This window comes from Telmatherina bonti (assembly GCF_933228915.1).
Source record: "Telmatherina bonti genome assembly, chromosome: 19".
NCBI classification, from domain to species: Eukaryota; Metazoa; Chordata; class Actinopteri; order Atheriniformes; family Telmatherinidae; genus Telmatherina; species Telmatherina bonti.
Window position 1 is genome coordinate 13,326,439 of NC_136617.1, and position 144,179 is coordinate 13,470,617.

Sequence of the window (144,179 nt, forward strand, 5' to 3'; positions counted from 1 at the left end):
TTCAGTCAAAGAGAAAATAAAATAAGAAGCCAAATTCAAGGAAGTGAGAAAGATGGAAAGAAGAGATTCAGAGAGAAAAAAGAAAGTTGATAAGAAAGATGGATGAAGGAAGAAGAGAAGCTAAAGGGAAAGATAGGAGAAGCTAAGCATGGATGAAAAGAAAAAGCAGAAATGATATTTAAAAAAATGACAAGTAACAAGAAAGGGGTTGAAAGGTAAGCGGGGATGGAGGGAGTGAGAAAGTAGGACAAAAATGGAAGGAGAGAAGAAAAGAAGTAAAGAGGAGGTGGGAAATAAGCTGAATAAAGAATGCAGGAAGAATAAATAAAGAATGCAGAGAATCACTGAAGGATTACACAGAAACATTTGATGCTTTTCTGCAGTGAGAAAGTTTCTGCTTCAAGTTTCTGCAGCCGAATCCAAGTTAAGCAGAGTTCGAGAACTTTAAATCCTCAGGTTGACAAAAGGAGGGGAAATAATAGTTTGAACTCCATCAATTTATCAACAAACAACAAAGAGTCGTCTCTGGGTCAGACTGCAGCTCCCGTCATCCGTTCTCACAGCTGAGGTTCTGAACTCTGAAAAATCCATAAAAAGCCTTGTGCGTGTGTAAATATGTGTGTGTGTGTGTGTGTGTGTGTTGTTGTTGCAGGAAGCAGTGAGATAAGCTAACATTCAAGAATCCCGTCACTCGTTTTTCTTCAGACTTGATAAACTTTGTCTCGCGTCCTCCAGTTTCCCAGCATTCCTCAGTGATGAACGCTGCACTTTCACACAGACGTTAAACCCCGTGAGCTTCGGCCACTCACTCCACTCCGCAACACAAACACAATGTTCACCCACAGTACCAGTGTTTCATCGTGTGATGTCCATTTATTCACATTTTCCTCTTTTAGCTGTTCATAATGGCTTTTCTTTGGTTTGCTGTGATTTTCTTTTTTTTTTTTCCTGTTTGTTCATTCCAACTCTGTTTCCTGTCTGTATTAACATTAGGAACATTAATATGCTGATATCTCTTCAGTAAGCATCCAGAGGACATTTTAAAGCATAATTAATCTTGGATATCTCTCCTGACAGAATCATTAAGCTATCTGACTAAAAGCAGCATAAATCTTGCATACTTTTATATAAAGGTCAGTTAATATCAGCATGAAGGCTTCAGTTGTTTTGCTGTTCTTGGTTTCTGAGTCTTGATACTATTTGCATAAGTTTGTTCATAATAGTCTGCAATGGACTGGCAAGCTGTTCAGGGTGTACCCTGCCTTCCGCCCAAAGACTGCTGGGAAAGGCTTCAGCTTCCCGCAACCATTCATTGGATTAAGTGGTTAGGATAATGAATAAATGAATCAATGTTAGTAGTAAAATTCTCCTTTGAAATTGTGGAAAACAAAAAAGTTTTTTAATCTTGGAACGCATGTTGCATTTATTAGCTTAATTTCCATTACATTTTTTTTTTCTTGCTAAATAAAAGCAATATTTGTAAGTTTCTTGATTGCGATGTACGGGTGTTTCCACTGAACAGTATTTAGTGCGCTGCCATCTCGTAAAAATCTCGTTACTCTCGAGAGATTTTACTAAAATTGCGGATTATGCAAAGTAGGCACGTTGTGTTATTTTGGAGTTTTCTACTTGCTGCGGAGGATTTGCTACGGCTTTTTGAAGCATTTCTCCCTCATTTTCTTTTCTAAAACTCTGAAATTTGCCGTTCGTTTTACACCGCGCCATCTTCACAGGAAATTAACTGTTCATGACTCCCACGTCATGCCCGGGGACACGTAAATGCAAAAAAAAAGTGTTTCAATTACACTTTTGCAATATGTTTCTATATCAAAACATCTGAAAAACCACCTCATGAGAGCGGAAATAAATTTTAGCAATATTTGAGGTTTTTTTTTTTTCGAAAATGTGAATGTTTCCATTAGCTTTCTTTGTTGCAATTTTTCATTTTTGCACAATCCTAGGTGTAATGAAAATGCACCCACTGTCAGAATCTTTTGACTGGCGAGAGTGTCTTCATTTTATTTCCACTTACTTTGCAGTTTAAGTGTTTTATTTGCCAGTGGTGGAAAAGCCGCTTTTCCAGCTATTTAATTCATTTTGCCAGCCAGCTGGAGGAAAAAAGTCCTTATTTGTCCTCTTAAGATCATTGGGGGGCAAACAAGCTTATTTAAGCTTGTGAAACAGCCACAAATAAAACTCCCTCTCTGAAGAGACCTACACTGATCAGCTGCCAAAATCCAAGACAAGGAAGAAGAACGACATATCTCTTGCTTTTGGATTTACAGTGAATATGGCAGGAGATGAGGAGAGACCTGTATGTGTGTGTGAAAACATTGGCATGAACTCCAAAACATTTAAACAACATCTGGAGACATTGCAGTGGTGTGAAAAAGTATTTGCCCCCTCTCTCATTCCTTACTATTGTGCAAATTTGTCACACTTAAATGTGTCAGATCATCACACACATTTTAATATTAGACAAGCATAACATTGGTCTTGGATTTAAAGTGAATATGGCAGGAGATGGGGAGAAACCTGTATGTGTTTAAGTGTGTGTGTGTGTGTAAACATTGGCATGAACGCCAAAACATTTAAATGACATCTGGAGACATTGCAGTGGTGTGAAAAAGTATTTGCCCCCTCTCATTCCTTACCACTGTGCAAATTTGTCACACTTAAATGTATCAGATCATCACACACATTTTAATATTAGACAAGCATAACCTGTGTGAATACATAATGCAGTTTTTATAATGGTGATTTTATTTATTAAAGAAAAAAAGCTCTTTGAGCCTTCCTGACTCTATATGAGGAAGTATTTGCTTCTTGAATCTAATATCTGGTTGTTCCAGCTGCAGCAGCAATAACTGCAACCAAGCATCTGTGATGACTGGCAGTGAGTCTTCACATCACTGTGGAGGAATTTCAGTCCACTCTTCTCCACAGAATTGTTGTAAGTCAGCCACATTTGAGGGTTTTCCACCATGACATACCCGTTTAAGGTACCACCATGGTATCTTAGTTGGATTTCAGTGTGGCCTTTCACTCAGTACTTTAGCTGTTTTTTTTTTTGTTTTTTTTTTTGTTTGTTTTGTTTTTTTTTTTCCTCAAGCCATTCAGAGGTGGACGTGCTGATGTGTTTTGGGTCATTGACCTGCTGCATAACCCAAATATGCTTGAGCTTGAGGTGACAAACTGATGGCCGATCATTGCCTTTTGAGATTATATGGTAGACAGCAGAATTAATAGTTCCATAAAGTCATTTAGGTATTGAAGCAGAAAAGCAGCCCCATAACATCACACTACCACCAACATGTTTATTTGTTGATATGATGTTCTTTCCATCCAAAAAGTTCCAGTTTTGTCTCGTCAATTTGAAGAGTATTTTCCCAAAGGTCTTGGAGATCATCAAGATGTATCTTGGAAAATGTGAGATGAGCCTTAGTGTTCTTTTTGGTTAGTAGTGGTTTTTGGCCTTGGAACTTTGCCACAGAGGGTATTTTTGCCAAGTCTCTTGTTGAATCATGAACACTCACCTTAACTGAGGCCTGAAGTTCTTTAGATGGTTTTCTGGGTTGTATTCAAGCGGCAACCTCTGGCGGTTAAAAGTGAAGCCTATGCGAAAGTGCATAAAACTGCAGTTCCTCCTTCATCCGCTAGGGGCAGGCTCCAAAACAGAGCAAATCCCCATAGACTCCCATGTTAAAAAGGCTAACTTCACGGCAGAAATAAACATGTTTACAGCCTGGTTCAAAAATCCATTTTCAGTTTATAGGTCCGGTTTACCTTCATGACAACTGTGGGGGGGGGAGTGAATTTTTTTCTAACATGCCAGTTTTAAAGTAATTTAATCTCGAAGTTCGGCAAATTTAGGGGTGTGTCCTTTTGATTTACAGGTACCAATCTCTGGCTTCAAGTAAGAAGAACGTGGAACAACCGCGGTTTTTAGCCGGTTAACAATGTGACGTAGCTTTAAGCCGCTTACCTCCATTAGCTGGTTGACTCCCGTTATCTCGGGGTTAGCTTGGTTAGCTTTTAGCTACAGAAAGCTCGGAGTTCGCTCGATGTCAATCATCCGCCATGACGCTCACAGCTCCCCTCTCAGCTCCACCTCTTTGCCCGTATTTGTATTTTCCGGGCAAGACGATGCGCATGATGCTGCCAACATGCCGACGGTAGGAACCGCCCACTGAGCTTCAATTCAGCTCTTCAGAAACCTATGGGTGACGTCACAGAGGCTCCGTCTATCTCTTTATATACAGTCTATGGTTCTATTGGGACCTGCTGGATGAGTCGTTGAGCTTTTGGAGTAATTTTTAAAGGCTGACCTCTCAGATTTGCCACTGTTCCCAGTTTTCCCCATTGGTGGATCATGGCTCTGACTGTGCTATGCTGTAGTCCTAAAGCCTCAGAAATGGCTTTGTAAGCTATTCCAGACTAACAGATTCCAATCACTTTGTGTCCCACTTGTTCTTTAATTTTTTTGTATCGCTGCATGATGTGTTTCTTCTCTAGCCTTCACAGCCTGCTTCACTTTCTCAGAAAGCTTCCATTCCAGCGATGTCTTATTTGAGCAGGTCTGGCAGTAATCAGGCTTGGGTGTGGTTGGTTAAATTGAACTCAGCTTTTAAAAAGATATGTTTAATTACAGCTAACTTGTGACTTTACAAGGTCACATAAGATCATGAAGGTTTGGAGAGCTTTCATCCTTTAATGGATAAAATCACTGATTAAAAACTGTGTTGAGGGTAACAAATCACAGAGGGGGCTAAAACTTTCAAACTTTCACGTAAAAACATCCACTAAACAACTTGCCTCATACAAGGTTGCATACAGAACTGCTCAGTGTAAGAAACCACACACACTGCTGAAGAGCCCACTTCCAGCTGTGTTAGATATCGTCTCCACTATGATAAATGTGCTGCAAAGCTGCAGACTGCAATAAAAACGGTCTGCTTATTGCTGATGTTCCCTTTGTGACATGTATTACTTACATCTCCAGCTGGAAGGTAGAGACCAGCATCTTCCTCACCTGGCAGACAAGATCAGCTCCTTCACTGGAAAGCAGGAGGTGTGGGACGAAGGCAGTCAGATGGGATATACTGACTTCTTTTAAAAATCTGACTGAAAATGTTGAAACCAAGGATTTGGATGCCTCTGCAGTGATTTCGTGTCTGAAGGAGCACTTCTCTTCCCTGAGGGGATTCTTTCAGAAATACTTCCCAGACAGCAGTGGTCAGTATGACTGGGTGAGAGATCCCTTCGATGCAGAAGCACATGCTGATTTCAGCTCTGCTGAAGAGGAACAATACATCGAGATGATGTCCAACTCGTCTCTGAGACTCAATTTGGCATCACAGACACTAAGTGAATTATTGAAGAAAGGGAGAATCTCCTCACTGGAAAAAAGGGTTGTTGGTATTTTGCTTCTCTTTGCCATTTCCTACCACTGGCTTTGAATTTTATTTATTAAGTACAATGACAAGCAACCCTGAGCCCATTCATGGCAGGTCATTTTATTTTCCATACCCACAAATTCTACAGGTACAATATGATGATCCTGGCTCTGTGGGGTACTGTGTTGTTGTCCTGGAAAATGGACCAGATTCTGGAGATGTGGTATTGCAATCTAATTCTGATATATCTACCTACACCTGGCAGCACATGAATTGTAAGACAGGAGAATAATGCAGGGACATTTTTGGCATCGCTATTTGTATGTTCAGCTGTGTTGCTCATTCCATACAGGACCGATCCATACAACGTATACATTCTTGGATAGTAGGGCTGCACGATTATTACCAAAATAATAATCACGATTATTTTAAGCAATATTGTAATTACGGTTCTTAATCATGATCATATATATATATATATATATATATATATATATATATATATATATATATATATATCGCGCTACCTTGATCAGCTGTTTAATCGAAACAATCCGTTTTACCTGCAACAGGGAAAATGCGGACCTCAAATGTCCAACAAATCCAATGATACTTAACTGGCTGCTGGTAAAGATGTGCGCGCTTGGTCTTTAGTCAACTCAATGAAGCTTTACCCACGCGTTCGCCCCCTGGTGACTGGCAGACCACTGTTCAAGAACCTGAGTGATCAGAGACGCATGCAGCAGAACTCGCGTTTTGAATGTAAATATCGTTGACGATCAGGTTTGTTTAATTCTGGCCACCAAAATCGTGATCACTATCAAAATCCAATTATGTGCAGCCCTATTGGATAGACTAATCAGGTTTTCCAACAATGTATAATACAACACCAAATGGCATTGTTAAAGGGAGGAAATAATCAACCAAACACAAATTTCCTCAGTTTTTTGTGTTGGAACAGAACCTACTCTCCTTTTACACAACTCTCATTTCACATTACATATGTGATACGCTCATTTCTTTACGCCATCTTGCTTTATGAGTTGACAAACCAAAAAGAGAAACAAAAAGTCTAAATTATAAGAAAAAATTTACTTTTTAGTTTTCTTACATCCTCATGGTTTCTATGGTGGAACATTAAAAAATCCAAGCACTGTATTTTTTTATATGAAATTCAGGTTTTTCAGCCTTTGAAAATAACTTTGTTTTTAAATTTCTACTGCTTCTATTCCTGTTTGTAATTTCCCACTAAATTTCTGCTTTATTTCTGTTCAGTTTTCACTGAACTTGACTTTAGAGAAAACATTGACCCAAAAAGTTCATACTGCTCATTATATTAGGACCCTTCTTTAAAAACTTCATCTTCCTTTCAAAAATGTCTAAGTTAATTCACATCCCCTTCGCTCAAAGCCTTCCCTAGGTTTCTATTGAGCTCCATCTATGTGTACCACATTCCAGCTGACTGATAACTACTCTGCAAGCACCTTCTGAGGTGGAGATAAAGACAAATTCCTCCTGAGGTAAAATCCCACATGGCTTTTGCTATTGAATTTTCTCCTAAATGAAGTATCTGTCAATCGTTACCCAAACACCGAGAACACGTGAAGAAAAAGTAGGGATTCTGGCGCTTAGCTAAAGCCCTGCTTGCTTGCCGTTGAGCCTTCCAGGGACAGATATTAGGAATTAGACAGGAAAGGCTGGAAACCTGCCTAGAAACCTCTCAGGGAGGATAGGACCAATGCGGAAGCATTAGCTTTCTGACAGAGTTTGTATGAACCCAGAGAAGAAATAAATCACTCGACTTTTAATGAGACTTTATGGCCAGAGGAGAAAACACGTCGAAGGGAGGGACTGATGGACGGGGTCGTTGTTTTCCAGGAAGATGGCTGGAAAACAAAAAGGGTGAAGAAGGAGAGAGGGGGTGATAAAGGGGAGGGGTTGAAGAAGCCTGAGGGTCCACTTAAGCTAATTAATGGATCATCGTGCACATCTAGTGAGCGTGCATGTTGTGTTTTAAGGGGGCTTAAGTCTTCATCCATTAGACAAATGAGAGGGCAGGAGGGAGGCTTCAAATGGAAGACTAATGGGCAGCAGCACACACACGCACACACACGCACACACACACGCACACACACACACACACACACACACACACACACACACACACACAAATGGCTACAAAGAGTAATCAGTCTTTTGGACTAATCAGGATTTTTTAATGAACATGCAATCTCTCACTCTGAGGCTACAGAACACACTGATTGAATTAGAGCAGAACTCGAACTACGGCCAGAGGGAGACGGAGTAGTGATGTGGAGAAAGGAAAAGGGCGGATTTTGAGGAGAGATGTGGGGGGGAAGCTACACAAAGAGCTGAGCAGGTAGGGATCTTGGTGACTCAGTTTCCAAGTGAAAGTGAGCCGAGTCACCTCTTTCTGTTCAGCTATGCATCTGTTTTAATCCTGCACCACCTGATATACTTTCACGAGTGCAGGTACACCATGCTGTGCTTAAATCATGAACCATGCCTCAGCTGTTTAAATATTGCCAGGAAAAAAAGAGAAGTAAGTTCAGGTAGTTATGAAATGTACAAACACAAATGAAAAGGCAGTATATAAGGCTAAAACAGAGCATTGCTTCAATAATGAGGTAGGACCTCCTTTGGACTAGTTGGCGATGATTTAACCATAAATCAGAGTCAACATGAGAGCCACCTGTACAGGTAGAAGGATAAGATGTGTGCAATACAAAGGATCTTTGCACCAATCCTAACATGCAGCATACCAAAACCACAGGGTTTCCCCAGCTAAGACTCTTTCAAGCATTGACACATAAACACAATTAAAACCCCAAAATATTAACAAAATCAACAAAATATAAGAACAGCATTGTTCCCTTTAGAGCTTCTGCTAATTTGTTCACTTCATTCAAACCAGACAACAAAATGTCAGATGAAAACAGTCTGCCAGTAAAGATGTCCGTCTCATCACAGTGGAAAAAAAAAATAAATAAATAAAAAAAAAAAAATCAGCAAGTTAGAAGCCAAAAGTAGCATAAAAAAGAAAAAAAAAGAAAACACAACCATAAATAATACAGTTGCTGTTTTGAGGTCAATTTTTTTATTTAACTTCAAACAAACAAATTAAAAGAAGACACAACTTATATTTTCTCTTGTGACTTAGAAATGAATTGTGAAGGTAAAGGTAGCTTCCACGAAGATTAAAGGGATTCCTAGTGAAGTTTTCATTCTGACATAGTGTCTAGGGCAGGGGTGTCCAAAGTCGGTCCTCGAGGGCCGCTGTCCTGCAGGTTTCCCATGTATTCCTGTTCCAACACATCTAGCTTCCACTAAATGGATCAAACAGCCAATGACGTGCACAACTGATTAAGCTCTACTACTAATTAATTTGAATCAGGAGTGTCTGAGCAGGGATACATAGAAAACCTGCAGGATTCTGGCCCTCGAGGACCGGAGCTGGACACCTCTGGTCTAGGGCATGGGTGGGCAACTCCAGTGCTCGAGGACCACAGTCCTGCGAGAGTTAGGAGGGTCTCCATGCTGAAACACACCTGACTCAAATAAATGGGTTATTAACAGACTAATGCGGAGTTTACCATCAAGCTTTACACCAGCCCACTGATTTGTTTGATGTTTGTCAACTGTGTTACAGCAGGGAAACTCTGAACACCTGCTGTACCACAGCCCTTGATGACCAGAGATTCCCACTCTTGATCTATGGGTTCACTTCCCTCTGGATCCTCAGGGTCTTTTTGATGTGAATTTGGGGCCATCCCTCAATTCTCCTGACTCTGACAACTGTTACAGATGTCAATGATTCTTAGATATTTATCTGCACCTCTGTTGAATTAAATTGAGCTGCCATCTTCTGGGTTTCCATGTCTCGGCTTTCTGTTGAGACCAAAATTATACAACCAGTACTTGTAGTCATGAACAAATACTTAATGTATGTGATTTCGGATGGCAGGCAGAAAGATAGGCCCTATGAAACAGAAAAGAGCCACCGTGCCATGCAGACCATTTTTGATGACACCTCAGCCAACAGTTGATGGATCAACTCAAAATCCAGATTTATCTCTCAGGTCCAGTGTCAGGATTTTGCCGAATGTTTCCTTTTTTAAAAGAAATAACTATCAGATACTCCTCATAAGATGTACAGTCTTATTTTTAGACCTGCCACTTTTTTTGTCTTCACCTTGTCCAGCTTTTTATACTTTTTTTTAAGGGCATGCTGAGATATGACAAGTTTCTGGAAAATAGCAAGATACAACTAAAGAAATGGAAGTAAGACGCTAGTGGGAAATGGCCTAGACAATGTTTGTTCATCCGTTTGGTTTACATCACTGTTCAGTGGTTTAACAAGCAGAAAAACAAATTCTTCTGAAATAATCTGATAAAAAGATTAGCCTTAAAAAAAATGCCCAAACACTTTTGAAGAACTTCAAGTTTAAATCAATATAATAAAAAAAAAAAAAAACATTCTGCATCAGTCTAAACACCATTTAGACCATTAAGAAAACAATACGTTAACTTTGATTTGAATGAATCTCAAACTGTAACAAATTGGTTGTAAATTATAAATCATGTGCATCATCACCATGACAGCACTGGACAGATATTAAGATATTTCAGAGGATTGGATTTACAGCCCTACATGTTGTAATTGTGATTCTCAACACGTGCTTTTTATGGTACAGTATGTTCAGTAAAGCTATTTCTGGTGCTTTGGCTCTTAATCACTTCTTGTATCATGCCAAGTTGAAGAGCACGTCTGGCTGCTGATCCCTGCTCTGCAGGCGGTCTGTAAGCCTCTCTATGATATGTTTTTGGAAATGATAATCAGATTCATTCTGGTAAATTAGAGCTCCTCATGGCTCCATAAAGTCCCTCGCAATGCGGACTGACAACTGCCTTTCTAATTTCACAAGGGACCCAGAAACGGAGTCAAAACATGATTTTTTTTTTTTTTTTTTGTTATTTTTACTTTCAGACTGAGGCCCGAGTGTGAGATTAAACTGCAGCAGATTGAGCTCACAGCAGATCTTCGGGTTAATTTCCATGTGATTTAAATATACGGCCCCTCTTTGAGGAATCTGAGCCTGACTGATATCTGAATCTGATCTGAAATAGCTCCCCTAAGTCTCAGAGCACACTGCTGCTGGAGGGAAGGAGAATTTCAACTACTGCCAATCCTCTGCTTTAAAAATGTGGAAGGTCAAAAATAACAGCTTCCTGGCAGAGATGAGTTTTAAATCTCAAAACCCAATTTGATAGTGTCTGAAATATATTGTAAGTGTGTTTTCTCTAAAGATAAATGAGCCTTAAATGTAATCCTGCTTGACATCGCTTGGCTGGGTGTTAGCATTGCTGCAAATCAAAGCATGGTTGTTCATTCATAAACCTTTTTGAGTTAAATAAATGTTTAACTTTTATGATATAGGGGACAACAAATGGCAGCTTCTGTCCTACCTGATCAGATAAATGGGTATGGCTGACTTTGTAGCAAAAATTAGCACCTTTAAATCCAGCTTTATGGCCACCACTGTATCCAGAGCTAATGGGGATTTTGGCTTATGAATATGGGAATAACTCTTTTTATTTTGGCATAATTTATCCAGCTAATTTAGCTTCTCATTGGACGAAGTTTCAACCAGGCAGTGAAAACAGTTTCAAGTGGGAAAAGAAGACAAGCAAATTCAGCCGCTACCACTCAGCACCAGCAATCTGGTAACTGAACAAATAGAAGATTTATTAGCTTGTGAGCCTCTAGCACGACGCCAGCATAGAAATGGAAAGGGTTAGCCCACGAAGTATCTAGTTCTGTTAATCATTAGCACAAAGATTCTAGTCATTAGCCTCTTCAATCTAATGGTAGCAAGAAAAGTAGATGATCCAAGAAATATCTACAAGAGCAGCATTAGTTACTGATTTGACTATTCATCTTCTCATTCGCCACTGCATGCTACTTGGCTACCACACCAGCCTATCATTGGTCGGATCAGTCGGATCAGTAGCATGAACTAGCTTCATGCTACTAGCATGTAGGCTCTGTTGAGTGTTCAAAAATCTAAATTAAGGTCCATTTTACAGTCCCATTCTCATTAAGCCAAAGACTGGCACAGCTAACCTTCTAATTTTAGGATGTCCACTCAGGCTCCTGAGACTTATTAGCATGCTTATAGTTAAACAAAGCTAGCAGAACCAGCATCACAGCAACCAAACAAATTTGTGCCTGGAATCTTAACTGCACCTCATATGTACTTGCTTGACAAAATGAGAGCACCCAAACATACCAGACCCTCCACACTTTAGAGACATGGAAATTCACCTTCCAATAATGATCTTTTTCCCCCCTTTGTCCTTTTTTTTCCTCTCCCCCACTCCCACATGTAGCACATCTAACATGCAGAGGGGGGAGTTTGGCTCCAGCTTTCTGGGTCAGACAGGAAACACTGGCTCTCTAAAAATTTGGGACAGTCCAAGGAAAAAAAGGCAAATTAATAATACCTACTGAAAGTGGGTCACCTCTAAGATTAAATGACCAATAAAGATTTTCTGAATCCTCAATCCGCTTTCCTTCATTTCTACTTTGTCAGAAAGTGAAGTAGCAAAGAGTGATGTGAGAGTTTTATTTTTCAGCTGCTCAGAAAACCAGGTCAAAGACTTAGACAACTTCCAGGGTGAAAAAAAGGCCAACCTGGGTAAAAACCAAAGCCAGAAAAGATATGAGCACAGACATGTAATAAAGTATTTTTAATCACACAATCAATGCTTCTCCCAGTTTATAAGAAATTAATCCATTTTATTTACTCATTTACTGATTTATCCGTTTAGTAAACATAATGTATATGGTATTTGGTCTCATAAAAAGCTTCAATCATGAAAGAAAAATTGTATTATTTATTATCAATTTTATATTGGTTATTATTTCTATCAACAATCTGAGAAATTACATAAATGAGAAAATTAGAGAAGCAAAATCTGAGAGTTTTTCCTATGGTAAACATGGATTTTTCTTTCTCCAGTGAAATGAACAAATATGGTACCAATAACCGTAGAATTGCAATATGGTAATATTGTAATATTTGTAATATTCTTGTATATGAGCTAAATCAGAGAGTTAAACTTGTTGGATCTTTCAGCCTCAACAGGGTTTGATTTGGCTGCTCACCTACTGGGGGCAGATAAACTCGAGGGTAGAGAAAATTCACAGACGCACACAATGATTCAAACTGGTGATTTAAAAGAAATGAGATGCACTGATTAATCTTTTCTCTTAAAAACTGTGTTATAATGGTAACTTATTGGCCAGCTCATCATAATGCCAAAGTGTCTTTGGGCAAAATACTGAACCCCACCTTGCCCCCGATATGTCCATTGGTGTATGAATGTGTGAGAAAGGAGAAAGCACTTAGTATATACCCATAGAAGTGCTGTATGTATGAATCTAGTGTTAAAGCACTTTGAGTGGTCAACATGACTGGAAAAGTGCTATACAAGTACAATGCATTTACCATTTACCACAATCCTTTGTGCCGGGCCTGCCTGCCAATCACAGGCCAAGAATAAATCCACAGAAACAAAACCCAACATGGCAACATACTGAAGTAAAAAGTCTGGAGAAGTTTCCAGAGTCTGCTAAAATCAGAATGAAAGAAATGTGTCTATTGTCTGCACTCCTGATTCACTTTTACAAGTTTTTAACACCGGACGTCAAAACGGATGTGTCCACTGTGCAATATGAATAGTATTATTAAAAATATTCTATCATGACTCTGTTTTAGTTAAACCACTATTTAAAGTTGTGCTTACAGGTAAGACCTTTAAACAAAACAAAAATATTACTATCTTCTCCTCAAAACTATTCTGAGAAAAATGTGATAAAAACTTTTGGTTAGTTAGCGCGAAAGTCCAGAAAAATTACGGAAGAACAAGATGAGAATTGAAAATTGAAATAGATGAAAATTGAAAAAAGTGTCTTAATTTTAATAATCTTGTTTAATATTTACTGATTACTAAGAAACTGTCACAGCCATCTTATGTTTATTTTTTCTGTGCGTTTGTTTTACCTAAATGATTACGGGGTCTGCCTATAAATTACTTAAATAACAAATGGAAAAACTCTTGTTTTGTTTCATTTCAATTAAAACAATTGAAACACTCACCTGACAATAATTGTCAGGTAAGTGAGGCTACTGGGAAACTAAACATATTAGATGTAGCTTACTGTCAAGTGCTGTCAAAACACCCAGACCTATTCCTAAACCTTACACCTCTGCATTATATCTGAAATAATGTTTGAACAAATAGCTATACTTTTTTTGCTAGTAAGGTATCACACATGATGGACACAGCACATAAAACTCATTGTGGCACTAAAAAGGGAATTTTTTTTTTTTTTTTTTTTTTTTTTTTAAAGAAACTTTTAGTCTTTTCCTCAACCAATAGATTGTGGCTTGCTACTGAGCACTTACTCTGAGGATTAAAATTCTCCAATATGAAGGTCTGACCTGTGAGCTGGATGTTTATTCAGAATCCAGGTCATCATTTTACGCTGTTGTCAGTTTCACAGAAAGCACTCTGAGCTTGTACTGAGCTGCATCCCCAGACTCTCCACAGTCATGGGGTTCATGGAACCAGTTTTACTCACACAGCTTGTTATGTTTTATTTTAACAGTAATTTTATAGTTTTTTCTGCAGGAACTACCATAGAAATACAGGCCACTGTCCGCCTTTGAAACTATGCTCATAGAATACTAAAGTCTTTATGAAGGCAATGGAAAAATACCTTTACATGCAAAGCAGACATCCTATACTGGTGGGTGTTTGCAGAAGGGAAGCATTTTATCACTTATGCATGTGCAAACACAGGCACACACACACACAGACACAGTCACATATCAGAAGTGTGGGAAGGGTTCAGGAGGCATTTTCAAGGAGAGAGGATAAAGACAGGAGGGAAACGGGGAGGAGGAGGTTGAATCTTATCGTGTTTAATCCAAAGACAGACATATAACCCCACCCTTACCCCACCAACTGCTCAAGGACACACACAAACACACACCAACAGACACACAAGGGGGGATTAACCCTTTCAGCCATTTAAAGTCTCAGAAAAGAGGCCATGTCTGCTGAGTATTTGTTCTATTGCTGTGTGATCTGACATGGGAGTTTGCATTTTTCCCTACATCTGCCATGTGATCTAACTGGCTTACAAGAATTGAAATGATATGAGTGGTTGCCACCTTTACATCGGACAAAAATGTTCAGATTTTCTGATTAGAATACAATGTTGATAAATCTGAACAGTAATTACTTGCAAAAAGAATAAAAGTTTTGTTAAGATAACAGTGATTAAATCATATAAAAGTACAACTAGACATCTGAAAGGTTTAAAACTTCCCATTAAGTGCAATATAAATAAGTAAACATGTGAAAAACAGGACAGCATATTAAACAGTGTTTTAGTCTGTTTTTTATTAGTGATTAGACTCCAAAGAATGTTTTTATTGATTAAAAAAAAGAGCAGTTTTCTGCCATTCCCTTGAGATGGGTTGTCACTCTGCATGCATATGAATTAATCATTAAAACAGACTGGAGAGAGGGGCAGATTAGACCTAAAGCTTGAATTATTATTTTCATAAACTATTACTGTAATGATGTTTCCAATTAAACACCAGTGCATAAAAACCTCATGCAGAAGGTTACAACTCGCAAACTTTGCTTGAGAAATCCAATATTTATAATTCATAATTATTTTTGTATTTGACATTTGAAATTTCTGATGTGCTCAAAATCTTTTGTTTTAATAATGTCATTTTTAAAAAAAAAAAAAAAAAAGAAAAAAAAAAGGAATTAGTTTTTGCACAACAATGAAACAAATGCCAACAACTGGAGAGCAGTTGCCAAAAAAAAAAAAAGTGTAGCTGACCGCATACTCCAAGTCTGAATAAGAGGCTGCTTTACTGCCCACACTGCTTGGTTGTTGAGTGACAAAGTGAGCAGGGGAATATTGATCCTTCTTATGCGAATCGGCACTTGAATTTGTAATGACTGTTCTACTCTGACATCTATGATTAAAGGGTTCGTTTCCACAAAACTGGGCTCTTGATCTGTCCCTGTGGTTTGTGCACCTACATTCAATCACAATCTTCCAGATTCAAAAGATCATCTAGATGCTGCTTCCATGCTGGTGCATCTGAGCACTATGGTGAAAAACCTCTCATTGTGTATGTGGGGTGTTTCACTGCAAAGTGGGGCATCTCAGGCCTTCGACAGGACAGAGATCAGATAATCCCTCCTAGCCTTAATCCATAGCCAAAGAGAAGAGCAGAAGGGAGGACCCTCTTATCTGTCAAATGTTTGGGGTGAAACAAATCTCCTCCGTGGGTTTGAAATAACAGTTACTCATACAGGAACACACAACTCTATTTAGATGCTTACCATTAGATTCTTTTTTTTTTTTTCATTGTTCAATTGTTGACACAAAAACTGGGGGAAAAAGAAAAAAAAAAAAAAAAAGGAATAATAGTTACGAAACTGATGCATTCCAGTACAGCCAAAGATCCAATTAGTTCAATGGAGTGGGAACAAACAGTAGAGGGGCCGATAATTCTGACAAGATAACATGTAAGAGGTTCATTTTCCAAATACTGATGCTATGCTATAAGCAACAGCAGGGAATTAACTCATATTAGACTTTACAAGTCATGGCACAAGTCACTCTCAAGTTTTTCCTTTAAAAAGGCCAAAAAAGGCGCATGAGGAGGTAAACTGGAGTTGGATGGAGGTGTAATGCTCCACATTTGTTACCATTAATGCTGTAATGATACAGTGCTAACATATGGCAGGTGACCTTCAGTGGTAGTCAGTTGATAACGCATCTTGCAAAATTATTGTTGTTACTTCCAGGTTGGGTTTAAGTAATAGGTTGGGTTAGAAAATAAAGAGACACATCCATACCTAGGTAGACGTAATGTCTTACAGTATAACTTGTCATTTCCAGGTGGGATTAAACAGGGGTAGAATTGAGCAGTAGAAATCAAAACTATTTGCTTTATTTGCTTTTATAAAGTCAAGTTAACAACAAGATTGTCATTTTGAGCTTTATCTGTCCTGCACAGCTTTGAAAATGCCAAAATTCTATCCAATATCACAACCAATCAAATTCATTGGCGACAATTGATCAGAGAGTGATGCATAGCACTGCTGCCATTTGTTGCATCCCATGTATTGGGTTTCACTTTGGTGTCGATGAATTTTGCTCGTCGCTGTCATTTACACGCTGTGTACATTCATGTGCAACCATCACCCTTATAGACAATATTTTGCTAGCTCTCTTGGTTCCATGTAAACATCACATATCAAGCAAACAAGGTTTAAAAAAAAAATATAGCTTTTGCATTTTGCGATGTTTTTAAGCAAAAGACATAGTTTCTCATGTAATATCAGAAGGTGTGGACATGGCAAGCATGGCTGAAATCGTGTGCAATCTGTAAATTATGGTGTGTTCAGACCAAACGCGTTTTGAGCGTCAAGAGCGGCAGGTTTACATGTTAAGTCTATGTGGAGGCGCGTCAAGGAGGCGGCGAGATTCCTTGTGTCCTGTTTTGAGCGTCAAAAGCCAGAGATGGAAAATCCCCCTTTCCCCCTCTCTTTTCCGTCACGTTTGTTGCTCGCTTCAGACAAGCAGCAAATGTGGCAGGAGCGTCAGGAGGGTTTTGGACGTCGGACGCAAAGGTGGCAGTTTAGTGACCAGCGTTGAGCGTTTGGTCTGAACACACCGTTAATCACCATTACCAAATCCAACACAATACAAATCCATATTACTTAAACCTGAACACAAGAGTTGTCAATCAGGTATTCAGCTTTATTTACTGATTTGTGGAACCTGCACTGGAAAAGAAAATATGGTATGAATATTGTGATACAAAAACAAAACGAAAGGATGAGGTTTATGATTGGTTGGTTGGTTAATTCTACCTCATGTCACCGCCTCTTTTTTTTTTTTTTTTTTTTTTTTTTTACCTCCAAGGTGATAAGTCAGGAATTCAGGCCAAAGTTGGAAGCATTTAATACAACTGTTAACCAGCAAGGAAGGATTGGATTTTAGGTGGTTCTGTCAAATCATTATGCATTTAATGTCCTTCAAATACAGGAGGTTCACTATCCCTATTTTCGATTACTTTTAAATTAATTTTCACAAGCTGAAAACAATATAATTACATGACCTCTTTCTTTTTTAATTAAGTTGTTTCCAAAAGCACCCTGGATATGAAACAGTTATTTCTCTCAAACTCACATAGCAATTCAAAAAGGTTCGTAGGAGTAGGTGTGAAACTGATATCATTAGTAATTTTGGGGTTGTTGCTAATTTTTGGCATTTTAGAGAAAGGTGCTGCTTGGCGTCCATTTCTTCATCATTACCAAAGCTGGATAAGCAGAGCAGGAGGAGGAGGAAGAAGAAACTGAGGCAGCATTTGGTGTTTTGGTTGCAGCTGACTGTTTTTATTTGGCAGTACAGGACGTGAGATTTGAAGCTGTTATTTAACCCAAAATTTGGATAGATATATTTTTATCCACCAGTGTTTAAGCCAGGAGGGTCAGCCATAGAAATCTGATAAGCATCACTTCTCCTCCCAGAACAGTTCACAAGTTAAATAGAAACATTTTGTAAACTAAAAGTGACAATCAGTCCATTTATTTTTCAGAAAATCCATAGTCCAAAGTCCATACTTTAATACGTATATATGAACGTTGAGTTGCAGCAAAGATGTAACAAAAATGTTTTACGTTTCAACAATATTCTCAAGAGGAACTGCATTTGCAAGTGATGCACAAGCATGACAGTTTTAAGCTTAAAGCTCATTGTTTAGTTAGCTGGTTCCAGTTAGTTAAAATGATAACAAGTATGAAACATAACTGATAAACAAGATCAGCAAAATGAGCCAAAAGGAGTGTAAGCTAGAGACCAATCTTGTATGATTCTTTCCCTGTTTAAACAACAAACGAAAATATTCCAAAGTTTTACGCCCATAATAGAAATATTTAATGCCTGTTTTTACCCAGATTTATTTTCAAAATTCTTTCAAAGCTTCTGGATAATTGGAAGTAATGTTTGTTCTTAGCATGTACTTTATTTGCATTCATTTATAATTATCTAATTAACTAAATTCGATGGATAACTGAATGTTTTTATATTCATCATCATTAAGATGATGACACAGCCTTTTTCAAAAAAGTGTTTTTGTTTTGTTTTTGCTTTTTAAAGTCCCAGAGGAGAGGTCTCTCACAGCCCTTGTGGATAATAAACAGATACTGTTAATATATATTATTACTATATCAGAAAAGCATTGTTACCATAGCATAGCATTGATACCATATTTCAATACTACTTTTGTAATAAAAAAAAGATTGAATGTGTTATTTTAATTAGTTGTTTTTCTCCAAGCCTGATAAACTTGTTTAAGTATATAATATCAAACAAGTATTTGTGACAAAACTTCTTTTGTTGAACCAACAGTGCACTGCTTTTATTTTTGACATAGTTTATCAGACTTTTCTAGGTTTGATAAAAACTAGTTAGACACTGTTCTTAACTATCCAAAGTTCAAGTTCCACTGTGTCAGGACACTGCTTGAGTTCATTCCCAATATAAAAGAAAGTTGTATCATCATCATACAACATATATTTTAGCATATTTTTAGCAAACATAAATCCTAATCAACACAAATGCCCTGATTGAACTTAGTTACAATCTAGAAAATGATTATAATTATCAACACAGTAGGCTCATATCTGTTCAAGTAGATTTAATAACTTATTTTTTGCAGTGTAAAATTTTGCTGGCTACCTTCAGAGATTACTGGAAACTGAGCAAATCAATGTAAATAAAGTCATTTGTTAAAATTGTGACTTGCATTGGTAAAAATATGGACTTATTTTACAACACATCTTCCAATTACTTAAGAGAGTCAATTTTAAAGTTTATTCTCTTAAACTTACAAATGTGTTGAACACATAAATATAGAAACAGTGTTTAGCAATTAAATACAGTAAATGCCAAGTATGACAATATGGAACCTACCTTCATTCATTATGATCCTTACACCAATATAATGGAAGACAAATTTCAAACTTATAACCATCCTGAAAGCAGAAAAGAAATTATACTAAAATTTCAAACTCTTATTGGTTTTGGCTCAAATTAAAATGAAAAAAAAATTTAAAAAAAAAGGGGGGGGGGGGACATGCTCTTGGTATTTGAAAATTTAAAAAAAAATACATTGTGTGGCATAAATTTGTTTCTAACTTCAGCTTTTGTGCTGTCACTCATGTAGGAAGCATAAACTGAAACAACAAACAAATGAAAAAGACAGATCTTGAGCTGGAAGCAGATATTAAAGCTTCTCTCTGTGGGAGTCTGACAAACTGAAGTAAAAATGGAAGGCAGGTCGTTGTTATGACTGCTCCTGTCAAAGTCAATGTTCAGTTTGGGAAAGCACACAAAGATGTATTGTCTCTCTTTTAGTAAACACACACACAAATGGTCCATAGCTTCCTCAAAGGAAAAGTTTTGAAAGCCAAATAGAAAGATCAACTTGTAAATCATTTTAAATTAAATTTTATTCGAGGTTTACAGGCATAAAAAAAAACAAAAAACAAAAAAAAAACATTTTCAATATTAACTTTTGTCCAGGCCTGTTTTAGGTGTTTATTTTTTATGGTTGAAAAGCAAAGTCTGACTTTCATTGGTTAAATTTTATAGAATTTTTATTCATTATTACTTTTGAGAGATTCAAGTTATTTCTGTGACTGTTTTTCTTTCATACCAACAATTTTGTGTTTAAATATAATCATTCATATGTCAACTATTTAAATGCTGCAAGATTAGAAATTGTATTCTGAGGCATTTTCCATCAAACTTTAGAAAACAACTAAACTAAGATAAATATGCTGAAAAAAGAAAAGAAAAGATTTAAAATATTTGAACTTTGCACTGTCAGATAAAGTTTATTGAGATGGTGTAAAATATACATAACAATGAATGAATGAATGAATGAATGAATGAAAAAAAATTATTTGAACATTTAAATGCAAAACAAATAAAAAGAAAAGTAAATCCTATAACTGATAATTTATCAAGCATAAAGTGAAGAACTAAGGTTTTGTTTTTTTTAATTTGGAAATTTATAATCATTTAATAGATTTTTATTGTTACTTTTAACTTGAGCTTCTTCGCACTTGAAGTTTTGTGTCAAATTGAACATTGCTCCACTGTGGAGTGTCCCAAAAGGCAGCAACAGAAAATGTAATTATAATAATAAGTAATAAGTAATAATAAGTAATAAGTCCATATAATAATAATAATAATAATAATAATAATAATAAGTCCAAAAGAGGAAGCAGCAGACTGAGAACAATTTATATTTGAGCATGAGAAATTATTCAAAATATACATTCCTTTCAGATTTTTGTGGTCTTTGCCTAGTTTTTGGGTAGTTTTTCTACAGGATTTTACAGTTACCAACAGTTAAAATGTGAACATACAAACATGTCTTTGTAGCCATGTTAATAAAGACTTGGCTGGTACATTATCTTAAGTTCTGTCGTTTATCTCAACAAACAATGAATCTTTAAAGAGACCTTTTTTAAAGAGGTCTCCTTAATTTTTTCAAATTTGACCTAAAAACTCAAAACAAACCACTTCACTTGGCAAAGTGACTTTTTTCTTTTACCTTCCAAAAGATACGATCCCTACATCTGGTGGTTAGGAATCCCACGTTGCATCGTGAAACATGTTTTATCAGTTCAGTGGATAAAGAACAATTTGATGTTTGCTGTTATAAAAAAAATTAAACACAAAACAATTTTGATTCAATACGATTCCGGAAACAGTAAATAAATAATAAATGGTATTCCCTGTTAACTCTTTGGCTGCAAGGCATTGCTGTAACAGAGAGCGCTGTGCGTTTCAGAGCATTTCGGCTCATGTGTTGGGACTGATTCGGTCGGGTGCATGCGTTGGGGCGTCTTTAGGGTGCACACTAGGAGCTGGGTGCGCGCCAGGGTGTTTTGGAGGCGTTTAGAAGCGTGTCCGACAACATCGGCTTTCCATTTACAGAAACCACAAAAGACATTAAGATGTCTTTAGCAGCCAATGAGTTGATTTAAAAAAAAAACTGACAAAACCACATTTTGAACGTTGAGCTTTTACATTTTAACATAATATGAAAGGAAAACTGCAAGTATTGAATTATTTCGAAAAGACCATTTGCATTACAAATATTTTTCAGTTTCAAAGTACAACTCCTCCCCAACCTAAACTTGAAAAAAAAACAAAAAAAAACAACATAGCATGAGGTGTAACATCATTTATATTAAACGTCATCTATGTTTACAGGGAACTGGAGAAACCAGAAGTTCCCAATAATGCAGCATGATAAATGACTTCATTAATGCAGTGATTAGCCATTTCCCCATATCAACAGAAGTGTCCCCACCTATCACTGTTCATAATGAGATATGAACATCTAAATGGATTTGAGAACTTCATTCATTAAGTCAAAGTTATGCAGGAACACACACCTAGACTCCTCCAAACTCAACAGTGAAAGCAAATTCCTCAAATCGAATATGGTGCCTTTAAAAAAAAAAAAAAAAAAAAGAAAAGAAAAGAAAGAAAAACAAAATTCCTGTGTCCCCAAACCGGATTTTGCACAAATGTCTTTCCCATTTTACATAAGTCTGGGCTTCAACCTCTTTTTTTTAACCTCCAAAAAAAATGTTTAATCTGTCTCCTTTAACAGCCCTTGGTGTTAATTAATCACCTAAATCCCCTGAAAGGCACCGTTTTCCCCTCACACATCTACTGCACACAAATTAACTCCGGTCTGTATTTGAGTCTATTATTTTTGGCCTGTATAAGCTCTTATCTCTTATCCTGAATATTATCAGATCTGTGTGTGTGTGTGTGTGTGTGTGTGTGTGTGTGTGTGTGTGTGTGTGTGTGTGTGTGTTTTCAAGTTCAAGCAGGTCTTTAACCTTCACTTTTCCCGTGGGATCGCTGCATTGCCCCGAGGCAAAGTGGGAAGACTCCCAACTATATAAGCACACACAGAGGTCCTGAGGCATGCATTCTGTACACATCCTCCACTGTTTACTCATTAATTTCAGTGCAGATTGTCCCGACATATCTGTACACACACACACACACACACACACACACACACACACACACACACACACACACACACAAAGCAAGATTTATCTAGAAGTAATGTTTATACATTTCTCAAAACAGCAACATGCATCCCGTTTTTATAATTAGAAAAAAAAAAAAAAAAACTATTTCCTGGGCTAAACTCAGTAACTCAAGAATTTAAAGAAATTCTACATTTTGTTTTAATATAGTCACAGATCAGCAACTCTACCTCAAAGTAAAAAACAAAAAAAAAAGTGGAATATAAATGATTTATATTCAACCTTATCCTGCAAAATTCTGCTCCTGCCTGAAAGCTCTTGGAATCAGGCGATAAACATGACATTTTCTGTGCATCCCCTGAAACTCAGTTTTCACAATTAAACTAATTAAAACCTCAACAATGGAAAAAAGTCAGTGGCTTACATCTGTCAGACTATAGCAAGGAAAATGCCTTATTTGGTTTTGTACATATTGGTCAAATTCCTAATTAAGCCATGACATTTTTTGTCCCTCTGTCGCCTTGTTAATTTATGACATTTAAGTGTGCCAATTTGTTCCTGATGTACGAGTGTTATTTACGGTCTCAGAATAGGTATAAACTGCATGTACTGAGAGAACACTCAAGTAAATTGTCACTATGAAGCAAACATACTGGTATATGTTACCTTTGAGATTTAGGTTTAACCCAAATGTAAGTTTAGATCAGGTACAAGTTTAAAGAATACAGCAATCATTTAAGACGTATTTAAAATGTAATTTGCCTTATTTAGAGAAATCATACTAGAAACTTCTGGTTTAATCGTCACAGCATAATGAGAGGTTAAAAAAGGCAAGAAAATGACTCTTTACCTTAGAAATTCCAGACTGTCCAAACACAAGTAGCCTCTCAGCACATCAGTGAGTAAGAAATGTCCAAATCCAGGTAGAGAAGCAGGCGATGTAGTCCAGACTCCAGAGGCAGTTACAATCCTGATTATATTATGGCTTCATAAATCTGCTGAGAGAAAAGTGAGGACAAGAAGGGATAGAGTCAGCAATGAAAATCTGTGCTTTTATCTTTATCCAGATGCATTGTGAAGTGGGTGCAGGTTTTCCTGAGAACTGGGACAGTTAGAGATCAGGATACGGCGCAGTGGAAGATCAAGTTGATACAGTACTCTGAACTTGCACAAAGGACATAGTACATAGTATACTTCTTTAATACCAACTGGGTATATTATCCACAGCTGTGAAGTTTAAAACTACATCAAGCTGCATCATATTTGTGCTTATTTTCAGTGGTGCCTGTTTTCTACCATTCAAGAAAAACTAACATTTGATGTTCCCCAAAACTGTTTAAAAAAAAAAAAAAAAAGAAAAGAAAAAGAAAAGTTTTCAAGCATGTTTTTGGTAACATCTTAATTGCACAGATCAGCATTTTTCTCACTTATTTTTAACTTCTATTAAAACTGATGAAGCCTTGTTTTTTTTGCAGCCATCTACAGTTTGTCACCAAGTTTACAGACATTAGTTAATTAATAGCTATGCTTCATAGGTTTAGAGTGTGTGTGCTGCTAAGAATGAATGAATGCATCGTTGTCAAACACTTAATAACATGGAGAGGATCTGAATAAGTCTGCATTTACATTTTTGAGCACATTATAAGCATTTGTGCACAAACTCTAAGCTACCCACATACATTAGCATGTTTGCACAGGTTCTAACCAAGCACAAAATGCTAGCATGCACATGCAAGTTACTATGAGGAATTAAAAAGTTGTCAGCTTACACAACTAGTGTGAAAATGCAATTAACATATTCAGATGGGATTTGAGTATATTCCATGTGTGTGCAAACTATTAACATGATTAGATTAGATAAACTTGCACTGTCAGTTAAACCTGTGAAGTTAAAGTGAAAGTATAAAAGGGCACCAAGCAGCAAACGTCCACCTGGTAAGTTGTTTTGTCATGGTGTAGAAGCACAAGTAATGGGAAATTTTGCAAAGGCTCTGTGATTTTCTGCACAGATTCATCTGGTAGTTTTACAACTAAATACTCTAAAGCGGGGGTGCCCAAAGTGGGGCCCGCGGGCCAAAATCGGCCCGCCAGCACTTTGCTTTTGGCCCGCTATGACAATACTCACAGTGTTATGAACCTCAGTAAGACCAGACTCAGAAGGACCTTGACTGACTCACACCTCAATGACATCCTCACATGTCAGTGAGCCAGGTGCAACCCAACATGGAGAGACCGGTAATGTCCAAAGATCAACTGCTTGTGTCCCACTAAGTATCAGCAACTTGCCTTGTTCGATATGCTCTGTTTCTTGTGGTTGACATGTTGCACTTTGTTGCAGTTTAGTGGCTGTAATTATTGCTTCTTGCCCCTCCAACTATGGCTGTCTATTTCAATTGCCATATTAATTTTTTTTATGAAACATTTTATTTGCCCAGATAGGAAAAAACACACTGTATTTGCTATTGAACAATAATTGAAATAACTTTATACACTTACTTCACAGTTTAATCCTTAAACCTGCAATGTTTGGCTGTTGGCTCACTGGATCATTTTCAGTTTGGCCCTCGGAGGAAAAAAGTTTGGGCACCCCTTTTCTAAAGTAAAGTCAGGATTTGTCACTGTCTTCACGCTGCAGTGGCAGTAAACCAGCCCAGATATAAAATTTCCCCGTAGTTCTGACACCAGTCAGATCTTACATTTGCTGTTTTGTTGTTCAGGTGAGCAATTTAAAAAAAATAAAATTAAAAAAAAAAAAAAAAAAAGGATGAGAGCAAACACCTCAAGTCTCAAGAGCAAGTTTTGAATGTTAAATGTGTAATTTTCTAGAGAAGACATCATATGACTTGAGATATGTAAATGTATGAGATCCGCTCTGCTGAGAGACCAATCAGCTGCTTGCTGCCGTCTCTCAGTGGCATCGCTACCTCAGAGGAGCCACCGCTATCGCGAGTGACTTCACAAACACCAGCCATAACCCGTTTCTGCTGCTGCGCTCAGGAAGACTCTTCCAGCCTATCAGGACACACACATCCAGATTCAGAAGCAGTTTCTTCCCCCAGGCCGTCACTAAATACTCAATAAACACTTGAAGCACATTTGCACTTGGACTTAAATACACTCACTTTACTGTTTGCACTTTAGCCTCAGAAGTCAGGCCGTGATTCACCCGGCTCGCTTTAATAACCGTTACTTTGGTGATGTCGTTTTGTTGAGGCTTTTCAATGGTTTTTTAATGGATTTTATCACCATTATGAGAAGCGTCTCATATTCTGCCGTGTTTAATTCTGCAATGACAAAAGTTTCTGATTCAGATGTACAGATTTTAATGGATTTTTTAAAAAAAAGAGAGACAGACTTTTCTGAATGTACTGATTAGCTTAAACTACAAAGATTTGAGACATTCTGAATGAAAACTGAATTCAGACCGTAGCGGCATCCCTTCGATGCAGAAATCACTTTGCTTCACCAGAGTCAATGTCAAATAATCTGACTGCAATATTTTAGGTGTTTGATGTAATTCTATTGCATCCAGCAGGTGCTAAAAGCACTGTTGCAACATGACGAGTAGAAAAATTCATCAAGCTGAGAGAAAAATAAACTAACACTGTGGCTCAGGAATCAGGCATGAAGCTGGAATTTAAATCAAGTTTCATATGAAAGGCAAAGCGTGTGTAGCTTACTACTGTTAAAAATAATAAAATGAGCATGCGGCAGAGAAAGTAAACATGAACATAAAACTAAGCTGCTGCAGCTGACAAGAAATAAATCATCTGACGGTATGAACACAGGAAAGTCTGAGCATGGGCACATGCTGATGCTCGGGTTTTAAAGAGGATAGAGAGCGGGAGGCATCGCAAATGTTTCCAATTTTATGTCTTCAATGTATTTTCAAAAACTCATTGTACATATTTGTATCATGCTTGCATTAAAACTTCCATTTGGTGCAAAAAAAAAAAAAAAAAGCATCCGTCCTGTTGTGGATCTCAGGTCTAATTACACAGAAATTACAGGAATTTCTAACATGTCCAAGCTGCCGTAAGTCTCACTGAAGTCAGAAAATAAGACAAAGAGTCATTTCTGATAATTCAAAAAAGCTTTTATGAAACCAAAGTAAAGTTATTAATATTTTCAGCTAAATATTTTCTGGATCTTTAACAAGGTGATGTGATCCTCCCCACCTCGCTGTGGACCAGCAAACAGGTTGCGTTCAGCAGATTCTTTTCTTTTTCTGTTTTGTTTTTTGAACTTCAGACAGCTGCTGGTGGAAACTAGAAGTTATTCAGTAGATTCTTCTCTCATGATTCTTAGAGGATTTTATTTTTTATTCTGTTCTCTTTCACTCCAAGCTCATTTCTGATTTCTCTTTTTTGCTGTTTGTTATCTTTTTCCTTTCAGCAGCTCCATTACTCTGTATTTATTCTAGACTCCTTATTCAAACCACAGCTGACACAACAAGCAGAGTATCCACACGCCCATTTCCCAGCAGCCCCTGCTGTGCAGTTTTGACTCGCCAGCTCACAGCTAGAACGGGGGTCCCTTCATTAATGGGGTATTCTCAACAGTCTTTAAGTCAATTTGTCCCCATTAAAATCATGTACGGGCATTACACACACACACACACACACACACACACACACTCAAACTAGAGCTACCTGAATCTTTGAGAAACATGAAAAGAAACCTTAAAATGGCACAACACTGTGAAGAGGTCAGAGATTACCTGATGCAGAAAGTAAAACACAGAGGACAGCAGCTGGATATAAATTTAAAATACACATATTTTCTGACAATTAAGATTATGTTAATATAATTTTTCATTGTTATAATAAGTATGGCAATATATCTCAAACAACATTTATGTGATAATTAGCAAAGAGCAAGGACATTTAGGAGGTCATAATTCCATGTAATGTTTCTGCTGAGTCACCATGATAAACACAACATTTGAATAATAAATGAATAACAATTAACAAACATAAATTCCTAAGTATTACATGCAAGTATCAAGTATGGATCTAAGACATCACTTTATGAAGATCCATATATGACTGTGTTTAAATCTTCCTCCACCCCACCGTCACCACCGAGCCGCCAACCAGAAGCTATTCGCCTTAAAACAATCTGCTTTAAGTAGTTTACCAGGAGCTGCGTGACGTAAGCAGCAGCTGTGGAAAGCTTAGATAATGAGATTGCAACACAAACACTAATTTAATTTAGTTACACCTTACTTTGGTTGTGCATGTATAGTAATTTAGATCAACCTATTCATTCAGAAGCTTGAATATGTACGGAATATGCGTAGAGGTCAATAGGTTTGGAGGGGAGGGGAGGGGATGGGGGCAGGGCGATGGGTGTAAGTCGCACTTAATTCAATAAAATTAAAAACAAAAAAAAAAAAGTAGGGATGTAAACCTTAATTGTGATCACGATACATTACAAACTGATGCAGCGCATGATTTTGGCAAAAATTTCAACTTAAACTTGGTTTGTGAGTTGACGACCAATATGAGACTAAATGACAAGTAGAGAATCACCTCCACACAGATACAGACATCTCCATCGGATCAGTATGGACCTTTTTGGTTGTCAGAACAAAACAAAAACCACATTCAGCCAATTCTTCAAGTACGTTTTAGAAATGATGATTGGACGGATGTGATGTTTCCCATTTAGATGGATGCTACTGGATGAATCCTCACCTAATCACTGCATCAAAGTAGATCAATACTTTTTAGAATGGATGACAAAACAAAATATATTAATCTGAAAGACAAATTAATGAAATGACAACTGATTTGTTTCTGAATTAAAGCTTTACTTTCCTTTTTCCTGCTGAAAACACTGACTGCATACATTCGTTCTCTGACAAACACTGATTAAATCTTGGCCCCGCGTTTCAGGTTTTGTATGATTTCTCTGCAGACATATATCTCATACTGCGCTTTTCAGAGACTGCTTCTTATAACAAAAGTGAAGCTCTTAATTGCAGGGTGCACAGGAAACGCAGGATAAAAGCTGCAACTATCAGGCATTGTTCTCAGTTCAGTTCCAGATTATCATTTAATACTCAGACAAAGAGTGATTCAGAGCTATAAGTCGCTCCAATTTGAGGACGCTCCTCGCTTTTTCACTTTTATTCTTATGCACTGAACTGCATCTCTTTAAGTCTTAAACTTTTAAATCTAACCAAACATTTCATAAGGCCACTTTAAAATCCAGTAGAAAGCAGTCAAATTTTCGATCCAAAGAATAATCAGAGAAATAGTCCATGAAAAAGTCATTTGACGCGGTCTTACTCTGACACCACAATTTACAATAAATCCATTATAACATTTAAGTCCAATAATAATCTAAAAGTCTTGAAATGATGCATGACTCTATTATTTTTCTGGCACTTATGTGTTCAGAGCCAGCTGCTGATTTGGAAAAGCACTCTAATGATCTATTGGCTGCCAATAAATTAGGCCCTATTTAAGTCTGTAATGTTATTATAACTTTGGAGAGTAACACAAAGGTCACATTATTTTATAGATTGAGCTGAAACTCACTTAAATGGTGTCTTCTTTGCAATTGGACAAACATCTTTACAAACAAAGTGAAGATCTTTGCGCAATAATTTTAGTTGGAAATGGCTTTTTTTGTGTTTGTAATTCCTTGAAAGTCTGGTTTAATTTGCTTTAAATTAGGATCAAACAGAAAAAAATTCCATCAAAGAGAGTTCAGACGAAGTCATCTTAAAGTAAACTCTGACTCCTCCAAAAGAACACTAGAAATAAGAACTGAACATGTTGCAAATAAATGCAAAATATCATCATGTCCAATGACAGTAAGGGCTGTACAGTTTAAGCTTTTACTTGGTCTCACTGTTTAAAAAAGTAAGTGAGAGAGAGAACTATGGGAACAGAAAAGTCTGCCATTGAAACGAGCATCTTAAACACTGGCAGCAAGCAGCTTGATGAAGCAATAAACAAGCACTCATCAGAGCAGAGCATGGAGTAAAGAGCATCTGTGATTATATTTGCAAATGAAGTGACAGTGTTATCAGACTGCGGTCCAGATAAGCGACTAGCTTGCTGTTCCTCACACTTAAGTCTCTTGAATTTGTAGCGAGGCCTGAATGACCTCAAGTTGTTTGGATGTTAGAGACAAAAAGCAGAGACTTCATGTAAAAGCGAGAAAGAAGGGAACAACAGAGAAAACTTGTGTAGTGACGCTCGCTCTCTGGGAGCGCTCAGTCAAATTTCTGCTTCATGCAAATGCTGTGGTTGAATCGGATTTGATTGCGATTTGATTGCCAGGATGCCGCAGGAGAAATCGTAGCTTTCCAAACAAGCAGCAAGAACTGAACGCTCCCCAACCACTGGGTTCTGGATGACACTTGGAGTGAAAAGATGGCCTGCTTTACAGAGAAATGCCCTGAAAACTACGAATCCAAACTCCAAAACTAAACAAAGCTGTCCAACTGAATTCACTTTTGGGCCTGAAGAAGCAGAAAATCCCATAATGACAGATGAGTTTTAGAAGTATTTAATGATTTTATTCAGGGAAAAAAAGAAAGCTGGAATAATGAAGAACTACTTTGCAGCACTATAAATTATCAGCTTTCATTTAATTTCAACCCTAAAATTTGCCCTTCAGGCATTTGCATTGTTGATAATGTAAAAACTGAAAAATTTACAGTTACAGATTGAGGTCGATAGTAGCACATCAATAAAAACTAATACTTTGAACTTCACAAAGTGTGTTCAAGCAGAATATCTGCACAACTAGGGAGTCAGTGGTCCACAACTTATTCAGGCAGCATGCACCAAAAAGTATGGGAAAACCAAGTGTCCTGCTGTTTTGTGGGTTGCTGCTAAATGCACAAAATGAATGAATTGAGCCATGAGTAAAAGCCCCGAACCCAGACCCCTCTAACTGTAAGGATGCTAATCAACAATTTATTTATTTACAAAAGGAAACTAATGCCTCTTTTCCATTCGTATCAGCTTGTCTCAACTTAACTCGCCTCAGCTTGGTCCTGTTTCTTTTCCATTACAAATTGGTACCAGGTCTAAAATGGGCGGGGTTTGTGCGAAATCACTGTGACGTCAGTGTTGTGCACGGCAAGCTCTATAGCAACACAGGACCTAGAGGCAATCTGCTACTTTGTCTGCGGCTTGGCAGTCGCTGACACATAAATCACATCCATTTGTTGGAACCACTTCCAGTTTCGTCTGCTTGATCCGCTGCGACCATTGTGATCCTTGACTTGCTGATAGTCACTTTCGAGCTTTTTCAGATTCTCTCGACATTGCTGGAAACTCTGTTGCTAGCCGTAGTTATTGAGTCAGCAAGCTCGTGATAGATTTTTTTTTTTTCATATCGTGGTCCTCCATCTAGTTCCCTCTGTATCCTTTCCTCAGCAACCAAGCAAAGAAACGTCTCCACGTCAGAGTTTGACCACAGAGCAGACTTTTGTTGCACCATTGCTTGTCACGTAATGTAAACAACTTGCGAGTTAGAGTCGCTCTTCCAGTGATGTCCCTCCCTGACCTTTTATTGGCCGCGGTCCTGACCAATAGTGGCATGCAGTCTGGCGACGTCACACACAACCCGACTCAGCTAGCTTAGAACATGGGTTGAGGAGTTACAAAAAAAAAGTAAACAGGTACAAAAGCCTTGTGGAAAACCCTACAAACCAAGCCGAGGCAAGTTAAGTTGAAGCTGATACTAATGGAAAAGGGCCATTAGAATCACTGGTTAACTGACATGCATTTGGATTTTGGGGGAAGCTAGAATTCACAAGTCCAGTCCTTGAGATTTATTGTCCTTCAAAGTTTAAATGCAACCCATCTCCAATACACCTGGATCTAAGGATTGTCTCTGCAGAGCTGAGGACATGAAGATGAGGGAATTCAATCATTTTATTCAGTTGTATTGGAGAAGGGATGCAGGACAGTAGATCTCAATGGCCGGTCATTGGCATCTCTGCCCGAAAGCATACACCCATACCGTTAGAGAACAGACCCACGCATGGGTTGAGCATTCAAACTCATGACAGAGATAGTTTCAACCTCAGCTGCAGCCGAAGAACTGTCACTGAGAAGTGACTGTGCTAACAGCAGCATTGCTTATTTTCTGGCATGTTGGGTGGAATTTTGACTAGTTTAGACAAGTTCTGGTTCTCTGTGTATTTGATGACTCATGCTTTTTTTTTTTTTTTCCAGTTTAAGTACAGATTTATATTTCACTCTTATCACCTTTATAATCACAGAGAGCTCTTACTCAATGTAAAACAGTTTTGTTTTTTTTTCCTTATTTGCTGGAAGAAAAATTGTCGGCAAATGCAACTGGTGTTCAGTGTAGAAGCCACTTATGTATTCTGGAGCCAAAATCACTGACGGGTTTCTTCTTTCTTTTGTCCTTTTTCCAAACGTTTATGATTATAAGTAAATAAAATAAGTATCAACACTAAACCCAAGATTTTGTAAAACCTTTCCGATCATCACTATTGAAAACGTATTTTTATGGTCTGTTCATTCTGCTAATGCTACAAAACACCACAACTGCTCTCAGAAAGACTCTATTCTGCAACAAGTTCATAGAAACCAATGAATAAAACAAGTTGTGATGATCCATTAAAAAGTGTGATTTCTACCCCCTTAGCTTCCTGTTCATACCTGCTGTGAGATATTGTTGCACTGCTGAAAGTGAGCTGGCATTCTGCTGTGGGATAAATAGAAAGAATTCATTCCAAACTTAACAAGCAGACTGAATCTAATCCAGAGCATGAAAAGCTGCAGGGATCCAGCACAGTTACACCCGGTCCCGCTTCACGCTCGCACACTCTGCAGCCTCCGTGGGTTAATAAGTGTAAATCTGCTGCTGCTGTCTGCAGGAAAGCTGTCAGATCTGTCACCTCATGCAGATTTACTGCACCGCCGTTACACCCTCAGCGGGTGAACGCGCAATGCACACGCTCGCGATGTGTTCCACATGCAGCGACTTTAAATCTGACCACTAACCTTCAGCAAATATCCCAGGCTTCTCCGTCTCACTGCGCTTAGAAATGTATAGATGAATGTTTTGAGTGGAGGAGACGATGCGGGTGAATGGAAAAACCTGCCGTCCTGGGGAACATGGGAAAATTCACTTTCTGTGACTCAAAGTCAAACAGATTCATTCACTCACAGCCTCCAAATGAAAACATCATTTTGATCATTCAAAAGTCTTTTTTTTTTCCCTCCCAATTGTTTCAAGAATGCAATACACAGAGCTTTCTATTTGTGCAATTATACTGTGCTGCAATTTAATGATCATTTAAAAAAAAGAAGAAAAAAAAAGAAAAGTCTGGTTGGTTGGTTGAAGTTTAAGATATTTCAGAAAGGACCAAATGTCCAGGGGTGCAAAAGAGGGGGAATGCTTGAAAGTCTAAAGCAATTACAAACACGACGAAACACGAAACAACCACAAATAGGTCAATAAGAAACTACTAATCAACTCAAAACAACAATAAACCGGCATCATGATGGGTAAAATAATTTGAATTGACTGCAAAGCAAATAGAAATAAACAGAAATAAACAAACAAATGTATAAAACCACAATTATCATTCAGAATGATGCGGAAAGGCAAATAAAGATAAGAACAAGGGAGCTGAATCAACCACAATGGCTATGGCTAGACAATGTGTTTTTTTTTTTTTTGTTGGTTTTTTTTATTCTTTTTAAATAAATAATTCCACATATCACCAGTATTTTCCTTTAGGTTTACATTGAAATTGTAATTAGGAATTGAGGTTTATGTGGAAACATGCCGTTACTTAATTCCGCTTTAGATCAGCAGCTTGGGAAGAATTCTGATTAGACAGAGGCTGGGCGTGACGTACTGACGTGTACCAGAAATAAAGCCCATATCCTGCTTCAAGTCTTTTTTGTCGTAACATGAAAAACTACATAATAAGTACCAGTTTTGCCTAATTTTGATTATAATTTTTAAGTACCAGCTCAACACGTGGATACTACTTCATTTTTATCAGCAGCTGAGGAGGAGGAGGACAGTAGACTGCTAAAGACGGGAGGAAGAACACTGCGCTCAGTGTGTGCATCATCAGGACGGGACTAGGTATCGAGCACAAGCAGAACGATCAGAATTAAACAAAATTAACATTTACATGACAGAGGAATTAATCAAAATGGATTTTAGATATTAATAAACCAGCCATTTACTTCAGAATTATGTTTAATTCCAAATTTTCATTCAGAAAATGTGTTTACATGCTCATTTTTCATCTGTTTAAAGCGGATCTAACTTTTATTCTGAATTAAAGAGGAATTAAAACTCTCATGTAAACGTGGCCAATGAGACAAAAACTACAAAACACTGACATTAACGTCCACAACGAGACAAAAAGACACTGACAAGGACAGTTAAATAGAACAGCAGAGAAGGAAACATCAAATAGATGAAAAACAGCAAACACAATGATTCTTCCAGCCTTTGTTTTCATGTCTTCCTCCACTGCAGAAGGGATGGGGACCTTGAACATGTCTGATTACTTTATTCAAATCTTTAGCAAACAAATGAAGACTGCACGCACTGACAAAAGACATTATCAAAACCATTCCTTACACGACACATTTAGCAACAGCAAGCCGCGTTCCCATAACGCAGCAGGCACGTCGGTTTCCAGTAAATACTTCATTACCTCTGAACAAATGTTTTTATGTTTCCTGCAGTTGAGGAGAAAAAGCAGGTAATCTGTTGCTCCTTAATAGCAAACACAGATTCCAAATAAATGGGTTAATCCATTAAGTGTTAGAAGTTCGTGCATGTTGGATTTAAATTTTAGACCTTCTGGGGACATTTCTTTGGCAGCCTCATAATTTGGGGCAAACAGTCAAAAGACTCTTTAAGGGTTTCAGAATATGGGTTAACAACCATGTTGTTGGAAAATCGAATATTGGGATTTTTTGCTTCACAATTTTAAAATGGATTTTTTGGTTTGAAAAAAAAAAAAAAAAAAAAAAAGAATCCATTGTAAAAGTTTTGCCATTTTTATTGTTTTTATTTAATCATAGCAGCACTATGATGGTCTACGCTTTTACTGTGTTGTTTTTGTCCTGTTTGAAAATAAGAAAAATGACAAGTTTTTGTACATTTTTCTGCTTTGAGTACAAAAATTAGCAATCTCAAAGTATCATAAGAATCGCAATTTAAGTCGAATCTGCCAAAAAAATCGGAGTTTCATCGGTACAAAAGCATACCGTCCCAGCCCAACGTGTTTCGGTTAAGAGTTAAGCTGTGGTCAGGACTAGTTCTTCGCGGCTGTAGTCTTATTGGACATAGTTGCCGCCAGCAACTGCAGTGAAAGAAGCAGAAACGAGCCGCTGCTTGTTGGGAGGTTAAAACAAGGATTAAAAAGGCACATCTTCAGATCTTCCGTCTGCTTTGTGTTGTTGAAGTGCCTGAAATAGTTTGGTAATAAAAACCTAAAAAGGAGGACCAGGATGCTTTGCTCTTTTCCATCTTTGCCAGGAGCAGAGCTGTTTAAAGACGCATTAGGTCAATTATTGTCCTCACAAAGACAGAAGCCTAAAGTGCCTTTTCTTTTTGAAGCTTTTGTGCAGTAAGTATGACTGGAGAGAAGTAGCCAGATAAAACTACCGGATAAAGTGGATAAAGATGCAACAAAAACGGCAGGAAGAGCAGACAAATGAAAGGGCAAGACATACACACACGCACACATGCACTCAAACACACACAGCTCAAGTCTGAAATGCACTGCAGCCGTCCTGCACATGTTTGGCAGCGAGCAGATTGTGGTAGTTTGGAGGTCAGCCAACAAAAACACACACACACAAACACACTCACAGGTCAGCCCGATGGGTTTTACGCTTTGAGTGTGATTTTCTGAGCCTCCAACATTCCTAAACACTGAAAATAGAGCCAAGAAAACATGCAGAAACAAAGACGGGTGGTGGCTTTTCTGATGAAAAGCAGAGCATCTCTAAGGCAGAACACACACTATGAGAAACTCACATGCCTACACCTCCAGATAAAAGTAGTTTTCGTCTCCAGCAACATCTTTATCTGCAATAAGGGTTATTTTCCATGACTTTTTTTTTTCCTTTAAGATCCGCCGCTGAAAACACTTCAGAGGACGGCATAGACTCTGAAACTACTCAACTGTGAACGCCAGGTAACACACTCTTTTTCATGGGTGTGTTCATGCACAGACTTTGGACGCGCTCACGAAGAAGCTGATTAATTAATATGGCTGCTGTGATAGGTTTCTCTGATCTAAAGGAAGCAGGGGTTGCTGACAGAGCAAAGAAACACAGAGAAGCATAGTGCTTTGAAAGTGAAACGCTGATGAGGTGAGATTCCTTCCGGGGATTATAAGGGCAGATGTGTATGCGAGTCCACCTGTACTCTGACCTGGTACATGAGTCTCAAATCCAAAAGCAGTGACTTGACCAGGTTTTTTTTAATGGACAAAGTGTACAACAAATGTGCTGTTCGAAGCCACAAATGAACTTAATGCATTCCGTGAGACTTAAGTGCAGAAATTCAGAGGAAATAGTCATTCTTAGCAAAACCCTGTCATGATATGTAGTGTAACAAGGGGAAATATCTATGAGTAAATCGATGGTAAATAAATAGAACATACTTAAAGCACTTTTTTTTTTTTTTTTTTTTTTTAGTTTTTTCCACACACAGTGCTTCCTGGAAATCACCTATGAAGTGCCTTTTTCACTATCATTCACACATCGATGTGGTCTGCTCAAACCACTAATCTTCCAACTAACAGACAACCACTTTACCTCATGAGCTGCAGCCAACAACTTTAATCCACCATGTACAGATGAAAAGTAGGTTTGTGTAGTGATATAGTGTTTTTCAACTTTCCGATTACATTGTATTTGCAGATGTTCCAATCTGAGATGAAAAAAAGACAGAAATTCAAGACAAACATGACTACTATTGTTGCCCATTTAAGTCTAAAATATACCAAAAAAAGTTTTAGAGATATTTTATTGAGTTCTAAATTCATTCATTCATTCATTCATTTTCCAAACCGCTTATTCTAATTCAGGGTTGCGGGGAAGCTGGAGCCTATCCCAGCTGGCTTTGGGCGACAGGCAGGGTATACCCTGGACAGCTCGCCAGTCCATCGCAGGAGTTCTAAATGGGATGTAGAAAATTGCTGATCTGTGTGAGACGGAAAGCAGACTCCCCCTTTCAACCCAGCTTCTCAGTTCAAGTTTCCGTTAGCATCAGGCTAACAGACTAAAACTGTACAAGACTGACTGAAAAATTACTGAGAATCAGACCAACAAGGGAGGGAAATGTGTGCTGTGAGCTTTGTTTTCTAATTTAATAATACATCTCTCCAGTATTTATTGATTCAAACTCCTTCTCCCCCTCCAGCGTGTCTGACAAGCATCTTAAAACATTGATTTACTGTGTGTAATATTGCTAATAGCCCACCAGCTAAATCCTTTAGCATTAGGTTCTGTGTCTACCCTGTTCAATACTCCATTAATAAAAACCACAACCAGTTTTTGTAGCATTCTGATTCTATATTTTTTTATTTTATTATTTTATACTTTATTTGTTGAAAAACTTTACAGTTTTGTCAAAATAATAATTTTTCTCTTATGTTTTCAGTCGTTAGCTGGTTCTTTTCAAGTTAACATTTTCCCATGGATAGAAGTTCTCCCAGTCTGGGTTTTTGTGTCTTTCAGAGGCCATACAGAGTTAAATTAATAGGTCTTTTATGTATTAGTAGATTTTAACTCTAAAGCATTAAAACTCCAGTTGTGATGTAGCTCTTCTGTTAAACTTGGCTCAGATGCAACACAGCTAAATAGATTTTTTTTTCTTTTTTTCTCATAATGGTTAAAGTTTTAAAAAATAAATGATTAAGCCTGCTAGAACAAGCCAAATAACTTTTTTCATTGTGTTTACTTACAATGATCTGAAATTTTTAAAGCAACAACCACTGAACTTATACAAATTCTTTTTTTTTTTTTACTAACTTGCCTTTATTGATAGGCATCCATCCTGCATACAATCTTGTTTCAGAGCTCTCTCCAAAGAGTAAGGGCACATTTACAATTCACAACAGCTTTCTTGATTTGAATCCTAGTCCATTTGCTCAGAAATATTGTGAATGTGCAAATGAATTCTGAATTGGCTCAAAGAAGCAGACAACAAAACAAAGTGCTTTGTGAGTTCACCGCACGGCTTTGGGCGACAGGCAGGGTATACCCTGGACAGCTCGCCAGTCCATCGCAGGAGTTCTAAATGGGATGTAGAAAATTGCTGATCTGTGTGAGACGGAAAGCAGACTCCCCCTTTCAACCCAGCTTCTCAGTTCAAGTTTCCGTTAGCATCAGGCTAACAGACTAAAACTGTACAAGACTGACTGAAAAATTACTGAGAATCAGACCAACAAGGGAGGGAAATGTGTGCTGTGAGCTTTGTTTTCTAATTTAATAATACATCTCTCCAGTATTTATTGATTCAAACTCCTTCTCCCCCTCCAGCGTGTCTGACAAGTATCTTAAAACATTGATTTACTGTGTGTAATATTGCTAATAGCCCACCAGCTAAATCCTTTAGCATTAGGTTCTGTGTCTACCCTGTTCAATACTCCATTAATAAAAACCACAACCAGTTTTTGTAGCATTCTGATTCTATATTTTTTTATTTTATTATTTTATACTTTATTTGTTGAAAAACTTTACAGTTTTGTCAAAATAATAATTTTTCTCTTATGTTGCCAACTGAGCAGCAAGTGGGTTCAGTCGTTAGCTGGTTCTTTTCAAGTTAACATTTTCCCATGGATAGAAATTCTCCCAGTCTGGGTTTTTGTGTCTTTCAGAGGCCATACAGAGTTAAATTAATAGGTCTTTTATGTATTAGTAGATTTTAACTCTAAAGCATTAAAACTCCAGTTGTGATGTAGCTCTTCTGTTAAACTTGGCTCAGATGCAACACAGCTAAATAGATTTTTTTTTTCTTTTTTTCTCATAATGGTTAAAGTTTTAAAAAATAAATGATTAAGCCTGCTAGAACAAGCCAAATAACTTTTTTCATTGTTTACTTACAATGATCTGAAATTTTTAAAGCAACAACCACTGAACTTATACAAATTCTTTTTTTTTTTTTTTACTAACTTGCCTTTATTGATAGGCATCCATCCTGCATACAATCTTGTTTCAGAGCTCTCTCCAAAGAGTAAGGGCACATTTACAATTCACAACAGCTTTCTTGATTTGAATCCTAGTCCATTTGCTCAGAAATATTGTGAATGTGCAAATGAATTCTGAATTGGCTCAAAGAAGCAGACAACAAAACAAAGTGCTTTGTGAGTTCACCGCACGGCATTGCAGGTAAACACAACCAAAACATGCACACATGTAGAGCAACAGGCGGTTCTGGACAAAAGAAATTGTTCACTGTCAGATGTAAATCTACCCATACCACTAAGATCCATTGCAGTTCCACAATTTCTTGCCTCTGATGGAAAGTGGATCTCATTTTCCAAAAGGTCTGGTTCATTTAGGAAGTGCAGTGTGAACACAAACTTGGTTCGGAATAATGTTGCACCTCCCAAGTGGACTGAGTTCCCAATCAAATAAAGTCTAGCAGACTATCCTGATGTAAATGCACCCTAAAACGTAGTCTGATTTTGACTCTTGTCTTTTATCTTTCTTTTTTTCCTTGCATACTCCAATAGCATCTTTTTCAGTTGCTTTGCTGAATCAGTATTGTGTGAATTCAAAACGTCCAGTGTAATGATACCCAGCTGCTAGCTTGTGATGCTGTGTGGGTAAGTAAATAACACAGCTGTAAAACAATCATTCTGGAAAAAGGACAAAAACATGTTCAGTGTCGTTTCTCAGCCTCAAAACCGTGCTGCACACTGGCAGCTCCAGGAATGTACAAGACAAATGTCACATCAAAACCAAATCCAACACAGTTACACCAGTTTGTGATATGCAATGAATATTTTGTATTTGTATTTCATCATTTCAACTTGATTGTGAGGTGCTGCTTCCAGTTTGAGAGCATCACCCTGACATATTGTAGGAATGAACTTGTTTTTGTAATTAAAAAAAAAACAAAAAAACTATTTAATCCCCGATTACAGAAGTGAAAATTAACATCTGCCCCTGAGTGTTGGTACCATAACTAAATTACCTGAAAAATACATTCAACTACTACAAAGCAATTTGATGTGGAACTAATTATGGATTAAGTAGTTTCCTGTTGCACTCAAAACTTATGTTAATGTTTGTGTTTTTTAACCACGTTAAAACATTGATTTTAAATACGCATAATAGAATAAATACTTAGCTGCAGTTATACAAGTCAAAATAACCTTTTCAAATCAAAGAACACCTCTTAGAGTCACTAAGCAAATATAATTAGTGAAGAAAAAAAAAAAGTTTCTTCTATTGTTGTTGAATTTTATGTTGATAATTCCCCACAAAATGTCAGACAGGTTCATAGTGGCAGAAGATGAGGGCTGCCGTCACAGCTTCATTCTGCACATACCTCAGCATGCAGCTGGATAGATCTCCCCTGCTACACATAAAGGTCAGACAAATGAAATCAAAGAGAGCTGCAGGACACATGTCGAAGTCGCTTGCCGGCTCACTCCAAAGAAATTTCATCCATCTTCATCCGAGAGGCGCGATTTACCAAGGACCTAGGTGACTCTCTGCAGGGCGATCGAGGCTGATGCAGAGAAGGAGAGCGAGATGTTTTGGCAGGGAAGCGGAACGAGTACAAAAACAGGACAACACGAAAGAGTAGGAGAAAGTGAGGATGGATGTCTGTGTGTGGGAGCGCAGACAAGCAGAACATGAAAACAGAGGACGGGAGACGACAACACAACCACACACACACACGGAAGGAGGGCGATATGAAAAAGACATGCCAAAGGAATAAAAACACTTCTGCAGTGTTGCTAGTGTGTTCAACAACAGCGAATTTTCTCAGTTTATTGACTACTTAAATAGATCTCATCAGACTCAAGCTCATTCTTGTAGTCGATTAACACAAATGTAAGCACAGTACAGTACAGTATTACTTAAATCCATTGATTTTGTTTGATAACTAAGCGTTTCTGCTTCCTGTCTTTGCCTGTCATCATTCTGAGCGCAAACTTTAAGCTTAGGATTGTTCCTCAAACAAAAAACTGGTTCTACATACTTTTTATTATTTATAACTGACAGTTTCTATATTAATAATAATTCTATAATAATAATATTGATTTGTTCAAATTCCCCCTTTAGGACTAATTTCTGTGATTGAATTTTGGATTTTCATCTTTAATTCCCCGTTTCTGTCGTGTATAGCAAGCTCTCTTAAATCTTTTTGTCTCAGTTGTTCAGAAACTTAGTTTCTTTTTTTCTCCATGGGGCATCAATAAAGCTCTATTCAATTTAATTCTTCACTTTTCAATTTAATTCCCATTTATCTTGTTGCATTATTACCCTGGGTGGAAATGAGAACCATCAAACATATAAAGCTTTTTTTTCCTTAGCAAATGTTGAAAGGGTTGACATTTTGATAGAACCAAAATGGATATAAGGGATAAAAAAAAAGATAAGTCCCTGAATTTTCATCATATCTAACCCTCCATTAATACATTAAATACGCCGAAATGTCATATTTCCATCACGTTTTCTATGACTGACTGTGATGATTCCTTTGAATTCCTGAAAAGAGAAAAAAAAAATCTGTTTTGATTTCAACATAAACATGAGCAGTCCTGCTTTGTTAGCAGAACATTATCTACAAGCAAATAAGCATGCTCCCAGGGGCGCACGCCTTCACTGTGTTCACACACGTGTCACAAAAACAAGAGAGAATCTTTCCCACAGCCAAAAAAAAAGAAAAGAGAGAAAGAACTACTGCTGTGGCAAGAGTAATCCTTCCAAATATTTTTCAAGGCTTCAGTTCTTGCATCAATCACTCCATCTCCCATGGTGCTCCAGACAAACCACAGCAGAGAAAATGAGACCTTCACAGGCTAAGAGGCTCATCTATTATACTGCAGCCAAACATGGCTGCTGGGAGTTTTAACTCCGCTCCTCTTCACATAACAGGCTCCCTGATAACCAGCCGAGTCTGTTCAGACGAGCTTTAAGATGCGACTTGTCACAATGCGAGGAGTGTTTATGTGATTTATGTGCTCTAATTAAAGGATTTTCGGCGGGTTTGCTTCCAGGAGTCGACACCTGATGTGGCACAGAGACGAGGTGGAAGCAGACAAGAGGACTCGGATGAAGGCTGCCGTGATCATTTTCACAATCCGTTTCATTTCACCCCGGCAACCACTGCTTACGCAATCCCTCTGAAGATCACAGATACACCCGGGACATTGATTTATCAGCTTTTGATCAACGTTACTTTTACTCTCTGGTGATACAAATACATTCAAGGCCTTTCTTTTTTTTTTATCCTCTCTCTTTTTTTTTGCTTGAGAAGCAGTTCCAACACTGCAGCTCACATGGACTGAAACACACTGCATGAATACATATGAAATGTTTAAACCTTAGAGACCACGAGAAGAGCTTGAAGACACGACGACGTCAGAATCAAATCAGACAAAGGCTTTTCCACAATCAATGAAATGCTTCAAACTGCATCACACCCTTCAGACGAGAGCTGGACATTGATTGGATGGTATATAAGTGATCCTGAAAACTGCACTCTGGCTTCTATGAACTGCACTGTAGATTTGTACATCGCACGGTGATCAACTGAACCATGAGGAAGTAAACAGCGTTACTAGCATCGAAGATCCCAACTCATCTGTGAACACACTGCAGAACCTTTACACCTTTTTGACCACAGGAAGTTGACCTGCTGTCCTCACATGGCTATAAGTCAGTTTTATCTGAGTCTTGTCTGCTGTGGCTGAAGGGGTCAATATAACTAACCCTACCCTGGAGAGTCGAGCTCTACCAATGTAAAACTTATAAGAAAACTCATTTTCTTTTTTTTTTTTTTTATTAAATTATTTATTAAATAATTTATTTAATAAATTATTTAAAAAAATAATTTAAAAATATTTTAAAAATATTTTTAAAAAAATAAATATTTAAAAAAAATATTTATTAAATTTTTCTTATTTCACTTTCTATCAGACATTTTACACATCTATTCATTTGTTTACAATTGAGGCTAAAATAAATCTGAAATAAAACTAATAAAACAGCAGCACGATCACAAAGCTCAGGCTCAAAAAAGACTGGGTCGGGTAGCTACATGAACGATGACGTCATACACGTTTTGACCTTGCTGGTCCTCTGCTGATGAAGCTGCAGCAGCGACTTCAGTGTCTGTCCTTTGTCAGCTCTCCTTCTCCTCTGCCGCCTCATTTTCCCGTCTCTGCTTCCCTAATTTACTTCGAGCGCCGCAATTTATTTTGGAAATCACTTTTCCGACTGCGCCGGTCGTGCAGCACAGGATGCTACTATGCAGCCGTCAGGTCTATAATGCAAAAGATGCAAAAAAAAAAACAAGAAAAAAACGTTTGACTGACAGCAGCGGAGTTACATGCAAATGAGGGATTTCCTTAAACTCAGCGGGTTTTCTGGGAAAGTGTTAAGCTTCCTCCATGTGACGATTACAAATTTTGAAAGAGACTTCTGGGAGATGGCGCTTCAACCTTTCAGCAAGAAAATTGCTGAGGGGTGCTTTTTTTTTTTTTTTTTTTTTTTTTTTTTTAGAGACGTGCTAAATTTACAGACTTTTCAGTCATCGGGAAACATTTTTTTAATCATTTTGGTGTTTTTGTTTGTAACAAATGTTTTTAAAATGCATCGTTTTTCAATAATTCATGTAGATATAGACAGAAACGTCTACTTTTATTCATACAACAGAAAAAACTGTCAGTGTTTTATTGCTCATAATTATACTTTCTATACACCAACCTAACATGAATAACAACAACAAGCAACCTTGTGCTTCCTGCATCTTAATTATGAATTTTCAGTGTCATTCAGAGCTGGTCTCTCTTGAGTGACGTGAAAAAGCTCGTCTTCAAAACTGAAGATGACAAAAGAAAGCTTTTTTTTTTTTTTTTGGCCATGACCAGTTCTGTCTTTTCATCATAACAACTACCCGCCCTTTAGTGACTCGTTTTGTGACACCCAGAAACCAAAGCGAGCACTTTCTGTGACAACTGTTAATTCCACAAGCTGAATCAAGCAAAAATAAGTGTTAACTGAGTCTCACAACGGCAAATATGAGAAAAAAAAATAATAAGACAGATGTTTGCTGACACTCCAGACATGCCCGTCTACATGAGGAGCAGGAGAAAGTGATAGAGTTCAGGCTATTTACTGGGAATGACAATCCTACGTTTTTACATTAACCATTGTTAGAATGTTAATAACTTGACATAACACACATTAAAAATGCTTATAAATAACATTTGAAAAGTGTTGACAGAAAGATCTGACTGCAGTTTTAAGCTGTACTGTTTTGTTTTTGTTTTTTTGTTTTTTTTATCTTATTTCTGACAAACTACTTTTTTAAATAAATGTAATACACTTTCATAGTTAATAGATCAGGATAATAGACATAAAAACAAATAATCTCATAACAGAAACTTTTTATGAAAATTATTACAACATTAAAAAGCTCCCACTGCGCTCATTATTTTCTTATTCAGACCATTTTCAGATAATGGGATCAATAAAGTAAATCCATCCATGTTTATTTTTTACATGTTTATTTTAATAAGCATTTCTGTGCTTACACTAATTGAGTTCATACAGTATAATCCAATCTTACAGTCATCTTTTAATTAGGACGTTTGACATTATATCTGACGTGCGCGGCATTTATTTATGTGAATAAGTGGAGAGACCTCATAATGAATTTCTCTCTGCAGCAAAAACAGATTAAATGTCAGACAACATCTTATTTTGTATCGATTCCTTCTCCACAGGCAGCAGGAAGTTTGTGTCTACTGTGAGCCAACTGTTTGCAACGCACACACACACACACACACAAACACACACACACACACACACAAACACACACACACACACACACACACACACAGCTGGAGGGCTGTGTGTTGTATTACTGATCAATAAAAGAGGAAGAGACGCTTCATGCAGTCACAGAGGTCACCTGTCTGCGTGTATATGTGTGTGTGTGTATGTGTGTGTGTGTGTGTGTGTGTGTGTTTGGCAGGTGGCCATGTTGAAAGGTGTTGACACCAGGGGAGAGAGATAGAAGAAAGCGAGCTGAGAATTAGGCTTGCTCACACACAAATAAGAGTCTGATTATACGAATAAATCAAAGACATGGCTCTGTCTGATTTGTATTCTTATCTTTACTCTGAGAGCACTCGATTTTTTTTCCCCCACACCTAACTAAGTTGGAAATTTTGATGATTCAGATTTGGATAGATTTATATTGGGATGGGAGATAGGGGATGACATAACCCTTGTGTTTCCTGTAACATAAGTCATCATTCATACAAGATTTAAGGGAAATGACAAGATGTAGACTGTATAATCTAAAACATCCTTTTTTTTTTTTTTTTCTTAAATTAATCTAACGGGACCTCAATCCATCTCTAGATGAGCACCCCAATTATTTCTCCATGAAAGTTGCAACAGCAATCTTAGTAGGTCAGTAACATTAATAACACATCATTTTCAATACAGTCATGTTTAGGCTGCATGCAGATGCATTTAGAGACAGGCAGCCAGCAGACTACCATGTGGACATGGTGAATGTAAGCCTGACAGCTAAAATGAACCTTGTGAAAACTGATACCAACCAATCGCGGGCATTAGGTCGAGGAAGCGCTCATCGTGGTTTTCCTGCCATGCTGGAGTACAAAAACTGACTTGAACTCCGTGTCAAATATTTTGCACGTCAAGCACTGTCAGTTGGCATGACAACTGCTATGGCATATGAATAAAGTTTTGATGATTACCTGATGTTTAAGTGGCCTATGGTAAAGATAGGCCTGTCGCAATAAGCAACAAGTCAATTAATCGCAGGATAAGAAAAAATCTGCGCAATAAGTTTGACGGATGCAATAATTTTCATTCGTTTTTCTCTGCCACATTTGTTTTAAGACAATTAACTAAACACGGCATTGCAATAAGCTTCCATCTGGACCTAAAACACAGTCATCAACTGCAGTTCCGGGAAAAAAAAGACCTGAACAAACAGGTTAGCTCCATCTTCCCAACAATCACTGGTGTGTTTAATTGACAGATTAAATACAACCAGGACGGTGCAACATGATGTGCACTCAACAGCGTGGTTGGTAAAGCCATGCTGTCCTTTATTATTGTTAAATTTTACCATTCCACCTCTGGTCATGTCCAAACATAGTCTTGACCATAGACTATGTGTTACATAGTGTTCAGAGACCTTATCCTCTAGATAACCATGTTGCTAGGAGAAATCATGTACTGTTGTAGCAGACTGTGGACTGGATGAGTCTAGTCTGCACGTGGAGCTAAATGTTCATAGAAATTGAAGTATGTTGATCTTTGAAAGGGTGTACTTGCATTATTATGGCATCATTGTTATTTTAGTAGAAAAATGGCTCAAAATCACAACAATATCGTTTAGCGCAATAATATTGTGTATCGCAATCATTTCTGAGACAATTAATTGCGTGGCAAAATTTGTTACCATGACAGGTCGAGATAAAGATACAAATGGCCTTACTTGTGTTGCTTAGGGAGCAAGGTTGCATATCGGATGTCTGAAAAGGGCATCAGAGGCACAGATTCCAATGTGTGAAAATGTCAGATGTAATTTGTGAAGCATGAACGTTTAACTTGCTCTATAATCTTAGAGAATTTAGCAAGGAAAAAGTAGGTGAGCAAGTAGCTTCAACCAATAAAACCACAAGAAAGTGAAACGAAAGGTAAACTTGACAGAGCAGAAGATGCCTTCTGTTGATGAAAACTGAGCAGAATTTGGTTTAATGCTGGTTAACTACACAAATTTGTCTTTTGATGCATCCCGAGTGCAAAAGCATGTTACATTAGAGAGAAGTGGTGAGAATGAACTATTCGGGGTGAAAACTCCTCAAGCGATCGCCTGCAAAACTTCTTTCATGTAGTGCAAATCCACCAACAAGCATCAATGACAATCAAACAGCTCCAACTTCAAACAATCGGCCATGCTACGAAACAAGCAGCCCCGAGTAGGAAACTGCATTTCAGATCATTTGTTGTAGTTACACTGCAGTAATTCACAGCAACATAACCATTTCAAGACATTCTACATGAATAAAATTTAAAAAAATGTCTTTAGATCAAGCACCTAGCATGACTGGGAAGAAAAACTGTTACCACGAAGACACCCCTGACAACTGCATGTTAATATTGCCTAATAGGAAAAGAATTCTTCATTTACAGGATGAGTTGTTGCATTATTAATCATCTGAAGTTAACAAGTGTTTTCAGTATGTTTATTGGGAATTAATCAACACTAATAATGTTTGCTAAACCAAATTTAAACTCAAGAGCTAGCCAAATACTCCTATGGGATGCATTGCCATGGCAACCGAAACTGCACATCAGGTGATGTTGATCCCAATGTTTTAACAGTTCACTAAAGAAAACCTTTGTAGTTATATTTTCTACTACCTGGGTTAAATTGTGTCAGCTGTAAAAAGTATAAGCATATGGAAAGTTGGAATAACTCAGTTAACAACTAACAGGAAACTATTGTGCCTTTTTATGACTCATTCTGCTTTGTGAATAGCATTTCAGTTTCACGGCGCCACAGCAGAACACAGGTCAGAAGCTTTATATCCACTTAAATAACATCACACACTTTAAACCTCCCAAGTGTGACTTTGGACAGGAACAGCACGTTGGACTGCTGCTGTACTGTAAAATATGCATGCGAGCGTTAATGTATTATGCAGGACTTGATTAGCATTCATGCATGATTCAGATGTTACAAACACATGTGTGATAACCTGGAGTGAAAATAAATTAACACAGCAAGGAACCTGAGAGGAAAAAAAAAAAAACTTGTTCATTCAGATGTGCAGCGCTCAGACGAGCAACTTCATAACCAAACAAAAGGAAACGATCAGAAAATATGGAGATTAAAGCATCTAAACATAGAAGTTTAACTTCTTTGGCCTTAGAACCAAATAATTAGAGATGCAATAAGGTAATATGACCCGCTCTCTTATAAAGTTCTGTAATTTTTGTTTTTTATTCTTTTTAAGAAAACTGTTTTCTGTCTTTTTTTTTTTTTACTCTAATCTGCTTTATACTTATATAAAATAAAATGCTGTTTTGCAATTTTACACAATATTATTTTAATCTAAGCAGATTGAAACGTTCCTTCCATCCATCCGTCTATCCGTTTCCGCTTATCCAAACATGGTTCATGGAGACAAGAGGTTGACGAAGGAGATGAAGACATCCTTCTGCTCCAATGAGTTCCCAGGCCAGAACGGATGTACAATGCTCTGCAGCAGCTCCTGTTTCTGCCCCAGAGTCTCCTTCCAGGCATCTTAATCCGGCGTCCAAACCACCTCAGATAACTTCTTTTGATATGGGCAAACAGCAACCTCTGGCTGTTAAAAGTGAAGCCTATGTGGAAGTGCCAAAAATTGCAGTTTTCTCCTTATCCACTAGGGGCTCTAAAACAGAGCAAATCCCCACTCCCATGCTGAAAAGACCAACTTTATGACAGAAATCAACTTGTTTACAGCCTGGTACAAAACCATTTTAGGTTTAATAGGTCAGATGAGTAGGTCATGACAACTGTGGGGGGGAAAGTTTTTCTTTTTTTTTTTTTTCTTTTTTTTTAAATATAACTCATCCATTTACAGCCAATTTCATCTCAAAATTCTGCATGATTAGGTGTGTGTCCTTTTGACTGATAGGTACCCGATATCGTGCTGCAATAAGAGAGAATGTAGCACAACCGCGGTTTTTAGCCTACTAACAGGTTGATTTAGCTTTGGCCCGCCTACGTCCTTCAGCTGGTTAGCTCCACGTTAGCTTGGTTAGCTCTTAGCTACAGGTCGGTATAAGTTTGATAGATGTCAATCATCGCCCCCCACGCTCACAGACCCCCTTCTAGCCTTACCTCTTTGCCCATTTTTGTATTTTCCATGAGAGACATCACAGGTGACGCTGATGACGTTGGGAAGTGCCCAATGAGCTTCAAATCAGCTCATCTGAAACCTACAAATGGCGTCCATCGTATAAGCAGTCCATGCATATGGATGAGTAACACTTCCACACCAAGCTCCCTTTAGATATCTAAACTGCTCATCCAATCTATGAAGCCGAGCCCAGTCACCTCGAGACAGAAGTTAATTTCAGCCACCTTTAGTTGCAATCTCACACTTTCATTCACTCCAGTGAGGGTTGAAATGTGGAGTTACTTTGACATGCCAACGCAAACTCCTCAATGGTACCCAGAACATTAATTAATCAAGTGAGCAAAGCAGAAAAGCTAGCTTATGAAACATGTCCAACACAGCACATTCAGAGATCCTCCTAAACATTTTCACTTGTGTGCTCATTCTAGATCTATGCAGGATAAATGATGGAATTGTTTGACTGCAGAAAGCTTTATAACAAAAACTAAAGTGGATTTTCACCCAGCAGCTGTTTCCAACATGTTCAAAGGTTCTGACGCCATTTTTTCCCCAAAAAATTAATCTTTTTTTTTTTTTTTTTTTTTTTTGTTAAAGAAACAACTCAAATTCCCTTCTGGCTTTGCGAAAAGCCACAAACCAACTGTTTTCATCAAGTTGCATCACCATCATTCTGTATTTTGTCAAAAATGCTGAAACAAAAGTGGATGGAAGGAGGAGATAATGATTAAAAAAGGAAGAGTAAAAAGCACCCCCAAAGGAAACACTTGATTTGTGACACTGTGATGCCTTGCAGCCACACAAACGGGGAAAAGCCAGGAGAGTAGAAATTAAACACACATACACACACACAGAGGAATATATTTAGATTAAAGGTCTGACAACTTCCTGTCTTTTTGATTTCCTCATTTTGTATCACTGAGCACTGCTCACACAGGAAAAACTGTATGTATCAGGATGCTACAGCTTCCAGACATGACTTCACCTCTGTGTGCATGTGTGTGTGTGGTTGTGTGTGCAGACTGATGCAACTCACACTGGCTTCTGACAACATCAGAACAACTGCTGTGCACTAATGAGAATAAAGCAGGAACAAAAGAAAGCTCATATTCACTCTGAAAGCTTTAACAAATGTTCCTCTCTGTGATCTTACATCCTTAAGTTAAAAGAATATGTAGGATTCAATTTTTAAAAGTAGACTGGATGATATTAAATGTTTCATGATATATTTTAAAACATTATGAAAATATTGTTTTGAAACCATTTGACTGAATAGTTACAGAGATGTTTTGACCTAATCTTACAATCCAGTTGTTACAATTATCGAAACTAGTTTGGCGTATCGAACACCATCCTTAGTATCAGTATCGAATTTGAAATTTTTTCATTCGAACAACCCTACCCGCAATGTGTCCTTTGCAGTTGCATGGTACAGCCACTAGGAGGCAGTGCGGGGTTTAAAATTCACCTCCACATTGTAATGCTCGTTTCAAACGATATCAAACAAAAGCAACGCTAAAGATTGTGATAACGCACCGTCTCAGAAAACCATTAAAACAAGGCAGGGTTGTATGGTGGGGGTGTTTGCAGCCATAAAATACATTGCGGCTTTTCCTATCCTCCTGCTGGTCGTACATCAGTTATATCCTACGTTTACATGGGAGTTTTAATTCCTGTTTAACTTCAAATAAAAGTTCATTCTGATTGAAACTGATGAAAAATGACCATGTAAACACTTAATTCCTAATGCAAATTTCTATTCGGAATTAAACTTAATTCCGATGTAAGTGGCCAGTTTATTCGTATTTTAATTCCGAACTATTTAATTCCTCTATCATGTAAACCTTCATTCCGCTCTAAGTTAATTCCGCTCGTTCTGCAAATGCTTGTTACCTTGTCCTGTCCCGATGACGTGCATCGTTTTGCCTCCCGTGTTCGATGGTCTATCCTTCTTCTTCTCAGTTGCTGCAAAAAGTGAAGTAGTATACTCATGTGTAGATGGTACTCTAAATTATAATAGAAAAAGCGGCGAAACTGGTACTTATTGTGTAGTTTTTATAAGTTACGACTGAAAAGACGAGAAGCAGGGAGCCATCTTTGTTTACCTCTGGTATACATCATATGTCACATGCACCCTCTGTCCAATCAGAACCCTTCCCAACCCGCCGCTCTAAAGAGGAATAAAGTAAGGAAACCTCCTTTCGGAATTATTATTTTCATAAAAACTCGTGGGAGAATACATTAATTCTGAATGATTTAATTCCAGTATATTAATTCTGAATTAAAAAACATTTAACCGTACCCATGGTGCAAAACATTGGCCTTTGAGTTTCTGGTAGTACTGCTCCCTTTACTAAATCCAGCTATGCATTTGCAAGCTCTCTGTAAGCAGAGAAAAACAGACTCATAAAGGTTGCAGAAGATGAAGACTATGCCTAAACGCGTATGCATATGCATAGAGCACATATGAGTCTTTTCACTACCTTCTGGGTTCACAGACTGCCCCAGGGGTTTTACATTTGGTTGGTCCACACCAGATGACTAGGTGCTGTGGCTACAAAAGGTTAATTTTTCATGATGCACAGTGCTGTTTAACATTAAGCTTTCATTCCAGTAATGCATAAAGACTATGCTTAAAGTATTGCAAGTATGACTCTGACCTCAGGAGGGGAAAGAATTAACATCTAATTTGCAAAGCGAGATGGAGGAGAAGAGCAGAAAGAGACCTCCAGTGGAGCTGAAAACAGCCTTTAAAATACAAAATGAATAGACACTTGGCAAAATAAGTACATGAGTGCATCAGTACATGAGGAGAGTAAGCATGTTACTCATCAAATTAACTATCACAGAAATTTAGACAATTTAAAAGTGTGTTTACAGGGTTTTCCTGCTGCAACACACCTAAACTCAAACACTGGGTTGTAAAGTGGCCGGAGTACAAGCTGTTGGGAAACTATTTCAATTCAACCAGGTGTGTTGCAGCAGGCAAACACTGAAAACATGCAGGAAGAGGCCCAAGAGGTCTGGAGTTGGTAAGATTAGATATATAAGTGCACAACAGTGTTACTGAGTGACACAATACACACTTACAAGGACTTCTTAGCTGAAGACACACACACACACACACACACACACACACACACACACACACACACACAGAGTAACAAAGCTTTAGTAAATGCTGCAGATGCAGACAAACCATAAAGCCTCAAACTATATAAATATATATTTATCCAGCTGTTTAAATGCTAAGAAGCTCTGAAAAGTTCTAGAGTACATGTAGAAGAAGACGTGTTAAAGAGTGAAATTCACAGAAAACTTCTGGCAAATAAATGAATCTGCAAATAAACAAAGAGAAACCTTTGTTTACTTCAATGTTTTCAGTCTCCTGTTAGTTTCAATGACAACAACTTATACAAGAGGACTTGGCGTTGCTAAAAATAAAACCGCACCATAAAGTTTTGGGTTTATGAAGCTTAAAACTCGACTCCGCTCGTACCAGCTGGTATACTCTCAGGTGCCCAATTATCAAGAGTGATACATAATTTCCTTTTCTAAATGTGATGTTCAGTCTTTGTTGGGTGTTGTTATTCTGTTTCTCTCTTTTTTTTTTTTTGCACGTTGATGACCGCTTGCATTGTGGTGCAGTTGATCTGAGCTGAATAAGACAGCGGTGTGTTCTTAATGTGTTTTGTAGTCTGTGATTAACAATGTTACCTAAATGTTTCGGCTTATATTTTTAATCAACATGGTCCTTCATCGGGTAAATATCTGATGTTTTTCAGTCTGAACGATCGTTTCACATTTTATCTGAGGGATGTCACAGGTCGACATCAGAGGACGCAGGATGCACAAACACAGGGTGCTATGTTTAATATTGTAACCTTTGTATGTGTGTGGGTCACTTCAGGGCCACAGAGTTTGATGGCGGTCACATTTAAAGAGATAAAATAAGATGATAAGTAAAATTATGAAAATCTTTAATTAGGCATTCGGACCTGCAGTTTTAATTTAATCTTTGTCATTTTAAAAACTTGAACTTGGTAGCTTTTCATATAGATGTGAAACATGTTTAAGATAAAAAAAAAAAAAAAAAGTAGCTTTTAGAGAGTAAAACCCAAAAAGTGTAGCTTTCAGTTTTGAGCAGCTAATAAAGCAAAACAATGCACAAGGTAAAACAGCTACAAAAACTAAGAAAACCCAAAACAAATGTGGTTCTAAATGATTAAAAAAAAATGGACCAAAAGGAAAAAGGGAGTATTGCAGCTAAGGTCAGGAGGAGGATCAAATCCCTGGAGAGTCTATTAACACGGAAAACACAAAGACCGAGGAGATAAACTGCAGTATATTAAATTACAATCCATAAGATGCATACATACATACATGAAGCTGATGATGAACAACAGATACAAAACAGTAAAGAGGATGACAGCATGGAAAAAAAAAGAGGAAAAGACAAGGAGATTAACTTGGAAATTTTGATTGGAAAGAAGGTCTCAGATCTCCAGAGTCCCACAACACACTAATGAGCTGTTAGCTGATTAACACACTGTAGGTGTGGATGTGTGTGTGTGTGAGAGAGATGGACAGCCACAAGAGGACAGAGGAGGTCCTCAAGACACGAAATTACAATGAAACCTGAATTTACCCTTCAGACACAGATATAGATACCTTGGCTTACACTTGGCTGTATTCAGCAAAAAGCTGAAATTTGCACCTGCACATATTTACTATTTTACTTAATGATGACATGTTTTTATATGGCATTTCTGTGCAACAAAGGAAAATAATTACTGGTCATTTAAAGCCCCTGAGAAAGCTTTTTAGCATTGCTCTCATCCTACAGCTTTTAATGACCATATTAAGAGTGAATGAAATTCAGACTTGTGTTCACCATCAAATCGCTTGTGGATTTCTTTCCCCCTCCAGCAGTCCTGCTTACATCTGCCACTGCTCATCAACTTCTCTCAAAATGCCTACTAGGGCTGGGCAATATGACCTTTTAGTAATATCCTAATATTTTTATGGCATGTCACAATATACGATATTATTTATATATATATATATATATATATATATATATATATATATACATATACATATACATATATATATATATATATATATATATATATACATATATATATATATATATATATATATATATATATATATATATATATATATATATATATATATCGATATTTACCTTAGCCTTGAATTAATGCTTTGGTGCTTACAATCACATCAGTAAGATGATTTTGTGTCCACATTAAAACATAATTGTTCATGCTGCATTAAGATATGCTGATTTTAAACATTCATGCCAAAAGGATGAACTTGTAACGAAGCAAACTGATCAAAACCGTATTTATTGAACAGTTAAAGCAGTGGCAGAAACATGTCATTTTAAAACAAAATAAATTGCCTTTGGATGATGTAATAAATGCAACGTATGAAAATAATATAAATTCAAGTGCACATGTTGTGCAGTGCATAGCAGCAGTGAGAAATAAAATGATAAACTAAAGTTCTTTCTTGTATAATTGAGCTACTGTAATAACACCAAAAAATGCAGAGATTTTCAAAAAAACGTCAAATGAAAATTAGCTGCCTGATAAAGGGAAAATTAAAAGTTCACAACATTTTTTTTGGGGGGGGGGGGTGGTTCTTATTTGTGGTATAAATCAAAAGTTAAAAAAATAGTCGCATTTTGTGCACGGTGTGTTGTACCTTTGTGCCAACAACCAGCGCGTGCTTGGTTGTTCGTTGCATACAACAGTAGTTTGGTCGACTAGTCACGATATCTCGAGTATGTTCGATATATCGCCCAGCCCTAATGCCTACCAATAAACATTTAAAAACAGACGTAAGAAACCTAAAGCTTCTCTTGTTGAGATATATCCGGCCATACACCCAATTACTTAGGTTTGATCAAAACTAAGGGTTAAAAGGAAGCATGACCGCTCTGTCTTTTCCCCTCCTCTGTTTGCGCATGTCAGAGAGAGAAAAACAACATGTTGCTCAGAAGTAGCATCTATAAAATGAAGCGCAGACACAACAAAGCAGTTTAGCAGCAAAACTCAAAGACAACACCTAAAGGCCTCTGTAATAGAGGCTCTTTATCCGTCAGAGGCAGTGTCAAATACAATTACAGTCCGATATCATGGTGGGGAGGCGGAGAGAAGCCTGGCAGTAAAGCTCCGGCCTCAGGACAGGAGTCGTATTTTCAGGCCGATTACAGCGACGATTTGGCCTTCACGCCTGATTCTCTGGACCGACCGAGGCCAGTCTGTCTGCTGCAACTATACGGATCATCAAACCACGTCTGAGGTTGCCTTTAACGCACCTGTTACCCAGCGGGTTCTGCACGCACACCCAGCAAGGTCATTTAAAATGGCAACTCACGCTCGTTGTCCTGCAGTCTGCTGGTAACTCGCCAACAGGTGCAGCTATGACCGAGCGTAGCCCATTCAGTCCAGAACAGCTGACAGGTTTGGGAAGAATCTGTGAAAATGTCAACATTTTATCCAAATCCATGAGACTTTAACAACAATACTGACACAAAACTGAACCACTTGTTCATTCATGGCTTTCTCACTTAAAAGTGTTTCATAGTGAACCAAAAGATTTTTTATTGGAAAATGTGTTTGAAAATATCCTGATATGATTATTAAATAACTGTTACAGACTTTAGAGGGCAAACAAGGAAAAAACTGAGGCAGTGAAGCTTAAACTTGCATAAAATGCTTCATATTAGATTTTTGTTTATTTAAAACTCCTTTGCACCATATCCAATAGCAATTCTTTCAAGTTTCATGAGTCACAAATATTTGTCCAGCAGCAAAAATTTAAAAGAAAAGCAAGTCCTGACACCTGGATTAGGGTTGGGGTTGGCTGCCACATTTACCTCTGTAAGTTAAAGTCTGCAGACAGGTCTGCACATTCAGAACAAATGGCAAGGTCACTGAACATAATCCGATGGCTACAATTACATCTTGCATTCCAAGCAAAAGCCTTGAAGCAGTGCAACGTATAACAACATGTAGTGCATGTTTTAAAGATTTCCTTATAGTCGTCATGATCCAGACATGTGCAAGAGGAAGTCAGTCTGACCATGGTCATGGCATTATACACCTGTGACTGTCTGTGACCAGGGATGTGTGCAGACAAAACAGAAAAAGAACATTTAATTACTGTTTACTAAACTGAATACTGCCCATCTTTATCTAGTTCTCTGTATTTATGTCAGTTATCCACGTTTTCATTCTTTGGTTCCCTTTCGGTTTGTCCCTCTGAAGGGGTCGCCACAGCGAATCATCGCTCGCGTGAATTGGCACGTTTTACGCCAGATTACCTCCCTGACGCAACTCTCTGCATTGATCCGGGTTCAGAGAACAATCCTCTCTGGGGCTGCCGCAGCATAGAGGAGCAGGACTCAAACCGCCGACCATCAGGTCGCAAGACAAGCTGCTCCACCACCTGAGCCATGGCGTTTCTATTCTTAAAAACATCCCAATTTCACTGCGTCCTGTAAGTCCTGTGGAGCCAGTAGAGTTTAATGTTTAGCAGCATCAAGCGTCACGTGCTACATCTTGCTATGCATCCACAACTCTCTGAAAATGGACCAAAAGACGCACATAAAGGACAAAGAACATGGACAAAAGCTCTATCTGCATGCACATGCTTATTTAGCATAAAGCAGGGGTGTGGTCCTCAAGATTTACTGTCCTGCAATTTTTAGAGGTAACCCCTCTCCAACACACCCCGGGCATGAACCGTAAATGAGCCTTTAGCAAGCGGCAACCTCCAGCGTTTAAAAGTGAAGCCTATGTGGAAGTGCATAGAACTGCAATTCCCCCTTCATCCACTAGGGGCTGGCTGCAAAACAGAGCAAATCCCCATAGACTCCAACGTTAAAAAGGCCAATCACACAGCAAGAATAAACATGTTTACAGTTCAAAAATTCATTTTTGGTTTAATAGGTCAGGTTTACCTTCATGACAACTGTGGGGGGGGGGAGTGAACCTTTGTAGATGTGTAAACCACTGGTTGCAATTTCAGATAAGCCTGTTAAAAAAAATTTAAAAAAGCCTAAATGAACAGCGGGAGAATCATTTGAAGTTACAGTGGTGCTGGTTACTGGAATATGACCGCATCAAATATGTCATTCTGGAGTGAGAGAATGTCAAATAAATTACTTCCCTTTAGGTCCATGTGGATCTACAGAACTATACATGCAACAAGTCAAACATTAATTCCTTCATTTGCATATTTATTTACACATCATGTCGTCATTACGCTGCAGTCAACAACAAACAATTAAAAAGATGAGAATGATTCCCTGTCTGACAAGGCAAAGAGCCATAAATGTTCCAAATTCAATTGAAGAAACATGAAATTAGAGGAATGGTCCTCTATCATCCAGCATCACTCAGCCTCACCGTACCATCCTCTTTATTCCTATGCTGATTTTACTTGCATAAAAGAATGTTGTTGTAGTGGCATCAAAAGTACTAAATTATGATTCTGTAAGACATTACTTTCACATACATGAACAGCTTCCTTTCCCCGCTTCCTGGAAGTTTCCTGCTGAGAGACAAGATGGAAGGGAAATGAGCGCTGGGAAAGAGATGCCTCCCTGACAATGGGTAATTATTTGTCCGTGATGATAGCTAACTTTCATTCGCGCAGTTTCCTGCAATCAGTCTCGGCTGCAACCACACACACAAACAGGATTAGAACAAAAGCCGAGTCCCGCGGCACAGATTTGCACAGCCAACATAATAGCTGATGACATGCGTCAGTTTGGAGGCTTTCACGGCTACGCGGCTAATCTTCCTGCGCTGGAATAACATTATTCTCCCCACTTCCTCCTCCTCCTCACCGTCCGCCCACCGGGGGGTTCGCGGGTTATTGTGTCCAAACGCACCCCAAGGTTAACACACACAATGAGCAGGCAGCGGCGGGCTGGCAGCTGGCTGATCAGGCTGCCCTCCCGGCACATTTCTATGAGGCAGGTGATCGTCCAGGACGGGGTTCAAACAGCACAAAGACACATTTTAGATCACAACACCTTCACCGTGAACAATAGAGGACAGAGTCTAGACTGAATGGGGGATAAAGAGGGAGGGGATGGGGGGGGATTGCTGGGAAAACTGTTTTCGGTGTCAATCCTGCTTTATAATGTGTGCTTAACAAAGACACTTGTGATCTTTGACCTCAGAGTGGTGACTGTCGTAAAAAACGAGTCTGTCGTGAAACAATGAGGAGTAATCCCACAATATAAATACCATAATCTTGACATTTAGCAGAGGTCATTTCTGTTTTGCCACACACAGAGTATGTCTGTGTGACACTTAAAAAACACAATCAGGATAATAATGATAATAAATAATCACGCATTCTTCCTGAAGGGTTTCAGTCCAAACAAATTCTTTGAAAGGAAGGAATAAATATTAAATGATGAAGAATACAGGTGATGGAGAGGCATACATAAGCATGCAACAGGAAAAAGAGGGGGGAAGGAATGTTAAAAGATCTAGAGAACAATATGGATCATATCAGTTTGATTAAATTACATCAAATTTTACTGTGGCAGCTGTGACACAAACATTATTTAGATGCATCAACATTAATAATTAACAGTGATAGGGATGTTTATTACTTCTAACTTAAACCCCCACATCAGCAGTTGTTAATTTAATCATTTAAAAGCTTATCTTTATCCCTGTAAACTGTATATTTGGAAGTTTTTACTCCCACGGCTCTAAAATGGTTTGGATATGACTCTGCATTATTCATTCAGTGACCAGGGGATCCATGCATATCGTGTGCCAGCAGCAGCTATAAGGCCCGCTTGCTTGTCAGGGCTCTCGCTAACCGCTACCTAACTTCTCCCCAGTGCTTGCAGCAGCTTCTCGTTTTATCGCTTCCTCCCAGAGCATGCAAAAAAGCTGTACAGCCCCACCCTACAGGTAATCAGGATTATGTCCTCTGATTTTCTGCACTGTACAAACATACAAGCTGACTGACCTTGCTTTTTCTAGGGTTTTAAAGTGGCGTTTTCTCTGCAGATTTAATGCCAAGACCCCCAGCCACAACACTGATTTTGTTCATGAAATGTCTTGCAACAGAAAAGAAAACCGCTTACGGACAGGTTTAAAAATTAGGTTTTTGGTAGTGAACGCGCAGAGCTGCATAATATATTGAAATTGTATCATTATGCAATAACACTTTGCTAAATTTCAACATTGCAAAAGACACTTAGACATGAAATAGGACAAGCGCAGGTATATTAATGAGGGATGCATTCCACTTAGAGGAAGTGCAGGTGCAAAAGTAGAATGCTTCCCTCGCTAATACACCTGAGATTTGCACCACATACATTTGCATCATCATCCCCATATTCAGCATATTGCATTTAGAAGGTTTTAGCCCTAATGGTTGGGGCATCATTTGCACAGAGGACCCCCCAAAAAGCTACTTCAACAAGTCACTGCTGCTACAAAAGTCCATTTTCTCAGCTTTTATTCATTTGAGGCTGTTTTTTTTTTTTTTTATGTTTTGACCTCACTTCACTCTTTCAGCTGATATGATCAGATCATAAACATTTACATTCGGCTTTTTCCATCGGCGAACACAGGCAGTAATTTCCCATATAAAAGGGTGGCGAATGTGAATTTAACCTCTATTACATCCCCTCTCTTCCTTCATACATTAACTTGTTTGCTTTCTCTGATGGATTAGAGTCTCCGACATGCAGAAGTAACTCTGCAGGCTGACTCAGTCCTGCAGCTCTACTGTGACTCCGATGCCAAAAAGCATCAATGTTGACATTAATAATTCAATATCCTGCTCATAATGGATGATTAATTGGTGGAACGGTCCCCCTTCCTGAAGTGACGGCTGTTTGTTTTGGGTTTTTTTTTTTTTTCAGACTAGTGATAAAAACACAAACCAGCAGGAGGACGACCTTCAGAGCAACTGCTCTTTTACCACAGACGGCATCCATAGCGAACTGTTCAAACCCATCAATCTGCATGCAGCCCGGTTAATGAGAGGCTGAATGATGCTAATTAAGGACAATTTAGGCTGTTTACGCTGATTTTTTCCACCAATCTGTATCTGATCAGTCTTCTCAGTGCCACAGTAGATGCTTCACACTGAAGCAAAACTGTAAGGAAGACCTGAAGTGGTGGCCAAGTGTTGTTGGGAATTTTGTTCATTTATTTATATCTTTTATTATATCAAGACAAAACAATAGCAAAAAAAAAAATAAAGAAGGAGGAGAGGGGGGGAACCAAACTAAAAGTATCCCAAAAAGGAGCATTGCTTAAACACCCCTGCTGTCATTGTTGATGTTTTACTTGATTGAATTTGCTTTAATAAGATGAGAAACTTATTTCATCATCTAAACAGCTACATAAATGCCCACTTCTGACTCAGAATACAGAAATATAAAACAACAAATGCAAAACACTCTGCACTCTGGTTTCTTTAGAAGAAAATACAATTTCAGTCAGGCGGGTTTGTCATGACGAGGATACGAGTCCTGAAATGACCTCACCTGGTTAGAGGGAGTCAAACATTATCCAGCGAGGTGGAGCTCTGTAATCATTTCTGCACGAATCATAAATGCTAATCTGATGTTTCCCTTTTAAAATTCATTATGAGATTCAGTTTAATCAAACATCTGAGGACAAAACCAGCCATGTGGTTTGACTTGTTGGTCAGGTAAAATAAGCTGTTTGAAGGGACTTCTGGGGTCTTGGCTTCACATTTTTCACCCCTTTTTGTTTGTTTAACCTGCAGGTGAGACATCCACCTTGTTATTAACAAATTGTCCCCCTTATTAACCTGCCATCTGTGTGTTTGCGTGAAGGTTGGCAGTGTGGCGGCATTGTGGTAGTTTAAAAGATAAATCATCTCAGGGGGGGGACATATTGTTTGACAAGTGAAATTTCAAACACTAGAGGAAGGGAATGCAGAATCAATAAAATTAAGTGTTTGAAAACGTTTTTTTTTTTTTTTTTTTTTTCTGGTGCAACCAAAAGCAAATAAATTCAGTTTACACTGAGATTTTAGCTCCAGAAAGTAGATGGAGGTATGATATGATCCTCAGGGAGGTCCACACACACGCTCCCCAAGTCTACAAAACACTCAAATCCGATAGAGATTATTTGATTATGAAAATGAACATTGATTTACTGACTGGTCCTTTCAGATGTGTTAAATCCCCTGCGAATGAATCATTGATCAGACTAAACGTCGGGTTCAGCTTCCTGCTGTGCGCTGCGAGAAACCTGGAACCAGAACAAGAGAAATCCTGGATCCGAGTCAGATACCACCTCTGCTGAGAGAAGACTTTCCGGATCACAGAGGACTAGGGGGTACAGAGCCCGCGCGTGCATGCACACACAGGCATCAGTGCAGCCTGTCACTGCAAATTAACCCTTAAACCAGAGGGAAGACAAAGACACGCACCCAAACATCCGTTCCCTCCGGATACCCAAAAGCAACATTATAGCGCAAAGCTGCGCTGGAGAAGGGGAGCCAGAAGAGGGACGTCGACCCCCCAACACACACACACACACACACACACACCCAAGTCCCATTTGCGCAGACCCTCTCACCCAGTCTGAAGTTAAAGCATGACTGCGGGAAGGTGACAGGAGTTAATGAGGCTCGTACACGCGCGTGCCCTCTCGCCTGTTTGTTGTTGCTGCTGCTGCTGTCGCGCGTGCTGATGAGTGGCTGATTGACAGGCGTCAGTCTGGACTGCCAAACGCGCACGCGCTCAACGCTACACACACACACACACACACACGAGGAAACACTCGAGCCATAAAACACAACACAACCGGTGCATGCTGATTCCTTCCTGCATGAGCACACACACACACACACACACACACACACACACACACACACACACACACACACACACCGAAACGGTGCGCACGCGAGTGAACACACACACACACACACCGGGAGAAAGAGCTTAGGGATTCCTGCTGGGGAAAAAAAAAAAACATAATTAGTACAAGAACACACTCACCTTTCTGTGTTCTTATCTCCACGGAACAGCAGAGGAAAGGGAGCCGGACTCAGCCCCGTCTAAGTCCGAACATGAAGTCTGGCACATTAATCCACAACTGCTCCGCTTATTTCCAATTAAACCCGGGACAGAGCCGGGTGGAATATCCTGTTCCAGCTCCGGGAGCTGAAGGCATAAATCCAAGCAAAGACGAAAAGCTCACGGGAGCAGAGTCAGCGCGGCGTTGCGTCCAGTTCGGGTCAAAACGACACAATGAGGCGTTTCTCACAGCCCAGCGTCCCCGGCGCCTGGCCACGCCCTCCTCGTTATCATAATAGATTGATTTTCTCCAATCGGAGAACGACATCGCTGACTGACCCCGCCCTTCCTCAATTTGAAGCCCCTGATAAGTGTTTACCAGCTTTGTGTGGGTTGCACAGATCAACTAGGAATCTTTTCAAATCTGACCATTTATTAAAAATGTATTTTTTAAAAATTATGAAAATATAAAACTAGGTATTTTTCTTCATAATTACACACAGACATCACCAGGTTTGTTAAAAACAAAACTAGATATTCTTCAAAAATATCTAGTTTTCTTTTTAAGAAATGATCAAATGAAAAAAAAACCCTCAAACATAACATGAAACAATTGCAACTAATTGCTGGTTTTGTTTAATAACATGGCAATAAGATTTTAACCCAAAGTGGATGTTTTGTCAGGCGCATAAGCTTATTTAAAAACAGACAGATTCTCATTTTCGTGTAAGATTGGGATGTTCAAATATTGTGTAAAAAAAAAAACAACAACAAAAACTCAGTTTGCATGAAAGCATTTCAGAATAGAAATATAAGAGTTTAATGAAAAGAATCAAAATTTTCTTAAAATAACACAATGTAACTTTCTGACCTTTAAAACTATGTTTTTGATTCATTTTTATGCCAGAACATTTATTTACAAAGCCCTTGTTGCCCAGCAGCCTTGGCTGAGATACCACACATAATAAATTTATTCAACGCATATGCATTTTACTGCAGCTTTTTGTTTTATTGCACCATGTCAATAAAACGCAACATACTGAATATCAACACACTGACTACCTTGAACATACATATTGGCTGACTCATCAAAGAAATGCAAGAGGGCACTTTTGAAGGTAGTGGGAAATTAAAATGTTTTTTATATGTGTGAAAACTGGAACTATAGCATACACCTGTGCACAACTGCATGTACGTATTTTTGCGATGGCGAAGTTTATGGAATTAATGATTTTTAAAGAAAGGGCGGAGCAACAGCCCCTTTACATTTAGGTAAAATAAACAAAAGAAGTAATTCCTTTTTGTAATCGAAAAAAAAAATACTTAAAAGTGCTGATAAGAAAAATGCAAAATTTAAACAAAAAAGTGAGCCAAATATTTCATGTAACCTGAGAGAATTGGTGGGCATGGTGCTGTCAGTATTCAGTGATGTTTCACACAACTATAAGTTTTAGCATTATCCTTCCCTATAAAAACCAGATTGTTACAGACACAGTTATGGGTCAGAGGAGTTCAGTTATGGCCAAAAAGGAATGTAGGAGCATGAGGAGTGAGGAGGACGATGTCAAGTCAACTATTGCATTGTAGGATGTTACCTATTATACTTCTTGGAAGTTTAATAATGCATTCCTTTGCTGACGTGACTCTTCAGTTGCATTTTTGTGTGACTTCTTTAATAAAAAGGGGGGGGTGTCCAATATCTAGCAGATAATCTGTTCATTCCATCTTCTTGGGTTTTAATCATGTTTTCAGTTGTTTATACAACAATAATTACATTTCAACATAGTGCAAAGTTTTTAGAGTTATGTAAGTCTTCAGAAAGCCAACTTATGTTGTTCTCAGTTGATTGATCAGGAATAATTGTTTTATCAGTGACCATCTCATGGTTGATTTGTTTTTTGGGTTTTTTTTTTGTTTGTTCTTTTGGGCTTCTTGACATTCTGATCAGTATCCTCCAACTATCACAATCTACTGCAAACAATTATTTGACAGCTCAAGGGAAGAAAACACATCAAAGTGAAACCAGAATGGCAAAACCAATATTTAAAGCTAGTGCTGTAGCTTGAATGCTTTAAATCAGGGATCAATTCAGTTCAATTCAGCTTTATTTGTGTAGCCACTTCACAACAAGGTTGTCACAGGACATTTTACACACACATCATTTCAAGCCAGTTCAGACATAGTCTATAATAGAAACCAACTGATTGCATCGAGTCATGAGGCGGCAGTGGGAAGGAAAAAAACTCAAATTTAACAGGAAGAAAACCTCCGGCAGAACCCGGCTCAGGGAGGGCAGCCATCTGCCTCGACTGGTTGGGGTGGAGACGACAGGAAAGACAGAACAACATGTACAATTGCACTTATTCAGAAAGACCTGCGGAAAAAGAAGAAATAAGTTAGAGACGGCAATAATGTCATAAATTTATACTCAGAAGATGCTCATATCCTAACTATAAGAATCATTCAATTCCATCAACTCCAGACCTCTTTGGCCAGTGTCCTGTTAACTGTTTCCCTGCTGCAACACACCTGATTCAGATTAAATTATTCTCCAACAGCACACTTCAAGTTCTGCTCCAGCCTCTTTGTAATCCAAGTCAAGTGAGGTGCAGCAGCTTTTCTGTGCAGAGTTTAGATGTTCTCCCTGTGTATACATGGGTTCTCTCTGAGTACTCTGCCTCTCTCCCACAGTCCATAAATTACCTCATTAAGTCACATGAAGTTATCTGGACTCTTTGTGTTAGCCCAGCGAGGGACACGCAACCTGTCCGGGGTGTACCCTACATTTAGCTTAGAATTTAATTAGAATTTGTGGGATAAAAAATAGACTGATGTACAAAGAAAACCAGATTATCAAAAAACAAACAGGGAAGGGCTTGTTGTGACCCACAGGACCAGGCAGGTAGCAAATACTGATATATTTTCTATCATCAAAAGTTTCTAGATGTTTTATCAACACAGCAACTCAGCAAATATGTTTTTCAAATGTATTCACCCATGATGGAGTCTTCTCAAAGAATCTTTACTGTGACATAAATATACCAGTGCTTCCCATAGAACATTAACGCATTACAGTGGGCTGCACAAGAGACATAACGGAAAGATTGTGCAGAAAACGCATAACGAGACAAGGACGAAAGGCTTAATTGAGGCTTTAGTATTTAGTCAAGAAGAAAATAGATCTGAAACAATCACCAGTTAAGCCATTTTTCTCTGCAACTATGGGGCAGACTCACTTATTTCAGAAGCTCACCAGCCATCACCAGACTGGGTGAAGTGGAAAAGTAAAACGTTTGTGAAAACAGAAAATACTCTCATACGGTGTCCAAACATCATATTTGTACAGAAACCAACAGAGCGTTAATTAGCTTTTTAATAGTAGTGCATGAAACACACACACATTTCTCCCAGGTGAGAACACATGGGGACTGACTGACGCTGCGTGTGACGACTGCTTGTAGACTCAGTTGTCGTCTTTCTGCAGCTCGCTGGGTTTGGTCAACAGACGATGTATTTTGGAAAAAACCCTGGATTTACAAAGAAAAACAACAGCAGTTAAATTGGCAGCTGCATAAATGACACACATGCAATTTCTCAGACTTTCTCAACCTTTTCCGGTCGAACACACAGGCTGAAAATCTCTGCACACCGAGGCTCCTACAGCCTGGATGGCAAAAAATACAACTGTGTAACAGGCTTTTTTTTGTCAGCAAATGTGTGAAATAACAAGTATATGTAGAATAAACTTGAAAGTCTTTCTTTTTTTGTTAAAAAAATAACGGAAAAAATCTTCCAAAATAGCTGAAAAATGAAGGATAATCCTGTAAGGAATCGTGGAAAAGTCATCTGCTGTCCTTTACCGGAAGTGCAACTAAAACTATCATTACTTATGATAAAAAGCTTGCGGTTCTCTTCACTTGTAAAATGATTTCCTAGAGGAAACCTCAATTAAATTTCCAGCTGACAAACTGAGTTTATTTCTCTGCAGGGTAATTAGAACCAAGTAGAAAAAGAAAAAGAAAAAAAAAAAATTCAGGAGATGCTGTACATGCAGTGTTGGGATTAGAAACCAAATCCCCTCTGCAGCATCCCTGTCTGTTCATTTGTCCACCCCACTTTAGATCACTCCCTCCTCATCATCTCACTGTTTATGAAAAACAACAAATTAAAGGATATGAAGGCTGCAAACATCTGGGGAAATAAGCTTTTGATTGTGCGTTCCTGCTTGCCTGATTAAACTGTGATGTCTGCATCTTCACCCTGTCCTCCATGCAATACTCGTCCATGTTTACACTGGCATGTGGAGAAACAATGTCAGCATGGGGGGGGCGTTAATTCTGAAGTTCTGGGTCACAGTGGACGTGAATATCATCATCAGTCTCCATAGCGACGCTACCGTTGTTGAGAGTTTGGAAAAACTGCTGTTGGTCTTCAAACAGCTGGAACTAACATTCATCCTACATATTTTAATAATCATTTCAGTCCCCCTCCCAAACGCAACGCTTAATCCTCATGAAGTTAAAGTTTAAAGCTGCTGCTTGCTAAGAAAAAAAAAAAAAAAGAAGGCAGTATCAGCGTTGTCCGAAGTCTCATCATCTGCAAACAGTAGATTACAGCACCTACACACAGCTCAAACATTAAAATACCAACAGGAGCAGAGCTTTCTCACTGAGCCTAAAAACGAATGAAATGCATGAAATAAATAAATGCATGAGCGTTTCTATTTCACCCTTCCACTTGTGCAGCTTTTAGTTGTCGCTCTCATTGGAATTGAATCAATAAATCACACACGTTCGACCCCTCAGGGCGGAAAGTTTAATGGCGGCAAAGACACAGACACTGAATCGCATCAGCAAATGTCATAAAACACACACTTTGAATGAGTTTCATAAAAGGGAAGGCTTTGTGGCATCGCGCAGGAGCAACACAGAGTTAATGATGGAAGAAATACAGCAACCTCTGCACTGGAGGAGTATGAAGTGATTCTGTTTACTCACTGTGTTTCTGTAATGAATGCCAGAGGAGATCAGAGCAGGTTATATATGGCTGAGAGGTGAAATGCGTCTGCTTGTGTGGAAAAAAGGGGGAAATATGGCCCATATGGCACTTCAGTCGTATTAATGTACACGTATAAAACACACAGCGAGGTCATGAAACAGCTGCTGAACATATACTTTCATGGATATGGGCGTTTGGTGGATAAATCTACAGGGAAACCCCGACATAAACATCAGGGGGACGTTTTATAGTTGTTGGGGTCCTTACTGGCCAATGTACCTTCCTATGAAAAATTCAATGTGTTTATTGGAGCACAAAACTGGTACACATGCACATTTTCTGCATCAACGTTGTACACAATCATTCTACAGTGGCTCAGTGGGTTCATATAAAAACTCTTTGAAATACATTCTTTTGTCACTCAGAATAATTAAGTTACAGAAAGCCAAAAGGCTCAATCTCTGGCCCATTCTGTTTCTTTGTTTGTTTTTTTACATCTCTTGGATGGCTTATTTGGGGCTGTAAAGTTAGTATTTTTATGCAGATGACTAAACTCTGTACATGCCAATAAAACAAATCACAATTTTTTGTCTGATATTAAATCCTGGCCCAATATGTCAATAAATTCAATAACAAAAGAAAAAGATCTCCCAAAATGCTGCCACTATAAACTTTTTGTTTCTTTGCAATTTTAACACATAATATCATCCAAACTGCAGAAAATCTTGGCATAATATTTTATTCCAACTATAGGCTTGATGCTAAGGTCTAACATAGCTTTAATGTTGTGCATTTTTATTTTAACTTAAATTAAGACAACGACTATAATAAGGTCATTTCTTTCTACATCTGATTTGAATGACTTTGTCTGTCCTCGACTGCCATAATTCACTGTTTTCATGGTTTCAGTCAAGATTCCCACTGCTGTCTTCAGCTGATTCAAAACATTGCAGAAAAACTCATCACCAATACGAACACATCACTCCCGGTCTTGCGTCCCTTCCCCGGCTTCCTCTTAGATTTTGCATTGATTTCAAAATCGTAATGCTTCTCTTCAAAACCTTAACTGGTCTTTCCCAGACATAAACCTCAGACTTACTGACCTGCGATGCTTCCCTAACTACTGAGATCCACAGAAAGTGACCTCACTATTCCCACATCACAGCTTATGACAAAGGGAGATTTGGCCTTTTCCACAAGAGCCCCCACCTTATGGCGCTCTTTGCTCGCTGCATTAAGAGACATAACATCTCTTGTAACCTTTAAATCCCCTTTTTAAACTTTCCATTTTAAGAGAGCCGGTGGTATTATCTGATGAATATATTAGATTTTCTATTGTTGCTAATCCAGCTGCCCTGTCTCCTATTTTCTGGGTTAACACTCTGTAATTGTTAGAGGGGGGGGGGGGGGGGGGGCACATAGATAATACCTTGTTATGGCTGTAGTTGTTATTGTAAGGAGGGCTGTTCTAGTTGTTTTAAGCCTTTTTAACACTCAGGTTTTTTATACATTTACTGTCCAAGACTAATATTATCGGCCGCACAGTGGCACAGTGGTTAGCACTGTGGCCTCACAGCACAAAGGTCACTGGTCGAGCTTTGGACAGCCGTGTTCCTGTGTGGAGTTTGCATGTTATCCCTGTGTATGTGTCGGTTGTCTCTGGGTGCTCTGGTTTCCTCCCACTGTCCAAAGACATTCATGTTAGGTTCATTGGTTCCTCTAAATTGCCCATAGGAGTGAACATGAGTGTGAGTGGTTGCAGCCCTGCGATGCATTGGAGACTTGTCCAGGGTGTACCCTGCCTTTTACCCAAAGACCAGCTTCCCCGTGACCCTTCATCGGATTGCGGTTAGGATGAGGACTAATATCATCATTGTTGTCTCAAGATTTGATGCTATTTTGTTAAACATTTTTTAACAATTTAAGAAAAATGCTACCAAAATGAATTTTTCAAATGACTATTTTAAACAGCTATGTTACACTATAACCACTAAACATGCTGTTTTTTTTTAATTTTTTTTTATTTTTTTTTTTAGCATTAATTGATGCAGAGTTCAGTAACGTGATGAGCTGCCAAACAAAGACCACATAAATGAGGAAAAGTTCCCGTTCAGGAAGTTTTAAACATATTTCAGAGTCTCTGATCACACCTAGAGTTCTAATAGGAATCAGTTTGTTTCAGGTTTGGGGAGATATTATGTTTTTCTTTAGGATTATGTGTTACCAACTAATGGTGGGTGGAATCCGAGTGTAAAACAACAGCAAGTTGGAAGTGGCAGAGATGGACATGTGCAATGATCTAAATCCCTTTGACTGTGTGTATCTTTCATAGCCTGAAGACCGAGTCAGCAGGTGAGCAGGGTGGGTGCACAACTGTGCTTATGCTTCAAACTTTTTTAGCAAACTGGACTTTTAGATAGCTCTGCATGACTTTAAACGTCATCACATTTCTCAGACCAAATCCTAAAAGCACTGTTGATTTATTAGTTGAGGCAAAAACAGCTAACTGGTTTCATTTAAGTAAAATGATCCAGTGACAAATGACCATTTTCCTCCACTTATGTGGGGTCAGGGTGTGGAAACAACAGGAAAACCCAGACGTTCCCTTCCCTGTCAACACTCTCCGGCTTCCCCTGGGGGATCCCAAGGCATTTCCAGGCCAGAAGGGATAGATAATCCCACTAGGGAGTGGGTCTGCCTCTAGGTTTCCTCTCAGCAAAACGTGCCCAGAACACATCCAAGGAGAACCGACTGAGATGAATCCTAAACAGATGCCTGGACTACTTCAGCAGCTCCATTTCAATGCACAGGAACAGCAGCTCTGTACAGAGCTCCATCTAGATGTGAGAGCCCCTCATACTATGTTGAGGAGCAAAATATCTTTCAGTCGTAACAAAATAGGTTAAAACCAGCAGTTCCAATGCTTTTCAGCTTTTATTGATCAGCTCGGCACATAAACTGAGATGGAATTTAAACCCATTCCTCCAGAGGAGCTTCACCTCTGAGACGTTAGCAGGTTGGCTGCATAAACTTGCTTGTTTCAAGGTCAGGACATAGATTTCGTTCATGTTCTCACATTTTTCTTTGAAATCTTCTTGGATGATTGAGAAATCATTGCTCAATCCATGATTGCATCACTCCCAGCCCAGATGCAGTAACGTTGGACTGAGCAGACTCTTGCTACCGCCATGTTTCGCACATAAAGGAAGACTTTTGACCTGGATAGGAGTGTTTTTTTCATATATATAAATGTGTTATCCTGCACCAATATCATTCTGGCTTAGACTTGAATGCACCGGAGCAGCAGTTTTCTTTGTACTAAGCAGCATCTTTATCCCAGCATCCTGTGATGCTGCTCATGTTGTTTACTGTTGTCCTGAATTTGGGCTGAGGAACCTTTATATAACCTGATATAAAAGTAGATTTTAGTTTTGTGGAAGCTGACTTGATTGCTTTGTGACCACAATGCTGTGAAAGGCTGATACTGCTTTAAAATGACCTTTGTTAGTACACAACCTGACTGTAGATCACCAGTCCCTTTATGTAGTTCTTCCAACCTGATGAGCATTAAAACTCATTTGTTCATCTCATGATATACCTTCACATAAATATATTGAGAGAACTGGATAAAATAACCCATACTTGTTTCTTAGCCAGTGATAATAAGGTCTTGCAAGTTAAACGAGAAAACACTAAGAGTTTCTGCAGATTTTTGCTTTCTTTAATACCAGATTTTAGTCATTAGATCAGTGAAAAATAAAATATAATTCTGTCTTGTTTAACTTACTTCTTCTTTTAGCTTATGTGTAGAAATCCAATGCAGCAGAAATCTACTGTACCTTCTGACAGGAAAACACATGAATGAGATGTTGAAAGAATATTTAACTTGTGGGATACGGAGGGCACGCTAGTTTTTTATACTTCAAGACCAGGTGTGAGCAAATCTGTCACTTTGAGCTCTGTGATGGATTACAGCCAGATGGAAAGTGATCTTACCTGCAGTGGAAATCAGCAACGTGTCTGCTACGGTTTGTGTGAACTGTACGCAGCTGATTGTTGCTACTGCTCCGAGGTAGTCGACAACTCTATAAACATGAGAACCAGCAGTGCTACATGTGCTTAAACTGTTTACAGAACGTGGTTTTTTAAAAAGGGTACACTGGAAGCAATTGTGTGTGTTTTTGGAGAAACATTCAAAGATGGCTAACTTTCTCTTCCAAACATCGCTGGCAAAGTCACGTTTGAATGATTCTTTGTTTGGAAATTAGAAAAAGGCACAAAAGAAAAAAGAACACAGAATTCCAGTTTTTTTTTTCATTTTCTCTGAATAAAATCTCCTGGGTCCTTTCAAGGCTCAAAAACCTCCTAAAACATTTCCTTCTGCTTTTCCCAAAATGAAACCTTGGTCATTCCACAACACACCCTTCACCAATGAGCCTTTGCTAAACCATTATAATCACCTGAAATGACTTTTCAAGTCTTCCAACGCAATGGCACCTTTTCACACATATGGGATTCATGCGGATTAAAATAAGAAAAGAAAAGAAAAAGTTAAACCAATATTTGCCTTTAAAAGAGAAGCAGTTCTCCCTTTAGTACATCTGCAGATGTTTCTCCAGGTACTGCATGCAGGAGGAGGTCGAACCATGTGCCACAGTTCCTCTGTGGTTTGTCTTCTGTGTCTCTGCAATACAGACAAATATGGTGAAATTAAAATCCGGGTTTATTGGGGAAGAAAACGGTTCCAGAACTCAAAGTTCTTCTCATTGCAGTGGATAATCTTTTGTAGCAACACAAATTCTAATGAAAGTATTAACAAACATTGCAATGTTTTTTTTTTTTTTTTAAGTTTTAAAATTGTAATTTTTGAGTCACTTATTCATACTTTTTTTGGAACACCTTTAGCTTTCGCTACTGTTCGCATTCACTATGACATGGTATCAATTAATAAATATTATTATTATTATTTTTAAAAAAATTTTATTTAAGAGGGACAATGCCAGTTAATGAACGTCATGTACAGTTTGCAGACGTAAACAAGCCAGATTATAGCCAGAGGCGAATTTCCATCTGTTGTCCCCTAACAGATGTTCCCTAAAATTACAAAATAAAACATTGTAAAAGCATATTATTCTACTATTAAACAATCATTATTATAAAAGTCATTAATTCATTACATTAGTTAATACACCCAACAGATGTGCCAGAGTACAACCATAACAGAGTGCAGTCAATATAAATAACATTCAAAATAGCAGTGTTTCAGGGTGAAATACAAAATTTCAATATGTTCATGCAATGCGGCAATGTTTATTTCTGTCTGGAAGTATTTTTTTTTCTTTTTTGTAGGAAAATCAATGATGAGATAGTCTGACCGTTTGTAAAGATGAGCTAAAAACATGCGTCCAGCTGTAAATTTTCTTAATTGTCTGTGACTTTTCTCGATCGGTCAGATATGTTTACAAGGGCTTTGTGTTGCGCTTCCCTCCCCTACACACCCTTATTAGTGTCATCCACTTCCTCAGACAAGGAGCAACAGGAGAAGGAGGAGGAGAGGAGGGAGCTGCAGGACAGAAAGGACAGAGTAACTTGGTGTTTGTGCAAAACTGCAGAGAAACTGTGCGTGATTCTCCTTCTTCTTGTGGCCTCGTATGATCTTGAGGGATGTGAAGCCATTCAAACTTTTCCTGGTGAGAAGTTTCAACTCCACTTTTCTCTGCAGTTTTGAACAAACACAAAGATTCATGTTTTGGGTGATGGTTTTGACAGCTTGAGGAAGAAGCTGTTCAGAAGGTTTAAATGAGCAGGCAACTGGAAGATGTAAAAACAATAAGCATGCCATTTTAAGCTATTTCAAACTTGTAAATGTTTTTTCCAAGGGAAGTGCTCAGTAGACATCTGTAGATTTAAAATGTTCATTAACAAGGATCTTTATTGGCTAATTTACACATTTTTTCAAGTCTAAATCCCCTACAAAAAAAGTTAGGGGTAGGAAAATCTAATCGAAAAATAGAACTTTTGGGATTTATTTGCTTCACAGTTTTAAAATATTTATTTTTGTTTAAATATATATATATATATATATATATATATATATATATATATATATATATATATATATATATATATATATATATATATATATATTTTTTTTTTTTTTTTTTTTTTTTTTTATAAATAAAAATAATCCATGATAAAAAATTTTGTCATTTTTTTATTTTTTTTACTGATCTTTTTACTTGACTTCTTGGGAATCATAGCAGCCGAATGATAATCTGGTTATTGTGTTGTTTTTTCCAAATTGAAATTAAGAAAAATGATGAGCAACAAAAAGTTTTATACATTTTTTTGTTGTTGTTGTTTTTAATCTACAAAAATCAGCAAAATCAAAGAATTGTGAGAATCGCAATTTAAATCGAATCGGCACCCAAACAATTGGAATCAAATCAGATTGGGAATCGTGACAATAATCAGGAATACTGTCACAGCTCTAATAAACATATATAGCATCAGAGATGTACAAACCCTTCGTGTTTCACATCTAGAGCTGCAGTTCAGACTCTGATTGCAGTGACTCGTTGAGATCACTTTGACTCTTTCAGAACCCGGTGATCCCCTGGATGTTCACCACAATTATCTCTTTAGTCCTACACTACTTGATTAAACGCACTTCCCACTACTCACAACATTTTGTGGGGAGGTGTGTCGCTGCTGCAGGCATGTCAAACAGCAGCACACGGACACAGTCGATGAGAATAATCAGCTGGATGAATTTCCACATTTCTGCTACGTGCATCCTAGTTTTCATTTCCATTGTCTTTGTTGATTGCCACAGAGCTGTGCTGATCACACCCCGTCTTCCTCACACACTGCTGACAACCTCATTGAATATTCAGGATCTCATCAGCCCTCCTGTCGCTGCCGCTTTATTCCCTTAATCCTCCTCTTTCCCGCTCTGTCCTCTCCTTCTTCATCCTTCCATCATTTTGCCTCACCCCCCCCCCCCCCAACTTCTCTTCTTTTGTATTTTCTTTTTTTCATTTCAACTCCCTTTTTGCCACACAGACTGTATTTCATTTTAATATCACAGCGACAAGGTGAGCAGCATAGTGCAGCGTGAAACAACACAGGGGAAAGTTATTCTATCATAATTCCACACATAATTTAATCCTTTGTGCCTGAATAGGAGTCATTTTTAATCTTAATTTTCATCTGTTATGGGTGTGTGTGTGTGTGTGTGTGTGTTATTTTGCTCATGCAAATCAATTCTGAGCTGCTGTGTGCAGGAGAATAAGAGAGAGGAGACCTCATCATTCAAATCATATTTCAAATTCAGATCGCTGTGTGCATGTGTGTTTGAATGTGCCGAAGTGTGAAGCTGTGTGCCTCGCTATCTTAATTCTTATCAGATTGCAAACCTTTGAGACTGCAGCAACCGCTGTGTGTGTTTATGTGTGTGTTCACAGCAACAGCTTCTGTTGTCGAGTCACCTTGAACTGAGGATGTGGAGGACAGAACCACCAGCATCTGCTGGCAACTCCCCTTAGATATCATAACATCATCAAAACGTGATAAACAAAGAAAACGTGGAAGATAAAATTTATTTCCTTGTGTTTTGTGCTTTGGTGTGCATCTATTATTATGAATATTTAGTCATTTGTGAAGGAGCAGGACTTTGTTCTTTGTCAATTAAAAACAGATGCTCATCATTAGCTTCATTAAGATGACAGGCTACTTTTGAGTTGGAAGGCGAATGATAATTTACAAGCTATTCTATCTCAGTTTAAACAGTAGGCCGGACAGCAAGACGGATACAAGCAAAAATCCACACACTCAAACAAACACAGAGATCAATAAACCTTACACACTGACAAAGATTTGCAAATATAATTTGACACACAGCAGCATCCTGCCACATGAAATCTGCTGACTGGCTCTTTCTTTTCTCAGGATCAGAGGGATGGTGGTGACTCAGCAGAGTTCCAGCTGATAGCCAGGAAGTCATCTGATAATAATTAGACTTTTGCAGGATACTGATCTGTTGGTTTTACTTTCTGGAAATGTTTTCTTTGGTGTAGTTTTGAATCTGTTGTTATAGATTCATGTCAAATTCGGTGACATGAATGTCTATGTAGTTGTTTTGCATATGTTTGCTTGCACATCATTGCGTTGGTTGCTTGGAGTTTAATTTGCATCTTTCTGTGTTGATTTTGCATCGACTGTAAATGGGATTGCGATGATTTTAAATCTTCTTGTAAGAGTAATGTTCTTCTTCATTTTCTGCACATTGTAGTAGCTTTGTGTATGCTTGGAAGATGGCTTTATGCATTTTTGTTAAAGTTTCAGATGAACTGAGGTTGAGGTTTTTTTGCTGTAGATTTTTAGATCTACGTGTTTTGGATTGCAGAGTGACACTGAGCATAAAGTTTACGAATCTTTAACAGATTTATCGGTAGTCAAAGCTTAAAAAGTCTGATTTGTAACGACCGCTTCTGTTGCAGTGTTCAGTCAAGGTCTGTGAGCGAGTTGGAAAACAATGAAACCAACGGTGTGAACGTCATGGCACGTAGAAAACGTTGGTGGGTTTGCGGACAGGTTAATTTGGGTTTACTACCAGAGCAGGATAGCCTGCCTTAACAAAGCACTCCAACATTAAACTGACAAGCTGAGAAAGAAAGAAGAGATTAGGTTGGCGTACGTGCTCTGCAAAGGTTAATTGATAGTTTGCTGATGCAAGAAACCCAATGAGCAACACCAAAGTTGTGGATAAAGACCAAGGAAACAGACAGATTTATCTTTTGCAAAAGTCAATGTTAATAAACATACAAACACACAAACTATTCATATTCACTAAATGAAGAGCTATTTGAGAGCCATAAGAACCAAAGTTTGTGAGGAGTTTATAATACACTCTGCTGAGCTGATGAGGATGTGCTCAGAGTCAGGAATACAAAGCAGAATGCTGAGAAAGCATGCACAAAACACTTTTTCATTGTTGCTAAAAGTACTTTCTCAGCTATTATACAAATGAGATGAATAAATTCACTTCCATCATAAACTCAGGTTCAACATTTTTCTTTCATTTAGTTTGACTTTATTTCTAACCACTTCCAGCCCGCAGCCTTTTGATGTCTTCATTTCAAAATGGAACTTTTTCTTTGAAAAACTCTGCCACCAAATAGGGTAAATGCTGGAACTTACCATACACCAGGGGTCTACAGCTCCAGTTCTGGAGTGCTGCAATCACACAGGGTTTCCATGTATCTCCACTCCAACACACCTGACTCAAATGAATCCATTTGTTCAGAAGATTCAATGCAAACAGTTGGTTTCTATTAGCTAGGCTATTTATTGTGAATTGTCTTGAATTGATGTGTCTGTAGAGTGTGCTGAGACAACATTGTAGTGAAGTGGCGCAATACAAATAAAGCTTAATTTACCTCACAGCAAGAAGGTTGCTGGTTCGATCTGCGGCTGGGGTGAGGTTTGATCAGTGGCCTTTCTGTGTGGAGTATGCATGTTCTCCCCGTGTACGCATTGGTTTTTTCAGGGTATTCCGCCTTTCTCCCACCGTCCAAAGACATGCACGTTGCAATTGGTTACTCTAAATTGCCCCTAGGAATGAGTGTGAGCGTGAGTGGTTGTTTGTCTCTCTGTGTGGCCCTGCGATGGACTGGCGAGCTGTCCAGGGTGTACCCTGCCTGTCGCCGAAAGCCAGCTGGGATAGGCTCCTTCTTCCCCGCGGCCCTGAATTGGATTAAGCGGTTTAGAAAATGAATGAATGAATGAATGAATGAATGCGCCCATATCTGGTTATATACAGACATAAGATTTTGCATGAGGACATGTATTGTGTCTGACTTTTGCCATGTATGAGTTCCAAATATGACCTGCAGTCATGTCCGGAAGTACCCGAGGTCAAGATACTAAAAAGGGCCAGAATCCTGACATTTCTATGGGGGATATTTCTCTGAGTCTCATGAAAATGTGGATCGTTATTTGCTACTACCTGCACAAAGTGGAGCTGAATGAGGAGCCATGTGTAAATGAAATAACTGATGGTATCATTAGAAAGCTACCAGCCACATTAGCTAGGGATAAAGAAAAAAACTTTAGCATCACCACTTTCTGCGTCTTTGCGGTATTCCTGCAAAATTCAGGCTGTTTTGTTCCTTTTTCTCAGATACTTTGCAGGATAGCCGGCTGCTAGGTAAGTAAGAGCCTTTGAGCTAAATGGCATAGATTAACTTCTTTACTAATCCATTTATCAGTTGAATCACAAGCTGTATGATGGTTGGTTCCTTAAATGTTTGTATGTAAACCATTGAGGGCTCAGTCCAGTAATCTCCCTTGTGAATCCCCCTTTAGACTGAAAATATGCAACCAAAATCAGCATGCTAGCTTCTGCTTGTTTGTCTAGAAGCGGAGGTGCCAGTCAGAGGAGGTAAGACAAAGCCTGTAGTGTTATATCCTTCCTGGTCCACCCTAAAAAAGGACTTATATCTCTGCATACATTCAGTAATGTTTTAAGTTAGAAAACTGCCTTTCCAGCTAATACAGCTAAAGCTTAACACTGAAAAAAACGTGTTAGCAACAAATGGACATAAACATTTCATTTTGAGACGTGTTACTACAGTAAGTGCAGGAGATGCTGTTGGTTTGGATGTTTTACTTTAACTTGCATAGCACATAGCTAAAAAAAAAAAAAAAAAAGTACATGTATGCAGTGAGCAGAGTAGCTGTTCTCATTTACAAACCTCTGCCTGCAATCCAGTCGGTTTGGTTCCTTTAAATGAAAACTGCCTTTCCTTTTAAACATTAATTTTGGATAGTCTTTAAAATCTAGCTTTAAACTTCTTATTCTATCATTTTGTACTGTATATAAACATCCTGTATATAAATATCCTGGATTAAAATGTATCTGTGTGTCTTAGCTTTAGAAGGACGCCAATGATCATTGCTAAATGTTCTTTCACCACCAAAAGAATGTCGGTCCTGGATGAACCAAAGAAATTTACTGTTCAAGCTGCTGAAGTACTTTTTACACACTTACCAAATAATCGACTTCAGTCCATATCTGGCAGACGGGGAACTTCTACAATATCTGACAGATGGTTTTAAATCTTGTAGCGAATGGATGGACAATTAACTAGTTTAAAACAGATTTCTAGAGAGACTCCCCTTATAAATCAAAAGGGCTGTGAGGGGATTTGTCAAAGGAAGAAAGAGAAAATTTACACTTTCGTTCTTTCTTCTTTTTTGTCTTCTGTTTCTTTTCCAGCTAGTTTTCTTGATCAGATTCTCCGTCAATAAGGTTGAATGGCCGACGATGACATATGTGGGATGTGAACCAGCGCCATGTTGTTGTTATTTATCATTAAAAGTCTGTAATCTTAAAAAGAAACTGCTAACTGTAAAACCACAAAGTTGTACAACAATAACTATGAGACTGAGAATTTTCTTCCCAGAACAAAACTATACAGATCCACTGCAGCAGCGTGTGACAAATTAATTGAATTAATTTAGTCTGTAAATCTCTGAGAGGTGTGAGAAAGTTTCTTTTTCCAACTATGAGCTGCTTTCCATTTCAGTGTTATATGGAAGTAATAAGAGAACTTTTAGGAACAGAACTCTTTTATTAGTCAGAAAGTGGTCTGTAAAATAAGACTTTTTATTCAGCTGCTTTGACCTAGGCTTGTCTCTCACATCAGAGCAGCGTCACCATCATAAAACAGATTTTAAATCTCTTTTTACGCTCTCATTTGTCTTCCTGTTATTGCAGTCAGAGGCTGTCGCTGAATCATCCAGGTCTCTGTCATTACGGAGTTGACAGTTATTAGCAGTGGCAGTCGGGGTGCTGTTCTCCCAGCCGAGGGAGGAGAGCTTAGACAGATATGAACCTTTGACCTCTGGCTGTCAGACGGCAGCCGGACGGATAAGACCTCTGTGATGTCCGGTGGGACCAAACGCCACACATCCTGCAGAAGTATCCTAAGGTTTAACCTCGCTATCCCTCTGAGAGACACTTAAGGTGCTGTTAACATTTCTTTACTGAGCCTGAAAACCCTGCAGGGTCCCTGTGATGGTGAGTACTCCGACATTTCCCAGAAGCCTTTGAGGCTAAAATAGTGGAGGGATTTGGGGAGCCCAAGAAACGGAGATCAGTGAAAGGTCAGTGAGAGAGTAAATGAGGATGTAAACTGTAGAAATATGAGCCATTAACCTTCAAAACTGTTCATTTTCCTATGAAATTTCCAAAAGACTAAAACCACCCACTGCAACACGTATCACCTCGTTGCGGTTCGGTGTTCTGTTCAGAAATACTCGGCGAAGACGTTCAGCTGAATGTTACTTTGACATATACCGCCTTCCTAAACATCGCTGCAGTTCACTGTGTTGCTGTGCTTCGTTACAACCTCCACCACTGCACCCAGGATGTATCGAAGAATATAATAAACACCCAAAGCCTGTAATTCAAATCTGGACATACATGATCTATGAAAGCTCTGTTTCAAAATGAAATGAAATGAATGAAAATGAATGAAAAATTCTTTATTCATCCCCAAAGGGAAATTCAATATTGTAGTAGATAATAACTAATTTGAGGAGGTCTTGTTCCAGAGGCTGATGGCTGCTGGCAGGAATGATCTTCTGGATCTTTCAGTCTTACATGGGACCTGAAGAAGCCTCTCACTGAACACACTTTGTTGTTTCTTTACTGCGTTGTGGAGAGGGTGTGAAGAATCCTCCAAAATGCACAGGATGTAAACATGCCAACTTACTGATGTAAGTTTTTTGGAGTGCACATGGCACACAGTTGTATGTATAACAACCTGCATGTTAATAACAAAGCATTTGACCCCATGTTTAGGACCTGGGACGGCTTGGATGTGTTGCACTGGAACTACTTGCAGGTGAAATCATGCATATACCTGGAAGATATTTGGCTTCTAACAACAACTGACCCATCTTTACCATTAGATGCCAGTAATTCTGACACACCTTATATTTTTGAGTTATGTGGTATTAGAAGCAAAAGCTCCAAAGAATACATAAATGTAAAACACAAAACACACTCACACACACACACACACACACACACACACACACACACAAAGATTGTGTCAAAACAGAAGTATCTTTACCTCAAAGTATCTGACAATAAATCATCAATCCCCAATTCTACTGAGTACTTTAGTGGATCATATAAGACTGTCGCTTCTGGTCATGCTTAGAAGAACATTAATTCATAGAAACTCAGCTCATTTATTCACATTATGCTAAATCCTGTGTGAATCCTAATAATCTTGGATTTGGAAAGATTGCACCAACCGAATGAGTTTAATTAAAAAATATATATGTCATTTGCATGCCCTGCAGCTAACCCAACCTCCTCCTGCAGAGTCCCGTGCAGATGTGGTGAAGGCCTTACACCCCCTGAGCATACAACTGTATTTATGAAATTTAAACAGCCACACAGCAAACGGAGCCCTGCATTTGCTGCCGCTGTGCTCCTATTTGTAAATCAGGGAGAAGGGACAGATCCATTATGGCACAAAATGACTGCATGCGAAACAGGGTAATGTGTTGCTATTTATGAATCATATAATGCCTCAATGTGATACGATATCAGGGGATTACAGTTTTTTGGAGGTGGGGGGGGTGTTTTTATCAGGCCAGTTCAGAGCTTAATCTGGACTTTCAGGATTATGGACGACAGTTTCAGGACAAATAGCGGCTCAGTCCAGACAATCATTTGACAGCGGTTTTAGCTGCGTTAATCCATTCGACTCCAGCTGTCATTTGAATGAGACCTCATCCCTGTTAGTTTGTCAGGACACCATCAGAGCCATATGGATCCTCATTGTTGCCAGGTTCAGCGCAGGTTAAGGGGGCGACTAAAAATGCCTTTACAGGCTTTAAGATGTTACTAAGCTGCCTGGAGCCAAGGACTTAACTGCAACTCCTTTTCTAAATATTTACCCTCTTTTAATTAGCATAAATCCCCCCCCCCCCCCCCTCTCCTCTCTTCTTATCTCTCCCTCCCTATGGGTTACTTCTTTCTTATCTCTCTCTCTCCTTTTGCCTCTTTCCACTGGTCTTTCCTCCCATCTGATGTTGTCTGAAAGTCTGTCTGCACAATCTAACCTTTTTTCAACTCTCAGCTGCTTCCTTGCCTTTTCTTTCACTGCGTCAGGGAGGTTTTCCTTAACACAAATAACAACATGTTTGTTTTAAAGCGCTCAAAGCACATTGGCATGAAAATCTGCATCAGAATAAAGCTCAACTCCCCTTTTGATACAAACTCTTTCCTTTGTAAAAATCTTTTCCATTTGCTTTTCAGAACACTTGTACCTGCAAAGGTTTTGCTTTGTACAGGAATTTTATCTTTCTTTGTATTCTCAGAGTGGGGTCTGTTAGCAAATTACACATTAGGTTAACAAATCTAGAAAATCGCCCAAACAGTGACTGCATTAAAACAAATGAGCTCCCTGCATTTATATGTGGCTCTGATGCAAGAAGGAAACTGCTTTAAACTGTGATTATGAGAATGAAAACTGCATGTGGTTATGTTACTTAACATCAAGCATAAAAAAAAGAACGCATGATTTAATTTTTATTTTTGTTTCTGTGCAGTTGAAATAGTTGTGTGAACAAGAGTTTGTCTCATTAGCTGCGGCCCGCTCATCACAGATGGATGCCCTCCATTAATGCTGGCTTTTTAAGGGCTTATCATAATGATTTCTGCCTTAAAGCTCTGAGCCGCACTCAAGGGATGGACAGAAGAATGGAGGGAATTAAGAGAAGGAAAACAAGAGAGCAACACAAACAAAACAAGATTGATTAGAAAAAGAGATGGGGAGAAAAATGCAAACAAGACCAACTGACTTGAACAGTTATGAAAAAGAAAAAGAAAATGACATAACATGAGGGGGAGACCTGAATTAAAAGTAGATGAAGCAAAAAAAAAAAAAAAAAAGATACTAGTATGAGATGGAAGGGTGCCAAAGGAACTAAGAAAAATGAGACGGCCATGAAAGAGGAAAATGGAAATAAGACACGGACAAAAATGTAGATAAATGAGATCAGAGGAGCAGAGAGAACGTCGCTGATGGGTGGCCGGGATGAAATGATGGAGACGAGGATCAATAGATGGAAGTATAGGTCAGGAGATGGGTGGATGGATGAATAGATGCACAAAGGAAGAAAAAGACAAAGATGGATGGATGAATGGGACGATGTATCACTCTTTTAGCACAATCTGTCGAAAAATAAGTTCTTAAATGTCACTGAGCTGATTTATCTTCCTCCATGTCAGCCTGCTGACTCACTGTCTGTCTCTTCATCTGTCCATCTGTTCATCTGTCCATCTGTACATCCTCACTTTTTAATGTTAGGCTAATTTTCATCATGGACAATCAAAAGCATCGAATTGTCAACAGATAGAGCCGAAGCTCCCGAAACTGGTCTATAAGGTTGAAGCTGTTTTAGATCACGGATGCTCTCATGTCATGTCATTTGGCATTCATCACAGAGTAGCATCACGCTACTCATAAAAGCTTCATGTTGCATTCTCTCTGCTTTGTGTCTTTTTTTCTATTTCTCTTCTTTTGTGAATAATTGTGCGCTATGTATGGCACATTCTCACTCACCTATCGCATGCTGCAACGTGTAAAAACCTGTCGTTTAGCAAAGATGTGGACCTAAAGCACAAGCCACGAGGCAGGTGGGATGCTGAGTTTTAGATTGATGACTTGAAGGACAACAGGGGGAGAAGAAAAACAACAAACTAACGAGTGACAACTGAAAGCAAGCTGTAGACACACAGACAACACAAGAAGACAGGTGGAATGGATAAGCTAAATGAAACCAGGTGAACTCACAAACAGGAAACAAGGCAACAGAAAACACAAGGAAAACTACAAAAACTACAAAATAAAACAGGAAACTGTTGTTGTCAGCCTCTGAAGAGGACAGAGGGTCAGAATAATTTTTGTAGAGAGAAGTTCTTACCTACTTCAAAGTGTCTCTGAAATGCAAACATCTGCAGAGACATTAACTCGCTGCTGGAGATCAGCATCATAAACCTCACTCTGGGGGTCCCTACACTAAGAAGTGTTATGATGATGCTCCCAGATGGGGTTGGGGGAAGAAGAGTATGTAAGGGTGTAATTCTAAGCTTATTGTTGGATTGCTGGAGTTACTTGGTTTGCTGGCTTGTGTGAACCACTTGCAGCAAGTAAAACCTTTGTACCTTCTCACTGATCTGAGTGTCTGTCCTTCATTGGGAGATTTTTCTCCAACAGAAACCAGAAACTAAAGACCACACAACAAACTCCACATCATGACAAAACCCTCTGTAGCAGGTTTGAAAACACAAGTTACCCATTTACTTTAGCTTTCTAATGCATATAAAACTGCTCCACAGCTTCATGTTGCTAGTTGTTCTTTTGTGACAAAAAGACACAAACCAGCTGCTGGAACTGTAAAAAAAAAGCTGCAGAAAGCCTGAGTTAAGAACAAACCCAGATCCCCAACCCCAATCATGAGAGAAATCTGAACAACAACCATTTTTCTTCTGTAATATTCAACAAATTCATCTCGTGATATGGTGCCTCTTAGGGTGAGAGGCATCGTATCTTACCGGCTCAAGTCTCAAGGCAGCACATGGCAACACAGCAACACTAGTAGAGTCAATTACTTTTCTCAAGACAGTGACATTAATGCCAGACAGTTGTGAAGCATGTGAACAGCAATGGCCATGTGCAGAGAATCCAATGTAGCACCCCCTAGCATGAAGTAAAATATTAATAAAAGGGTTGTCTGATGTAAAAGGTTCATGCTTCTGTGGACATTACACAGCTTTAGGTGGTGCCATTAAGCCTGTAAATAAAGAGAGTTCAAAGATGAGCAAACAAAGACAAAGTTGGGGTTCAAAAGTCGAATTCTGATGTTATTCCTCATAAAAAGGTAAATGTGACTCCCCCCACCGTTAAAATGATGCTTCAGTGAACGACTGCAGGCTGTAAGGAAGAGGTGCCATCACAGTTACAAGAATTAATGATGCTATAAAGCTTAATGTCTGTAATGTCATATAATAAACCTCTCACATGAGCTTCATCATGAACACTCTCAGCGCCAAAGGACAGTGTCGTAAAAAGCTCCGGCAAGATTTTCGGCACGATTCTGAGGAAGTGAAACAAAAAGAATGGAAAAAATATTTTTGAAAATTAAGCAAATAATTTATCATTTTTATCAGTAATAATCTAGAAAGTGTGATTTGACCTATGTGGAACATCCCTTATCTCCAGATAACTTTTATCTGAATGATCAACACAAAAGAATAACTTTAGCAATTCAGCCAAACAATAAATAAGGATTAAATGCATTTTAAATGATCACATATCAAACAAACAAAGAGTCTTGATGGGAATGGATGAAGAGGCTATTAGTCTGTTTTCATTCCTCTAATGTATTCACCCACTTTATTAAGTAGACCATTGCTACAGTGATAGCATGTTAGCCGCCGCAATTCAGCACGGCACAGATTCAAAAAGACGTTGACAACATTGCATGTGCATCGTGCTCCATATTGATATGATAGCATCACACAGCAGCTGCAGATTTGTCGGCTGCACATCCATGATGAGAATCTGCTGTCCCACCACATCCTAAAGGCGCTCTATTGGATTTTTTGGTTACTGTGGAATTGGATTTCAGTGAGCTCATTGTCATGTTAAAAAATGGAGATGGATTTGATCTGTGTGACACGGTGCATCATCCTGTGGGAAGTAGCCATTAGGAGATGGTACGCTGTGGTCGTAAAGGGAAGGACATGGTCAGCGACAATGCTCAAGTAGGCTGTAGTGTTTAAGTGATGCCCAATTAGTACTATGGGGGGGCAATGTGTGCAAACAAAATACACCCCATACCATTCCACCACAACCATGAACAACTGATGTAAAACATTCTGACCAATCATCTGACCTCTGACATCAGCGAGACATTTTGATCCACTGCAGCTAGCTGGATGTTTTCTCTCTTTTTCAGAAAATTATCTGTAAACTTTAGAGAAAATCTGTCTGTCTGAGAAAATCCAGCAGAGCAGCAACGTCTAAACAACCATGTCACATGCAAAGTCACTTAACTCCCCCTTTTCCTCATTCTGATGCCCTGTTTAAAGTTCAGCAAGTCAACTTAACTACAGTTGTGCTCATATGTATTCATACCCTTTCATTAAAGAAAAGGTTGAATTTACAACAGTCACTCAAATAACTGGAGACTTAAAAAAAGAACAATAACTAAAAATGTGCAAAAATATAATTTAGTAATACAAGACACTGTTTTTTCATTTAATTGAGTTGAAGAAAAAAAAATTGGTCCTGGACAAATTAGAGCACTTTTCTGTTGAACAGTGGGACAAAATACCTGTCAACAGGTGCAGCTGACTGTAGCGGAAACATTAAAGGATTGTTCAGCAAAATATTAGTTTATGAGTGATGTTATATGTACTAAATGATCTTATTTGTTTGCTTTTGAAAAAAAAATATACTTCTATATTATTAATATAGAAAAATGTCTATATTAAATATTTCTCCAGAATTAGAAAATAATGTAATGATTTTCTTTAAAAAAAAAAAAGTATTATTACTTTAGTCAATTTCAGCTTATTTTACAGGCAGCTGTTTTTTCCTTCTGTAATGAAAGTGTATGAATAAAATGAGCACAACTGTATGTCTAGATGTCTTACGCCAGGAGTGTCCAGCTCCCGTCCTTGAGGGCCAAAATCCTGCAGGTTTTCCACGTATCCCTGCTCCAACACACCTGAAGTCATTGTGCAGAACTGCATAGACTGTTGGATCCATTTAATGTGAGCCAGGTGTGAAAACCTGCAGGACATTGGCCCTCAAGGGCAATCAAAGTGCCACCATATGATTGGCTGATTGGCCATTTATGCTGCTAAGCAACTGGACACATTTGCTGAATAAAGAGGCCTTTGAGTACATTTCAGTGTTATGTAAGTTTATCAAGCTAAATCTGAGGGAGCAACATTTGTTACAAAATAATGAAAATGGCTTATGACTACGACTTGTTGCTTTTATTTGTTTAAAAAAAAAAAAGGGCTGGAATCGTCAAAGCTATGATGATTATCAGCATTTATAATCTCCAAATATGTAAAATCTCAAGTGCATGTGTTGCTGTTTATTAGTTTTTCATTCCAATAAACTGTGAACTCTTTTTTTCCCAAGTAAATAGATAAAGGAAATCACTAATAATTCGGCATAATTCCACTGGCTGAAAAATGGGCGGATCTAAACAAGCAGATAAAAGAAAGAGATTGGAGAGTCCTACCTTTACAGTTTCCCTGCAAGCGAATGAACAGCACTTGAAAATACATGCTTAATAAGACACAAAATCACTTATGGGATTTTTTTTCTCTATCCATAATAATGGTAATACCCACTTCATCCAGGAACTGAACCCTGCAGCTCACAGTACCAGTTAAGCTTCTAAAACTCTGCAGGCAATTTGTTGTGATTTTAAAGAGACTCTAGTCTGCGTTGATGCATTTTGGTTCCAGAAATCTACATTTAACAAGCAGGGTGAATGTCAGAAATTACTGAATGTTAACAAGGCAGATTTATGCTCCCTTCAACAACTGACGGTGTGAAACCCATTTGATTTATTTACGGTGGTCGTGGAAATGTTAATAACATCAATTCTGCTCTGTCAGCTGAGACGAAGAATTGATTAAAGGAAGAAGTTCCTCCTCAGATCTTCTCTTACATCTCATTAATCTGTGACACTTCATATGAGCGCAAGATGTTTTACAACTTGCAACTTGTTAATTTATGAAATGAACAATTTCAGTCATGAACTGTGTGGGACATACTCCCTTCTGTCCAAGCATGCTTTATGAGAATATTATGGTATTCATATAAAGCTCATTTTGACCCTAATTCACTATGATTACTGGTTTTGTCTTTTCCTTTTTTTTCCAGTGTCTTTTATCTTTATATCATAGCAGCCAGGCTAGTCTGCGCTGAAAAGACGTGGGCAGATGATGGATGGATGGATGGATGGATGGATGGATGCATGGATCTTTACACAACATTTAAGCTTCCTACATGTTTAGAAGTTTCCCTGCTTGATCATCAAGATCTGCAAAAGTCTGAGTCTGAATCAGATGTGTTGCAGCAGGGAAACTTAGAAACGGATCTTTGAGGACCAGGACTGAGGAATTCTGTTGGCAGCAAACTCAGTGGCCGCTTTGGGCCTCCACTTCACCAATGGACCCAAACCAAAGTGTGCTTGAAATGCTAAGATATCAAGACATTTAAAAGATAAACAATTAGGAAAAACACACATGTATAGATGTAAATAAAAATAGTAATGCACTCAAATATTCCATTTTATTCTTCTTCTTCATGGTTTGATATTAACCTTGTATATTCACTGATTGAATAGATATATCATAACTTGAGTTCCACATGGATCATCTTCCTTGTCAGGCTGAATGTAGCATATGCTTTTAAGTGCTTTAAATGGTCAACAAGACAACACAACACAATCTAGGTGATTAATTAATTATTCAGGAAAGCATTTTAAAACAAAATTTGCCAGCAAATGAAAAAAAACAAAAAAAACAAACCAGAACAGTCCCATACAATGCTTCATGACAGGGATCCTCAGTCCTGGTCCTCGAGGGCCGGTGTCCTGCAGGTTTTCCAAGTGTCCCTGCTGGAACATACCTGGCTCAGACTCAGACAAGCTCTGCACATGTGTGCTAAACACAGACTGACACGACTGATTTGTGTCAGGTGTGTTGCAGGTGGGACACATAAAAAACCTGCAGGAAACCGACCGTCAAAGACCAGGACCGAGGATTCCTGCTCCATAAGAACTGAAGACATTACCAACATGCCGAGACAGTAGGCAGGTGTGTTACGACTCTACAGCATCCATGCCATGCTGTGAAGTGAGAAACTTACGTACAAACATGTGCAGGAAAACAATCCCAAAGTGCTTCAAAAAAAGGACTAAAATCAGACGTACGCTAAAAAATATGTTGTAAATTGACATTGAATCCAAACAACATCCTTTTACTGTCAGAACAGTCTGAGAACTTTTTTTTCCTTTTTTTTAAAATGATGTCATTTTAAAAAAGAACAAGACTTGAGAACAAGAAAAAAGTTTTCGCTTCTCGTGGAGTACGTAGCAGACTTCACCCTTCACACCTCCTGGGATCATTTAGTTATCTGAGGCCCGACAACCTTTCAGACTCAGAAGAAGTTTCAGGCAAAATTTTTGTTGCAGTTACAGAAAACCCCCAAAACCTGACAGGAAGAGCTTTGAACTCGTGCACTTCACTTTGTCTGCAGTGACTTTGCTGCACAGACACCTGAAACATCCCTGTGACAGCTGCTGTCTGATATCGTGTAGGTTATTCAAATCTCCCTCAGCTGGATTGTCTTTAACGTGCTGCATGTTTCTTTGAGCCACCGCTGGCGCTAAAATCTAATATAGGTGCCCAGTGGAGTGTAGCAGCACTTCACAGGGCGCAGCAGTGCATCTTGGGAGGTCCTGGATTACTTTATAGTAGCTTTACCCACGATGTCATTCTGTGTTCACTTAGTGATTCATCTGCTCTGTATTATTTAATCCCAGTCCACTGAAGCTGCTGGAGTCATTGTGTCTGAAGTTCGCTCAGACGCAGCAGGAATTTATCACTGACAGGCTGCTTTAAAAGTGACTTCAGCTGTGTGGAGACTGATTGTCAATATCTCGCTTTCATCAGCTCATGATATGTTGAAATGGATGCTAGATCAAGCCTGCTCATCTTATTTTAAGAGAGAGTGTGTGTAGCGCATACCTCGGATTTCACAGGTCAAAAGATGAAAAAGTGAAATTGGCTGATTTTAGATGAAAGATTATCCTATGAAATGGAAAAAAAATCTATAAGAATATTAAAACAATCTGAACTAAAAACTCAAGTCCTCATGACTAAAATGCATTATTATGACCTTTATTTAACCGGGAAAATCTCATTAAGTTAATATTTTATAGAAGCATACTGGTCAAGACAGGTGATAAATACATGGAACCATTCTGTGCAGTTAACATTAGAACTAATCTAAAATGAGAATGCCTTATTAACCCAATAAGGTAGAAAATGAAAAGGTAAAAAAAGAGCAAAGCTTGTACAATATTCAAAGCATCTGCTGAGTCTCTCCTGAGTTGGAGTCTCAATGTACGGGATCCAACTATCCAGGTTATGCTCATTGCTCTCATAGTTATGGGTAGTCTAGCCAACCATTACTTATGTAGCAATAGGGATGTTACCTGATGCACTGAGAAGTACTTAGCTCTATTTCTCAAATATATTAATGTATAAATATATGCCAATATTGCCGTCTCTAACTTATTTCTCCTTATTTCTCAGCAGGTCTTCCTGATTAAGTACAATTGTACATGTTGTTCTGTCTTTCCTGTCCTCTCCACCCCAACCAGTCGAGGCAGATGGCTGCCCTCCCATTCTGGGAGGTTCTGCTGGAGGTTTTCTTCCTGTTAAAGGGGAGTTTTTTCCTTCCCACTGTCGCCGCGTGCACGCTCAGGATGGGGGATTGGATCGAAGTCATGACTCGATGCAATCAGTTGGTTTCTATTATAGGATATGTATGAATTGGCTCAAAATCGCATCTGCCTGAGTATCATCAAATTTCTTTTACTTTAATTTTTTTTTAATAACCTTGAATGACATCAAATCAAATCAAATCAAATTTTATTTATATAATACCTTTCATACCTCAAGCAGCTCAAAATGCTTTACATGTAATAAAACAACAAAGAAAACAAATATATGGACACATGACATAAACTTTAGTGTACTTTAAAATAACTTGCAATCCTTTGGATATAAAATGATGATGAAGGTGCTACTTTTATTTGACCATGTTTACAACATATTTGAATGATTATATTGTTTATGGATAAAATGCAAAACAAAATCATTATTTTCTTGGAATTTGCTTAAAAAAGAACAAGTGATGCTAAAATGTTCAAAGTTTATTTGCTCACTATGACAATGTAAAAACATGTCTTACCCTTACACCAGCATAGTTATCTCATAATTATTCTGACAACACATTGTTTTATGCAACTGTACCAGTAAGTACAGTAAAGTGTGACTCACTCAAAACCCAATATTTGTATGATCCAGAATTTTTCTTCAGGTAAGTAGAGAAAAATCTGAAAAGATTGTCTATGGAAACAAAGATGAGCATCCAAAGATTAGTGCCCGGCAACGGGTCAGCAAAATCAACAAATCAAGGCAAATTTCTTGGTGTCATTTTGAAATCTAAGAGAAACTTTAAAGTCATATTAAAGCAGCGGCCAGATCAAACTTTTACAGCCTGAAGAATTTATCTACAATAAAGGAACTGATGGCTCAACATGATTTAGAAAAGCTTATCCATGCATTTGTTTTCAGTTTCTGACATCTGTAGTGGAGGTACTGGAGGTAAGTCTAAGGAAAATCAAATACAGACAACTACAACTCAGCCAAAATGTTGCTGCTGGTTTCTCCACATAGACCAAAATAACAGAGACACACCAGTTTGGTTTTCAGATCTTACACTGGATTCCTGTGCACTAAAAAAAAATATCTTGAAGATGACCCTCACAGGCTCAGACAAAAAAGGTTTTTACCGAGTTATATAAATGCAGACCAATCATATAATCATATAATCACATCATTTTCCGATGACAGGTCTGCTTGCCAGCCATACAGTGCAAATGTTCTGGCTTCACATTTACTTTGTTCTGACATTTCAGGGGTTAAACAAATGCTTAGCCTGCATTTCTATTCAGTCTGCAGCTGAAGCCAGAAAACAATATAATGACCACAAATGGACTGTGGAGGAAAAATAACTTGCCTGTTAGCACTAAAAACTAGTGTAATAAAGGAACTTTATATGAAACACAAGTGCACACAGAAAACAAGAAAAAACATTATTTGACCATTGAAGAAGAGCCTCAAATGAAATTCCAACATGCACACCCATCTGAAAAGTGCAGGTGTTAATGTCTTAGAGTCCATAAATTAAAGATGAATTGGACAGCCAGAATGCAAACACTGGTTTGAAATTCACCACAAACCGCAAAGACAAGGCGAATTCAGTCAGGGATGAAAGTTGAATGGTGCAAAATAATCCTGACTAAAATAATTAAAAAGAAATTACTTAAGAAGGTGAGGATTCTTTTGCACATATTACAGTTTCTTTCAGAAGCAGTACAATCACTGAATTACCACACACACTTTCTGTCAAAGGATATAAAACAATTTCTTCAAACATCATCCTGGGAAGAGATGACCAAGCAACATTTCATAATATTTTGTACAAATAGCTTAAAACTTGAAGGATAAACAGCTCAACGTGTCTGATGACATGAGCACATCAATGTGAGAGAATGTATCACCGCAGGCTGGTGTTACATTGGCATGGTTAGGTTTGAAACATTGTTCATATTTTTTTTCTTTTTTCAATCTAATCTTACAAAAAAAGAACTTTGTTCTACCAAAATATATCAAGTTAAGTATGGCATGCCCCAGGGGTCAGTTTTCAGACCAATTTGATTTTATACATCCTGTGGGGTGAGTAGTTCAAAGATAATATAATGTGTCAGTTCTATGCTGATGACACACCCCAAAATTCACATAATGTTTGTCCATGTTGGAAATATTTTGAAGCTTTTGAACTGAGACTGTTGTACATACTTGAATTCAGTTGCAATTATTGCAACTTTTTTTGCTTGTCAAAAGCTTATAGACGACACAAAACTCTGCTGACAGAGGAAACATGACATTACACCTATTTTAGCATCATTACACTTGCTGCCAGGATACTTTCCAATCCATTTTAACATTTTATTGATTACTTTTAAAACATTTCCCCTTTTCTGTCACTGAGCTGTTCACATCCTACACTCTTTTGCACACATTGCGATCCTCAGGCAGAGGTCTTTTCCTATATCCCAGTCCCTCAGCAAAGTGGAACAGCTTTTTCAGTCCAGTGCAAGCCTCTGGAACAATTGGCCTGAGGAGGTCAGATCAGCTGTCTCAAAGATATTTTTCCAAAAGCTTCTAAAAAGAGATTTTAAGTTACAGTATATTTTATGGACTTACTTCTGCCTTTGCTGATGCCAATTTATCCATCCATTTCCTGCTGCTAATCTGTGGTCAGCTCATGGGAAGCCCAGACTTTCTTCTCCTCAGCCATATTTGCCACCTCATCAGGGGTATCCCGAGGCATTCCCAGGGCTGAGAGATATAATCCCACCAGTGTGTCCTAGGTCTTCCCTGGGGTCTCCTCCTGTAAGATTATTATTATTTTATGATTTATTTTACTGTATGAATTGACACACCTAAAGCAAAAGTTGCACAGTATTATAGAAAGGTGTTTTCTGTTGTTCTTCTGTGCACTTCCATTGCAGGAGTCATTTGACATGAGTTTGCGGAGAGAATGGACCCAATACTCTGTCTTCTTGGTCACAGTTGTGGTGTTGGTGGTTAAGATGAGGTCACTGATAATGTATCTGCCCATAGTCTCTTGACAGCTACTATCGATGTCTATAGGTGTGTGTTCATGCTTGCGGGGCCTTGTAAAGCCTCTCATGACGTCATTGGATTTATCCACATTAAGGAAATGGTCGTGGATTCTGCATCATACGGTTAGTTGCCTCACGTCAGCCCCAAACACACTCTCATTCCATGCGTTTACATGGGAGTTTTACTTTCCTGATGAAAAATTACCATGTAAACACTTAATCCCTAATGCTAATTTTTGTTCGGAATTAAACTTAATTCCGATGTAAGTGGCTGGTTTATTTCACATTTAAATTCCGATCTTTTTAATTCCTCCGTCTCGTAAACCTAAATTCCGCTCTAAGTTAATTCTGGTCATTCTGCGCATGCTCGTTACCTTGTCCTGTCCCGATGACGCACGTTGTTTTGCCTCCCGTGTTCAATGGTCTGTCTTTCTTTTTCTTCTCAGTTGCTGCAAAAGGTGAAGTAGTATACTCGTATTAAGCTGGTACTTCAAAATTATAATAAAAATAGCGGTAAAACTGGTACTTATTATGTAGTTTTTACAAGTTACAACTGGAAAGACGAGAAGCAGAGAGCAAACTTTGTTTATTTCCGGTTTACGTCACGTGCACCCTCTGTCCAATCAGAACACTTCCCAACCCGCTGCTCTAAAGAGGAATTAAGTGAGGACATGTTTCATGTAAACCTCCATTCGGATGTATTATTTTCATGTAAATTCATAAGAGAATACGTTAATTCCGAATTATTTAATTCCGAATTAATAATTCCGAATTAAAAAACACCATGTAACCATACCTATTGATGCCTCTGATGAGGTCAGCTAGTCATATCGCCTGGAATCTGATGCTGTAGTTGTGGTAGTTAGCAATGTAGTTGTGGACGAGCAAGCTGAAGAGCAGAGGGCAGCCAGTTGTGTAGCGATGTATTATTCCATTTAAGAAATTTAGCTAAATTAAGATTCATCCTTTCAAGTGATGACTAGAAGATATTTAACAGGCCCTTAACCACCCCAGGGTTAGATTTTTTGTAACTGTTTGTATTCAGGTATCAGTCACTCTGTGTTGTTTGCAGCTTGGACAAAACTCTTCACCCTGACTTGTGAGTTGTACCAGAAACAACGCATTTCTCCTGTTTTAGCGCTTCTCCTCAGGCTTCCCATCACATACAGAATGGATTTTAAAAAAACCTTTTTGATATTTTTGAAGTTTTACATGGGTTAGCACCTGAAATACATTTCTTAACTCTTAACTGAACTTTATAACCTTGGAGCTATTTAATGTTTTAGCCGTTCCCTGATGGAGGTTTGTCAGAGAGGGAGGTCTTAGCTTTACACTGGCAGCTCACGGCTACACTGCTGGTTAAACAGACTTCCAATAAAATGTTATGAAACCGAGTTTTTTTCAATTTCTCCTTGATATTTAACTTTATTTAACATGATTTTAGCAATTAAATGCTTTTACTTTGTATGTGTGTGTGTGTGTGTGTGTGTGTTCCACTACTTTTAATCTATAACTGCTTACTCTGGTCCATGGTTGTTAAATAAATAAACCATGTAATCTGATTTCTGAGCAGCTGCATACAAATGGAGAAGTTTCAAAGTATGCAAAGTGAGGAAACAGAGCAAACAGATGTTAACAGCTGTTACTTGCTAAAGGTATGTGGATGTCCCCGGCTGACAGACTACATCACTGTCACATTCTTTGAAATATTTTACACTAAGTTTCAAACTACAAATGCATGGAAAAGATACAAATGATGACAACTAAATTCCTATTTCTGCTCATCTGTTTATCCCATTGTTTTCCAAAGTGTCTCCTACTTTACATTTAAATAGCAGAGAAAAGAAAATATGAGGCGTTGCTGAGCATTGTGCCAACACACTGAAGTCTGTTGCTGGTGCCGATAACACACCACATATTGTCTTTTTTTCTTTTATGCCTTCCTGCAAACACAAGCAAAGAGGAAACCTGCAGGAAACACAGATTCTAATCTCTCAATCAATTTTGAGATAAAGCATGTGGAAGGAGCAGAAGCGTAAAGGAAAATAAGTGCATGTGTGAGATGAAATCTAATGATGTCATTGGTTATTGGCAGGTTCAAATTGGACAGGTAAACAAAGAGCGCAAACAATCAAAAATGTCTATTTTAAAATTCTTATGATGATTTTCTATTTTTTATGTAGATTTTATGCCAGACAAGGTCTTATTCTAAGCACATACACAGCCACACTGAAGTATATAATACAGTGTATGAGGATAGTAGATTTGTAAGCGTAACAACACTCCTACAGTGTTACTGCCATCCTTGGCTTCTACTTTGTTTCAGACTTGTCTTTGCAGATATGATGATGCTATGACATGATATCACCAACCTACATATCGCCAACATAAGTCAGTGACTGCAACTCCAACTGTTTTCCCACTGCAGGCAGCCTTATGGTTTGGTACGTTATATACAACCTATATGTCACAAACATGCAGCTTCTCTGCATCAGGCAGAAACATAGTTGGAAAGAGTTTGGAAAGAGACTTGAAATTTAAGTGAATCTCTTTAAAAAAGAAAAGAACAGAAATGAAAAAAAGAAATGGAAAAAAATGAGAGAAAAATCCTTTATAAACTTATAGAGATAAAAAAAAAAAAACAGAGAAGGACAAAACGCCTTTCTGATATAGGATACAATGAAAATATACAACCCCTATTACAATGAAGTTGGGTTGTGTAAAATGTAAATAAAAACAGAAGACAATAATTTGTTGATTCTTTTGTACATATATTCAATTGAATAAATTGCAAAGACATGATATTTAATGTTCAAACTCATGAACTTTTCTTTTTATACATTTTCATTTATTTATTATTATTCTTTTTGCAAATATTCATTTACTTTGAATTTGTGCCTGCAGAACATTCCAGAAAAGCTGGGACAGGGGCATATTTTATCGCTATTGAATACTCACCATTAGCCAGTTAGAACAGCAAAGAAAATGGCACACTTACATGTTTGGCATTCACGTAAGATTTAATGACACAGACAGTTAAAACACATTTTCACTGTTCTGACTTTTTCTGTTTCTTTCTTTTAGAGGCACAAAGCCGCTTCACAGAAGGTCTTAACATAATGCAGCTTTGATTGTAGGCTGATTTCTAAGAAATGAATTGAGGGCAATTTAATATCAGCTGAAATGATGGAAAATAGTTTCATGTGTGCATATTTTGCACTTTTGAGCCATTAATCTCTCCCCCCCCCCCCCCCCCCCCCACGCAACACACACACACACAGCAATGCAAATTTGCTACCACATGCACATTAGCTGATGGAGACGCTCACACAGGGAGAAGAATCTGACACATGGGAGGCAGATGTTTGATATGAAGTGTTACTGATGTATGCAGCCTCAGCAGAAACTATGTATGTGTGTGTGTGTGTGTATGGTATGTGTGTTAGAAACTGGGTTACAGAGCTGAGATGCAGAATATATGAAAGATGCAAAAGGACAGTAAAGAAGCGCTCATCTTGTTAGCAAAGCACGTGTACTTCTGTCTTTGTGAGGACCGGTGGGAGTTTTAAACCTTGAGGACAGCCTGTTCTATGCAGAGTAGGCCAGTGAGAGTAGCAACACTTCCACAGACTTGTAGAAAAAACAAAAAAAAGTCACGTTCATATCCAAACAGCACTGACCGCTGTTCATCCTCTGTACTTCCGAAGCATTTTCTCTGGTAAGTGGCTGAAATTGCTGCATTTCTTGGCATTGCGAAGTATTACCTAAACGTGCGTAACACACACACACACACACACACACACACATTAGATCTGCTGTGTTATTTCATGTGGATAGTTTTAGATAAATAATTCTGTGATTAAGCAGTCCCTGCAGGCACCACCACTAAGCCTGTATTTATCAGAGATTTATTGTGATAGACATCCAGCAGGTGGAACTGGGAGTCACAGGTGACTTGGACTTTTATGGAGGGATATTCTTGCAGCTGAGAGAAGAGATATGACGGAGGTGCTTCGATGCACACGTTTACATCTATTGTCATGACAGTGTTAGAAGACCAGCAATAGAATTAACCTTACAAAGCCAAACGTATTGTGTTTGATACAGTTACTGAGACCTTTTCCATCACTTAATGGGAGTAACTTTGCTCAAAATCCGGTTCAGCACAATGTGATACTCCCTAAAGACAGGTAGCAGAAGATTACACTTTCATAATTTTGACATATCACATGGTAATAAATGGTACCCCCCCCCCCCCCGAAAAAAAAGTAAAAATGTAACATTTTGTTTAAGAGGCAAATGAAGACTTCATACACAGAAAATCTGATTTTTTTCTACATTTTTTTAAGTGGTCAAGCATTAAAGGGGCTCTATTATGCTATTTCTAGTTTTTTTTTTTTGTTTGTTTGTTTTTTTTTTAGCTCTTTACAGTGTTGAAGTGTTGAATACTCAGACATATGAGCACTGCTGTTTTTTTTTTTTTTTTTTTTTTTTTTTTTTTTTAATCACTTAACCAATATTTGAGTTTTTCAGCAATCTCTTTGTCTGGTTTCCATGGCGACAGAAACAATTGGTTTTAGAGAGTTTTTGTCTACTTCGAAATTTTTGTGGGAGGGACTCAGTGATTCGTCATCTTCTCTAGGTTGTGCATGTGCATGTGCATGAGAAGAAAACCACACCCACCTTCACTGACATGTACAACTACTCCTAGCAGTTGGCCAATCAGAAGCCGGCAGAAGGCAGGACATGGGGCTGAGCTTTTTCTGTTTACTTGTTTCGGGGCGAGGCTGATCTGAAAGGATCAATCCAAAATGAAGGGGTTTGTGAAAAAGGCTGGATTATTTCTTGCCATTCTGGACTTACATGTTGAAATAAATTAGACTGAAGTGTGAAGCATAGAGCCACTTTAAAAAGGTAAAATCTCATCTTGTTGCCTATTTGGTCTTCAGTAAATGATTTCAGATATCAATGCGAGACACGATCTACTATTTTTTTTTTTTACCATTTAGTTAAAAACAAACAAACAAAAAAAAACCAACTATAAACTTCTTAAACTTTTAAAAAAAAATCTGGTGAAGTCATCACTGGAGTTTTATTGTTTCATTTTAATGAAATGCACAACAGGACTGGCGTCGTGGTTAGCACTGTGGCCTCACAGCAAGAAGGTTGGCTGGGGAGGGGTTTGGTCAGTGGCCTGTGTGGAGTTTGCATGTTCTCCCTGTGTATGAGTTGGTTCTCTCCAGGTACTCCGGCTTCCTCCCACCATCCAAAGACATGCATATTTGATTACTCTAAATTGCCCATAGGTGTGAGTGTGAGTGGTTGTTTGTCTCTGTGTGGCCCTGCGATGGACTGGCGAGCAGTCCAGGGTGTACCCTGCCTGTCGCCCAAAGCCAGCTGGAATAGGCTCCAGCTTCCCCGCGACCATGAATTCAATTAAGCGGTTCGGAAAATGAATGAATGAAATGCACAACAGAAAACAACACAAAAGCTGACTTTGTTCAAGTAAGTTTGCAATCAGTTGTTTATTCAATCATTATCCTAACCGCTTAGTCTGACTAAGGGTCGGGGGGAAGCTGGAGCCTATCCCAGCAGTCTTTGGGCGAAAGGCAGGGTACACCCTGGGCAAGTCGCCAGTCCATCGCAGGGCTTCCTGAGTACTCCTATGGCCAAATCCAAAATGGGGACATTTTCATGAAAAGGAAAAATCCTTTAAAGGTTCATAAATAGGACTTAAGAACAAATGTGTTTGGAATAAATGTTAGTGAATGAGTCCCATTGTATTTAATAAATGTAATCACAAGGCTTTAACCTGTTTAAAAAGAAAAGGTCCCTAGCTTTCAGCTAGAAGTTCCACACACCCCGTCAGTAAATACAATTTTCTCACACCATTTCATTCAGTCACACAAAGAAAAGACTAATCTGTGTTGATATAAAACACAGCAAACACTCTCTGTACTGTATAGATAAAGTCATTTAGACTGCTTTCAGTTCTTGTCAATAAGCCTCCCAGAACCTGACTCTTCAAGCCGTCAGACACATTTTCCTTCTTTTTGTGTGTATCTTTTTTTTTTTTATTTTATTTTTTTTTTCACTTAGCCTGCTTTGAAAAGGCTAAAGAGCACTTCAGATTCAGCTAGAGAAGATTGAAAATGGAGCTCCTCATTCATTGTCCGCCCTGCCTTTCTTCACCCTCCATCAAATATAAAAGAAAGATGAAAAAGAGATATTACTGAAGACATGAAAGACTGCAGAGTGGTGTCAGGACTCAGGAGGATGGAAAAAAAAGGCAAAGCATTGTCTGCAATGTTAGAGAAGGACGAGTATGAATGCTCTATATAAAAAAATTACACCATTAGCACATTTATCAGGCAGCATCTGTTAGAGGGACCTAGATGCAGACATAGAGCTGAGTCGCAGTGATTTAGAGTTTATTAAAACTATCAGGGAAACAGGCTGGAGCTGAGCAGCAAGAAGTACGTGGCAACAGAGCTGGCAAGCAGGTTGGAAAGCAGCGTCTTTTTCGTTCGCTACAGAAAGTCGAGAGTTTGGAAACTGCTTCAAATAAAACTGAAGTTTTCTGCAGCTTTAATGACCCAAAGCAGCTAACATGAGGTGAGGCAATAATCCAGGGACAAGTCTGAGGTTGACCAGGCTGATGTACTGTTGCTAATGAGGTGACAGAAAGCAGGTGCAGATTATGGTCACTATGGAAACGGAGGGACATGCCCACCACAGCCATACAGACAGAAAGACACAGACCACGACGTCGTCTCCTTAGTGGAATATTTTCTCGTTTTGTCACTTTCAGCAAAATGTCTTTTTGTCATAACTTGAATTACTCATTCATGTTTTGGTGAAATACAGATACTTGAAATATCAGCTCACATCTAATAAGGTGATTTAAGCAAAAACCAGACATTTCTGTTGGAATCAAGTGTTAAATGCTGCGCAGACTTACCGAAGTGAAAAGCAGTCAACGCAAAAAGCTGGGAGCTGTATAAGAATGAACATTAGCAAAAAACCTGGAAATGAAATTACAGGTTTCTCTTTACGACCTTTTTTCTGGCTCTTTCAGACTCATGTATGCAAGCACGAGACTAAAGGATCCAGTGAAGATTCACATATTCAGACTTTTTGTTTAAAATATGCTTTGAGTTGTTGTTTATGAAAACTATAAACATCACCGTCTGGGTTAAAGACCTTCAGCACATAGCATACCTCTTCTTTGTTATGACATATTCCCAGACCAATCTACAGAAAATATACAACTTTACCTTTGCAAAAAGTGCAGACATATCATATTCCTTTACAAATTGAAATTTGACATCAAACTATGGACTGTTCCCTAAACTCAGTAAGGTGTTTTATGTCTGGCTTTAGATTAGGCTTTTTGTTTTGTAGACTCAACCAAATCACTGTGATGTGGATCTAAAAGCATAGAAGAAAAAGATTTAAATAAAAAGAAAAAAAAAAAATCAATAGTATCGTATTGGAATATTTTCCTGCTGAAGGCAAACTTGAGTTGTTAAAAGGAACCCCAATTTTTCCTCCTGATAAATCCCATTTGTTAGTCAATAAAGCTGATATTTACACCTTCTAAAGTAGGAAAAAAAAAAAACAAAACAAAAAAAACCCCCCAGAATATGCTAAAATGGTATTTAAATGCAGTTTGCAAACCAGACAGTGCGGGAAACAAATTAAAAACCAAAAAAAACCAAAAACATAAATGAGTGCGAAAAGAAATTTTAAAAAATAAGACGTCTCAAACTTAAATGAATCAATGACACGTGACCCCTCTGACCTTGTCCTCTGAAAACCTGTCATTTAAGATCGATGGAGGTGTGAAGAGAAGAGAAGACAAATGAAGGTCAGTCCAGTTAAACTGGATGATTAAAGAACAAGTAGCCATGTCAAGGCCGGCCATGCTAATGATAAGATGATAAATATGGAGGAGTGATTGATCTGTTACTCTTTCATCAGATCAGTATCGACAACCTCCTCTGTCCTTCTGTTAACACGCCCTTCTTCTCCTCCTTCACTTTCACCTTTTCCTCTCTTTCTATCTGGCCTTTTTTCTGCTTCTACTTGCATCCTTTTGCCTGATTCACAATTTGTGTCCTTCTCTGTGATCGTTTGTCCTCCATTTTTAATGTATGCCCCTCCCCTTGTCAGACACACACTCTCAATGTTCATGACTGCTCCTGTAATCAGTCTGAAATCTCTCTTTCTTATTGCTTCACCTTCTTTTCATTCACCTTCAGTTTTTTCTGCCATCTTATTATATCGTTCCATGCCCGCCTCTCTCTCAATTCATCTTCCCATCTCTGTCACTCCAATTTATTTTCCCAGTTTTTCCACTCTCAACAGTCTATTCCTCTGACGTGTCTGTCTGTCAGTTTGTTTGCTGACAACTAAGACAAAGAAAGGAAAGCAGCGTTCTGTTCTCTCTTTGTCTCGTTGTCAACAAATCTCATTTGTAGAAACACATTGCTGAAAAAGACTTTTGTCATGCTGTCAGGAACAAACACAGAAACGGTGTGTTTGCATGTCACCACAAAACCCTTTTAGTTTTTAATACCTGACCCTCTGATCAATACACGGCTTTACAGTAAAATCATGTAGGTGTGACCTTGTTAGTGCTTAAAAGTATTATTAAAAAAAAAACCAAAATAAACAATTTCTTTCATCATTGACAACTTCAAATCCCGAACATTTTTTTTATAAACATCAGATATTTCAATATGTTGCAGCTCCTTTCTTCTGATTTAAGTTGTCCCTTTTTATTCAGTTATTCAGTCATAAAGAACATACATTCCCAGTTACTTTGCCAGCGGTTCGAAAAATGAAAACAAGTAGGTCAGAGCAGAAAGCAATTACATAGTCTGAGCCCACACGTTCAGGTGCCTTCAGTCAGAAACGACTTAGACCGAGAACTCGAGGAAGAAATGCTGCAGGACGTCTGACGCATTATGTAGGAAAGCTGCAGAAACTCAAATATCCTTGTTTGGGTGTTTATTTAAATGTGAATGAGGTTTAGTGAAAGGCCTAACCCAAAACTGCAACTCATGGAGAAGAATGGATATACTAATAGAGAATTAAATCCACGTTCAGGTTTTGGGAGGTAAACTGCAGCAGGCTTCTTGAGGTGAAGAATCTCCATTTTGTAATCGTGGTTTCTATCTAAAATCGAACTCTGCTATTCTTTGAAATGGCTACACATGTTGGGTGATCTGGTTTTATTTCATTTAACTTGTTTCACCTGAGATTGGATAAAAACATTGTTAGCCTAGTGTATTGTTTCTCAAATGGGGGCACGCGTACCCCTGGGGGTACTTTAAAGCATTCTAGGGGGTACGTGAAATGTTTTGGAAACAGGTTATGTTTTCCTTGAAACATTCTTAAACAAAATAATATAAATATAATATTATATAAATATTCAATATATTTCATCCAATGTAAGTGTACATGCATTAACTGAATTTACATGTAGATTTACACCATTTTATTCCTCCCAAAAATCCCACATTCCAACTTGAATTGAACGCCATTCGTTATGAGCCAAAGCATATCCGTCAGTCACTGTCACCTTGACAACGCAAACAATGGTGTCTTCGTTGAAGCTTCATAGAGATGTCTATTGTTTTGCATGGTTAAAAGTTTAATAAACCAAACATAAATGACAAAGTGCTGTATTTCATGTTTTTTCTCAACCAAATATACTTTGCAGTGGTTAGGGGGTGCGTGGCTGAAAAAAAATCTATGTTACAAGGGGTACTGTGTTGCAAAAAGGTTGAGAACCACTGGCCTTGTGTAACTGAGACAGCTCACAGCTGCAGACATGTATTATTCCTTCAAAAATGGACAGTCATTGAGCAACATTTCCAAAAATAACTCAGACAACAGCTATATCCATTTTTGACCTTTTCTTCTTCATTTTGTTCATTCTGGGAAGCTGCAGTCTTAATTACAACAACCTACATTTGTCACTTGTTTATCTCTTGCTTGCTGTTTAATGCTGCACACAAACTACATGCTTAGAAAGGAAGATCAGGGATTAGTGTTGGACACTCCTGTTTGTTTTTTGCCGGAACAAATGATTGACGATGCCATGGCTGTCACACATGGAAAGTTAATCAGAAATGAAATGATTTGAAATAGGTTCCAATCCAGTCCAACTTTATTTATAAAGCACTTTTAAAACAACTAAGTTGAACAAAGTGCAGCACACAATTGCATTAAAGAGGTAAATAATATACTATAAAAGCATTAAAAATACTGATAGCATCAGATAAAACAGAATAAAGTAAAGCATAAAAGGAAGTAAACAACTCAAGCTGTGTTGAAAGTCACTGAGGTGAAAAAAGGTGAGTGTTAAAGGAGAAAGAGATAAGCCTGTCTCAGGTGCAGTGGCAGTGAATTCCAAAGTTTAGGATGAACAGCTGAAAAAGAGCGATCCCCCTCTGGACTTCATCTTGGACTTCAGGACAACTAACAGGAAGTGATCTGCCGACCTGGGAGAGCGTGCAGGACTGGAGCAGGTTGGACAGATACTGTGGGGCAACGCCATGTTGGCATATGAAAAAAAAAAAAAAAGACAGATTTTTTTTTTTTTTGTTTAATCAATACAGAATGAAAAGGGAAGAAAAAAACAATTAATTAATAAAAAAAATTAATAATAATTACTAAAAATGAGTAAACATAATTTATTCTAATATTGCTCTTTACATTATTGCCTTTTTTTTTCTTCCCCCAATTCTGTGACATGTTCAATAATCCCAGATTCTGACATCCCCTGCTGTGTAATTTTTGTGTCTTACATCTGTACATGGGCAGGAGTGAGGAGAGGTGTAGGAGTGAGCAAGTTTGTCTTGTCTTGTTTTGTCTGTGTCTTATGTATTGTTTTGCGTATAATTTGTGTAATTTTTTATTATGATGTATTGTTTTATGTTTTTGGACCCCCTTGAAAACGAGATGGTACATCTCAAGGGGCGTTCCATGAAATAAAATTCTCTCTAATTTCTCTCTAATGAGGCATTTAACCAGTACAAAGACTTAAAAACCGAAGTGATGTGCTCCAGTTTCTTGGTACCAGTTAAAAGCCAAGCTGGTTGGCAAACTTTGAAACGAGTGTTTTCTATGTAGGATTCATCATTTTCACATCCTTCCTGTTGCTACGAAACTACCACAGACAGAGTTTGAAGACTTATTTCAATGCAAAATCTCAAGCAAAAAAACATTTCATGTTTGGTACCGCCAACATAAAACATCAAAAAACTATTTAAACTTCTTCTCAGTAATTGTTTCCCTCCATCTTTTCTCCATCTCTTATTTCACCTCCTCTAATTGATCATATTCTTCAAACGTCATTTCTTCGCTTTACTTCGTAGTTTTATCTTATTCTAATAAACTGGCAGTTAAACATTAATAGGGATAATTTTGGAGAGACTTTTAAGTGTAAATAAAGTGCAGACAGACAGTGGAGAGGCAGACGGATGTGTCATGGATCGTCTGCGAGCTGTAATTGGTTTGTCGCCTTGTCAAGCCGCTGGTTGACACTCAGTGTAATGGACAGAGACATTCAATTTACGTGAAACACACGCTGAATGCCAATTAACTGCAGGAGACAGAGTGGAGAACAAGTGAAGGAAAGACAGAGGAGAAGGAAGAGAGACGGGCGGCTTGAAAGGGATGAAATAAACAAAGCAGAGCCAAAAGGAAATGAGAAGGTTTGATAAGAACCACATCAGGAGGAGAAAACAGAGGAAGTAGAGTTACAGTAAATGGCATGGAAAGAAGATGAAATTCAGTCAAGACAGAAATAGAACTTCTAAGCCAAAAAAAAATGAGCTATGAGTCAGCAAAATTCAATCATGGTTCACCTCCAAAGTAAACACAGCCCATCAAAGTAAACGGCATCTCCTCACCTTCAGTAAGCAGAAACACATCCCTCCTCTGAGATTTCTGCACAAACCTCCAGGAAATGATTGCGTTTTTCAAAAAGGAACAAAAAAAACCAAAGATCAGGGTGTGACACAGCAAAGACGTTTCAGAGAAAAGAGGGAGACAGGAGCAGGTTGGTGATTTCCAAATGCGCCTTTGTAGAAATTTAATCAGAAATCTCACAAATTGCAGCAAAAACTGCTGTCCTCTTAGCAAAAACACTCCTTTTTTTTATCCATTTCTGACTGAGTTTAAGTCAAACTACCAGGCAGTGTCGTGTAGGTAAGATAGACACATTAAAGATAATCCAATAAAGTATCCAGACTGTCTATATATATATATATATATATATATTATATATAAGTAGAAGCACTCAGAGAATGCATACCTTAACCAAGCCAGGGCGTCTCACCTGAGAATAACCTCAAAAGGCCCAACAGCCATATTGATTAACCTTTCTGGGTCCACAAATCCAGAATATCAACATTATTTGGTTCAAACCATGTTGGATTATAATATTTATCATGATGACACATTGGAAATTCTTTTTTAACCAGTGACTGAGGGCATAGTCTGTTGAGTTTATTGTAAAGAATTCTTAAAAAAAGAAACCCTTGACGCCTCCAAAAAGTCCTTACTCTTTCCTTTACTCTGTTACATTTCCAGAAAATTTTATAAAAAATATGTGTGTAACTTTTTGAGTTATGTTGCCAGCAAACAAACAGACAAACTATCACACGCAGCCAAAAACATATTAAAAATTAACAGAAGCCGAAGAAGAATGAATTCAGAATAAGGTGGCAACTCTCCAACAAATGAATTAGGATGTAAGAGAAATAATCAGCTCCCCTCACTACAATAGAACCAAGTTTGGATAAAACAAGATGCCGAGACAGTATTTATGGGCTGCTGCTGAGTGTTAGAATGTTTTGGACACTGTTGCACTGAATGCATGGGTCCTTTTTTTTTTAACTAATTTTTCACCCCAAAATAACTTAACAAATCTATGTAAATGCATCTAAAATATATAAAATGTTCTTATATTTTAGCAGACTCGTGAATGTTGTGAGCTAGAAAGTATTTTCTGTTGGAAACATAAATTGATACCAGAAGCTATTTAAGAATTAGTTTTAAGAAATAAGTTTTGTCGACTTTTGAAACATAAAAAATATTCAAAGGTGAAAAATGGCCGCTGTAAAGACCACCATTAAATATTTTTTCCATGCTGCAAAAGCACGGTGTCAAAATGACCCCCCACCGGTTCTGGGGGTATTTGAATGTCACTGTTTCAGGTGCTAAAACAAATATCCTGGATCCAGGTGATTATCAGGATCCATCCATTAGCTTTTGAGTTATCAGTATCTTGTTTACATTCAAATAAATTACCACCACTGAAAAACATATACTATAATAATAATATACATAGTCTAGTCTACTTTATCATAAATTTTCAATAAATGTACAAAAAATTAAGGATGCAGGTGTTGACATGACAACGTGGATCCTTAATAATAATAATGACATATAACCACAAAGGATTAGAAGTGGAACTTTTTGCAGTTATAACATGAGTGTTACTTCTACAGACTTATTATTTTATATTGATGAAAGAATAAATTATTTAATATTTATAAAACAAGACATTGCAGTAATAGATAAATTATTGCAGTCAATAAAAACTGACTGGTGTCATTTTCTCGTCCTGTTTATCACTGAGGTAAAGCTGGTAATTACATGTATATATGACATTTTATACTAATTTTGTTTATTCAGTGAGTGGCAGTGTGTTGAGGGACTCTGCTAATGTTCACTGAAGTGGCACAATTGCAAAAATACAATTCCCACTCATGTATATACAAGAAAACAGATTTTAAAAAGGTATCGACAGTCTTGGTCACAATGCATCAAAGGGTTAAAAAAAATGGCTTGAATCAATCAATGGCTTGAATCAATTCTCTGTTCAAGTGAAGTAAAGTCCCTAAAGTCTGGCTCACGCTTATATGAAAGCAAATGAAAGCGCTAAAGCAGAATTTCTTTTGTTATGAGAATGAATTAAACATAAAGAATAGACAAGCCACCGTTTATGTTTAGAACTTATTCTGCTTGACATGACCGATAAGGCTTTTAAGAGACGTAAAGATGAAACCAGACACACCAAAATGACACATCGCTGTCCTCCAGCTCCCTTTCTGTTTCACATCTACTCCCTCATTTGTCTGTTGTAAATTTCATCGCCCAACAAAGGGCAAAGTATGAGAGAGATTTACAGCAGGCTGTAAAATCAGTGCATCTCCCTTTTCCTCTCATCCAAGCTGTCATCAAGAGTCTACCTTCATCCTTCTCTGTCCATCAACCCTCTCTTTTCAGCTTCCATCATTTATTTTCTATATTTATTACTTTTCGGATTCGTATGGGGACATTTGGACTGACAAAAAAAACCCCAAAACAAACAAGATGCAGAAATTAAACTATTTGTAGCCATAAATCTATGGCTGTTTAATATTCCAAGCCGAGATCTAGTGCTGCAAATTGATCTACAAATTATAGTTTACTGAATCAAACATAAGTCTAGCATCTGCAAACCTTAAAGCAAGTACGCTGTGAGGCTTTATATGCAGCCTTGATGACCATGAAATCATTTTGTAGATTTTTGTTTGCTGCATTCACAGTAAAATGTCTTGTATTGGTTTGGTTTAAGTAGGTATAAGTTAGCCTAGCAGGTAATTTGCATCTGTTGTCTTCTGGCAGGTTTCAGACAGTATCATTAGTATTGTTTCAGTATTCTGTATCATTCACCATCTGCACAACACTGCAGACTGAATTTTAAGTTTTTTCTTTTTTTTCCCCCCCTTTCAACATTACAAACTGAGGAAAATATGAAAAGTGGACTAAAATATGCAATGCTAGTTTTATTAAAAAAGGGTTTTAGAGTTAGGCTTTTTACTTGCAATGGAACTTTTGCAGTGATAATAATTTCACCACTGGGTATTACTGTGGGCCTGTCACACAATGTGCAGACAGGAACAGGATTAATGTTGACCAAACTTCCCTTCCTGTGACAATCCAGTGTTTTTAGTTCACGTATCAAATGAAACAATCATCATTAAACTCAAGCAAGCGCTGCCTTTTAGTAACCACAGTGCATAACCACAGTCTCGCCCTATCTTTCACCATGTAGCAGCTGTCATACCAGCAGATTTTCAAGAAAAAGGAGGGAAAAAATGGTCCTCAAGCACAATTTGGGGCTTGCAAAATTGAAACTGAAATCCCAAAAGTGGAGTGTGCAAGAGCAATATGTTCACATTTATGTTATAAGCTGCCCATAGAACGAATTCTGGGTTGCTGGCAGCACAGAGTTTGATGTTAGAGGCCAGAAAACTCTTTCTTTTCTGTCTTTCAGTTTTGAACATATTGTGTATTCTGGTCCTTTAACAGATGCAGAACATCTGTTGGGATTTTTTTTCCCATGCTGTTTTAAAATGTTTGAACATTGTCACAGTTTTGTATTAAAGATCCAGATGAAAAGCAGTTTGGAGAGAAAAAATGGCCTGAGGACAGAGAGTGTCCTTCATCCTTTCTGGAGGTTGAATCCAACTACTGGCTTGAATTACACAACCGCTGCAATCAGTGGGCTATCCTTTTAACCCCACTGGGATACTCAGGTGTCTAATCAATAAGGCGGGGCTTTCCTCAGCTTAGTATGAAAGAGACACACTACAAAAAAAAAAAGTGAAATGTATGGCCATTATTTTGCTGTTTGGTTTCAGACACAGATCAATATCAGAGAAAGCGATTAGAAAAATCTTCCACTGAAGTTGCAGAAGACTGAAAAACATGACTGGTGCTTCATTCCAGACAGATGTGATCCAGACAACAGACCCTTATCCCGCTCCTCTGACCATGTATCATTAAAATGGCATGTTTTTCTGTTGTTGGTTCATGTGTTGATTTAAAATTTTTGCCATGCTGTCTTCATGGTATTAGGAAACATTTTGTGTGACTTACTCTTCAAAATTCAGAGAAGTACCTTGTTTTTACCATACAAATCACATTTTAAATTCTTAGTATTTTTTGCTCAAAGATGACTGGAGCCCAAAATAAAATGTAACCATAGAACATGTAACCATGCATAGAACTTACAAATCAGCAGATAAACTGCACATTCAAGGTGGATTTAAAGAGGCTGCTGTTATTTGCTTGCCAAAAAAAACAAACAAAAAAAGGAGAAAGAAAAATTAAAAATGGAAGAAGCATCTTAAGCAAACACATTGTCCTGGAAATGATCAAATTCACTCATTATTCTGCAACAAAAAACAGCTTGAGCTGGAGGTCTGACCAGATATTGTTCTAACATCATGACACTTGCATTGAGTTCTGTGTTGTTAAATTTTTTTTGTCTTTGTTTATATTTTGATTTTTTTTTTTTATAAGAGTTTATAACATACTCAATAACACCTTTTCATGCTTCTGAATACAATGGGTTGTATATTTTATATGCAAACATATACGAAGTCCTATTTGAAAGTTAGTCATATTATATCTTGGCTCGGTCTAACGTTAAAAAAAAAAAAAAAAGATTTGTTTACATGGCAAATATATCAAGTAGAACACATTATGATTTTGGAGATCAAAAAGCAGTCTTTAAGTCCACATGTTTACATCATAGTTGAAGGATGTAAAAATCTTCATCCTGAAAAATATTTTCTAAAAAGTTTGGCTTTAGTGCTCAAAAAGAATTTGAATGTGAATGATGGTAGAAAAATATGTTCATCAAAATACCCACATTTGTGTACAGGTCCTAAATCTTAAAGGACCCATCCTACAGACATACAGCGTGGGGACAAAGACAAACAAAATACACACATTTAAAACATCATACTTCAGACTCAAGTTTAAAATGCTCATGCTAAGGTTTTGATAGTTTTTACATGAGTCCCTGCATAATTGCTGTTTCACCATAAAAAGCAAAAGCAAAAAAAAAAAAAAAAAAGGTTAAAATAGTGAAAGCAAGTTAGTAGCTATGCTAGGGACAATGTTAGCAGCTGTGCTAGGATTTTGTGGCAGAAATATCTAAATTTCTGTTTGGAGCACCAAGAACAGGATTTTCTTACAGAGTAAAGCAGCTGCTAAAAGTCTGACCACATTTATATGAGTTTTGTGGTCAGACTTGAGCAGTTGACAGCCGAAGCATTGACCTCAAAAAGATGACAAGGAACTATGATGGAGAATCTTTTGCTACTCTTCAGTGGTAGCGACACAGAACACAACGCTACTGTTGCTAATGCTAGGTGACAAGACAGAGAGCAGTTCTGTTTACAAAGTCCGACTTTGAAGGATGACAGGATTCACTAAATTTACCAAAGAGAGCCAACATGCTTTTATTACCAGAGAACACAGGAATATGGACACTTTAACAGAGACCCAATGACACCTGTTACCATGGAGACCATAAACAAGGGTTACTAACTGAATGTCATGATCGATAGATAGATAGATAGATAGATAGATAGATAGATAGATAGATAGATAGATAGATAGATAGATAGATAGATAGATAGATAGATAGATAGATAGATAGATAGATAGATAGAGTTTTGAAAAGGGTGTGAACACACAGAGACAGATGGAAAAGCAGTAGGAGGCTGAAATGGGAGCAGAAGGCCCTGAGGATTGTTTTTCTCTCCTGACTCAAAGGGAGAAATCTAATTAGTGCAGTTTGTTCTGGGGCTGCAGACACACAATGAAAAGCTTAAATTATGTTCCTTGTTAATGGACCGAGTGAGAGCAACAGGATCAGCTCTCTGCACAAAGCACACAAACAAACTGATGAAGCAAACAACAAGAGGCATTTTTGCTTTCATAAACAGAATGAGCAACTGTATATGGAATTATGGCAGTTGATGAACGAGAAAAGATCAGTGTTTTATTGCTTTTGTTAACCCTCTGCTTTTGTGATTGATTACACCGTGTATAACTTCATGGTGTTGATTAAAGACTTCAAAATCCTTTATAACAATGATGCACAATGAACAGGAATTAGCTGGGTTTTAAGCACAATTGTGGTAACAAAGTGGGGCCCATCCGGTGACGTAGTCATATGAAATGTTGTTTGAATGGCCATGGATTACTAACATGAAGGAATGAGATTACTGAATATGAATGCATCCAATATATGCATATTTGTTTTGTTTTAAACATGTCGGACACCTGAATTCAGTGTTTCTGATTAATATGATAGTATGAGTAATCACAGCAGATTGCATAGTTACAATTATGCTGCATCTACAATGTTTAGAAAGCTACTTTTTGATTGCAAAGGTTGGAAATACTGCATGAGACTTTAGCTGTTTAGTGCCAGGAGCCTCTGCATGTTTGTATTTTTCTGTGCTTATGTCTGACTTTATTTTATTTATTTATTTATTTTTTTTGCTCCATCTACTGCCAGTTTTTCTGACTGCTGAGTTTCCATGGTGGCCTCACCTGTGTTTGTCTAGGTTTCATATTGTTTCTTACTGGGTTTCAACTGGGGACCAACTTGGGTCCCACCAACATCCCTTATGCGGCTAATACAGCCAGTCCACATGGGTTTCACACCTGGTGCCCATGGTACTGAATGGTCCCATGGTCCCATGGCCCATGGTCACAGATTGCACCTGCAGAATTTTCCTAGTTCATGCCCATGCCTATTCAGTACCCACATAGCCCACATGTTGGCTGGGATGTGAGGCTTTCATGGGTCCTGTGCAACTCACCAAGTTGGGTCCCAACTAAAACCCAATAAGAACCAGCTTGCAGGTGAGGCTTCCATGGAAACTGCAGACTAACCCACATGAGACCGTTATTTGCAGCCTAATCTTAACTCCTTATGGGCCCCACATAGACATGCTGACTGGGATGTTTCCCAATTTGACCAATTCCCTAAACAGTATTAGCTCTATACCTCTACAGCTTTTTATATGTACATTTTTCTCTCTTTCCAATTTGGTCCATAGATGTTAAATTTCTGATTTTTACATCTCATTTTCTCTTTTCTTTACAAAGAACACATTAAAATATTGATGACAGACCATGTCCTCAGTCAGTGCTGACTCACACTGCCCAACTTTAGAAAACTTAGGTTGCAGTTAATTATTCATCAAATAAAGACACTTGACAGTTTACAGACAAGTGTGATTGCACACACTGCATACCTCGAGTGTGACGTGCACACAGTCTTTGCCATGCTGATTATAACTTTTTTTTGTTTTTCCTTTTGGAAATGTTGATTTTGAAAACTTTTTTCTTTTTGATCATGGATTTCTGTGGATTATTGATTACAAAATATAGGTTTAAAACTGGAATTTAAACTGATTATTTGCACTGATTTATTTTTTCATAGCTTATTGCAGACACTGGATGCTTTCAGTATAGCTGATTACAGGCATTGCATTTCTTTAGATAAATAATTGCAGCCAGTGTGTCTTTGCAGGAAAACCATTTTTTTAAATTAATGCTGATAGAAAAATGTTGACCTGCCATCTTTTCTGTCATGACTATTATTGCAGATAAGTGTCTGTTCTTTTGTCCAGTGTATTTTGTGTTTTTTGCTGAGGTAACAAAACTACCCAGGCAAATCAGAAAAGTTTTAGATGAAACATCAGCAAATTTTGTTTGACGCAAGTTATTTATTATGTTATCATAGTCCTAACAAAGCTGTGTTTAAAGCCTAAACCTTCTTCTTTAGTAACTTAATACGAAGAAAAACAATGGCTGATACCAAATGTGTGAATTAAGAGGAAAACGTATGAGGAAACAAACTCAATGTCCCGCTGAAGAGCCAAATGTGGAGCTGCATCCTTCTACCTTAGTCTTTCAAGAAAGGGGATAATCCTCTGGGTAGTTATTTTTATGTCCACAAATAGTAAAAAATCAGGGGAATATGTGTCAGTAGATTAAGTTTAGTGAGTTTTTCCACAAGCTGCTGCAAGACTGTGTTGTTTATTGATTAAAGAGACTGTATTCCCTCAGATTGCTGATTACAAGCAGCGGATTCCTTTAGACTGATTCCAGACACTGGAGTTCTTTACAGTATTGATTATAGACACTGCATTCCGTTAGATTATTGATTCCAGACACTGGATTCCTATCAATGAATGATTACAAACTCTGATCTCTTTAACATTGCCTACAGACAATTGACTTTTATAAACAAGGTGCTTGAAATGATTACAGGTACTTAAGCTCTTTGAGCCAATGGCTGCAGCAGTTCTGATAACATCACCTATTTTTCTTTAAAGTACACACCTAAGTACATGTCATTTAAAGTAATATATGTAATAACAGACAGGGCGATGCCCTGGTCAAATATTTACCGCCATTCGTGCTTATTATTACCAGCAGTGTTCCCTGAACTACTGTATAAGAGGTTTTGTGGTGTAATTATGGAGCAAAAAGTAAAAACATTAATGAAAATATCAGTGTGTGTGTGTGTGTAATTTTGTGAGTCGTAGTAATGTGAATCGATAGAAAGCAGTTCTATTCAGCTCCAACAGCCAAAGTGAGGGCTGAATGTGACACATCCTCTCCTGTTTAAGTTTACAATGTGTTTCTGTTATCGTGGGCATGAGTGTGTCGGTTTTCACTGGCTGGCCTCTTGGGCAGTAAACAACAAAACTAATAAGGAAAAGAAAACGCGGCATCATCTGATTCTGTGTATGTCTTTAAAATCCTTCCAAATTCATGAAGACACTTGATTGGCAAAAATGTTGACTTCAAGCAATACTTCAGCTCAGATTGATCTGTTGGCGAAAACTTTTCTCCAGAAACTGGATCCAAGTTTCTACTGAAGTATTCAAACAATGTTTAGGAGGGTAAGTCAGTTGCTGAAACATGTGAGATTTTATCACCAGACAGAAGTTGAAATCTGACACATGTTGGATAAGCATGGCATGCTGGGAGATGGTCCTACCTCATATAGGTCAAGAGCTGTTCGGATTCATCAAATATTACTGAAACATTAACAGAGAACATAAAGGTACCGTAGAGGTGTGGTGGTCCAAAGTCCCAGTGGTGACTTGTAGAAGCCTTGTTATCCATTATAATAATTATGTAAGTGCCAAAATTTGCATAGTGCATGAATTTATCACACTATGCAAGCTTATTGTATTTATTTAGGCACTGGGTTGTAGTAGCAGATAAGACTTTTCTAATGAGGGGCGTACCACAAAGCAAGATTAATGACATAACAAGGCATGTTGGTTTTAAAGACAGAGTTTTATTGTGAAGAAGCAGAAGCCGCCTCTTTTAACGTGGTTCTGTGGTGTGATGGGTTTTAAAAACCACCGAGCTCTTCCAGGGCCTTTGGAAATGACTGCTCTTTTATTCAACCCACATTGGACCTTAAATTCTGCTGTTTTTTTTTCTGTTTTTGGAAGGGAGAGAAGTTAAAGACAAACATTATCCATTTAGGTGATTGGCTACTCCAAATTGTCCCTATGAGCAAGTGTGTGCATGTATCATAGACTATATGTATAAAAAAGGGACGTAGCCTCCGTGACGTCACCCGTAGGTTTCTGAAGAGCTGAATTGAATTGAAGCTGGGTGGTTCCCAACATTCCTGTCTTGGTAGCGTCACACATGTCGTCTCTTCTATGGAATCAGGTTTGTTTCAGAATCTCCAAGCAAAACTTTTTAAAATTCAAGCAAAAAACAACAATTAAATACAAAACTTTCTAAAACTTAACTAAAATAAATGATCTCAAAATAAAAAATGATCAATCATCATGAAAACTCTTCGGCTTTTATTTGGTTAAATTGAGTAGTTTTGTTTGTTGTTTCCTCTTCCTCTTTCTCTCTTTTCGCTAATTTGGTTGTGCTTCACAGTCTTTGGTTTTGATTCTCGATTGTTTGGTCTAATTTCTGACCCAAACCTTTCATGGGCGGGCTCTTTCAGGGGCGCAATCTGATTGGTTGGTGAGTTTTGGAGTTTTTCCATACTCTCCCAAAAAAAATACAAAGAAATGGGCAAAGAGGTAGCTACTTAGCTAAGTAGCTACCTCTTTACTGAGGTACCTCAGCTACTTTGGTACCTAAGTAGCTGAGATGTAAAGGTACCTAAGTAACTGACACGGGGGGTGTGGGTGTGTCAGTTACAATGACAGTTATAATGACCACAATTTTAACACGCTAAAGTCTTGATTGGCTGAAAAAATCAACACAAAGTTTTTTGCCTTTTGAGAAACTGAATTGGCTGTTGCACTTTTGAGATGACCTAAAATGCTTCTGAGGAGGTAGGACGGGGACAATATATGACATTCCACTGACTTGATACTCACTGCCACACAGTCCTTCAATCCCTCCTGTGACAAAATGGATATAATATAGTCATGCTTAACCATTTCCTTTGCACACTCATCCAGACTGGTGAGCACAGTGGCACTATTCTCCAGTAATCAGTCTATTTTGTTTAAAAGAACCATCAAGAGACACATCAAACAGCCCATTATGGGACAGCCTGAAAAGGAATAGCTATCAAGGCAGTGCAGACAAAGAAAGATTAGCTTTGATGAACTTGCTTTGCAGCACACCCCTCTGATGGCTGAATCAGGGAACAGACACGCTGTAAAGTTGTGAGTGTTCGCCTAAAACGTGTTACCCCAGAGCTGCTGAGGACACTCGCATATCTGCCAGTGTCTCTATTCTCTTCCCACCTCAGCTCCTCAAATATTCATGAAATTCACACCAGCTCTCCTGACATAAAACGCAAGCAGAAAATGAAAATCTCACAGTTTCATATTGTTGGGCCTTTTTTCTATTCCAGGTTAGTCTCTGCAGAGGGCAGATCCCCCCCTCCCCCCACACACGCCGCTGCTGCTGGCTGGCATTTAAAAGGGAGAAGAAGCCACAGCGGCTTGCATAGCGGTAGTGCATATCTTCTATTCCACTACTACGAGTAAAAATAACTCCTACATCCTCTCAGCTTTGCTCAGAAAGTGTTGGTATTTCCGTCTGTGTGTTGGCCCTGACCTTTTCTTGTTTGAAATCAACAGAGAATAAAAAATAAAAAAATACTAAAAAATAATAATGAAAACTGAGTTTCTGTGCAGGTCCTCTGCAGTTACATCACTCACATCAGGCTGACAGTGAGTAAGTGTGTGTGTAGATAAGTGTTTGAGTGCCTATGAAAATGCTCGGCTCGATAAATTAAAAAAACTGCCAGCCAGAAATGAGAAAAAACAGTCCCCAAAGTATGTTTTTTTTAGATAAAAAGGTTTCATCCATTTCTGTAAACATTAAGAAATGAACCCTAACCCTTGGCCGAACCTTTGCTGTGTATAAGATGCAAAGATTTGTCACAAGCCCAGCTCAGAATGAGCAGATCCACTGACATGGTATTTCTTGTCCGTTGTATGGACACCTGGATCAAAAATGTAATTCTGCATTGCTTGTTAAAGGCAGAGTAAGAGATGTTTTCACCTAAAACCCCCTTCCCATCCAGATTGTAGCCGTTTAATTCAATGCTCTAACAAACAAATAAATATATTTAGCCACCTGTGGAACAGGCAGAACTCACAAAACACCATCCAATCTTTTTTACAGGTCAATTCTTAACGATTTGATGGTGGTATGTCTGTCAAACACAACTGCCATTTGTCCCTCCCCCCTCAACACTTCAGGAACAAGCCCTGCGTGTTTCTGTGCTTTGGAGGCGTGGCTTCACGGGGACATTTGACGAAAGGGGTTTGTACTTTTAAATTGTGTATTTGATAGCATGATGTAGCTTGTTCAAACTCTTTTTCCAGACTCCTTACCTTTAACCTTCAACACACTGCCGGCGCATCCATGTGTTCAATTTCTGCAAGCGCTCGACAGCTGCCGGCGCGTGAATGCGCCAAAATACAGTAACACAGTTCACTGTTCGTGAACTTGCAGGGCCACATTTAGAAGACAATGATGTGTCTGAAGGGGAAATGTTTGAGCTATTCTTCAACGAAGCAATCATGGCTTTGTTTGCCCGCAGGACTAATCGGTGTGCTGACCAAGTAAAAGATACTAAGGGGGGCAGAGCAGGACGTTCGAGTCGTGTTGCTCACTTTGAATTTCAAGGTAGAAATTAACCCTGATCTTCACTCGTAAAAAGTTCCGAAGAAACACTGTAAAGAATATTTTGTTTGTGTGTGTTATTCTTTTTTTTTCAAGAAATATATGTAAAAGACAATGAAAAGACACTAAGAACACATTTTTTTCATTCTTTATTACAACAATAAACAAGAAAGTTATTTGCTTTTGAAACAGGTAGGCATGATTTTTATTTCTGCTTGTGAAAAAGAATTAAATTTTATAAGGAAAAAACATAATTTTTTTATGCAGTGTGATGAAGGTTAAAATGTTTAACAAGCAAGTGATATCTGTGTTATGTGATTTACTTGAGCCAGGTGCCCCCCCCCCCCCCCCCAACTGCCTGGCTCAAGTAGCTAGCAACACAACATCAGCAGCTACATTTACTCAGTGGCTACACAATACTACATAAAATTTCCCCTTTCCATATTAAATCAGTCTGTTCAGAGACTCCAGCTGACACGTTTACATGGAGGCTAGTTAAAATGACTTGATCAGGGTTTACATGATAAAATGACCTAATTTTAGCATTTTAACCCTTTGAAACATACTTATTAGGCAAAGGCTAAAAAAGCTTTTCTTTTTTTTTTTATTTTAACCTTTTGACAGAAACATCACCTAGCCCTTACATTGTTGAAGCACACAGAAGCCACATCCACCACATAAACAAGCAGAATAAGTGTAGACATGTATTTTTCCTGCTGATTTGATTGTGAAAAGATTTAAATCACCAGTCAGTGATTCTTTCTCTGTTATTTTGTTAAAGATGTATTTTGTTCTCATCTATCTGAAAACTTTGCTCCAAAGTGCTTCTGTTTTGACTTGGTTCGTTGCAACTAATATGAGGTTCATATTCTGCAGAATCTCTTTTGTAATTTTCATGTCAAGGTCTTTGTTCACATCAAGCTTTGCAGATTCTATTATCGGCCAAACTTGTTTTCCATAGGCGACCTGTCGAGTGTTTAATTTAAAGTCCGCCAGTTGTTTTCCTTCCTCGCTGCTGAACTGGCTGCGTCCATTTACAACATCGATCCCTTAATGTCTTTGTTGCTTTCTCTTTTTACAGATGAGCTGCTTTTCTGGTCATAGCTGCCTTCTGGTTTCAGTCATCTGAACATGTGAAAAGACTGAAATGAAAGCTGGACACACACTCTTTTGTTTTTAATCAACACAAAAGGATCCACTAGGGCCAGGCATTACGAAGTGTCCTTCAGCTTTTAGATGCTTCTCTGCAGAAAAAAAAAAGTCTGATATAGATGGGAAACATCTAAAACCTGCTTGACACTGCCCAACAGATCGGGAGATTGTGATCCCTGACTAAAGATATCAGCTCCCCATGTTAATTAGTTTACTTTTAATTAGTTTATCTGCTTTTGCCAACCTGGAATGAGGAATGGTCAGTACATTACAAATGTAAACACAAATGATATGAAAATATTTTCACATTTATCTTTTAATTCATCTTTATCTGAAGAATATGCTGAGAAGAGTTCATAATAATCTATTGAGTCTTTCTTTCTATCTTAAAGACAGTTAAGAGTGAAACTGTTGCCTGCTTTCAGAGGTTTAGTTCATAGCACACACACTGTTTTTCCTTCCTCGATGCCCTTGTTCTACATACAACACAGGATGCGCACGCTCCGTCTCCTTTAGAAGAGTTCCACTTTCCTCTTCCTCTGTTAATTGTCCCCTCATCCTCTGCTGACGGGTCGAGTTGTGATTGGCCCTCCGAAGCTGATGTGTGGAATAAACAAATTAAAAATTAATCCTTGTAATGAATTATACAAACAAAGTCAGTTTTCCCTTTGTCAGCTGCCGGAAAAACAAAGTCATATTTAATTCTTTGTCTGCTGTTCTTTTAACAGCGATGGTCTGTTTTCTCTCTCTCTCTCTCTCTTGCTCTCTCTCTCTTTCTCTCTTTCTCTCTCTCTCTCTCTCTCTCGTGACTTAAATCCAGAATCTGGTTTTTCTGCTGTCTACCAGTTCTGTGTCTAAACGCTGCATTAATAACTATTTCTTCTGCTGAATGATCTGCTTTTAGTCAAACAGCTTCTGCAGCATTGTTAAGTCACTGAAAGGGAAACTGATGTTGTCAGTAGTAATCAGACGCCTACCAAGCCACAAAATGTCGGTTCAGTTTTATTCTAGCAGGTGTGATGAGCGAAGCTAATCATTTTGGCTGTTTGTACTGACAACGCTGTCACTATATTTCCCATAAACACTATTCCACGACGTATTGTACATGCATTGGCTGCATGCTGAAATGCCCATATGAGGTACCTTTGATGCATTACTGACTGACTTAAAGACACATTACAGAACCCCTGCAATTATCCCAGTGACGTGCCCACCTATTGACAGATAATGTCTTGTGTTTCTATGCTTGTGTGTTAAAAACAGCTGGTGTTTTCATACTGGTTTGCTTTAATGTGGGAAACGGAGTCGTCCTGGATAAAGAAATTGTGTAACATGGTTCCAAGCCTTGTGATGCTGGGTAGCAACAACTCCAGAAATGTGCACGATAGATGTCACAACGCCTTCAAATGAGTTCGGAATATAGCTTTTTAAGGTCTGAAAGTTACATAATGCATCTTTAACCAACTGCAGCTGCATGAGGAGAGAAAATTAAAGTAAGAGACGTTTAGAATGAAGAGCAAAAATAAAACTCTGATTGGATGAGACAAAAATAATGTTAGTCACAGGAAAAAAAAATGAGGTAGAGGAGAATGTGGACAGACAGGAGTTGAGGCAAAGAAAAAGAAGGAATTGAACTCCCCCCCCCCCCCACCTATGATTTCGTTGGTATTCCCACCAATACCATGGATCTAGTTGCATTGATGAGGTTAATACAAAGCGGCTTGTGGTGACAAGTTGGTGTCGGACCAAAAGAAGATGTAAAATATTCTGCAAGGACTGCTGTACCCAATAGAAAGATGTAAAAAAAAAAAAAAAAACTTGGGAAAAATGTTTTTTTAGGGGAATACTGTAAAAAACTATAAAAGTAAGTGCTATAAGAATAATAAGATTGACACAGATTCTGACGATGCCCTGCTTATGACAGTCCTGATCTGAGCCCGTTGACCAGTGATTATGTGGTAATTAAATGAAGACTGAATATGGCTGAAAAAGATGGACTTTCAAGCTAAATGACTGGATTGTGTTTTCCTTTGAGACATCTTTGACTTCTGTTAAAATATTCCAAAATATTGCACCGAAAAATTCCTGCTGATACATCATGGGAAAAAAAAAATCTATTAAGCTAAAGTTTGAATTTAAATAAATTCAAACTTCTCTTACAGATGGTAAATGAAACACAGACAATGTTTGATACTTTCACGAAAAAAAGTCACTAAAAATATAGAAAAGAAATGTACTCAACCGGTTTATTACACCACTATAATGTCTGTCTGGAGGAAATTCTGAGAGACGCGAGAAATGCTGTAAAACATATAAACACGATTTAAAGTGCCTGCAGTATTTCAAACCAAAATGCCACAATTTAAAGCCTCTCTGAAGACATGTCGGCCAATCAGAGTGCTTACAAAATAAATTACTGCTCCAGCACAGGAAGTCAGAATGAGACCGACAGTGAAATGTTATTAAACGCTTGTTGATCAGTACATCCCACAGAAGACTGTAAATGATTCTGAGTTCACTTCAAAGTTTCAAGATCAGTTTCAGCAGCAATATGTAAAACAATGACAAACATGGCAATGGTGACTCAAAAATAATGTATGTTCTAAAAATGTTTTTGTTGTCATCATCGTCTACTTTCTCTTCCTGTTGTTCCTTTGCATGTAAGCTGTTTGCAATGAAATATGCAGAAAAAAGGCTCTGTCTGGATGCACGTATGTATCTAACGTTGAACATAATGAACCCTAAGAGTACATTTATGTGCAAACATGTGAAAAGTCTTGCTAATAAGATTAGCGCTTGCTCAGTCTTTGCTACGACTGTTGCTGGAGAAGAGGGCACGCTATCAGACAGAGCAAGCTAAAAACATCTGTTACCCCGCCCACATATAAACAGTGTTGCTGGATTATTCCACACTGAAAGGTACTTTCCTAAAAGTTCATTTTTGCACCCCAAACCTGCATTTGCATAAATTAATGTGCGTGGAAATGCATGTAAATGCATCGCATCGTACAAAATATTAAAACGTTTCCATGAACACCGACGTGTTTAAGTTATCCCTGTCTAAGTTTCCCAACACTCTTTGCAAACAGAGGACAGTGTGTCCTCTTCCAGCTTGTTTTTGTTGGACTTATTTTAAGTCACAGGCTGCACAGAGGTGTAGCGGTTAGAACCGTAACGCCTTACAGCAACAAGGTTGCTGGTTGGAGCTTCGGCTGGGGGAGGGGGGCTTTGAACAGGGGTCCTTCTGTGTGGAGTTTGTACTTTCTCCCTGTGCATACAAGGGTTTTCTCCAGGTACTCCAGCTTCTCGCAGTTCAAATACGTGCCTGTTAGGATAATTGGTCTGTCTAAATTCTCCCTAGGATTGACTGTTAGTGGTTGTTTGTCTCTGTGTTGATGGACTGGCGACATGTGCAGCGTGTAACCTGCCTCCACCTGCTAATTGCTGGGATAAACTCCAGCTTTGACTCAAGCCTGAACAGGAGTAAGCGATAATGAAATGAATGAATGCTGCAGAAATATTGGCATCATATTGAGCTGTGAATTGGACATCCCTTCAGCTCTGTATGATTTCTTTTATGCGGTAGATCTTATCTCCTTTGCAATTAAAGATGCACAGTATCCATTGTGGTTTGTTCACTGTTAATAGCAGCTTCTTTTTGTTCTGTGTAGCAGCCTGGTGTGGATGAAAGTCTGGGGCAGGAAATGTGGAGCATACACCAGATGCTTGTGCATGTTTGAGTCTAAATGTTTACAAGCAGGGAAATTTCCACGTCAAGCTACCTTCCAGCAATGTCTTCGTTCCACTCATTCTGCTTTTAAAGGAGTCCTATTATGGCATTTCAAGTTTTCTGAGCTTTCTACAGTGTTACAGTGTTGAATCCTCATCAGACATGTGAACGGCACTGTTTTTTATCACCTAAACGCATGTTTGAGTTTGAGTTCCAGCACTCTCTCCGTTCGGTTTCCATGGCGACGAAAAACGCGTCGTTTTAGAGTTTTTTCTACTTGGAAATCCTTGTGATGTCCCGGGGGATAAGGTTCTGTGATTGGTTACCTTCTACTGGTTAACAAGGGCATGTACAAATACATCAGGCAGGTGGAAAATGTCGGATAAAGTTATTTCCAACGATGGCTGGTGAGTTTACCAAAGAGAGACATCCTGCTGCATTCGTTGCTGTGGGTTGCTGTTTTCCACTTCGTTTTCAGGGTCTGATTCAGGTTCCAACATGTAGGGCTGTATGCCATGTGTTGACATTGTATTTTGTTTTTTTTATTGAGTTCATATTAGCCTAATCCTTCTGTTTATAAGATGTTACAATGACGGCGAAAGCAGGTGCGGTGCGCGCTCCCGATGTAGTGCAGTGGCGGGAGGCGGGGCTTAATGTGGAAGAGTCTCAATCCACTCGTTTTGCCCGCAGGCTGATCTGACAGCCTACGGAGAGGGTCGGTCTGAAGTAAATAAAGTGATTTGTGACAATAACTCCATCAATCCCAGCCCTTCTGGTCTCAGAAATAAAAATAAATTAGCCTGAAATGCACATGATAGTTCCACTTTAAGTTTAAATGACAGGTCTTACATTAATGCCATAATTTAATATTTGGTTTACTCATCTTTGGATCCTTTACAGTTGCACTTTATGTTGCTTGATGTGTTAAATCATTTACAAAAACGATCATTTCTCTGCTTTATCTGCTGAAATTAGTTGCAGCCTATGTGTATTTTCAGGTTTTGCAGATAAGACAGTGTCTCTCCGTTTTTATTTTTCACTGCTGCAGAAACATCTGCTGAACGTGAGATGGATGTGTTGCCGAACTGCTCTGTAGTTAGTTGTTCCAGCGCAACGCTGCTCCACTGGGGCACATTAGTGTTTTGCATTTGTCAAATGTCTCACCAGTGTAACGTTTTCACAGCCTATGTTCCCCTCCTATTAGCTGCAAAGAAAATAAAGAGAGAAATAAATAAAAGAATAACATATTGACCATCTGTTGTTTGCACCTGAAAGCTATTCTCTCTCTTTATTTCAGCAATATTTGAAGGGAAAGTTTAGTAGAGTTTTAAAATTCAGAAAACTATCACAGCAGATCAAGATTAACAGAATTAACCAGAAACTCTGATGTCCTGATGTGTGATAGCATGAAATAAATCACATGAGTTTGGGATGCTTAAATACAGAAAAGCTCTGACAATCTGCACTAAAATCTGTTTAATTGTAAAATGTTTTTTCCCCCCATGTGTACAGTTGTTAAACTATACTTTTGTGCAGATTTCAATGGAAATGGAAGCATTCCAAAACAAAGGAGGGGGGGCAGAAACATTCCCATCTGCATCGACTGGATTTGGTATTTAAAAGTGGTAAAATATGATTTACTGGCAGCTTCGTGACAACTCCCTGAAGCCAACCACGCTTCATTTCAATAACACAGAAGAGCGACTTTTTAGTTCACTTCAATAAAAACTTGTAATAGATGCTGAAATAATCTGATCTCTCCCCTTACATATTTAATTTAGACGCTGCCTGGTCAAATAAATAAAAAACTTTGAGGCTTATCTGTTCATGAATGTTCAGGTGGCTGCATGAGAAAACAGAAAAATACAACAAAGTACAGAAAACTCTCAACCAGAAGCAAAGACACTGCTTTGCCTGAACTGATGTTACAAAACTGGCCTGAAAATAAACTTTATGATCAGTCGTTTCCGACTGGTAGGACCCTGAAGTCACTGGTCTCTCACAATTCCAACTAGACAAATTTTAAGAGGGAGTACTAATTTATTTCATGCTTTAGATCTTTTCTCCTTTACAAATAAGATGCACAGTCTCCCTCGTGGCTTATCCATCATTAACAGCAGCTTCTTTCTGTGTGCCTCCACTCTTTTCAGCCCAAAATGGTTGTTTGATGCAACATTCTCCCAGATCAACATCGCCTTCATGCTGCACATCTCCAACGAATCAGACCTTTGAAAAAAATATGTGTCCCACCAGAGGCAGACCCCCCACCAAGAATTACAGAAAGAGAAAACAACTCACGCGACAAAGAAGAACATTTATTTATCTACTGGTTAATATGGGACAGCCTGGTCTCTGACCGCTAAACATGGAGCTGCATCAGATTCTGGTGGTCCTGGGTTAATTCCAGTTATGTTAGAACCAGAACTTTAAGTGGAACAAAATAAGTGCTGGTACTCCCTTAATGACTGGCTGTCAAATATGGGACAAAAAAACATGGCTGATACTGATATGTAGATCTATAAATTGATCTGTAGATTAATAGTTTTAAAGCACAGAAATGACATAAAAACAAACACAGCAAGTTCTAAATCAAATCCACATTTGCCAAATTTAAAGTGTCATGGAGACACTTTTATGAACTTCAAGCCTCATTGCATGGACATTAAAAATAACACTGAAAACTTAAACTTAAAGTTCATTAACCTTGCACGGATTAATAAAACAATGCAATATTTTTCACATTTTCATAAAAAAAACAAAAAAACAAAACACTGAAGTGGTTTATTTACAAAAACACCCTCCTCATACATGAATATGCAAGAAAAGAGCTTGCAAATATATAGGTGTCCACTACAGGGTCACTATGCATGAAAGGGTTAAAAACATAAAAAGTTCTACATTTAGACTTATTTAGCTTATTAGCAGACTACTTTAACAGTGTATTACTATTACACTTTTCCTCTGTGAAATATGTTTTTCCCAGCATTAGGTCTGGTCCATGTAACTTAGCAATATTATCTTTAATCTAGAAATAATCTTCAAAAGCTCAAAATACTGACCAGCCATACACTTAGTTTGCAGCATCTGACCACCCCAGTGATAGTCCCGGTGTGCACAATATGCTGTAAAAAGTAGTACCGGTATGCACTACACTGTAAAAAAAAAGGTACGCAAATGGATAAAATTAAAAAGTGCCGGCACTGCGTACCGCTGCGTACTGGCCCACTTAAAGCGCTGGCTAGAACCTTACGAGACACGTTTCTTGCGTGTTTGTAGGCGGACCAAGTCTGAGTTTCACGGTACACCAAAGGAAGTGGACTTTAAGAGCAAACAGACGAGGATTAGAAACAAACGATCTGAAGGTGAGAAGTTTCAGCTGAAACAAAAACACCAACAGGAGAGAAAAATGCCAAAGAAGATCAGAAAGTTATATAAAGTTATACATAAATGCAGCGTGGTGAACTGCTGATGGTGCTGGAGTCACTTCATCTTGTGCGGTCGGCAACTTTATCCATTTGGCGGCGCCGCCTGAACACTCTTTCTAACCTACATCTTTCTGCAGGATCTGGTGATGGCTGATCTTTCTCTTCCCCTCCTGTGAAGACTGCATAGGAGTGTAAGTTTGTTTGGATGAACACCATCAAGACAATATTAATCAGGATTTGTGTTTTCCTGTATGGTGGACGAGTGCGTTTCATCCCAGCGCTGAAGGACACGCCGCTGGTTTGTCCTGGACTTCTTTTATGCAGCCAACCTGCAATTATGGATCCCGCCCACCACTTCTTCTGGTCCCTCATGAGAAATGATCACTTACTTTATCCTTCAACCCTAATAAACACCTTGAAAAGTTGCTTTTCCTGCATCTTTATCCTCATTTTGATGTTTGTAACATATATTTTCATCGGTCAAATGAAAAGCTCTTGCAGGAAGGAGGAATTCATCACAGAATCTGTCAGATACACAGACAGTCAGAAATGCAGCCTGTTCAAGTCTTTTTGCCCCATCTGCTCCTTCATAAACTGTCCAACTCATTTTTTATTATACTCACTGTGTCAGTTTAGTCTTCCCAAGCAACTAACCAGAAGTTGTTTGGTAAAACTTTACACATTGTAAAAATGATTAAATTTTATGCTTTAATTCAGAAATTGATTTGTTCACATATTTATTTTTAATAATTTGTATCATCATGTCTTTTCACTGCATATTGAAATGGCTGAATTTGTTTGATTTGAACTAAAACTGTGCCGAGTTTCTTTTTAACACTCAGATTTTATTAAGATATCTCTGCATCCCTGTTGCAAACCACAATCTTCTCTCAGAACACTGCAGCATTTTCCATTCACTCAACTCTTTGTCAGCAACTTTTTTAAGGAGCCTCTCTGCTACACATGAAAACAAAAACAAACAAAAAAAAAAAAAAACTAGCAAAACAAGAGAAAACAAGAGGCCCAATTCTCCTTGGTACCGAGTCAGAACCAAACATCTTTTTTTTTTTTTTTTCCCCGCATTTCTATTTCTGACTTCATCTCTCCAGCAAGACACAATGAAATGTGACTCATGCATGATTCACAAAGTCAGTGATCCTGGTTTATGCATGTGTGTGGTGCAGCGTACATCCTGGAACGTAAATAGCATTCAAGTGCATCCTGGGAAAAATAAAAACACTTCTGTTGCGGAGGGCCTTCGCTGATGTTTCATGTAGCTTGTTGAAGGTTCCTTCAGGCGAGGGGAAAAAAAAGAACCAAAATCAGGCATGTTTTTCAAAATGACATGAAAAAAACTATTGTTTTTATTATCTTTAGATCTGATGCATATTGTTCTCCTACATTTCACATCATAACATTTATGCTTACTTGATTAAGATATGCATGTTTATTTTAAAATCAACTCCCAGAGCTTTTATTTTGAAATTGAGGAATGCTTAATATGTGGTCTACTAGAGTTAAAACAGTTTCAGCGTATTTTTCATTTAGATTGTTTTTTCCACTGTCATTAATGCACTGTTCATCATTCATTGTTCAAAAAGCTGCTTTCCATTCAACCTGCCTGATGTTCATGTTGCATGCACTTTTACAACTTGAAGGATTATGTGTCAAGTCGAACAAAGCTCGTGTGTGTGTGTGTGTGTGTGTGTGTGTGTGTGTGTGTGTGTGTGTGTGTTTAGATGATCCTGGCGGGCCTTAACATTTTCCACCTTGAGAAATGCTCAATTATTCAGCAGAGCTTTGTTTAGTTGCAGTCAAGCAGCTGTTGTGTGAGCGTGCGTTTGCATGGTAGGTGTGGGTTTCCTGCTGTCACAGACAACATAAAAAAAACAAAACAAAGCAAACAAACAAAAAAATAAAACAGGTTTTTGGTTGTGTGACTCGGGTTTACAATACCTAGAAATAAAGAAGATGTGACAGTCCAACACATGAAGTCCACGCCCACCGCAGGGATGTAATTTTTTGACAAGCTCTGCCCCCATCCTTCTGTTAAAAAGTAAAACTGTCTAAATATTTCATTTGTGATGAAAAAAAAACATCCTAGTTTATTTCCTACTGGTCTTCTTCTGAAACTATTTCAACTCCAGTAAAGTCTTCCTCATGGATCAGCACACCTCGGGACAGGCCGAATCTTGTTCTTTTGTTCAACATTTCACTTTCAACAAGTCGATTTCTTGATTTGTGATTAAACTTCAGTAAAATACGAATGTCAGCAACACTTATTATGGGCTAGCAAGAAGCTAAATGAGTTACAGACATTAACTTTAGGGAGAAAGAAACAACCCAAAACAAACAAAACAAGCAAACAAAGTGCCAAATGTTTGAATGGAAAATGTGTTGTTTTAAATTGACCTGCTTTATGCTGAGAAGACAAGATTGATGTTGTCCTCTGTGAAAATGACTGAAACATTTTGCAGCATTTTACTGCAGTTTTTAAACGTCTATGTCAAATGTTTCCAGGCGACTGTTGTCTGCAGATAAACACAGAGGAAGCTCTGAATTGTGGGCCCTATTGTTGAAATTTTTTTTGTAGACTTTGCTCATTCCTTTTTTTTTTTTTTTTTTTTTTTTTTATGAACAAACTAAATGTGCTTGTCGTGATGGTCTCTTGTTTTGCATCTTAGTTCTGGTTTCCTGCTCTAGTGTGTAGTTTTCCTTGTTTAGTTTCCTAATGTCCAGTTTCCTGTGTTCCTTTCCTGTTCATTTGGTCCACCTGGTTTGATTTTTATGATTCATTTCTCCTGTGTCTAGTTACGTCCTCTGTGTATTTATACGCATTGGTTCTCAGTTGCTGGTCCATTGTGTGAGTCTAGTGTGTGTTCTAAGTTCAGTGTGTGCCTCAGTCAGTCCTCTGCCTTGGTTTAACTAAATAAACCTGATTCCCATAACCTTCTCAGCAGTCTGCTTCTGTTCCTGTATTTGGATCCTCACCGCTACGTCACCATCACAGTGCTTTGCTTAAACAGGCTCCTCTCAGACAGGAGTTTTACTTTCAGAATGCCATATTATTTTCCCCCTAATTTTAAAATGTTTATGCATGTAGGATATGATTTTACTCATCTCAGATTATTTTCAGTTCTGATTTATTGATCTGTTATGAACCACAATCAATCAGTACTCCACTTTCAGCCCCAAGAAATTCTTTTTATATCACAGTTTATTGATGTTTTACATATTTGCTTTAAAAATAAATCACTCTTATTTCACATTTCATCTTTTTTAACCTCTTTCAAGTCTTTATTTGCCTTTTAATTTTACCTTGCACAAATAAAGTCGTCTTTATGGCTCTGATAGACCTCATTGTGAGAACTTGCTTTGCCTTATCATGTGACACCAGGAGGTTACATAACAACCTTCCTTTTGTTGGCGCGCTACAGTGTCGGGTGAACACAATGAGCCACGTGTGTGTACAAGGTGTTTTCTGTTTTGTTGGTAATTGGTGCATGTTACATTTTCAGGACACACTGTTGACTTTTGTTGTTTTAAAGCTGTGCGGTGGGCTGTAAAATCATTGCCATTTCCCCCCAAGTTAAAGCAACTATTATCCAGCGGTTATTGGAAGAATAATGTACGACTAAACAGTACATTTGCATTTAATAACCACCTGTTGACAGTTCTATTCCTGCATTTTATTCAGTTACCTGGCACCAGATATGCAGCTTCACAACTTCTATTTGATGCACAGATAGGAAAAAAAAAATCTTAAAGGGACAATTACATGATTAAGACATCATTATATGGATAATGTAAAAAAAAAAAAAAAAAAAAACAAAAAACAAAAAAACATAACCTGCACTTATAGCTTCCATTGTCATGGCATTTTAGTTGTCGTGCAAATGTTATGTTGACATGCAGACTGCCAATTTGTGCTGTGTCTGCACACAGAAATGGGAGTGTAAAGTGTTGAAATGCAGAAATGTTTACATTAATTGTTTCTTTGTAATTAGAAAAGATTAACCATCATGTCTGGTGAAAACATGCACATACCATTTCATGTGTGCAAAGCCTTCCAGGTCGCTACATTCATTGATTTTCTGTCCGTTAAACCTGACCATCACTCCTACTTTATGTCTTTTACACTTCATGTCAGTTTAAAAACCAGTCCTGTGACATTGTGTTGTATAATCAGGTGTAACAGTGACAATGTTTCTGCTTTTTAATGGGATTTTTTTTTTTTTTTTTTATGAGATTATAAGGTTAATAAGGTTTTCGGAGCTTTTTCTGCCTGTAGCTTTCATGTTATATGTTTGCGTGTTCTGTAATTCACTCTGCATTTTCCTCATCAGCAACTTCCTGTATTAATAGCGTTTCCGTGTAAAGTGCGGACTCAGCAGTCATCCAGCGAGACAAACACTCGCTACACTCAAACAGCCACTAACAAACTAATGAAGTCATTAGGAAAGACAAGGAGGATAAATGGCTTCAGGCTGACAGGAGCTGGCGTTCACTTTCAGTACGCCATTCATTTTATTTTACACTTCATCGATTCAGCTCTGAAATGGCTGACTTGGTTTAACAACGTTATGAAGCCGAAATGTGAAATTTAAATCTGAACGTTTCATGTCCGCTTTACTTTTAACTTGGCTGATTTATAACCAGAGATTTTGTGGTGCTTGTTAAGACTCCTGACTGCAAACTTCATCTAGTACTGAGCGTTGTAAAAATGACTCGGTACACCAGACTTTGCTGTTGAGATGCTGTAAATTTTATCAGCTAAAATAAGCCACCATACATCGAGACGCTTCTCAGTGAATGTGTGCTTCCTGTCTTTACCTTGGTAGCAAATAAATATTCAATTTTTTTTTCTTTCTCTCTACAAGGTGTTTTCTGTTTCCCCTTCTTTTCAATTCTCTTTCTGTCCCTCTTCTGTCCTCTCCGGTCCGGTCCAGCAGTACAAACTTTGTAATACAAACAATTATGCAAAATAAATCGAAAAATAAAATTAAAATCCAGAATATCAAGGGGAGCATTATATCTACGATGCTTCCCTTGGCAAAGTAAATTTGCCCAGCAGAATAGAGCATCGAGAAAATCCATTTTGCCTGCTTAAATGCTGGACAAGACAAAAAAAAAGAAAAAAAAAAAAAAAAAGAAAGATATTCAAACTTTACCAAAACCATATTTTGAGGAGTTACTTTTAAGTCAGCAGTGTATCCATTAGTTATCACTGCTAAGAGCTAAAACTTAACCTTGTGGAAACTGCTTTCTCTACAAAAAACTGCAGGAGATGCTGCTTGGTGGCAATTCATTTTGATGCAGCATCATTCTCCTGGAATTCTTTGATGTTTACTTGTGAAAGGAGGAAAAAATTCTCCGTAGGAAGTCCTGAGATATCAATCAAGACGTCACATGACACCTGCTCTAAAGCATTTCTACAATTTTGCAGCTGGATAAAAGCTGACAGGGCAGCTTGGTTAACGGTAACGGGACTGAAGCTGAACTGTTATAGCGACACTACTGAACTGTGGCACTGTGTGTCTCCTAATAAAGACTAATTCAGCTTCTGTTTTGTGTCCTGTCTCTTCCCAGAGTTCTCTTCAGCCAGTAAATATCGATCTGATGGTGACTTCTGTCTTTTTGCTTGATCTCTTACTTTCTTCCTTCATTTTCCTTGACTTGCTTCCAAAATGTCCTTTAGTGTTTCTTTGCTCATCAGCTGAGCAGGTTTGCAACAGCTGTGCGTTGGCAACTGTGACGGAGGTCAAAATGCATGGTTTTATATAAAATTGTTTTATTGCATGTGTTAACTTATTCCCGAGGCAACAGGTAATTTAAAGTGGGGCAACAGGTGTGACACGGACAGAGAAAAAGAGAGAAAAAGAAGGAAAAGAGGAAGAGGAAAGAGGAAGAAGATGATGATGACAATAGAGGAAGGGGCTGCTGAGGGGGCAGTGAGGTCAGGTCCCACCACGGCTTGGTGGTGCGAGGGCAGGAGCCTGAAGTGCAGCAGCCAGTCTGGATCCTATGGCGCAGCTAATCAGTCGTGGGCTTCGGGATATTCCTGGCCCAGGACCAAGCGTGAGTATAGTGGCCAAGTTTAGCATCCAGAAGCAGAGGCTAGCTGCAGGGCCAGGCAGGAGGGTTCCCCTCTTGGGATTGTGGACTGCCGTATTTGCTCCTCTCTGCAGGTCACAAGACGTGGTGCTGCAGAACAGAAGGAATACGTCGGCGCGGAGAGGAGGACCACCAACCCAAGCCGCACCGTGGACATTCTGCAGGACTGGGTTGGAAGATGGGGTTTTAATATTTTAATCTTTTTATCTATTTTTTTTAATAAACCGGTTTTTACTATTTTAAGGTTTAGTGTAAATGAATCTACTCCCACTGATAGGACCAATGTGGCTCAGAGGACTGTTAGTTTTATTTTAGTTGTTTAGTTTACTTTATGTTTTAACATGCTCCGGACCCTTGACACATCCAGTTGCCAACTTTTACTTTGGTGTCACAAAGTAGTACAATTATGACATGGGCTGGAACATAAAGCTGCATCGTGTTTTTTCTCATCCACGGAATACCACAGGATACGATGATCCAAGGAATGTGCATAATGAATGTCAGTGTGATATCACAGTGAGAAGCAGTGTCTTATGTTTGGAATCTAACATGGCGTGAAGACAAAATAGTTCCTTATGATTTGTTTTTAACTATTTCCATCAGTTCAGCAGATCTCACTGCTAAAATCCCCTTAACTAATGTCGATATCAACCAATGTAGGAGTACTGAAACCTAAGGACTGGATCTTCCAACAATATCGTTGAAAGTGGTCAAAATGTGAGGGTTCTGATTTTTTTTTTTTTACTTCTTTCAGTAGCTTAGAAAAAACTACATAATTTCTCGACTTGACCATTAAAAACTAAACTGAATTTAGTCAGAATATAAGATGAATGAATTTTATGACAGTTACACACACACACACACTTATATGTAAATTATATACACACACACACACACAGACATATTTGTGTATGTATGTGTATATATATATATATATATAATATATATATATATATATATATATATATGTATATATAAACAAAAAATGAATCTGTTGTTTGTATCTTAGCCTTAATGCACAGTTGAAATGTTTCCAACAATTTAGCAGGATAATCATGATTGCTAAAAAAGTTGTGTACAATCGTATTAGAAGCTACATTCAGATCCTGATGTTCAATTAAGTTGTAGTTGTACTGTAATTGTACAGCACACTGTCCAACTATAATTGTAATCACAATTTCAGTGGGACTTCAGTGGTATTCCTGCCATTTGAAATGACAGGTGTTAATTAGGCCAGTTTTAGACATTTCCATTAGAATTTGAGATGGCTGAGAAACCGATTTTAAAAAGCTCGGTTTCACTTTTATTCTTTTTTTTTTCCTTCTAAAGAAACACAATTTACTGCAGAGTAATTTTATGTCTTCCAACATGCCTGGAGGATCTCTTTAAATAGTTAAAAGCAATTAAAGAAGAACTGATTAATACTTGATATGGTGTCCCCTGCGCTAGCTCAGCTTTGTTCTTCCTTTACTTTGGAGTGATCTTAAACAGTGTTCAGATATCAATCTTCCTCCCTTCATCATTTTTCATTCTTTTTTCTTAATCCCTCTGTAATGAGAACAGATGGAGACCATCTGAGGAGGATGATTAGGGGTCAGAAGCATTGCTGCCGTGGTTACTGTCTCCCAGGTAACAGCATCTTAACCTCCTTTTGTATATCTCTCCTCATGTCTGCTATTTCATTCTCATCCCACTAAGTTAGTTTCACCCTATTTATTTTTCTCTCCTCCATCCACTTTAATTTCTTCCTCTCTTCTGAGAGGTTGAATTGCATTGTATATTTAACAATTTAGAAAAAAAAGTTATTGTAAGATCTGCATCAAAATTGGGCCATGTTTTAGTCCCCTTAATCTTTTCCATTCATTTCTACATCTGTCCATTTTCCCTCCTCTAAATCTCTGTGGATGAATCCAAGATGGCAGCTGATTACAGCCTGATCATTAACAGAGTAGGGTATTATCACTAATTATCAGCAGCATCTTCACAGGCAACTGACTAGCCGATACCACCCCGGATCTGGACGTCAGACCAAGTGAGCCTCAGCTGGATCATAAATAACAATCAGATCAGATGCAGCGTTTCCTAATCTCAGCCGACTCCATAAAACTGCAGAAGAGACACAAAACAAATAAAGTTTTGTGTGAAAATCTGGCTGGATATTTTGATACTTTACTTGCAGAATCGATGGCAATAAACACAATTTGTTTCAATAGCAAGTACCCAACTACAAAGCTTAAATTGACATCAAATCGAGTTTTATTGACACAACTGAGATGCACACATTAAGAGGGTTGTTACCAAAACTTATTGTTAATCTATTTTATCCATTCAATACCCAGTTTTAATAAAAGGCATTATATTACAGAATCCCAGAAATGAGTCAGGTTTTTGCTGCCTTCATGTCACAGCACACTTCAAATGAAATTAAATTGCGTTAAAAATACTTCAATTTTCCAAGAGAAGTGGCTTTTACATGTACTGTCTGTGTATTTCTTCTCTGTCTGATTTTAAACTGTAAAGTGCTTTAAGTCACATATTTTATGTTGGAAAAGGGATTCATAAATAAAATTGTTTGATTGATTCTCTGAGCTCATAGCATAGCAAAACCTCCACTATCTGAAAACAGAAAATTTCCACCTCCAAACCGAGCTCAGGAGACTGAATGGAGGAGAAGCCGCAGCTAGCATTGAAGTAGCTTCACTTCACCCAGCAGAAGGGAACTCGTGCCTTTTTCAATCAGTTTGGTGAGAGGGGGTAAGGTGTTTGTTTGAAAGGATGTTGCCTCTGGCTAGTAACTCGTCACTGCATTGAAATATGGGCAAATTCAGAGTTTTTAGTTCGACTATAGGAGTAACGTGCAGGAAAAGGCCGAATTGTCACAACAAGAACTGGACAGTCTGGCAGAGTATGGAGCTCCTGCAGGTCCTAAAAAAGGAAGCTCCTGATGAGGCCAGACAGGATGCAGCTGCGCTAGCAGGAACCAATCAGGCTCGCACCAGACCTGAGGCTCAGAAACAACCACAGCTGTCGTGACACAGATTCATTTGTCTGTAAAGTTCCCTAAAATGATGAGGGTGTGAACTGTTGCAATACAAAAATACTAAATTGAACTGAACTGAAACTGAACTGAGTTTTATATGTATAAAAAAAAATCAATGTAGTGTTGCTTTAAGTGGGTCAAACATACGTTCAAAAGGTGTATCTTTGTAAGAGTTAGATACACATGATGATGCAACAACTCTCACAAGATGCAACATTCATCTTTTAGAATAAATCCTGACAGCAAATTGACTTAATTTATTTACAGCTTTCTCACATTTACAAGTCACATTTTCCCACTACTTGCCAGGACATCACTTAACTGAGTAATTGTCTCCTTTTTGTATCTTTTTTTTCCCTAACTTGAAAAAAAAAAAAGAAAAAGTCTGAGCTTTCCATTAGTATGCTGCCTGTGCACTCACTTAAAAGAAGCACTTGTGTGCAGAGAGTTGTACCACCCTGGGTACAAGCCCAAAAACCAAAAATGAATAGATGTAATCTATTCAGACAATGAAGATCTGAATCTGTTGAGGAAATCACTGAACACAGTGTGTTTCCATTTTAACTTAAGTTCCAACAGTGAAGACTCTCAAGTCCATACAAGTCTCACAGCTCCTGTTCAAAAAGGTTTCTTTTAAATCAGTAGGTAACACATTTGACAAGCAATCTTTATTTATAAAGCACTTTTTATACAATTAAAAAATGCTTTAAATTTGGGCAGATTAAACAAAAAAAAAACACATAACTCAAACATACTCATGATCACACACCCACATGTACACAAAATGACGTCTTAAGAAATGTCAGCCAACCCCATTAACTGTACCACAGCAATGGAAACACTGAAAAAACAGTGATATTCAAATGAAATGAAAAATTTAAGAAAATGAGAGCAAAATTATGAAGATAAACTAAAAACAATAACCTTAAAATAAAATTTGAAAAAGGGAAATAAAACATCATACATAAAAAATAGAGATCTAGTATAAAAAAAACTAAATGTAAACTTCCTATAAAATAGGATTGGAAAAAAATAGCCTTTGAAGATAATTATTTAAAAGCTTTACTAAAAATGCAAGTTTTAAGTTCCCTCTTTAAAAAAATCAAGACTCTCAGGTGCCCACAGGCTCTTCAGGAGACTTTTCCACAGGACCACAAACACTAAATGCTGCTTCTCCATATGTCTTGGGCCCCACCCCTGGGATAAAAAGAGACCAGCATCTGACCACCTGAAAGGCCTGGGAGTTTTCACAGACCAAAAGCAAGTCTGACATGTACCCTGAATACCCTTGAGAGCTTTAAAAACTAATAAAAGTTTTTTCTAATCAACTTGGAAGCACACGGAAGCCAATGCAGAGATTATAAAACGGATCTCTTTCTGGTCCTCTGCAGCAGACGAGCAGCTCAGTTCTCTAAAAGCAGTTGTGGGTTTATAGTCTTTTTAGGACGATCAGAAATAAGAGCATTGCAATAATCTCTCCTAAAGGTGATTTCGAGCATGAATCGGTATCTCTGCATTGGCCTGAGAGAGAAACTGTTGCATTATGGGACCGGGCTTTTGCTGTGGCAACACCTAAACGGTGGAATGAGCTTCTTTTACACATTAGACAGGCCTCCTCTGTGTCAGCTTTTAAATCTTTACTGAAGACCTGTTTGTTTTAGCTGGCTTTTTCTGCACAATAAGTTGACTTTTTAGATCTGATTTTAATCTTTCTACATTTTATTTTAATTGTTTTTATTTTTGATTGCTTTTAGCTGATTGTAAATTTTTAATTGTCCTTGTGTATGTTATTTATTTTGGTCCCCCCCCCCAATATGGCAACATTGTTATTTTTAAAGTGCATTGTAAATGAAGTTGTATTGTATTATATTGTATTATGGAAACAGCTCTGAGATAAAAGAACCCTGTTTTTTATATTTGTAATGTGAGAAATGATATCAAGACTATGTTCAAAAATAACTCTAAGGTTCTTTACTTTTTCAGAGGGGTTAAAAGAAAGTTATTTAAGTTGTAAAACCAGTTTCTCCATGTACTTCAGGACTAGCGACTAAAGCTTCTGTTTTGTCTTTGTTGAGCGAAAGAAATGTATCTGTCATAAATGTTTTAATATCTAAAATGCAGTTAAAAAGGTCGTCTATTGGACGAGAGTGACCAGGAGACACTGCCTTATAAGTCTGCATGTCATCAGCATAACTATGAAAACGAATGTCATGTCTCCTGTTGACATCCCCATGCGGCAGCATGAGGAGATTAAAAAGAAATGGTTCTAAAATTGAGCCTTGAGGAACACCATACATCATCTTGTATTTCCTAGAAGCTGGCTCATCAATGCTTATAAAAATTCTCTGTCAGTCAGATAAGACCTGAACCAATTTAAAACAATACCAGAAAGACCAGCACAGCTCTGAAGTCTGTCTAAAAGTATGGCGTGCTCCACCATATCAAAGGCAGCACCAAGTCAAGCAGGACAGGAACTGATAGAATTTTCCAGGTTGCTTCATGACTCAGCAGAATGAAGTCTCTATTGTTGATATGGTCAATGTGAAACTATTGAAGTCTGGTAAGTTTCACTGTCAGATTTATCAACCTGCTGGGAACTAATTTTTCCAAAAAGTATACAGCAGTGTCATAAATAATGGAGAGTTTAAATTTCTCACATCACAGAGAGAACAAGCAGGAGCTCAAGTTAAAAGTACAGCCATCAGGGATCTATGAACTGCAGCAATCCAACAGCATGAAACATCTTTTTTCCCCTCAAATCTCAGATGTGAGTCATCCGCAAGTCAAACATGAGACATTTAGGTCCTGATACGAAGACCTGTTAAGAATGAGAAGTAACTGAAGCAGTTTTTACACTGAATTAGCCTGAAGGTGACTTTTAATAGCTAGAAAATTTCATATATTGAACCAGTAATTTGCTGAATCATGATTTTATTGGTATTCTTGTAGCCATGCAGATTAACATGAGCTCTTTCTGGCTGCAGAGGCAGATAATGTAAATGTAGTGTCACTTTTGAAAAAAAAAATGTGGAAAGGAAAAAACATGTAAGGGCAAAAAAAGGAAAAAAAAAAAGGGTGACATTGGAATTTCTCTTAGGAAAAACAAGTCAATGATCATTCCACTCATCACTGGTATATCTAGCTTTGCACTTGCTTTAATTCTAAATATAATAAGACGGTTTGGGGGGGGGGGGGGGGGTTGTAATGAAAGATTGATTTTTTTAAACTTGCCATTTCAACAGGTCAACAGAAGTTACCACAGCTCAGAAACAAATGGGATATTTTTTATGAAAACATGACATTTCCCAGCATGCAAAGTCAAACCCCAAGAGCACATCATCATGTGAGAAATGAAATCTGTTTAGTAATTATGATCATTACTTCTGAAAAATGATGGGCTACATCATTTTTCCGTTCATCGCTGTGTAGATGTATTTTATCATACTCCTGTGTTAATCGGCACAGATGTGGGATGTATGATAAACTGTCAACTGAGGCAAAAAATGTGCTTCCAAGATCTAGAAAGGTAATGTTCATAATACATTGTTACCAAAGGCTAAGTTGCTAATTGCATTTCTTTGTGCACAACTGATTGACTCCACATCCATACAGGAGTGGTGGTATGCTACATGTGTAGCTACAGCTGCCCTGGGCCAGGCTGACTGAAACCTGGCAGCCAATCCAAGCCAAGGGCTTTCCTGACAACCACCCACCAACCAACCATTCATTCACATCCACAAACTCCTGCTGTTAACACTGGTGGCAAGGTGGGTAAAGTGTTTTACCCAAGGACAGAACCGTAGAATGGGATTTGCATCATAAGCCCTCTGGCTATTAAATGTTTAGCCCTGCAGCTTCAGTCACTGCAACACAACTTGTTTTAAAATGGTCGTGATGGCTGATGGGTATAAGCTCTAGCGTGAGTGCACGACTTAGAGCAGCGGTTTCCAGCTCTGGCCCATTAAGCCCACAATCCTAGAATCCTAAAATCCTAAAACTGTTCCGCTAAGTCATGGCAGACATACAAAGAGCTCTTAAAGAGACAGATTTTATAGAACGAGGTGACGTAAGGGAAAAGTTTATGTGACCTACATCACAGATTCACGACCTCCTTAATTACAAAGACCACACACTGACTATCATATTAACAGACTGAAGAGGGTTAGAATGCCAAACATCTGATGACAATTCATAATGTCATGTTAAGATATATGAATGAAAGCTCATGCATGATGCCTTGGTGACTGGAAGTGTTGTGGTTTGTGCAGATGTGACTTTGCAAACCTTGGTGCATGGCTCAGGTTGCCATGTTCTACAGTCACCATTATTTGCCCATCCCTGTTTACCAAAATATCATGTTCACTTTAAAAGCTGTTACTTCTAAAGTAAATTTGTTTGGAAAGCAAGGCTGGAGTAATTATTCTCCCCATGACTTGATTTTAAAAGGAAGAAACTTTCTAAGTAATATTTTTCTGATAGTACTGTCAGGAACTTTAACTTTTTCTATTTCGCATTTTATTTGAGAATTTGGGTGAACCTGCTGGAATATTTAATCACGAAATAATCAGGAACATTATTGTCCACTTTGACTTCATTCTTACTGTAGACGAATGGAAGACGATCAATGGAGTGACAGCTATCACTTCTCAAACTTAATTTATAATGTCTTTCCTCCATGACAGTGTTTTAGCACCCATTTAAATGTGTATTTAATTAGTAGCCCCTGGCAACCACTCACCCTATTAATTACTTTGAATGATATGAGGGCAGCATCTTGCTCCAGTCTTTGTTTTGCTTGAGAATACAGTGATCACATAAAACATCAGCAATAAACTAAACACAAAATGTAAATGGGGAAACATAATAAAAGTTGGATAAAACAAAAACAGACTTTGCCAAATGACAAAGCCATGATGTTACACAAACGGCTGTAGACTACAGAAATAAGTTTATAAAGTACAGACTCATGTCTGACCCAGTAAACAGAACATTGCTATGTCACGCTCCAGGAGATCACTTCCATCGAAGGGGTAAATGTGTGCTGCTGCACGCAGTGTACTTTTAAAGAGCTTTTGCAATCCAACACAAGACTTATTTTATTAGAAAACTACCAAAAGTTAAACAGAAGCTTCAAGTCTGTGCCTCCATGTGATTGATTTGTCATTCTGTTCCTAATTACATATTCAGTCAAATCATCTTTTTTTTTATTCTGTCAAAGACGAGCAGCTCAGGCTGTGTTTCTGATGACATTCAGCAGGTTGGGGTTTCATTAAAGGCAAGTTGGCGGCCAGTGAAGGAACGGGTGCCAATGTCCTGTCATTAGAATTCACTGGCAGCATATGATGAGGCCATATGGGCTATTAACAAACTCAACCTCTCTGCAGACGGGGAGGGAAGGTGGAAAGAACGAGTGTGACCCAGCCATATGGACGAGGAAGACATAAAACCGGAGAGGCAGAGGTAAAGCAGGATACATGGAGTTGGCAAGTCGTCACGAACAGTTAGCAGGTCCTGTTAGCATAAATTACTCATGCATAGATGAATATGGATGGATGGAGGGATAGGTGAGGCAGACAGAAGGAGATGACGGGAGCCAAAGATGATGGAGAGAGAAGGGAAAGAAAGAAGGTCTTCAGGTGGTGTGAAGCCCCCTGAAGGAGGCTGTTAATTAGCTCTGAACAGCTGATGGCGTTTCACACTGATCTGTGTGACAGACTGATGTGACAGAAAAACGCAGACTTCAATGAATTTTTTTTTTTTTTGCTTTATCGTTATTATTGTAACGTGACTTGTCACTGAGCTTCATCGTCAGCTCACGATGATCAGTTTAAACACCACAACTGATGGCCTGACGTACACCGAGAGGCACAGCAAGCCGACGTTTAAAGTAAAAATCAAAGTAATGGCAGGTAAGTCGACTAATGGCCCTGCACACCTCAAGGAGAAAACTCTGGACAAGTGAATTATCACCCCTTCTCGCTGACTTCTCACCACCATGATGAGCCAATTACGAAGCATTCTGACTATGTGCGATACTTCGCAGCAGCTGTGCAAATTAAGTGTGAGAGCAGCGAACTCACTCACATTTTAGCACAAAGACACAGCAAAGTGGAAGCTGCACTAGCCATCTAACCCTCTTTTGGACAAGGTGTTCAACTTTTCTTTGTTTCAGGTGATTTTAAAGAAACACACACACACACACACACACACACACACACACACACACACATGTGACAATTCTGTGATTCAGAGGACATTTTTTTCATTGTTTAAATTAACTTTTGACTCAGATATTCAAAGAAAAGCACCCTGTTAATGTCTTCGGACTTAAAATATTTAATTTGCATACAGAGCTATGAGGCGACACGGTGACATAGTGGTTAGCACTGTGGAGGTTGCTGGTTCGAGCCTCGGCTGGGGTTGGGGGTTCGAGCACTGGCCTTTCTGTGTGGAGTTTGCATGTTCTCCCCGTGTATGCCTGGTATCCCTCCGGGTACTCCGGCTTCCTCCCACTACCCAAAGACATGCATGTTAGGTTAATTGGTTACTTTAAATTGTCCCTAGGAATGAGTGTGAATGATTGTTTGTGTCTCTGCGTTGGCCTTGTGGTTAACTGGCGACCTGTCCCGGGTGTAACCGCCTCTCGCCCAATGATCACTGGGATCAGTGATCACTAGGCTCCGGCTTCCCCGCAACCCTTCATGGGACTAAGCTGTTTGATGGATGGGGCTTCATGATTTGCAACCGATCTGTTTCCTCATCTTTATTTCTACCTTACTTCATGTTAAAATAATGCTGCACATGATGTTATAAGTAGGAAATTAAAGTAATTTTGCTTTTGAATTTTGCTTTGCTCTATTTGGCAAATATTTAACTATTTTAGAGTAACTTAATAAAATGAGCAATCATTGCTCTAACACACTGATTATATTAGATTTAAATAAAATGCTGAAACTTAACACAACTTAGCAACTGAAAACTTAAACAGAGGATACTGGAAAAGTCCAACAGTAAAGGCTGGAGATTATGGAGCTGATAAGGATAAATTGACATATTTTAGCGTGTTTATTAGCCTCCCAGCTGGCCTGTACTTTAATTTAGTAAGTATTTGAGAATAAGATTATCAGTCAAACATTTTGTGGAACTGCGGGCCGCTGTAGTTGGTACGTATGCTTCTCATATGCAAATACCTACCTTCAAGAAATAAATGCTTTTAAAGATTACTTTACATACCTTTATAAAAGATCTAAGTTAAGCTGATGGTACCAGATGACTCATGTGGAGGACATGACATCATTTCACATATAAATATCTATTTTACCTTGTCTCCCTTCCAAGCACCCACGTGGGTTCTACACCATTGAAAAGCTAAGATTCTTTAAGGCTTCAAGAAACAAGACGGGATGGGATGATATACGATGCGTCAAGGTCAGATGAGATCTGATCTGTAAAAAAATAACGGCATGATATAAAGAATTTAACTTGTTAAACTGCAGTGACGGGATTTGGACATTGAATACTACAAAACCAAGAGGAAGCAAAGATATGAACCTGCCACAACTATAGGCTATGTTTGAATACTACACCTAACACAAGGGGAAAAATTATTTAATTGCTTTTAATTCTGACACAAAATACATTAATTCAAGTTAAACATAAAGCAATAGTGCTTTCCTGTGGCTTGTTGTTTCCTAGACAACTGACTAATTTCAGGACTATTTCCCAAACCCCAAAATGATATCATTTAAAAAAATAAAAATAAAGAAAAAAAACCTCATGGCCTTTTCTGATCCTACATATTAGAGGCTCCTGCTACTTTTTTTTTTTAATAAATAAACTTTGAATATTGGAAATTATGAGTTCATCTGCAGAATGGGTGAATTATGAAGCGGACGTCTGTGCAGCAGCTGAGTTTTGGAGCCACTGCAGAGCAACGTGTCACAAGCAGCAGCCAGTCTCATCCGTCAGACAGAGAGATGGATGGAGAGATGGAGTCAGAGATGAAGCTTTCACCACCTGGACTGTTAATATGTCAGACTGCAGAGAGAAGAAGAAAAGGAAAGTATGCAAAGCGTTCTCTTCAGCTGAGGTCAGATGTTTTGCTCCCAAAATATCTCACCCAAACTAAAATGAGGATTTTGTTGAGGAATTTTTTTTTATTTTACCTCTCTGAAGCTGTGTTTTCTTACCCACATGCTTGTTAAACAGCATGCTAATCAGCTAAACAGAAGCAGGGCCTTTACACACAGGGAGAAAGAAAATGTCTGAACTGTTCTTTAACAGGATGACAACATTTGAATCTACAGGAAATAAAATACTGATTTGTTTCATACTGACAGGATGAGAAGCTGCTGCGTCAATCTGTGTTTAATTTATTTGTTTATCGCCACCCATTGCCTTTCCATCACAACGTGCGCTCAATATGCAGTGTGACATTACATTTCACTGTAAGGAAATGAGTTCATGTATCTGACTGGTTCATTTTGTTTACGCTGAAGGTAAACAATTGTGATCATTCAAGACGCAAACTGATTTGTACACAACTTTGCACAACATATAAACATATAAACAACTCCTTTCTTTTTGGGTTTAATGTAGAATGAATAATGAATGAATAAAAACCAATCACAAAAAAAAAAAAAAAAAAAAAAAAAAAGGTGTGAGTTTGTCCCCATTTTTCACAGTTTCTGTCATGTCTCCAGCTGCAGGTCTGGTCTGACATGATGCTCACAGCGAAGCTGCATGCCTCGCTTCTGACTGTTACATCAATTGGACCAATAGGAGTTTCCATTACTTGTAGAGGCAACAATAACCAGCAGGAGTTCACAATGAAAATTAGTGGCTGCCCCACTTTCTCTGTGTACAGAGCATGCCATTACTGTCGGCATGAGGACAGACCGCAGGAGACTTGACAGGTAGCATCCAATGGGAAGTTTTATTGGCAAAGAGGTCAAAACCAGTTGCTCAGTCAGTGAGGCAAACCGCTATGTAAGTGAAGCCAGAAGTAAACAACGTGGAACACACAGGAACAAGTAAAAGTCATGCATGTACTGGAACTAACACCAAAAACAAGAGAAACAAGCTACTTCCAGACAATGTGGCAGAGGGGATAAGACAACTGTGAGCCCTTGTGGACCCTGGATCTTCTGGTACTGAGCTCCTGACTGTCCCCATAGTTAGATCTTATAGCAAGGCCTCATTCCATCACTACAGTGGAGCAGCCTGCCAGAGAAGCTCAGGGCTGAAGAGAGAAGGAGGCTCAGGATCTACATTTTTAGGCAAGTAAATAACAATATTTATTGTTTAATCTACTGTATTTTATTTGGTTTGTGTTACGACCACTGATGGAGTTTGTCCAGGGGTACAAAGGGGTGGCAACATTTACAAAAGAAAACCAGGAAGAAAAAAATGAAGGCTTTATTTAGGACCCGCTTGACCTTAAAAAACATTTAGAGGCACAGACAAAAGCCAAAACAAACCCAACAACAAAAGCATAAACCAAAGCTGGCACCAACCCAGCTATAATCCCAAAGATGTTCACTTATGCCGGGCGGACACTGTGCGATTTCGAGGCGATTTCACCACGATTTTGCTGTTGCAGACCACGCTGCGTCATCGTGGAAACATTGTAGCGTCGGGATGTCCGGTCGGGAGGTCGTAAGCCGTACAGTGTGAGAACACTCACGAGGAAGGATTAATTCCTGCTACGTTCTAACGATGATGCTGCGACCTTCCGATCAAACTTCTGGCATGTCAGAAACTTTCGCCGTCGCTCTTACAGTGTGAGTGGTGTTACGTCACGATTCTACGTTCGCACCTGCGCAGAAAGACACCGGTGGAGCTTTAAACAATGACGGGCAACCCCAACTTCAGATGTGTGCGGTGGACACAGCTGCTAGAAGAGAGATTAGTAGAGCTATGGAGAGAACACGAGGTTTTGTTTTTCATTTCAGCGCACAAGACAGCGCACACAACTGTAACAACTTGCTGCCTGCTCGCCATCTTGTTGTCAGGCACGCTGTGGTTGTCATAGGAACTAGGAACCTTTGTTTTTTGTTGTTCACACTCGAGCACGTCGTGCCGTCACACGCTGACTGACGCCGACAACTAGTCGTGGTTGTCAATAATCGTGGCTGACAGCAGTCGTACAGTATGAGTACACATGTCGTAGGGTCAAATAGAGTACGAGGGACAAACCCGGGCGTGCAGTGGGAGCATTTCCCCCACAGTCAGATTTCTAAAATCGCACAGTGTCCGCCC